Here is a 144,179-nt window from a genome sequence, read left to right as displayed (position 1 = left end):
TTGTGGTTGAAGAGAATAACGCGGAAAGGAACTGCAACACACGGGGCGTGATCCCCGGTCACCGGGGTGAAAGTCTTGTATTGTTTGGGACATGAAACGCCACAACAACAGGGACGGTTGAGGTTAGGAAAAGAAAAACTGGGAAAGGAACCATCACACGCAGGACACGCCAACAACAATGGGACGGTTGTGGTTGAAGAGAATAACGCGGAAAGGAACTGCAACACACGGGGCGTGATCCCCGGTCTCCGGGGTGAAAGTCCTGTATTGTTTGACTCATCCACCACCCCGGCCAACCTCCATACACGGAGTTTGTGCTTTTCATACCACTCCCTAACGTTGTCGTGCTGTGATCAAGAAATATGCTTCCCATTTAAATACATTACATTAAAATTTGTAATCACCACACGAAAAAAACGACATAATCGTGTCCTGTTCACGAATCAATAGACTCAATTACGTAAACATTTCACGAACTGCCATGAGACTGGGCTGACAGGGCACACACAGAAGGCTCTTCTTGTTTTTCATCTTCATTATATCTGACTAATCTATTACACATAGGGCTGTCAAAACTGGCTAAACATGACGCTTTGAGGGTTGTCTACAGTGAGACACTTTCTTTTTTCAAGAGTACTTTGTTCTGTTACATCAAACAATATTTTATTTCACGCTATTTACTTTTTTGGGGGGAGTAATTTCCTTGCAATAGTGGAGTTGAAATTATTCAAATTTAACTGGAATAGGTTTGATTTATAACATTTTAAAGGGTCAATGCAATAAATAATTTGTTTAATTTTCTGCACTCAAAGTTGTTATTGCAAATTATATTGCTTTCTGATTGAGCCACATTCCACTATAACAGAAGTTGCATACTGTCAAAATGCTTTAGCTTAACATAACAGAAATGTAGACTAGCCTAAACATAAAACTGACTGAAACTATGCCTGCACAGAACAGCCAATAGGAATGCTTTCTCTCTCTGAAATGACCTGTGATTGATGGCTAGATTTTCTAAACAGAGCCAAGATGAGCTGCAGAAGTCTAGTTTTCTCTCAGACCACTTGAATTACAATATCCTTAAAGATTAGTATGGAATTTTTGCCCAACAACGCTAAAAATATAGTGCCTACCACAGCCTAACTACAGCCTCACAGAGCCGATAGCATGGCTGAAGGCTTCTTTTGTAAATGTCACTTTTCAACGCTGCAAGCACCACAAACTAAATGCCTAATACGTTGTGTTTGTTTGTCTGTAATTAAATATCAAAATAGCTGAGATACACCATCATAGTTGACATTTATTTTTTTAAGGTTGCCATTTTAAAACTGGCCAGGGACAACAGATGAAAATTAGCCCGCTGAACTAACTCTGGCTAGCCTAGAAATACAAGAAAGACGCACCCTAGCGGCAGCAAATGTAATTTGCAGCGAGGGTCAGTCTAGCAACTCTCCGTTGGCTTGCGAGCTGGAAAAACCAAACTCTAGTCAGGCCAATCACATCGTGTATAGAGTCAGTGGGCGGGGCTTAACATAAGGACAGCAGCGTTGCGACGGCTCCGCGTGAATTCCCTGCTACTTGAAAACAAAGAAGATGGCTGCTGCTGCTGGAGAACAGCGGTGTTTGGAATCGGCCCACCTTAATCATACAAATAATGGGCGCATCTACTGAATCAACGATATTTTCAGTATAGTGTCTGAAATCTGGTTTGGTCGTTCCTTATATAGTTCACTATTTGATAAACACTATATAGAGAATAGTGAGTGAGTGAATGAGGGAGCGGTTTCGAACACAGCTCTGGTCTGCATCACACCCCCACCCCCCCCCACACCCCTCTACACACACACACACACACGCGCGCGCACACACACACACACACACACACACACACACACACACACACACACACACACACACACACACACACACACACACACACACACACACACAGACCTCGGTGCAACCTGGCTGACCTGATCGATCTCTGCTGCCACAATCGGCCTCCCCCCTCTCAGAACACCTATTCCCTACAGTCCACCCTCCCCGACCCCTCCCTCTTGCTGTCACATTTGGCCTCACCCCCCCGCAACACACCAGCCCCCTCTCCTGACAAAGCAGGCCTCCCTCCCCCCGCTAACCCCCCTCATGACTGCACCTCTCTCCCCTCCCCTCTGTTGTCTCTCCTCCCCCCTCCCCCCTCATTCCTCCCAGCAACCCAACACAACAACACTAGACACCACACTCCCCCCGCACTTCAACCCCCGCCACCTGGTATTGTCCTTCAATGTGGATCAGTAGAAGTGAGTGATTGGTAAAATAAATAAGAACATTCCGGAAATAAGTTGACTTAAGAGTTTTTTAATCCAAAGCCATGCTTCAAATCTTTTCTTATCTATTTTTATTGTAGTCACATAATCCAAATCCCTTACAGTAATACATTTGAGGTTTTGGGTATCTGAGTTTTTGTGTATTTTATTTTTATTTTACATATATTATGTTTATATTTTAACAGAGTCAAACCAAATCGAAATATTGAGTGCAAAAAAAACTAAATGCATATGACAATGACAAATCACTGATGCCAAACAGGAAATCAAAGATTTTGTGTGTGTGTCCATGGGTGTGAATCTTTCCCAATCCAGATGGAGGAGCTGTGTATACACCACGAAACAAAACATTTGTCCACACCATTTGTCAGTAGCGGGGAGGGCTGAGCCATAGCTTTTTTTCTGACATCATTTCATGTTTTTGTTTTTTTGTTGGAATCTTTATTCTTAAGCAAATGCATTTGGTGTCCAAATGCAGTAGGCAGATGTAAACACTCAAAAGATCATCCATGTCTGCATAACAACACCATGCATTCTTCTCACTGCCTCATTCCTTCCATTACAACCTACCTACTGCGAGTTGTTATGGGTAGCGGGAGCTGGAAAAAAAAGCGCACAGAGCTGGAGGAGGAAAGGAGCAGCAGCAATGGATGGGATGTGTTGAGGTAGAGTGACGCCTCCCCGAGCCAGCCAGGAAGAGGAGGAGGATGAAGGGGAGGGGGAGGAGGAGGAGGAGGAGGGGGAGGGGGAGGGTCAGCCTGAGGTGGCTCTGCTCTGCATACACAGCCCAAGTGATATTTTCATTCATTGATTTTAAAGAACACCACCAAGTGGCACAGAGCAGAGATAACAGGACTCAAAGTTTTACTAGGGGAGGAAAAAGTCCAGGCTGAGAAGGGGAGTGTAGGCCACGTCGCATATGGGCAGCGGTAATAATAATAAATAATACATTTTATCTATGGGCGCCTTTTCTTGATACTCAAGGACACCTTACATGAACAAATAGTACAAAAGATAAAAACAGATGCACAACAAAGACCACACAGAGTTACAAAGCAATGAACAACAACAGACAAACACTATCAAATTACACGGAGTATGCCGGTTCGAAGAGGCAGGCCTGTAGATGGGATTTGAAGGTAGTGCATTATGGGAGCAGGTAGCAAAAATTGGGCCTTTTTTCATGATGTTTAGCATAGATAGTATCAGAATCAGAACGGAGTTTAGTGCCACAGTAGTTACCCTACTTGGAATTTGCCTGGGTGATTGGTGCATACATACATACACAGACAAACATATTAAACTTATTAATAATAATAAACAATAAATACAGAGACCGAGACAAATAAATACAAAATAGCTGTTGAAGTAGTACGACCATCTTATAATTTTTAGATGAATTAGTATTTGATGATTCATTATTCTCAACATTTTGGCTGAGGATGGTTATGAGACACACAAAAAAGATAAAGATACATAATTAACTCAAGGATCACTTACTAGCTTTTTCTGGAGCTTTTGACTGCGTCTCAGAGATGGATTTGGCTCATGGAAATAGCTCAGTCGGCATGTGACCCAAGTATTAGTAGTATAGTAATGAGTGGAATATATATAATGTACATATTCCATCTGTCGAGGAAGATCATGACATGCAGCTGAAAGCCCAGAAAAAAAAGATAAGTGGACCTTGAGTTAAGGTCTTTAAGTTCATTTTCTTTTGATCAAACTACCGTTTCCAAAGTCAAATAAGAAATATATAGTGTTGTATCGGACAGCGTTACGTTGCATCAATATTGTTTCCACTTCCTAAGGGTTGACCCGTTGTTACTAATTGCTTCATTAATGTGAAATAATTTAGTCATGATTTATAAATCAGTTACATGGCATTAATAGCAATGATTTTTTTCCCCCTAGGTTGTAAAAAAACACAAACATCTGGAAAAGTTTGTGGAGAATCTGGACCACAATCCAATACAAAGTTGGATTGAGGAACAGTTCAACATTTTGGGAAATATGCTTGTTTCATTTGTTTTTTGAGAAGATCAACACCACTCTCACATTTTCTTTTTATTATTAGTATTTATGTTATTTATCAAGTCAACTAAGAACAATTTCTCATTTGCAACGACGACCTGTCACATTCACACAGTTACACATTCATACCTGGAAGCTGCCCAGTACAACCACGGTCTGATCTGCTGGCCACTGAGCAGCTCCACTGCTCAAGGGCACCTCAGTGGTAGTAATGGAAGGGGGGGGGGGGGGGGAGGGGAAGGACTGGAGGCTTTCCCCACCCAGATATTTTTATTTTTATCCTGCCGGTTTGGGGGTTTGACCTCCCGGTCCTAAGCTCACTTCCTTAACCCCTAGGCCACCACTGCCACTACCAACCTAAGAAATAATCAGGAACAAAACCTCTGTAAAATGTACTAATTGTTGACTATTTGTTAGACTAGTTTTAGTACTGATTAAATAAACGCAATATGCATTAATTAGTGAGCTTTAGAGGTGCCAGTAGGCATATTTTGTTGCCCTTGGACAAATCCAGGCTAGCTGTTTCCAGCCTTAATGCTAAGCTAAGCTAACATCTGCTAGCTGTAGCCTCTTATTTAATGATAGAGTGATACGGATCTTTCCCTTTAACCTTTAATGCAGACTTGATGGATTGTTGTTAAAATGTCCTTTATTAATTATATGCTGAATTAACTTGATAGCTGTGGACTTATCTATTTAATTTATTATCTTATTTAATTTATTTCATGATGTTGTTATTAAAGCGTCGTGCAAGCATTGCCTGAAAATGTATTAAAGTGTGTTTTTCATATTAATGGCATCATGTGTGACACTGGTCAGCCACTGTAGGCCTGTAACCGTATCAGTATTTCATTATAACAAACGGCTGTCAAACACAACAGTTACCATTAAGGTTTTCATTTTTTATTAAGATTATAAATTTTCAACAAATATTTTCTGGAACAGTTTTTACCCGGTGATATACATTTTAGTAAGCACAAAAAAATACAAGAATAACAACAAAATATGTAGAGAATGGCTGAATATTCTCTTTATTTTGGTACACATAGTGCTCATAAAGCTAATGCGTGGATTCTCAGGTTATGGCTAAATCATGAGTTTTTTGCCTTTCTAAAACAAAAGGACTACCATCATTTTTTTTTACAAAACAAAGTAAAAAAAAAAAAAAACACACAAAACCAAGACGTGTTGGAATTATGGAATTGCTGTGAAGGCTTTGAGCAACAACCATGATTAAGAGGGGGATGTCAAACTGCCAAAATAACCCGGACTGTTTACTATCACACACTGGGAGTGGATGGTGGAGTGATAACCACAGTAATAGCCCAAAAAGTGTTGCAGTACATGTACGTGTTGGCACTCCATTAAGTGATATGAGTTGGTTTCTGAGTCCATCAATGTACCTCAAAAAGTGTTAGGGAGAGAGTCTTGGACGTGGTGTTTCACATGACTACAAACTGCCCAGAATGTGCAAGGTCCAACTTTAAACTGGAGAAGATGTGTTTCCACGAAGGCTCCTTTAAGCCCGGAACAGGAGAGACTTCGGCTCACTTTCCATTTCTGACAACAGCTACACTGTAAACCTTTGATGTAAACTTACAGCTAAAATCTCACAGTATCATACTGTTTCATTGTTATACAGGATCATACTGTAAATGGCAATGCATTCTGGGAGAAAAAACTATCTGCGAATGTTACAGATTACAGGTATTTACGGGTAATACCAAAGCATCTTGAGAAATGTATTACTGTAAATTCAAATAATACAGTAAGAAACTATGTCTATTCACAGTAAAATACCGTAAAATGTAAAAACATTATGCTTACTGTAAATAAACAGTAGTTTAGTGGCGAAGCTGCTGCCAGTATATTACTGTAAATGTACGGTGAAAAGTTTTACAGTGTAGCAGTTGTGTGCATTTGATTTAAGGCAATGGAAGTCAATCCATTTTATCATGTCATTACCGTTCTGACAACAGGATATATATGGCACAAAATCTGTCCTCTCCCTGCCAAAACTACTGTCATTTAAATGCTCTTTTTTTCTTTTCTCCTAAATAGCTTTTCTTTTTTTCCTGCAAAAATAAAAGTTGATTTAGACCTTATAGGCGAGACCGGGTATCCGTTGTGACACCTCCGGATCCTCCAATCAGAAACGAGGGGGGAGTGACGTCACACAGTGCACACCAACGAACCACATTCGCATCTTGTTATCTGTTCTTTCTTTAAGACAAAAGGTGCGCATTGAGGTCTAATTCTTGACATTTGTGTTTTAAAATCGCTGTTTTTGAACGACTGCAAGCCACTGAGGATAGCCAATCAAATGTTCAGTTTTTCAGCACATGGTATTTACTATGACACTGAGAGGTCAGCTGTAATGTATGTTAAAACCGACTTAGCCGAATGGTCAAAATCCCTTGTCAGTGTTTAACATGTTGTATACTAACCAAATGTGATGTTTTCACACGTTCTGTGTTCAAAGTGAATTAATAAACCTGTGTTTTACCAAAACAGTGACCATCACTGGGCGGTTAAATGACATCTACAACTGACCTCACACATAGGGGCTCTATTTGTAACAATGCACAGCTTCTGTAGAAAACACTGATCTCACCCAATCCATATTCTGCAGCACACCATTCACTATTTGCACATAGAAAGGATGTGGAACAGTACAGTCAACTGGCAACGTTCCCCTAAGGTTCCCAAGGAAAACTTGTTCTAAGAACATTCCATCATGGACACGTAACTATGCAATACGTTCCACAAATTAACACATGGGATGTTGGAATATACCTTGGAGAACAATTATGGGAACGTTACTTTGTTAGAGCATAGAAACATGTTCCCCAACAACAACAACAACAAAAAAAACTGGCAGGAGAAAACGCTTCTCCACTGGGTTTAGTTTCATACTTTTGTGGGAAAAAACGTGTTACAACTGACCCCGGTCTCTCCTAAAAATCATAAAAAGGGTTTGATTCAAAATGCCACAATCGCTCGGGTCCATGCCCCCAGGCTGGCCAGGACCTGTTTACTACAGATCTGTTCCATGTCCGCCTGTCTGCTCAGCAGCCCTGTAAAGCCCGAGCCGAAGATGGAGATCAGGTTGGAGATGTTGGAAGTGTCTGTGTAGTCTAGGTGGAAGTAGGAACAGTCCTCGCGTTTCGCCCGCTTGCGAGCCGATGTAAAATCCGACACCTCCTCGCCGTCGGATGTACAAAAGCCGAACTCGACCTTCCGTTTCTTGGCCGGGGACTGCGCGCCCTGGCCGCACTGGAGCGCGTCGCAGCAGCAGTCCTGGTGGAGGTAGCCGTTCTCCACCGTGGTTACCACATGCGTGTCCAAATCCAGCACTGTGGTTTTGTTGCAGTGCGTGATGCCGTTTGCGGGGAACTGGTCACAGTGGGACACAGGGGCAGCCTCCATGCAGCAGCTTCGATAGTAGGAGGGATCCGGTTCTTTGCCGCCGTCCTCGAGGGGAGAGCAGCCGAAAAGAGCGCTCGCTGTCCGGGCGTGCGCCGCTGGCTGCGCCGCGCCTCGGTGGCACGCAGAGCCGCAGAGACTCGCCTCTTCGCCGCAGCAAGCAGCCCGCGCCTGCTCCTCGTCGCCGGCGTCCTCTGCGTCCAGATCCAGCGGGTTGAGCTCCTGGATCTCGTTGCAGACGGTCATCACCTCCTCGTACTGCTGCATCCTATAGATCTCCGCGTATTTCTCCTTGACGTAGACCTGCCTGGCGTTCCGCAGCACGTAGGAGACCAGCAGGTTTTTGTGCAGCTTGATCCCCCCTCTCTGCGTCCTGGAGTTGTGGATCTTCATTAAGGAAATGGAGATGAGGCTTTGCGCGTCCGCTGCGCATTCCATGGTGTGGATCATTGTGATGTTTCCCCCCCTATAGTCCACCTCCAGCTCCTCTCCGGGAGATGGGAAAGCCGTCTCTCAGCTATCTCAATGGGAATCGTTTTGTTGGAGGAGAAAGGTTCAGGTCCGCTCTGTGGCGAAACATTGGACTCACAATGATCCGCCTCTCCCTCAGAAAGCCAGCAATCATTCGCAGATGGCTCGAAACCAGAATACATATTTATAGTCAAGCCAGAGGGCCCGCCTTCTTCAGGGAGAGCCAATCAGCTGCCTGGGATCTGTTGAGTGGCAGACTGGCGCGCTGGAAATATGTCGTTCTCGACCAATCAGCGTCAGGCGGGTCCCCCGGACTATTCAAATTCCACCCAGGTTGTCTAACAGGAATGTCCTCATTTCAGCTGCCCCATAGCTGGGACTTTCAGAAAACCAGTTCCTTTCCCTGGGAAGCCAATCGAGATTTACAACAACCAATGAAGTAGGACAGTCACCGTTTATTTTTAAGTTTGGTGTTCCAAGTGAAAAAAATGTTATCCTTTTGGACCAAGAACCCTCCTGTTGTCCTCGGGTCAAATTTGACCCATTTTCAAAAAGTTTCTATATTAGAAATTTGGGTTTCTTTCGACCCAAATTGATCACCCCAAAAATAAGGTGGATGGTTCCGTACAACGCTCTTCACAAGTAAAATCAATGATCAGTGCACTACTTTCATTGAGTTTGGGTGTTTTATTCAATTTGATAGCATTTGAAAAATAACCGATAAAAGAATGTTGGAAAAAGTGACAAAAATGTCAGGAAAAGCTTCAAAATTTGGGAAAAAATAAATAAACAATCCCAGAAAATTAAAAAAAAACATTAGACATCGAAAAAAAGTGACAAAACATTACAATTGCCTAAAAAAGTTGAAAAAAAAAGTTAGAATTTCAAATTTCGATCCAGAAAACAAGGGTTAAAGGGGGACTATGCTATACTATACTATTTTTTTTAGCTTAATTTACCTTAACTGAACAGCTTCGGAGTCTTTGGAATGGTTATGTGACTGTTTTCGGGTTGAATGGTGGTCGTCTCGCGCCTGTGAGCGGAAAAACCACCCTTGCAACTTTGGGCCGGCGAGCCGGCGGCCTCAGTGTCAGGAAGTATGGCGTGATATCAGGTCTCGTGATGTAACGAATTGCTTCACGGCACTGCACACATACAGGAACCGGCTCGCTGTAAGAACAAGGTAGCGATGGAGTTTTTCACACTATCGTCATGGCTGAGCCGGCAAAAAAAGAAGCAGAAAGCTAGGAAAGCATTGTTGGAGGAACAGAGAAAGAGAAAACGACAGACTGACCAAGCGAGGAGTCAGACACGAGTAAACATAGGAGCTGCCAAATATCTATTCTGAAGCTGTAGGAGGGGCTCTATAAAGAAACCTGCGAGCAAAAAGCGCCCCAAAACGATATGAACATCGCAAATTATGACATCTCATGAGGCATTGCATACAAATACTACTTCTTATAAACCCAATAAATACTTTTATTTTTATATAATGCATTCAAATGTCTGTCAAAATGAGCAATGTGGGGGTTTTGATGAAGCCACCCTCTGGTTTCACTGATGAGAAAAAATGCTCAGTCATCTGGCACAGCAGCACCACAGCACTGCCAGATTCTGTGTTACAAACGTCGTGTATTCTGAAAGAAAGAAGTACAAAGACCTGGAGGAAAATACCTGTTTTGTTTAAAGGGTCAGTTCACCCAAAGTACACACACACACACACACACACACACACACACACACACACACACACACACACACACACACACACACACACACACACACACACACACACACACACACACACACACATTTTCTCACTTACCTCTAGTGCAGAGATCTTCAATAGGGGGTCCGTGACCCCTAGGGGGTCGTCAGAGTTAGTGCAGGTAGGGGCGCCAAATTACGTTAAAAAGCGATTTTTTTTGAAAAGCTATATTTTCAAAAATTCAAATATGTCTGAAAATATACATTATACATATTTATAGCAAAGATGAATTGGCCTATTTGTGAGAAAACAAAACATTGAAGATACGTGTACTATAGGTAAGGTAGCCACTATGGTAGCCTATACTTTTAAGCTTAAGGAGTCACTGTTCCACATGTACATTTAACATTCAAACATGATGTATGAATAATATATTGATATCCATTCATTTGTATCCATCCGACCCAGTTTAATATGCAACTCAATTGTATACAATGTATGCAGTAGGGGGTCCCTACTTCGGTTGCCCCAGTGGGATCCATTCATGCAGATCATTTTATTTTTTGTTTGTTCTGGTTTTGAGAGCTCTGTCTCTGAGATTCCTGACTCCACCTAGTCTGGATCGACGACCATTCAATTCCAGGATAATGTCATTTGCTATGTAACTGGGACGTTTTGGAAGCGATTGGCGGGGATTTGTTACGGACAAAATACACACGGCGATACACTGGTATCAGCAAATTACGTTTAGTATTCAGCTCATTTAAATAGCTCATGTTACTGTATTGTGTGAACAGTTAACTTCATTTAATATAGGTGGGTTTTTTTTGCATGGAGGAAATGTTCAACCAAAACAAGTTCCTTCCCGAGACTATTTTGCAGAGCCACCGTCGTTGCGTCCGGAGCTTAGCGCCGCCCGAGACGATTGTGATTGGTTTAAAGAAATGCAAACAACCCAGAGCATTTTTTTTCCTCCTATCCTGGGTGTTGTAGTCAGTAGCGTAAGAGCTGGCAATGCGAGATTACCCAAATACAATACAGGTGAATGGAATTTCAATTGTGGTGCTTACAGTATTGGAAAACTACATTTAAAAAAATCAAGCACACACACACACATTGTCCTACTCTGATTAATGCACAGACCTTACTGTCAACCAAAGTCATAATTATTAAATTGTTATTACACCAAATTCCACTCCATCTCCCTTGTATTCGGGTGGAGGCATAAATCACAGAGACAAGTATCTGAAAGCCCGGGCAAAAATAACGAAAACAAAGTCACCAAAGCCTGTCTACATTATGGGAGTTTCATTTCATTTATGGATGCACCCAATAAACACAAGCACCACCATGGCTGAAACCTGTGGCCATTAGTGCCATCAGTGGTTTCAAAATATCTCCAACTGCAGGATTTCACTCAAAATTAGGGCTGGGGGGGCGCCTGGGTAGCTCACCTGGTAGGGCACGCGACCATATACAGTATAGAGGTTTACTCCTCGATGCATCGGCCGCGGCTTCGACTCCGACCTTTGCTGCATGTCATTCCCCCCCTCTCTCCCCGTTCATTTCTTCAGCTGTCCTATAAAAAGTATCAAGAATAGAAAAATGCCTCGTCATTCAATACCCAATTCAAAAAATACCCCAAAAAAAATCTACATTACACAGAGACGGGGCTCACGTAGTAGGAGCTGAAAAACAAATAAAAAGATTTGTGCCGTAATGTGTAATGTTGTAATTTCTTGTTGTATTATAAAATTGGTATCGAAGTCACGATATAGGTATCGGCACAGATATCGGACATTTTTCAACGGTACCCAACCCTACTCAAAATGTCCGAACTTCTCTCTTGAAATAGGTCAGTATGTCTTTACCACAATAGGCCAGAGTTTCTACTGAGGCTCTAAGTTCTTCTTCTAACGTCTTGGTTGTGTTATGATGGCAATTTGAGGACAAAGTTTGAAGCTACCAAAATCAATATTTTCAATGGGTCAAATGTAATTGGACTGTATTTATATAGCGCTTTCCTAGTCTAAACGACTACTCAAAGCGCTTTAACATAATACAGGAACCATTCACCATTCAAACACTGGTGGCCGAGGCTGCCATACAAAATAAGATAAACATTCACCCTCAATTACACTCCAATGGCGCAGCATCGGGAGCCATTCAGTGTTCAGTGTCTTGCCCAAGGACATTTCGACATGGCAGGCCCAGGGATCGAAACCACCAACATTCCAATTGGTAGTCGACGGCTCTATCACCTGAGCCACAGCCACACCAATGACTGTAACGTCAAATAAAAAAAACCCACTCAATTACCTGTTCTGCAGCAAACAGCAGACAGACAGTTAGAGACTAGCTGGTTGGAACATTTAGCGGCTATAAAGGAGAGTTGATGTTAGCCTCAGAAATCAGAAATCTGACCTGAAACATAACTCCAAAATGAATGGTGATGCTGCTCTGTGTCAGCTGGAAGCGTGAATGGTACAGTCCCATACAAAAACAATCCAGAGAATTTGTAACGATATGATACACATACATACATATACATATAATACGATTAAGATGAAAATACAAGTACAACTGAAAGAAATCAGATACTGATTCAGAAATGCCCCCAGAAAATTCCACACAAACAGAACTGACACAGGTAGGGATACACTGTGGCTCATGTTTATCTGATGAGTAGGTGGCACCTTGTATGGCAGCCTCGGCCACAGTGTATGAATGTGTGGGAATGGTGAATGGTGATTGGTGGCTGTACTGTGTAAAGAGCTTTGAGTAGTCATTAAGACTAGGGCCGGGTACTGAATTCAATACTTTTTAGGCACCGACCAAATTGCCTCTAAAATATCGAGTATCGAAAAATGCCTCGTCATTCACTACCCGATTTCAATACCCATAGAGCCAATATATGCCTGCAGCATTTATTCTACCAAGATCTAATAATGTTTGTGATTGGCTGTCTAACGTTGCACGTTGTAGAGACACGCAGAAAAAACTCTTTGTTACGCAGAGAGACAAGTATCATGTAGTAGGAGCTGAAAAATAAACAATAAGATTTGTGTCCGTACCAAAGTCACGGTATTGGTATCGGAACCGGTACCGTTATTGATTTTTTTTTACATTACGTAGCCCTAGTTAAGACTAGAAAAACACTATATAAAAACAGTCTATTGCATTACACTGGAGGATATATTTCTCATTTAAATACTGCTGTTTCCTGCAGTTCCCGGGTCAGTGTTGTCCTTCTAAATGTGGTATTTTAGTAACATTGAATGGCTGCCAGTCCCCTGTAGTTAGGGGGCAGTTCGAAGTAGCATTAGCTGCTAACGTGTAAGAATGTTCTGAAGCAGCGATGTGATTGGGGAATGTAGCAAGCCAGCAGGAGAGAGGCGCGTAGCACACACCAACACCGGCCACAGAGAGACAGGGAGAGAGTGAGTTACTTTGAAATATGAGTTTTGCCTGATATATAGATTTTTTTCAGAATGTCATGCAGAGTCTGGGTCGGATATGTGGCTGTGTATCGATCTAGTCAAATCTGTGCCGCTTGCATTCGTTTTCTGATACATGTTAATATTTGCACCCATGTAAAAGGACACATTCACCATATCCTCTACAAATATGACACTGACATATTTGATCTTACATAGCTTTGTTGTGCTGCCCCAAGTGGCCAAAACATGTAATTAATGAAGCCTTAAGTAGAAGTATGTTTTGAAGGCGTTTGGTACATTGACAGTTATTTCAACCTATAACTGTCAGCTGTGGGGGTTTCCCCAAGCTTGTTTGCACAGTTGCAGTAAACCCAAACCCTCGGCTTCAAAACAACAGACTATGTCAATGTTTTTTTTTTTACAGAACATATGGCAGCAGCTCGACAACCACAGTGGGGTATCCTGCGTAAACAAAGCTGACAAGTTTCATATGACATCTCAGTAGACTGATGTGTTTACAGTCAGTTCTTGGACAAAATCAGGACATCATTCTGCTTCCTCAAACAGAGGCCACAGCCAACAGCCACCCTGAATAATCATAACCTGTATTGTCAGTAAACATGTTGGAATAATAACTGATAAATAATACAGTTTTAATAATTCAGGTGAGTGACATAATCTAATACTAAAGGTATAGCTGAATACCGGGAATTAATAAAGGATGGTAGGATGTGCATGAAAGGAAACCATTTTTTGTGTGTGTGTGTCTGAGTATACTTCGGTTACAAACTCAGTTACATATTGCAGGAAGCCAGCATTGCAGTGGCCTCTACAGGTTTAATCATAAGGTTCAAATGTTTGCCATGTGAGTGCAGTAACCCGTGTTGAACCTGTAGAGGCCAGTGCAGCACTAGTTTTCTGCCCTGTGTGATTAGTGTTTTGTCACTCTTGCCAAATTCTCATTGTGAGTTGGGACAGAGCCTTTACAGCCTGGAACATATATATATATATATATATATATATATATATATATATATATATATATATATATATATATATATATATATATATCAACACACACACACACACACACACACACACACACACACACACATATATATATATATTCAAGATGAACCAGAAATCACGAGAACGTGAAACTCCCTCTGGATAAGACCAAGACCAAGCTGTGGGATGGCTGAAACACGCCTGATTGCAATGTTCTCTATGAATGATGAATGTAAGATGCAGAGCGAGGCAGACACTCGTCTATTTTTTTTTTCCAGAGGAGGTAGCTGTTTGCAAAGAGGAGCACACCCCAGAGGTTTCCTTCAGTTTAATATATAAAGATCACTGCTCACAAGATAAAGGCTTGTTGGAGCTACTGGAGCTTATATTCAACATATAAATTATAAGGAAGAGCATCCCCCGCACTGCAATCTGTGCCATATTGATTTATTAAGGAAAGCTTCTTCATGCTTCTTCTTGGAAAAAAAAGTATTTTTCAACCTCTGAATGTCACATTTAGGGAACAAAAACACACTTTTTCAAGTGCAGTAAGTCTAAAAACACACACACAAACCAAATACACAAGATGCATCAATACAAAGACTTATGTTGAGAGACTGTCAAAGTTCAAATGACCCAAATGACAAATACATTTTCTGACTTACCTCTAGTGGTATCTAGCCATGTACTGTAGATAGTTTTGGTTTTATTAGTCCAGGTTTGACATTTCAGTCTCCACATCAATACAACGGAGGTGAAAAGGGGTACTCACAGCATTGAGCAGGACAAACCTGAGCAAGTTCTTTTTTATCGGAAGTACTTTTACTAAAGGAATTGTTCCTAAGAAAATAGTCTGTGTGTTTAATAAAGAGCTGGAGTCAGAATATGGTTAGCTTAGCTCATCATAAAGACTTGAAACATGGGAAACGCAGCCTGGCTCTGTCTAAAGTAAAAAAGAAAATACAACACCTGTAAAGCTCACTTATTAACACGTTGTATTCAAGCATCAACTTCCGGGGCCTGAAAAGGGAAGCCAATGCAGAATTGCCCTAAACCTGCATAAATATTTCATTTCATGCAGGGGGCGACTTCACTGGCTCCAAAAAGAAGTCTTATTGTATGGAAGTCTCACATTGCCAATGTGAGACTTCTGAGAGTAAGGTTCTGGCTCTACCACACATACATCATGTTCGCATTTCTTTAAACCAATCACAATCGTCTTGGGTGGTGCTAAGTAGTGATGTTATGTTCTGTGCAGAGGCTTTGAAGCGTGTGTCGAGAAATCCCAGAAATTTTCCGTAAAGCGCATATCGAGGCTTGTATTGTTTTAGACAAATGACATCATTGATGACATACGATACCTCGCGGCACGTCTATACCATGTGACTGGTTTACTACGTGACTACTATATCATGACCAAAAGAATTGATTTACACACATTTGATAGCCACATTCCTCTCAAGGAAATGTGTTTATTATACAGTTTTGTTAATAATATTATACCAATAGAAAAAAATATACACTATGAATGGATTATGTGGAAATTGATTTTTTTCAATCTTGCGCAAAATACAGTCAAAAATTGTCTCCGATACAGTTTATCACAGATCACATAGATCATATGTAATATATCTGCCTGTTTTACATTCTTTCACCAACAGGTGATATTGTGAGCAAATGAAGCCTAAAAAAAATGAACCCTTATCCGAACAACTTATGCGAACAACTAACGCTTCATGAGGCTTCATCTCGCCATCACTAGCGCTAAGCTCCGGACGCAAAGACGGTGGTTCTGCAAAAAAAGTAAGTTTTGTTTTGGCCGAACATTTGCACCCCGATAAAAGAAAACGCCACATACAATATTAAATGAAGTTAGCTGTTCACACAATACAGTAACGTGAGCGAAATCCTGAAGCTGTTATCCATGTATTTTTCCCATGACCGTAATTCCTGTTGATAGGCCTACGTTCTCCTTAAAAACATTCTACCGCGTGTGTAGTCACGTGACCTTGCCCGGACCAGTCAGCCGCATGGAAAGCATAATGGAGGATAACTCAAACACAGAGTCCGAGTCAACTGAGCAACTTGTGCCCCCATAAAAAACGAAGTGTTGTCATCTGGAAACATTTTGGCTTCAGAAAAGATGATTTAGAACGTGATTAATTATTGTTCATTTATCGTTATTGAGGTAAAATGTGAAATTAAACGTGATTTTATCATGCAGCCCTAACGTGAGCTATTTAAATTAGCTGGGTACATGGTTAAATGTAATTTGCTCTTACCAGTGAACCACCGTGTGTACTTCGCCCACAGCAATCTTGCCACAATCGGTCCAAAAATGTCCCAGTTAGATAGTAAATGCCGTAAACATATTCTTTGTAAATCTTCACAATCATTGCCCTAAAGAACCAAGCAAGCCTGCCTGGTTGTACGATACAAATTTTCTTGCCAAAACTTGCCACTTTCAGCGTGGCTACACACCGACCTGTCAATCAGGATAGAGCCTTAGCAATGCAAATCCATGGCACTGTGTACATTAAAATAGTGTGAACTTGTGTGGTCCTTGTTTTTTCTTTTGAAACGTTGACCCTCTCACAGTGTGTTGTGCGTTTTCAGTTCATGAAAGTTAGTTTTGGTTGCCTAAAAATGTCTTGTTCAGCGTTCGGTAGCACCTTGCCAACCAAAGCTAGCTAGCTAGCATTAGCTGCTATCGTAAGAGAAAGATTTTCAACCAGCTTTGTGTAGTGCATTACATGCAGATGAATGGGGCCAGTGACCGGAGGTCCCCACTTACCTGTGTCTCGTCAGCCAGTTGAAAATCATCAAGTTTCCCTCTTTAGCGTTTAGCTTTGTACAGCACAATTGAAACCATAGCCAACACTGGCTTATGGTTGGCCCACACTGAAAGATTTTTCAAATCTTAGCAGATGTTGAAAATGGGAGAGACACCACACATAAAGACATGTAATGATCAATTTAGTTTTGTTCCTGTAGTGTGTGGAAAGCAACGATTTGACCAGAACAGCACACACTAACAGATTCCATTCACAAACAACCAGAGTCCCGATTCTTAAAAACGGAAATCTTACGCGATGAAATGTGACTTTAGATTATACAAACATGGTGGACAACGGGCAAAAAAACCTGCACTGTAGCCGTTAGCTCTGTTAGCGCTCCCCGTTTGCACTGTAGCTGTTAGATACAGTGGGGAGAACAAGTATTTGATACACTGCCCATTTTGCAGGTTTTCCACTTACAAAGCATGTAGAGGTCTGTAATTTTTATCATAGGTACACTTCAACTGTGAGAGACGGAATCTAAAACAAAAATCCAGAAAATCACATTGTATGATTTTTAAATAATTAATTAGCATTTTATTGCATGACATAAGTATTTGATCACCTACCAACCAGTAAGAATTCCGGCTCTCACAGACCTGTTAGTTTTTCTTTAAGAAGCCCTCCTGTTCTCCACTCATTACCTGTATTAACTGCACCTGTTTGAACTTGTTACCTGTATAGCCAATCAATAAATCAATGATCATGAGGAAGGTGAGGGATCAGCCCAGAACCACACGGCAGGACCTGGTCAATGACCTGAAGAGAGCTGGGACCACAGTCTCAAAGAAAACCATTAGTAACACACTACGCCGTCATGGATTAAAATCCTGCAGCGCACGCAAGGTCCCCCTGCTCAAGCCAGCGCATGTCCAGGCCGGTCTGAAGTTTGCCAATGACCATCTGGATTATCCAGAGGAGGAATGGGAGAAGGTCATGTGGTCTGATGAGACAAAAATAGAGCTTGCTGTGTTTGGAGGAAGAAGAAGGATCAGTACAACACCAAGAACACCATCCCAACCTGTTGTGTTTTGTAAAAGTATTTTAAGTACGAGCCGAGAGACATGTATCACACCACTTCCAACTTTTTTCTTCTTCTTCTCTGCACATCCTTCTCTTCATCTACGCACATACCTTTCACCTGTATCCTCACGATGCACTCCAGCGCCCCCTAGTGTTCACTAACAGTATTAACAGGACACAACATTTCCCCTTTTCTTAAAGGAATTAGTCACTTAAATATGGTACCCTCAACCTCTGTAAAATAACCATTTCATTAATGATAGTACCTGGAAACCTAAATTGGACATGAAATTAGGTTATTCTTGTCTTAGCTAGTATAACTCAGACTTCAAAACAGTATGACATTTTCCACATAACAGAACAGTATGAATATTTTTTTCTTTTTGCAATTTGCACAGTTCACACATTGATCATGTATCATATTCATCTCTCAAAGTCTGTTAACCACTGAGGTGTGTTTCTGACTCTGGTGGTGCGTCTAGGGCCTGGTTCTTGACCAACATGCACATTCTTGGTCACAGTGAGTCCATTCAGTGTAGTCTCATTGTTCTCGCTCATGTGAGCTAGAGCCTCCTTAGGGAAACGCACCAGCTTTGAGGCATTCCATTTCCGACCATCACTGAGAAGGTAAGTACTGGGTCCAACCTTCTTTATGACTGTCAGAGGTTCTGTGTATTTGGATGACCCCTTGTAGACATGTTCCGGTCTCCAGACTAGCACAGCATCGTTCACTTGAAAGGTGGGCACTTTTGCACCTCGCTTTCTGTCTGTATACTCCTTACTGTGTTGTTGGTTTTGTCTCACAGTTTCTTTGACTTGCTTGTGTGATGCAGTTTTGTGTGAGACAGGAAGGACGTTCAGTTTTGTATGCATCTTCCTATTTCTCAGCAACTCGAATGGAGTAGCTCCTGTAGTAGCATGCGGTGTAGCACGGTAAATCTGTAAGAACTCTGTCACTGCTTGTTTCCAAGGCTTGTGTGTTCTTTCTGCAGTCTGGAGACACTCTTTTAATACCCTATTAAATCTCTCAATTGCTCCGTTGGCTCTTGGGTAGTAGACGCTGGAGCGCAGATGCTTTATCTCTCTCTCTCTCTCTCAGAAACTTTGCAAACTCATAGGAAGTAAACTGACATCCATTATCAGAGACCAGGCAGGTCGGATTTCCTTCACGACTTACTGAACACTGACTCTAAGAAACGGCTAACCACCTCTGTTGTGACTGTAGAAGCAAATGCTACTTCTGGCCATTTACTGTAATAGTCTGTGAGAGTGATGGCATAACGACAGTCCCATGTAGCACATTTGAAAGGACCGGTTATGTCAATGGCCACCTTTTTCCCATGGTCCATCTGGCAGTTCGACAGGTGTAAGTGGTGCAGGGTGCAGTCTTCACTGTTTTGTCATTGTATTGGCATGACACACATGACTCTATCTTACTCTGTACATGTTTGTCCATTTGTGGCCACCAATACAGTTCTCGCAGTTCTGTTTAGTGCGCACCACTCCCCTGGTGCCCCTCATGTGCCAAGTCTACCACTTTGGATCGCAGTGATGTAGGCACAATCAAGCGGTCAGTACCTCTCGTGACAAGTGTTTTGTCTACAGCCAGTTCGTCTCGTACATTGAAGTATGAAGCCAGCTCTTTAGGTACATTCTTATTGCATTTTGGCCAGCCTTTCTGTATTTGTTGTCGCAATTGAGTCAGTTCAGGACAAGTGTCACATGCAGCGGTGAACTCCGACAAGGACATGGCATGCAAAGACTCCATGAAGACAGTAGCCACTATGTCCGGTTCCACTTCAGCTTCCCCTGTGTTAGGCAGTGGAAGCCTGGACAGGCAGTCAGCAGTAACATTTAGTTTCCCAGGCCGGTAAGTAATATCATATGTAAAGCAAAGTAATCGTGCAGACCACCTCGCAATTCGCAGTCCAGCACGGCCTGTACCCTTGGATGTGAGCAGGGTAGTAAGCGCTTGATGATCTGTGCGTAACACAAAGTGATGTCCCCATAGATAGGTTCTCCACCTTTCTACTGCCCAAACGCATGCCAGCGCTTCACGTTCCACAGTGGAATATTTCCTTTCAGTAGGAGAAAGTGTTCTGGATGCAAACGCCACAACTCTCTCTGTGTTGTCTGAATGAAGTTGGCTCAGTACACCCCCTAGTCCGTAATCAGAGGCATCCGTAGTTACATATGTAGGCAGTTCAGGGTCGTATAGTGCTAGGGCAGGGCTCTCAACAATCAGTCTCTTAATGTCAGTAAAACTATGCTCAGCCTCAGCAGTCCAGTTGAACTGCCGTTCTGTAGACTCCCTGAGTGTTTCACGTAGAGGTTCAACAACAGTAGAAAAGTCAGGAATAAATTTACTGTACCATGACGCAAGACCTAAGAAGGATCGCAGGGAGGACGTGTCATGTGGGGCAGGTGCATTGGCCACAGCTGTGATCTGATCTTGATCTGGGTGGAGCCCCTCTTTGGATATGGTGTGGCCCAGGAACCGCAAAGAAGTCTGGTTGAACTTACACTTCTGTATGTTCAACTTAAGTCCTGCCTCGTTCAAAGCATACAGCACCCTCCGTAGGTTGGGATCATGCTGCTGTTGAGTGGTTCCATAGCAAATCACGTCATCCAGATATGCCTGTACTCCTGGTATGCCTGCCAGTACGATCGTCATCATCTTCTGGAAAGCTGATGGAGCTGAAGCAAGGCCAAATGGGACTCGGCAGAAACGGAAAAGTCCATCATGTGTGATAAATGCAGTTATATCACGGCTGTCTGGATGCAGTAACATTTGATGGTAAGCAGAGACCAGGTCGATGGTAGAGAAGACTGTGGCTCCTCTCAGCTCAGAGAATAGCTCGTCCATGTGTGGTAACAGGTGACAGTCACTGACAATGGCCTTGTTAGGTTCCGTGAGTTCAACACACATGCATAGTTTTCCTCCATCTTTTCTCTGCATCTAACTAATTGGAGAGACCCATGGAGATGCATCAATGTGTTCTAGAACGCCTTTTTCCTGTAGGTCTTTGAGCTCATCACTCACTGCCTGCCTCACCGAGAAGGAAAGTCTCCTGAGTTTTTGTTGTATTGGCACAGCCTCTGGTTTGAGTTGAATTTTGTGCACAAATCCCTTTGCACAGCCAATCTCCTGTACCTGGATTTCGGGTGCAAGCGGTGGTATTGTGCTTGGTACAGTAGGTGCCCTCAGTGCAGTAGGATCATCAGAGCTGTCATCTGTAACAACCTTTGTGCCCTCAATAAGCATGTGCAATGCCACAACTAGATCTAGCCCTAATAGAGCAGTGCCTGACTTTACCACTACAAATGAGCCTGTAGTAGAATGCCCATCATGAGTAACTGTGGCACGCATACACCCTTTAACGGGTATTTTTTCTCTTGAATATGTGAACAGGTTCACTGCAGGCTCAGAAAGTTCACATGTAGGAAAGAGAGTCTGGTAAGTTCTCTCTGGAATGATAGAAACTGATGAACCGGTGTCTACTATGAGCTCAACGTCATGACAGTGTCCATTTGCATTCACTTGCACAGTACAGAGAATTTTATCTTGCACATTATCAGTCATTAAAAGCACAGTCAGTTTGTTTATCACTATTTCACGCACCTCCTTTTATCCAGATCGACACATTTTGGAAAAATGTCCCACTTTTCCACATGAATTGCACGTCACTTTAGCAGCAGGACATGAAGGTTTATTTGCTAGGTGGTTGGTGGATCCACAACTGTAGCAGGAGCGGCGGCTAGTTGTAGACGCCATTGATGATGCAGGCATCCTTTGTTCTTTTTGGCAGGCCTTCCTTTGCTGTTTATGTATGGCCTTCACCGACGCAGCAGCAGCAGTAGTAGCCGTCGTGGCAGCGGCAGTAGTAGTAGTGTCGGAGAGAACGCCAGCATTCTGTAGCCCAGCCTCCATCTGCAGGGCCAGCGAACTAGCTTTAGCCAGGTTAAGGTCCGCTTCTAACAAAAGTCTGTCTCGTACGCGTGTGTTGGCAACATGCTCTATCAGTTGATTTCGAAGCATTTGCTCCTCCATATCACCAAACTCACACAGTGCAGCCAGTTCACGTAATGAGGCTAGATACTGGTTTATTGACTCATCTGGTCGCTGTGCCCCCTGGCGAAATTTGTGACGTTCTGCAATCACATTTACTTTAGGAACGAAGTCATTTCTAAGTCCATCCACTGCAGTAGCATATGCACACAACCGTGAAGCATGGAGGTGGAAACATCATTCTTTGGGGATGCTTTTCTGCAAGGGGACAAGACGACTGCACCGTATTGAGGGGAGGATGGATGGGGCCATGTATCGTGAGATCTTGGCCAACAACCTCCTTCCCTCAGTAAGAGCATTGAAGATGGGTCGTGGCTGGGTCTTCGACCCGAAACACACAGCCAGGACAACTAAGGAGTGGCTCCGTGAGAAGCATCTCAAGGTCCTGGAGTGGCCTAGCTAGTCTCCAGACCTGAACCCAATAGAAAATCTTTGGAGGGAGCTGAAAGTCTGTGTTGCCCACCGACAGCCCAGAAACCTGAAGGATCTGGAGAAGGTCTGTATGGAGGAGTGGGCCAAAATCCCTGCTGCAGTGTGTGCAAACCTGGTCAAGAACTACAGGAAACGTATGATCTCTGTAACTGCAAACAAAGGTTTTTGTACCAAATATTAAGTTCTGCTTTTCTGATGTATCAAATACTTATGTCATGCTAATTAATTACTTAAAAATCATACAATGTGATTTTCTGGATTTTTGTTTTAGATTCCGTCACTCACAGTTGAAGAGTACCTATGATAAAAAAAATACAGACTTCTACATGCTTTGTAAGTGGGAAAACCTGCAAAATCGGCAGTGTATCAAATACTTGTTCTCCCCACTGTATGTTAGCGCTCCCCGTTTCCTCCACCCTCCGCTAATCAGCAAGCTCTGTATGAGCAGCCTGGGTATAACAAAACTTTCAGAACCATCAAAAAATCAGGGCTTTGCTTGCTCTTTTGTAAGCTACTGTGTGCCCGACATCATCCTCCCCAGTTCCACCCTCTTGTCCAAATATGGTCACTTCTGGCTCCAAAATACTATCATGGGGACGGTCAAAATGCAAACTCCTGGCGTCACTGATGCTACATCCATTACTTTTAACAGTCTATTGGTTGTATCTCATTTGTTTAATTTGTTCTTTGAGAACCAGTTCCAACATTGTAAACTATTAGTGTACATGAGATAAGCTACAATTAGTTAGCTTTATGTAAACAATAATGATTTGAATTATTATATTTATGTTTGTGTTTATTTGCCCTAGACAAGTTAATGTACCGAGTGTTGTATTACCAATGTTAGCTGTACCTAGCTATCAACTTACTCAATTTGCCTCGGTTTGCCCACCCTTGCGTCTTCCCAATGACTTTCTATGCAATTGGTCTGTACCTAGAATTTGCACTGCACACCTTAATGCAAGGTTTAGACTTCACAATATATTTTGTCCATAATGATGGTCACCGTGTCAGATTAGGGGGTTACAGTGTCATGCATTCTTGTCGTAACTTGTCTGAGAGACATGACTACATGTTGGTACTGGACCAATCATAGCTGCCATCTTGCATGGCGTGCGTAATATCATTGGGAAGGAGATGCTAGGGACGTTTGACGTTTTCTGACAAACAATGGTGTCTGAAGCAGTGTGTATTATACTGGCTGTCTTGCTCTGAAAAGCCTAAAAAAAGAAAAAAAACATTGGAAAAAGAAGACCTGTTCTTTGGTCGCACAAAGAGGATAGTATTGGTTGTCAATCCTTCAAAGAGAACTTAGGTTAGCTGTTTGATTTTATGCTCTTATTGGGTCAAAGTCACGGACGTGGATCATGTTGTGGAATGCAAAAACAATGACAGAAAGACTAGCATGTTGCTTGTCGTCCTGTCAACACACTACACGGGACACAACGATCGATTGTTGGACCCGACACCCTTAATCTGCCGGGTTGGGCTATGACCGGGCTGAAATTGTGATGTCTGAACCTGGCATTAGAGCTGTTTCTCTCTTAAAGATTAATATGGACCTTTATCTCCTTCTGTGAGAGAAAACACGTAATTCCAAAAAATACTAATCTATTCCTTTGACACAAAATTCCACTGTATGAATAATACTTACATTTCAGTAAGTCAGATATGAACATACCGATAAATCACATGTAACAAAATTAGAGATGTTCCGATACCGATACCAGTATCGGTATCGGCTCCGATACTGCCTAAAACGCTGGTATCGGTATCGGGAAGTACTGGAGTTCATGCACCGATCCGATACCACGTAATAAAGCCCTAAAGAAAATCTACGTTAAAGTAGTTTAATTATGTTCTTCTTCCGTTATAACTGACTGTCAAACTGCAGAATAAAAGAACATTCTGTGGCGTTCATTGTTCATGTTTCACAAAGAGTTTAACCTGAGCCAGACCGATAACAAAGATATAAATAATATCACATCCATACAGGGATAGTAGTATACAGTTCGGTATCGATCGGTACTCGGTATCGGCCGATACGCAAGTTCAGGTATCGGAATCGGGAAGCAAAAAATGGTATCGGACCATCTCTTAACAAAATAGAAGACTTTTAGTCGATGCATGCTCACATATTTCCTCCTACCTTACCTTACTTAATACATACAGTCCTTTCCATAAAAGTAAACCCAATTAAATGTATATAAATACATTCTCATGAAAAAACTATTTCATTATTCTCTCCCCACACTCTTCCACTTATTTTTCAGTCTTTTCTATTTTCAGTCTTGCCTCATTGTATCTGCACTCCCATGTTCACAGCCATCCTCCCATCCTCGCCCATCTCCTCCATTTATGTTCTCCCCTCATCTTTTCAGCCTCACTGCTTGATTGTTTTGGCTCCTTGTACCACCCTTCTGTTTACTGCACTGACATCCTCTTATTTTTCACCCCTCAGTTTCCTCCTAGGCATGTTTAATTCTCTCTCTGTAGCTCGGAGAGAGTGCAGCATTGCAACACAGTTGCAGGTGTCAGCAAAGCAGGTCCTGTTTTCTCTCAGCGTCCTTTGCATGCATGGTCAGAACTGGAGACCATATAGGTAGATGTCTGTGCTGCTGCCACAGTCCTGGATCCATACCCCCAGATATTACTCTAATGGGTCTCTGCACCCTTGTTCAAATTTCTGATAATCTTTCCCTCTGGTATCTCTTTCTGTATCTTCTACAGCTAGTGCCTAATAACTGCACTTCTCACCAACCTCTCTTCCAGCTGTGCTCAGTCTTGTAGAAGATACATTTCTTTTAGCAGATCTTTCAGAAATTAGATTTGAGCATTGTGTCCTGTAAAAAAAGACAGTAAACTAGACTGAAAATTATGCGTTAAATGATTTATTAATGAAGACGTCAGTTTCCTCCCTCCAGTGAAGCTTGCAAGGACTATCATGCCTGATTTTGCCCTCCAAAACCTGTATGTCTGTCACACAAAATATATCAGATGCTAATGGATTTTAATGAGGCTTTGGGGAATAATGTGTTTCAGTGATTGGCCTAAGGAAAGGAAATAATGTTTGATTTGGTAGCATATCTGTAATATTCTTTACTTATGGCTTCACTATAACTCTGCATTGTCTAATAGGAGATGGTGTAGGCTATGTATTGTGCGCTTATCTTAAGTAAAGCTAAAATCTGAGTTTATTTATTACACAAAAATTAGGGCTGTCAAACGATTATTTTTTTTATCGGGATTAATCGCCAAATTTCTATAGTTAATCCCGATTAATCGCATGTTTTACCACATGAATAAAATTCTATTATTTTGCATTTCAGAACTGTTTTTAAGTACATATTAACAATGGAAAGCCATTCTTACCAGTGTATCTTAATTGGGAATCAAATGAATGCAAAGAAAGTTACTTTATGAACTTGACTTTAAGATTTGTAATTGTTTATTTATTTACTGAAAAACTAAAGTGTGTGAATCTGTCATTATTGCACAATTCCTACAAGTACCTAACCTAACTGAGATGTAACACAACACTTTGCTTATACAGTACAAACAAAATGGTCCAAAAAGCAGATGCCACAGCAGGACATTTGTAACCTTTACGTTTTTCTAATAAGGAATGTAACAATTCTCCTGGACAGAAAAGGGGGTGGACAATGTCCCAAATGACAAAAACAGTCAAAAAAACGATACAAACAACACAGTCCTAAAACCGCGTGCTGATATACATAGTCAATATAGTGTGTAGTAACTTCTAAATAATGTTGATTACTCACTTACATCCAGTGATCACCTTGCATCACTTTGCAGCAGTTCCAGTGTGGCTGCTTTCTCCGTGTCGTACAGGCTGTGTATGCGTACTACTGTCCCCCTCGACAACTTTTTAAAAGTAAACTTTCCATTCAGAATCTTATTGGCATCCATTTCGGCATCTCGCGCTCGCAATCCACTCAAAACGTGACGTTAGCCTACTACTCTTTGGCCGGCTCGCAAGCCCAAACAAGTGTGTGCGGCGTGCCTGTTGTTTTGTTTCCGGTCTAGCTAGATCCGGTGTGGTGTTGTAGTTTTTCTAATGTTACTAGTTGTTGCAACAGCATGTGAAAAAAACTAAGTTTGCTATGCCAAAAAGAACGTTAATCTCGCGATAAAAAAATTGACGCCGTTAAAATGGGTTCACGTTAACGCCGTTAATAACGTGTTTAACTGACAGCACTAACAAAAATGTATTTCACTTACCACTTATGCAGCCATGCAGATAGCTTATAGGTTTTAAGGTTTTTGCCTCCACTGCGATACAATGGAGGGAGAATTTTGTCAAAACAATAAATAAACAAATAAAATGGCAACATCCCCTATGATATATAGTGTCTCATGTCATTCTAATATGAACTCTGGACATTGTCCGGAGAATCAGGTCCGGTCATTGTCCAGAGTTGCCTCCTCACGCATGTAGCACACAACAGGAGATTGTCCGTGTTAAATGATTCTTAAAGGAGAATTCCGGTCGAACACGTAGCTATGTTTGTTGTTGTTGTTTGTTGTCACGTAGTGCTGTCAGTATCGAGAAAAACGAAAATAATCGGTGTTGCCCACACCGAGTTATGCTACTGCTAGCTTTTGCACCCAGGCGGCTGAAACGGGGCAGGTTTTAAACGTGCTTTTAGCCTCTTAACATGTTCGAGATGTCATTACAAGTGCTTACCCATGTGAAGTGATTCCTTCTGAGTGAACACAGCGAATATGGCTGCAGAACATGTGAAAGAAATGCATAAAAGTTGTGTTAATTCATACCTCTGTTTAGTTCCGGTGTTGAGACAGCAGTAAGACAAGTGCTCAGGGACCGTCTACAAACTACAACACCGAAAAGAGATACAACAAAAATATGTATTAATTTAATGATTAAATAAGGTAGTGTCTCCAAACTTACCTCAATTATAACTTGTATCCTGCTAGTTGTACTACAGCACTTACTTTTAAAAAATAAGCTTTTCGGTGATGTAGTTTGTAGTTTTGACGGTCCCTAAGCACTCGTCTTGCCGTTTTACCACCGCGGTCACATAGCCAGTTAATAATTTGGTCATAGACAACCAAGTCTTTTGCCATTCCATAAATTTGCCTGACAATTTTGTCGTCAGCCCTTACTGACAGAAGTTCCCAAATCTCGTTGTCTCTTTACGTTGGACTCTTCATGGAAATGACTTCCCCTTCTTCCCCCTCAGATGTTTGTATTCTTCGGTTTTTACACCAGCTGCATGATAGAAACCCCGCCAACTGCCCGCTGTGAATTCTCCGGACAATGACCAGCTCTATTCACACATGGGCTCAATTGGACATGACATTGGACTTTGTACTAGTGAGCTGGCAGGATAAGTCTATTCAATGCCCTGTCCAACTGATTTAGACGTTTGTGTTCTCACATACAGCTCCTCCGTTTAATGTCTAGATAAGTTCAGGGTGTGAAAGGGACTACTGTTATTCTGGATAAACCAGATACCTCGCTTTGAAGAATTTTCATAGGGATTATTTCTTTAGTAGTTCCAATGAAAACGGTGACATCACCTTCTGTGCTTTTTCTTTCTTTTTTTTGTAATTTAGGTAAACTGACTCTTTAAAGGTTCAGTGTGTATGATTTACTGGCATCAAGCGGTGAGGTTGTATATTGCAACCAACTAAATCTTGTCACCTGTGGCAAGAGTGTAATGGCCCTGACACACCAACCCGATAATCAGCCGTTGGACAGTCTGGTGAGGTCGGTGACTCGAGTCTGTTCGGTGTGTTCCGTGCCGTCATCAGCCGGAGGAGTCGTCGCCCTTCATTTTGGCCGACCTGACTTGCTGGGTCGGTCGGAGGGCGGGCAGTGGGACTCACACCACCAATCTGATTGGTGGAGTGCTAACCCGGAAATAACGAGCGGGACGAGTGACAAACGCCTCTCAAAATCTGACGAAAATCTTTTAAACTGACCGTGGTCGAACTGCATGGCCTATTTCTCGCTTTAAATGTTTTCAGGAACACGTTTCAGTGAACTATTTTCGTAAAATACGAGATCGTATTTCGAACAAGCCGCCATTACTATCGGCTGGAGAAACCAGACCCACGTGACGCGTTCGTCATTTCCGGTTTTCATTTTTTGGGCGACAATACAGATTAGCGCCGCCTGCTGTTATGGAGACATATTACGCCTCGTGCACGCACAGAACGTACGCTCAAGGCGGCTGTTCTGGGCCACTGTAGAAACATGGCAGCGCAACATGGTGGACTCTGCAGAAGAGGACCAGCTCAGTATGTAGTATTAAACTGCTCATTCTAAAGATTATTTTTTGGGGGTTTTTTGCTCCCCCTCTACCAACTGAGCTATCTGGTCCATTGACTAATTTGTAATATAAATATACTGTATATAAATGTGTATGTATAATTGGTGCAGCTTTAATAATTGCTATATGGTTAATATTCAATGTATCTATATATTTAGGAATTTGCCATTTCAATAATATTTCTTGAAACTAGGCACCAACACAATTGCTATCACAAACCCAGGGCACCAGTGGGTGTTGCTAACTAATATTAACAAGGGCACAACCACAGTCCTGGTGCAGCATGGCAGTGGCTAGAAGAGAGGCAGGAGCAGGATGAATACATTATTACTAGGAGAACTGCAGTGTCAGCAGGTGGAGTGTTAATGATGGCGAGCTTCAATAATAGCCAATCACATCCACTCCTCTAATCCCCTATGAAGGAGTAACTGCACCCAGTTTGAAAATCCTGACCATGCAGCCATTTAGCAGTTTCTGCATGTTCTGCGACACAATAACTGCAAGACTTTAGAGGGCACAATGTCACAACTGGGTGTGGTCCCAACTCCCAAGTGCAACTATTCACACCTGACCACACCCAGCTGTGATGTTCGGTGGTCAGATTGCAACACATTGAACCTTTTTATCTAAAGAGGTCAGTGCTTTCATTATATACAAGACAGCAGGCTTTACACTCACAGCTATAGACACTATTCATTTCTGATGTGGTCAGACAACACGTCGTACAAACTAGTTTTGAACGAGCATAACCTGTGAGGGTGTGCTCACTTTTAGTTTGACCCACTGTCTAAAAAGTCGGGGCACTGTCTGAAAAGTCGGGGCATTTTAAAAATTTTAGGGGCATTCAAAAATAATTATTATTGTTTATTTGTTTATTGTGTATTGTAGTGCATAAAATTGCAGTTTTTTGATGTGAAATGACACCAGATTAAAATACATACAGTAATCATAACCTTGTGCCAACATGAGTAAATAAAAAGCATTCTATTGCTATCATCAGTGCAATTGTATGTGACAGTGCTGTTTGTGTGAGTGTATGTAAGAGACGGAAATGGAAATTAAATGAATTGAATGAAACAAAAATGAATGGCTTGATGCAGTATTAGGATATTGGCCAAAATTGTAAAAATATATATATATTTTTCGAAATTTTGGGAATCGTTATTTGCTCCTTAATCACGTACAACAACATTTTTTGGGGCATTTTTTCCTCTTAACCTCCCTTAATTTCTGACACTGGTCACTAGCCTCGGGAAGGAACTTGTTTTCGTGGAACGTGTGTACGTTCAAAAGTTGTTTTAGTCGTGCAACAGAAAACTCAGATTGGACAGATAGTCTAGCTAGCTGTCTGGATTTACCCTGCAGAGATCTGAGGAGCAGGTAACCATAGTCCTTAGAAATCCACCGGAGTTTAAACGCAACACAAAGAAAGAGGAAGGTGAGGGACATCCGGCCGAAAATTAGGGACATCCGGCGGAATTTCCAGCACCACCAGAGCAAACCCAGAAATGAAACTTCGTCGATATAGACTACACACATAGTGAATCGTAACTTCTTAATCAAAAGTATTTAATAAGAATCCAAAATGAAGACAATAAAGTTGCAAGCTATAGACTTAAATGAGTAGTCAGCTGTTTGACACTTATAGAAAGCTCTGCTTATATCAATCATGAAACCTTATAAACCCCTTAATAAAAAGTGCATGTGCACATGTTATTTTACAGATTTATTTCTTAGAGTGTAGTAATAATTCCTGCGGCGGCACCATCAATCCAAAATGTATCTAAGACAGTTACATTGTTTAAGTGGATTCCTGGTCTCCAGATGAACCGTTTTCATCTCAATGACTCTATGATCTTTCCTTTAGCACCAGCTCCAGTAACTCTTCCATATTGTGGAGTGTAATGAACACTGCAAATTAGCTCTCTTACTGTCTGAAAAGCCTTTGTCTTTCTCTTGTCCTTCATCTATCTCCCTCGATTGTCCACCACATGCACATTCCATTTTCTAGTCCAGCATTTATCCTCCCACTATTATCATTTATTGAATCCCAGTTTTTCTTCTCTTTGAGAGAGTTCTGTTCGTTATATAAAAACAAAAAGGTTCTTTCCCTGCTGCCAGTAGAAAGAAAATCTGTTTTCTTTTTCCTTTTTGTTCCTGTCTGGGTCCTGCTGCTTTGCTCTGCTGCTCCCCACCCCTCCCTCCCTTCTTCCCCTCCTCCCTTCTTCTCCCTCCTCCCTCCCTTCCTCTGCTTTTGCTGGCTCTGCTTTCATTCTAGCCTCCTCCCCCCTCCCCTCAGCTCCTCCATCCCTCCGTCTTCCCTCTAGAGAATAGGGGTCATTGCACAAATGATTACTCAGACCCCTGTCGCCATGGCAATGCTGCCATGTAACAGGCGACAGGCATGCATCGAGCAACAGCAAAGACGCCGATTAGTAAGCTGGCGATGGAGAAAGCAAGCACTGCCTTTGTGTAACTCTGTTTTGCCTCCATTTTTTTTTTTTTTTCAAACAGCCTGTGTTTTTTCTGTGTCTCCAGCTAACTGGGGTGGAGGGAATGAGGGGAGGGGGAACGGTGGAGCCAAAAGAAGCCTGCAAACATTCTGCTCACAGCCCTCCAGCTTTGTCTCCTTTCCCTGCTCGCCTTCTGTGTCTGAATGAGGACTGCTGTTGGTTTATTACCACAGCCGTTTAGAAACGGTTTTAACGATTCTTTTAGCATCAAATCCTTTCTGAACAGTTAGCCAGAATCTAGAGTTTGCAGGTTTGGTGGAAAACGTGTACATTTGAGCGATATTTTAACCCTCATGCTGTCCTCGGGTCAAATTTTTTTGACTCGTTTTCAAAGTTTCTACATCAGAAATATGGCTTTCGTTTCAACCAAATTTCCCAAAAATATAACATGGATGGTTCCATCCGCTAAGTGATGATCACTACTTTTATGGTCTAAATATGGTGAAAATCTGTGATCATCCATCAACATATGTTTCTCTGACCTTAACTATTGGTCAAAATCATTCCTAATTTCTGCTCATTTTTCAAAAAATTACCGATAATTTCATGTAAATGATGTTTGTTCACCATCAATTCCATAAAGAAGTGTAAAACTAGTGGGAACAACGTTATGAAGTTGGCTAAAAAGATAGAACATACAATTGGGTAATCATTAAGAGGCTACTTTATGCTTTATAAACAGGCAAACCGAACCGGAGGACAACAAGTGCATGGTTGACGGGAAGACAATACGAGGGTTAAAACAAAGTTTTGTACAACAAACTGAATAGTTCCTCTTTATGAGTTAATCTAGCTTCTAATTGGTTTTGTAGGCTCTCCTTCCCCTTTCCTGCAGTGGGAACTATCAAAGCCTTGTAAAGCCATGGAACCAGTCCACTTTTTAAATGATAGATTCACAGTTGAATCTTCGCAGAGGCATAAGGCCCAGTTCAGACCAAAGATTCGCAACGAGCAAGTTGAAACTTGGAACTTCTTGCAACGAGCCGGTCTGCAGCGTTCTGAAAGCTGCCAGTTCACACCAATGCGACGAGACGAGACCATAACTCTCTCCATAACAACGCCTCTTTGTATTTCCGTTCTAACTTCAGACTTCCAGGCTTTTTGTGGCTGGATATATCATTTGTTGCATCTAAATGTGAATGCGGATAACGTTAGTGATAGTGAGATGCTTGCTGCAGTTGCATTTCTAGTGATGAATCGGCGAAAACAAGTTTTGTTTCTCTGATTCACTGCTTTGTTCTAACGCCGCTCTGTCTCGCGACCATATCGTTACCGTGCTTTCGGGCAGTCGTTGAGGCTCTGTCTAAAACTCTGCCATTTCGACCAGCTGTTTCTAACATAAAAATAAAATGGATTATGGATAATTTTATTTTTATAGTTTATAGCTGACTTTACCAGCTGACTTCTCTATTGGCTGTTGAAACAGGAGACGTCTCTTACGTTCTAAAACTAGCCTCTGGAGACTCAACGAGCTGACTTCTCTATTGGCTGTTGAAACAGGAGATGTCTCTTACGTTCTAAAACCAGCCTCTGGAGACTCGACGAGCTGACTTCTCTATTGGCTGTTGAAACAGGAAACATCTCTTACGTTCTAAAACCAGCCTCTGGAGACTCGACGAGCTGACTTCTCTATTGGCTGTTGAAACAGGTGACGTCCCTTACGTTCTGTAACCAGCGTCTGCGACTTGAACAGCGTAGCGACACCGTCAGCTGGCTTGAGTCGAGCTGAGACGGGCTGGTTCAGACCGCTGCAACTTTTCCCTGCGACGTTCTAAAACGGTTTTGTCTCATCGCAAATCTTTGGTCTGACCTGGGCTTAAATGTAAATATGAATGTGGATAACGTTGGTGATAGTGACATACTTGCAGTAGCATTTCTAGTGATGAAATAGCGAAAGCATTTTATGACTCGCTGCTTTGTTCAATCACCGCTCGCTCTCTTCAGTCACTCTCTAGCTCACTCGACCACATACCGTGCTTGTGACAGATTTAAGTTCACTTTCCATGATCCGTGGCCCCAAATTCTGATTCGACTATGTAAATTCTTAGTCGGGGACACTACTACTTTCAAGTATTCTTCAATACAACTTGATGTTCATTTTGTAAATTAAGGTCCCATTTATTTTAAAATAGACGATAAATCAGGGGATGCATGTGGCTACACACCGACCTGTCAATCATGACAGAGGCTTAGCAATGTGTATTCACACTCATTCTCCCGGTGCTCCCGATTAGGGCCCAATCCGGGCCTGTCCTCTGCTCCGTTCATTCTCTCTCGTACGCTCACACCGCATCTCCCATCACTTTCTGTCAGAATGAATATTGGAATTACATCCATCAGGTAACCACAACTTCAAATGAATGGTAATGTAGCTCTGTGTCTGCTGGATGTGTAAATAGACACATCCAATAGACTGCTCGTCATATGAACTCAAAAGGTGAGGATAATATTCTCCAGTCTTGTTTTTTTCAGGAGCAGTAGCTCTCTATAGAATTTGCAGGTGACGCCGGCAGAAAGATGAGCCTTCATTGTCAACGTAGGCTATTTTTTGATAGGTATTCTAGTGCATTCTACTTGTAATAAGATAGAAGGAGTTAAACAGTGGAGGGGCTTATAACACAACTCTTCTTGGAAAATGAGTAAAACTCTTGACAGCAAAAGGGAAAATGTAAAAAAGCGTATGAATCAACCTGACATGTCTTTTGTGTTCACCTCTATTTCGTTTTGACAAATTATGATTCCAACAATTGAAAGGTTGTCAAATGTAAATATGACAATTAACAACTAATGACTAATGACTTGTAGCAAGCCCACCCCCTTCAAAATATGACATTATACCCTTCATGAATATTAATGCCACATAAATAATAAAACACATTCAAGGACTCCTTCAATATAAGTTACTTTCTCATTTGTGTAGTTTACAGTGGTATTATCAGAGAATCTTCCCTATTGCTGCCACAGGTCGCCATGTGACCATAGCCATTTTCAAGTATGAACTCCAGACTATGTTCGAGGAATTATGTCCTGACATAGTCCAGGGTTTCCTTTTCACACATGTAGCACACAACAGGAGATAGTCCATATCAGATGCGTAAGATGTTGTGGCCCTCCTCCCTATGGGGTTCGGGAAAAGTTTGATTTTCCAGCTCACGCTGTTAGTGGTGAAGGAGTGGCTAAGGCTAACGCTAGCGATACTAAGCCGACGTCACGACCAAACGTTAGCGATTGGTTATGGCAGATCCAGAGCGGCTCTGGGCAGATCCAATAGTTTTAAACTTCAACAGAGTACCCGCATTCAAGGAAGTTAACACTTCAATGGAGAGTGGCCAGACTCTCTGTACAAATGAAATGTACGAGAGTCTGGTAGGACCAGGCTAGCAGTGTATAACCTGCAGCTTAAAACCACAAAGGGCGGAAACAAATTCTGAAACATTGTAATCCTGGATGTTGAGCTGCCTGCCCAGGTCCACATGGAACTGGCATTTGTCACGTCATTTTCTGTAGTGGTTGGGCCTGTTGGCACCCTGGACTGTGGTTGGTGCTGTTCACCTGCTTGCATGAACATCATATGATTCCTAGGTGGGCGGAGGTGTATGCTGCTGTTGATGGCTGATGAAATGTGCTCTGCCACTCCATCACCACCTGGCCATGGTGCCAGTAGCCAGTATATCCAAGACGTTCCACTTCTGGGATTGCTCCACTGCCGCCGGAAATTCCGCCGGATGCACCTCTTTTCGGCCAGATGTCTGTTTCCTTCCTCTTTCTTTGTGTTTGAATTTTAAACCGGTGGCTTTCTGAGGACTATGGTTAACTGCTCCTCAGATCTCTGCAGGGTAAATCCAGACAGCTAGCTAGACTATCTGTCCAATCTGAGTTTTCTCTCGCACGACTAAAACAACTTTTGAACGTACACACATTTCACCAAAACAAGTTCCTTCCCGAGGATATTTAGCAGGCGGCACGGTGGCTCCGTGTGGTGTTTAGCGCCGCCCAATGCAATTGTGATTGATTGTGATTGGAAGAAATGCCAATAAACCAGAACACGTTTTTCTCCCATCCCGGAATGCTGTGTGGACTAGCCAGACTCTCCTCCGCAGCGCTGTGGAGGAAGGTCTAGCAATGCGAGACTATGGGGCCAGCAATAGCAGCTTTCTCCCAAGGCCTTTGGGAAGCTGCTAAAGATGGGCTCCAAGGTTCCTTGACCAAGCCAAAAAGGACTTATTGGTAACTCACTGTTGCCCCACGCACGAGAGCTCACTCTTCAAATTTGACATAGTCTCGCATTGCCAGACCTATCACCACAGCGTTGTAGAGTAACTTCAGGCAACACCACAGATATATTCCAGGATAGGAGAAAAAAACAAACGCTCTGGGTTGTTTTGCATTTCAAACCAATCACAATCGTCTTGGCCGGTGCTAAGTTCTGGACACAGCGACGGTGGCTCTGCAAAATTGTCTCAGCAAGGAACTTGTTTAGGTGGAACATTTGCACCACGCAAAGGAAAATGCTACATACAATAATAAATGAGGTTAACTGTTTAGGGGAATTACTGGAATTGTTGGGTCTTTGTAAATTATGAGTGTGGTCTAGACCTACTCTTTCTGTAAAGTGTCTTGTTATGATTTGATACTATAAATAAAATTGAATTGAAAAATGTACACAATACAGTAATGTGAGTTATTTAAATGAACTGGATACATGGTTAAACATTATTTACTCTTACCAGTGAATTGCCGTGTGTACTTCGTCCACAGCAATCCCGCTAATCAGTCCCAAAACGCCCCAGTTAGAGAGTAAATGCCGTAAACATATTCTTTTTAAATCTTTACAATCATTCACCGAAAGAACTAAGCAGGCCTGCCTTGTTGCACGATCCAAATTTTCTTCAAAACTTGCCATTTTCAGGGTGTAACTCGCTAGCTGGAAATTCATTGTTGTTATTTCCCAGAGCGAAGAGATTTTGGGAACGGCAACACACAGAGAGCAGACGGTGAGAGACACCCAACGCGATGTCAGGCTTTGTCCTGTAAATGTACTTCCGCTGATCCAGACTAAAATTAACATGATCCAGCTATAAGGTTTGAACTTTTTGTCCAACATTACAGCAGGTAAGTCCTTTTGGCGGTATTTATTTAATCCAAAAGGACCTTTTACGTCACCTGAGAGTTGGCGCAAAGGGGAAAAAGACAAATGTCAAAAAGGAAGTCAGGAATTTTTCGGGGTTATGACCGAGGACGTGCTTACCTGTAGATATATTTCAAGGCAATCCATCCAATGTGTGTGAATTTAGAAGATTTGTTGGATTTTGAAAAATGAAGCAATTTCATGGCTGCCATGGTCCTAGATGACTTTGATGTGACTAAAGGAACCATTTCTTTTGTTGCTGTTGCATCATCAGAGCAAGCGGGGCAATGAGCCGGGCCAGGCCACAGAAAATGTTCTATTATGATTCAATTACTCCCAGAGAGGCCAACGGTGAGTTAGGTGTGGAGGTCATCAGACAAGAAGAAGGACATTTTGTCCATCAGCTCTCCATCTCCAAAGACACTCAGGCACTAACACACTAAGATCTTGAAGGAAAAGAGAAGAGATGGGAAGAACTACTCTGTTGTAGTGAAGCTGTCAGCAAAGTAGAGGGGAAAAACTTTCTCTTTTAATTACACTGTGTCTTAGTTGGAAATGTAATAACTGAGTAAATGTTAGTTGCATTTTAATGTTACATGTTTAAACCCAACCACCAAGCCTTTTTTCATAATGGTATATTTTAGAGTACTCCAACAATTTAGTATTGCACAAAGTTAAGCCAACTCACAAGAGAGAGTTTTAAAGACAAACTGCAAAAACATTAAATCCTAAACCTCCTATTATGTAACTCAATTTTTTTTATACCCTAACTGGGTGATAAACATCCATGTCTTGCAAACTCCACACCTGCTTTCTGTTATAAATGTATGTTCTCCATTCATCCTTCCTTCAATTATATGAAGTCTGCCAGTGCCAGATGCTGAAAAACAGCCCCACACCATGATGCTCCCACCTCCAAACTTCACTGTTAGCATGGTGTTTTTAGTGTGATGTGCAGTGCCATTTCTCCTCCAAACATGGTGTATGCTATGACATCCAGAGAGTTAAATTTTGGTCTCATCAGATGAGACCAAAATTCATTGGCTTGTCCAGATGTTGTGCAGCAAACTTTAAGCGAGCTTCCACATCCCTTTTCTTGAGTCGTGGTGTCTCGTGTGGTGTGCGTCTATATGGCGGTTGAGTGCATTACTAATACACAACTGTACCTGCTTCTTCCAGGTCTTTCTGAAGATCTCCACGAGTGGTCCTTGGTTCTTCGACAACTCTTCTAAGTATTCTATGGACTCCTCTGTCAGAAATCTTTCGAGGAGCACCTGGTTGTGGCCGGTTAATGGTGAAATTATGTTCTTTCCACTTCTGGATAATGGCCCCAACAGTGCTCACTGGAACTTTCAGAAGTTTAGATATTCGCCTGTAACCAATGCCATCCGTATGTTTTTCTACAATAAGCTTGCGAAGGTCTTGGGACAGCTTTTCGCTTTTACCCATCATGAAATGCTTCTTGAGTGACACCTTGGTAATGAGAAACCTTTTTATAGGCCATCAATTGAGACTAATCCAGCTGATATTAATTTGCACTAATAGGGGGCAGGATTGCTTCCTAAATACTGACAGATTTCAGCTGGTTTATTGGATTCCCATGCCTTTTTACACCCCTTTTTCTTCATGTGTTCAATATTTATTCCCATTATCATTCCACTTTATTACACATAACTTTTGTCATGGACATGTTTTGATTTATTTGTATGTGTGGATTACTTGGGTTGTTACTGACATCTGGCCCATCATTCCAACAGCCCCATCGGAAATATATTTACTGGGGAAAATGTTCAATACTTATTTTCCCTGCTGTATATACATTTGCGAAAACAATTTCACCAAAAGGTCCACTTAATTATTGTTCTGGAGCTTTCACTCCCATGAAATGACTGTAATCACCACATAGAGTTTGCCCAGTAAATGTTAAATAAATGTACTTTTGTTCTGAGCACTTATTTCAACATGAACTTTTCATCAATGTTGGCTTAAAACCTGCTGATGAAGATCATGTGATATGATTCAAAGCTCCAGAACAACCACATTAATTATATAATCTTCTAATAAACAATACTCTATACAGTGTTTCCCACAGGTTGAGAAATTGCTTGTGGTGGTGGGTGGCGCAGGATGTGGCGGCATGGCACGTGATGGCTGGGTTCAGTAAAAACTAGTCAAACGAAGGTTTATGAATTATTTATTGAAAACAATGACTAGGCTACATATCATTAACAGATACTTTCAAAATAAATAACTATTTACATATTGAACATATCAGACTAAAAGATAATACGGATGAAGTGTAGCCATGATGTGCTTTGTCATAAATCTGTTTGGTTTGTCAAGTACATTTCATTTGTACAGAGAGTCTGGCCACTCTCCATTGAAGTGTTAACTTCCTTGAAGGCGGGTACTCTGTTGTAGTTTAAAACTATTGGATCTGCCCAGAGCCGCTCTGGATCTGCCATAACCAATCGCTAACGTTTGGTCGTGACGTCGGCTTAGCATCGCTAGCGTTCGCCTTAGCCAACTCCTTCACCACTAACGGCGCGAGCTGGAAAATCAAACTTTTCCCGAACCCCGTGGGGAGGAGGGCCACAACGTCATGGCCACCAACCAAACTCAGCAAAGATTGTTCTTGCTCGGGCTTTAACTTCTGGACATTCGGCAGCGTTGCCACAACGGACCAAATGGCTTCGTTCGCATCTTTCTCCGCCGCCATTACAGAACTACAACTCAAACTAGCGCACACAACCTCAACGTCATCGTTCTCAGCCACTCCCTCTGTTCGCTGATTGGACCGGTGAAGATTTGGCCGGAGAAAACCCAAGAATATACCGCAAACCCAGATGTAGTACTGAAGGAAAATGAAAATTGAGCGGTAGTATGTAGATGTAGTATGTTGAAAAGAAGAAAGCAACGTTTAAGTTTAGGACGGAAGACACGATCCCCGGTCTCCTGGGTGAAAGTCCTATGTTGTTTGACCCATCCACCACCCAAACCAACCTCCCTATGCGGATTTTCGGGCTTTCATACTACTCGCTAAACGCCATGTAGCTGCTGCTCTCCCCGGTGCTTTCTACACACACTGAAGGGTGCTTTTTTTGTCTTATCTGATGCTGACAGCCACTGCCCAAACGTCCGTATTTTACGAGTTCGGAGTGAGAACGCGTTGCTATCTGGGCGGGTCTCAATCTACCTGGGCATTTACAAGTTGATTGACTCTCACATTTGAAATTGATGGCGTGCAGATTAAAATGTAAATTTGAGGGGCTTTCTCTGGATAAAATTATAAAATGTGGCAACATTTTTTTCTCATTCTAATATAGCCAGATAAAAGTATCAAGCCACCTGAATACAGAAAATGACCGACACGCAGTTCAGTGTTGCAGCTGGCTTGCGTGAATCTGTCTTTCTTTTTTACCTACCTACCTTTACTTTTAATGATATCAAACAAAGAAAAATTTTGTTTTTAAACATTGTTCTAAAATGGTCATGAATCGATACTAAAGTAGCTACTTCCTTGTTTACTGCTGCACCTGCAATGAATAAAATGCGGAGGAGAATAAAACTATAAGTGTCTCCACAAAATCATCTGTTGGGTGTTTGATGGTTATTTATATGTGCTTCGGAATCATAAAGCAACATTTTATTTCGCTCATTCATATTTCTGTTTATTCGCTATCTCTCTTCACTTGCCCGAGCTCGCAGCACAATGGGTCCTATCTTGCACCCGGCGCAGTGCAAAGCCCAACGCAAGTGTCTTTGCTAGTTTAAGACCGACGCAGTTGTCAATTTCCCGTCCAGCGCCCACATCGTTTAAATAGCAAATGCACCTGCGCCCTTCTGTGCGCCCATGGGCGTGCTGGTCTTACAGGGAGGTGCGTTCAGGTGCATTGTTGGTGTATTGCTATCTTGAGGCAGTGTGTGAAGTGATCATGCCATTGACCAACAAAAACCTGGTCTAAAGTCAATAGCGCAGCATTTCATTGTTATTTTAACAGCGCATTAGTAAAATGTGTACTATGCTTACACACACAGGGACACACAGCAGCACACAAACATGCAAAAGATAAAAAAATGAATTGAAATAGTTTTATGATATGATCTGCTCGCGCGCTTTCACTTCACGGATGAGCAGATCAGTTTCTTCTTCTGAAAATCTCTCCTTCCTGCTCAGCAAATCCGCCATCATAATAGCAATGTGCCAAGGTCCAGGCTTTTAAAGGGAATGGGAGATGACACTCTGATTGGTTTATTGCATGTTACACCTAAAACACTAGTACAACCCTTTTGAACCATGCACCTGGCGCACGGATCCTTTAAACCAGCAAAAGTGGATTCTTACACGCCCTGAACGCGCCGTGTGCTTAGATCGTTAAAATATGATCCAATGTCTCCGTAGTCTGTAGTTCAGTGTGGCCTCTCTCTCTCTTTTTTCTCCCTGTTGAGTAGGGAAGCTGACACCAAACTCTAACTTTACTTTTAATGTTAAACAAAGATAAATGTTCTTCCCTCATCCTAAAATGTTCATAGATTGACATGAGAGTACTTTCTTGTTTTATGAATGAAGCGGTCGGGCAAGTTAAAGCAGCCGTGCTGTGTGTGTTTGACCAATCAGTGACGATTATCAATGCAAACTCCATCCCTGGGCTCCTGTACTTTCAGAAAGTACTACCCTCCGATCAGGGTAAAAATGCACTTGAAAATGTCCAGAGAACTTTATTTAGACCTTGGTTCCTGTGGTCGGAACGCAATGAGCCTCAGAAGGTTCCTAGTTCCGCGAGGAAAGTTCCTAGCCTGGAAATCCAGACCCAAATCCGAAAGATTAAGGGTCTGGCATTAAGTAATGAAAATGGTCCAACTCGAGGGGCGGCACCAAGCTTGCATTTGAAAATCTCACTGCACGCAATTGTACACTACAACCAATTACAACAATACACTGGGTGACGTATCCAGAGCCCCATACGCTTAGCTACCAGCAGAGCTAACTGGTAGATTAAACTGTCGTCATCTGTTTAGCTCGCCTCTGGCCCACCTATAGCAGATACACCGATGTGATTGGTGCAGCTCGGCTACAAGGGCATAATTAATGAGCATCATTACTCAATGCCAGAGTGACTCGCTGAGCAAATTACAATTGTGCTCTCTCGAGAGCTCTGGATTTCCAGGGTAACTCTCGTTGAGTTTAAACTTGGCGTCCACACATCTCTGGTGTTTTAGTTCCCCTTAAAGGGAGGCATTTGAAAATGCTGCTGACCCTGTTTTAGTTTGAAGACTCCAGGATTGTATTTTAGTCTGGATGGGCAGAAGACTTTTTCAAACCATGATGGGTGTCCTTCCCTGATTCTTCGCGGCTCTATCACGTGACCCTTTTCTCGAAGATAACAAACGGATCAGCCTTGAATACCTGTGGTTGGAAGCATGGAAACTGACAAAAATATTCTATCAAGTTATATTATGGGATGTGTAAGATACAATCTAGAGCTTGACCAGTGGCAGGGACTAAATGTACCTCTTGAAGTGGACAATTAACATGCTCTCCTTTACCACTAAAATCAGAGATGAGGGAGATGCAAAAAGTAAAATAACAAGTATACATAAAACATCGTCGAGTCGAGTGAGGAGAAGAGTGCAGATGATGCTCAGTGTTCCTGCAAGAATCCGAATGCACAGCAGGCTTTTTTCACATTTGCTGTTTAGTTCAGCTTGGTGTATTCGTCTGTGTGTGGTTCTGTCAGCTTTGTCCCTCAAAGAGCTTTCCCCCCCCCCTCGTTTCTCGTTTCTTTTCCTAGAGTGAGAGAGAGCAAGGGTAGAGAGAGAGAGAGAGAGAGAGAGAGAGAGAGAGAGAGAGAGAGAGAGAGGCTGGAGCCAGCAGTCTGGAACGAGCATGACAGAGTTTGAATTATAGAAGCTGCACAGCAAAGAGGAGAGGGAGCGGAGGAGGCAGAGGGGAGGGTGTTTTAGTGTGTGTGTGTGTGTGTGTATGTGTGTTTCTGTGTGGCAGGGAAAGAATCACTGCAGCAGTGTACGCTGTTATTTCGAAGGCATTGTTGAAAAGCACGTTTGGAACAGTGTTTCATAGCTAACTTCTCACTGTGCAGTAATGAGGAGCAAAAAAAGTTAAGACCTAAATGCATTCAGTAAAATATACAGTGCAACACTAATTGTGAAAAAAAACCCACATTATTATGAAAATACTGAAGACACTGTGAAACGAAACCAAAATGTAGTCCAAATAACAAAAGAAAACCCGAGCTAACTGCTAACCTTACATGTTTACAATTGTGATTACTATATATTGTGACGGGAAGTCTGAGCCAAATTTCATGTCAATCCATAGTTGTCAGAACATTTCAATCTGAACCAAAAAAGATGTAAACCTCATGGTGTGCTGATGGAAAAGTCACAGAATCATCAAAGTCAGTAGGATTCATCCTCTGGGGACCATGAATGTCTTCTTAAAAGGACATGGCAAACCATCTAGTAGTTCAATTTAGTCTGGACTAAAGTTTTGGACCAACTAATTGACAGTGCCATCCCATGAGACACACACCTACAGTATGTGACTAAAAGCTAAAAGTACATCATGAAAATGTACAGTCACAGAATCACCAAAGTCAGCAGGATTCATCCTCTGGGGACCTTGAATGTCTTCTTAAAATGACATGTTAAACCATCCAGTAGTTAAATTTAGACTGGACTAAAGTTGTGGACCAACTAATTGACATTGCCATCCCATCAGACACACACCTATGTGACTAAAAAGCTTAGGTACATCATGGAAATCAACTTCAACAGACTTTGAACTTGCTTGATCCTTCAAAGTGAACATCATGTCTGCTTTGTAGTTGTAAAATGTAGTTTTCGGTACCGATACCACCAAAAGTACACAATACTCAAAGGTGCTCTAAGCGATGTTGGGTGACGGCACTTCTTGTTGACATTCAAAGTATTTTCAAACAAAACGAGGTTAGCTCGCCCCTCCCTCCTCCTCATCCCGTCCCCTCTTCCTCCCTTCCATGCTTCCGCGCACTAACCCCCCCAAGCCCCACCCCCAAATCCTTCTTGTCAGTTATTGGCAGGAATGAAGAAGTTTGTTATGTTTGGTGGTGCAGGTTGGCACAATTTGTTTTTGTTGGCGTTTGTGGAGCCTGGGCTGTCTACAGAGACCGTGTTTTTTTTACAGTGTATTCAGGGGACAGGCAGCTCGCCGATAGTGAGGAGATGTTTGCTGTTTGTGACAAAAAATGTTGTAGCCTAAAAGACGCGTGACATCGCTTAGAGCACCTTTAATATCAAAGTTGATGCCACGGTGTGTAAAAAAACAAACAAAAACGATACTTCATTATTAATTCCTTTATTTAAACATTTGAACACAATAAAAAAACATAACAATAGTGGCAACATTCACTTAATAAAAAAAGCAAGTACAAAATAGATATATGATAAATACTTAAAGAGTTGAACATTGTAAAAACACAACAATAGTGGCAAAAGTTCAACTTCTTTCTTGACTCTCCTGGTGGAAATCCTGGCTGAGAGAGAGAGATTTTAGTTATCAAACATATTGTCTGACAATGACTAATAAACAGTGGAGGCTACAGGTGCTAAGGCACCACCACACAAACACACACACACACACACACACACACACACACACACACACGCACGCACACACGCACGCACACACACACACACACACACACACACACACACACACACTTTATACTCTGAATGCAAGCATTAGTTTAAATTCACTAACATGGTGGCAGGCCAAAAAGATTTATTAAAACCATAAACAGTTCCATAATTATTAAATCCAGTTACATTGGGCTACATTTTGATGATAACGTTGCCATGCATTAGCATCGTTAACAAATAACTGGCTACCGCAAATATTACATGGAGCATAACGTTAACTGTTTTCACTTCAACGATGCCAGCTGCCTCAAACAAACATAATCTAGGGCATGTGTTTCAGGATAAGGATTAGAAGTTTTACAGTTTGTAAATGATGTTAATATGACTTGAAACTCACTCACTTTGAATTCTTAGACCCCACCTGTCTTTCAGGGGGGTCAGCCCTGTGTTCCCACAGCTCAGTGTTCCCACAGCCCTATGTTCCCACATTTCTAAAAATTATGTTAGGGTTAGGGTCAATCGAGGGAAAAACGAGTACCGTCACGTTTTAAGAATGTTGGAACCGACTTGGTACTGAAGTATCCGTTTTCATGACATCCCCACTGTTTTGTTGTCAAAGTTATGTTGTTGTGTGATAAATTGACAAAATGATAATTCCTAAAGCTGCATTAACTGTTGACATATCATCAGCAAACTATAGTTCATTTGGAGTTGTGATTATGGCCACCTGACTAATGCAGGTCCTAATCTTAAACTGACCTTTAGCACTATGTTCCCACCAACTCCTGACGGAAATATCTGGCTCTTCAGCTGTTAAAGGCGCCACTATGTTCACCAGCTACTTGCTTACTGTGGCTACATCCACACTAATACGTTTTCGTTTTAAAACGCATAACTTTTGTCACACTACTTTCAGAATACCTAAAATGGAGACACGCAGAAATTGCTGTTGACCCCGTTTTAGTTTGAAAATTCGGGGATTGCATTTTTGTCTGTACGGGCGGAAACAGAGACTTTTGAAAATGATGACGCAGACACCCACATATGCTTCCTTATTAGGTTTTATCAGTCACAACGTCTCCTTCTCTGATTTGTCACACCCCTCTATCGCGTGTCCCTTTTCCAAAAGAAAACAAACAACATCAGCCTTGACTGCCAGTGGTTAAAATGTCTGCTCTGCTTTCTGATGCTCCGAAACAGACATTAGAGGCAACACATGACTCTAGTTAACACTACACTTGGCAGCAGGTTACGTTAGCCTACCGTTAGCTAGTAGCTGGATTAAACACGGTAAAAAAGCTGACAGCTAGACGTGTAAAGTGTGACTGTATTTCACTGTAGAGGATTCCAAAACCGTGCCGTAGTCTGCAGTCTGTCATTTTTGGAAAAACAACACAAACGGCGTTTACTTGAAACTAGTAAGCCTCATGGTACATTCAAAGTTATTCTTAACAGCAATTTAGTAACGAAATAAGTTGTAATAAGTTATCACATTTTTTTTTATAAGTTATTGGTATTATTGCGTGAAGGTGCCTCCTTGTTAATTCCGTTTTTGTCTGCTAGCAAACAACAGTAAAAACCTAATAGCTGGGTAAAGAACCATTAACAATGTTTTTATAAGTTCCCGAACCAAAAAAACGGAGCCTTTAAGAAGACAAAAGTGGATACAGGCAATAAGATGTGACTCATCGTCAGGGAAGAATGAAAAAACTATGAAATCCTGACACTCAGTATTTAGCTAGCTACAGGCATTTTGTTAGTGTTTCATCCCTTGGTAGCATATTGTGGTGCCGATTGTTTTCCCCTCCAGTGGTGTGACGCGTATTAGTGTGAACGTAGTCTGTGTCTGCCGGCTGTTTGACTGTGGACACTGAACATGTCTTTGACCAATCTATGTAATGAACACACAGAGGTGAAACTGGTATTGATCTTCTCATGTAACCATATATATGTATATTAGTGCTGTCAGTTAAACGTGTTATTAACGGCGTTAAAGCAAACCCATTTTAACGGCGTCAATGTTTTTATCGCGAGATTAACGTTCTTTTTGGCCTAGCAAACTTTGTAGTTTTTTTTCACATGCTATTGTAACAACTACTAACATTAGAAAAACTACAACACCACACTGGATCTAGCTAGACCAGGGAACAAAACAACAGGCATGACGCACACACTTGTTTGGGCTTGCGAGCCGGCCAAAGAGTAGTAGGCTAATGTTACGTTTTGAGTGGATGGCGAGTGCGAGACGCCGAAATGGATGCCAATAAGATTGTGAATGGAAAGTTTACTTTTAAAAAGTTGCCAAATGGTTCCATCGACAAGACCAAAGTGATCTGTGTGTTTTGTCGTTGTGAACTGAGCTATCATCGCAGCACGTCCAGTCTGAAATACCACTTGATGGCCAAGCACACAGCTGATGCCAATTCTCCGCCCCCTCGTCAAAGCCAGGCCGAGCCACTTTTTCATGTTGATAAGAGCATTAAAATGAGAAAAAATAATTGGACAAAAAAAAATCTAGGGACATTTAGAATAGATAACAATGTGCGATTAATTGCGAGTTAACTATGACATTAATATATATATATTAATATGTGCCACATTAAAATGTCTAAAAACAGATGATACGTTAGAGAGTAATTGTAAATCATACAATGGCAGAGGATTATCTACCTTTTCTGGGGGTTGCTACTGTAAAATTATCATCACTATCATCATCATCATCATCATCATCATCATCATCATCATCGTCCACACAAACCCCATCATATCTACACTAAATTACACACTTTGCCAAGTGAATTGAGGAGTTACTACCTCCTCCCCCGGACCAAATTTACAAGTGAAATGGCTGTGGGGATGAAGGAGTGCTTGTACCTATTACTCTTAATCACAGGGAATCTGAACCTGGAGCCAGAAGACAAAATCTGAAAATCTGAGTAAAGGGGGTGATCGCTATCAGACAGAATGGCTTCAGCCTTCCTCCCTACTTGTCTGTTGAACAAATCAGTTAGCATACTCCGCTGTACCCCCAAGATCTTGCTGCTAACTTTCACTATCCTGGATAGTGCGTTTTTGGACTTGATGCTGAGGTTCCGGTACCAACCAACAGATTAAAGAAAAGGTTAAAACGGACTCTATATAACATCTGTAAAATAGGATCATGTGGGTCTTGTCAATATGAAACTGAGATAACTTCTGGAGGCAGAACAAACGTTGCTTGCCCTTTTTACATAGCATCTCAGTGTGATAATTAAAATTCAGCTTGTCATCAATAAAAATCCCCAGGTACTTGTAGTTATCTACAAAGTCTACCACCTGTCCTTTGATGATTCTAATGTCACGGGTTGATAGCTTGTGCCTAAAATCAATACTCATGTCCTTAGTTTTTGTTACATTCAGTTGAAGGAATGCACTGTCAAACCACTGTACAAACTCATCAACAACAGGACCATGGCTGTTTTCACCAGCATGAAGAAGACTGACTATGACAGAGTCGTCTGCGAACTTTAAAATGAATATGTTGTCGCAACGGCTGTGACAGTCATTAGTATAGAGAATATAGTTGCTATGCCCTGCTACGCTCTGCAGTGCCCTGATACACCCTGTTACGTCCTGCGACACCCTGCAGTGCCCTGCTATGCCCTGCAGTGCCCTGCTATGTCCTGCTACACCCTGCTACGCTCTGCAGTGCCCTGATACACCCTGCTACGTCCTGCTACGCCCTGCAGTGCCCTGCTAAGCCCTGCAGTGCCCTGCTACGCTCTGCTATGCCCTGCAGTGCCCTGCTACGCCATGAACTACTACAACTACTATTTCTAGTCATAGTTCCATTATCTTTATTGTGACTATTATTGCCACTGTTCATCATACCCCCAACCGGCACCGTCAGACACCGTTTTTCCTCGCCACTAAATGCTTGCTCTTGAGGGAATTACTGGAATTGTTGGGTCTTTGTAAATTATGGTTTGTGGTCTAGACCTACTCCATCTGTAAAGTGTCTTGAGATAACTCTTGTTATGATTTGATACTATAAATAAAATTGAATTGAATTGAAATAGAGTAGCGGAGAAAGGACGCAGCCCTGAGGGGACCCTGAAGATGAGCTTAATACTCCTGAAATGCATCCATTCACCCTCCCTCTCTGAGTTTTGTTAGTTAAAAAATCATGGATCCAGCCCGCAATATTAAAATCCAAACCAAATGAGTTTGTTTATTAAAATGTGGGGTTGGATTGTAATTAAAAGCAGACGAAAAATCCATGTATAGCAGCCTGGCGTACTTCCAGATGTTTAAAGACAAGGTTTGACAGAGTGGTGGTAGCATCTTCTACCCCTCGCCCAGTTCTATATGCAAACTGTAATGGGTCAAGCAGGTGCTCAGTTTTGGTGGCAAGTTCTCTATTCAACAGTTTTTCAACAAGATTTCATGACAAGGGAAGTCAGAGCAACAGGCCTAACATCTTCTTTCCTCTTCTGAGCTGCAAAATGCTAGTAATGTTTTTACCTCTTATGAGTTTCTCCTAATGTCAGCAATTGATTTAAATTTTTGTTTTTTATTCCAAATCACTTTAATTCTTCTCTTCAGATGTCTAAAGGAAGACACAAGGGTAAAATACAGTTAAGCATTGAGGCTTCGGAGCGTGTGTTGAGAAATCCCCGGCAGTTTTCCATGATGCGCTTATCAAGGCTTTTTTAGACCAATGACGTCATTGTTGACGTCCAAAGCCTCGCTGCCCGTCTATACCATGTGACTGGTTTAGAAAGTGGTTTGAATTATTACACTTCTATGATCTACACAAACAAATTCACCACTGCCACTTTCCAGTTTTAGAATACTAATATTGCCCCTCCTGCTATTGTTATATTATGACCAAAAGGACTGATTTACACACGTTTGATAGCCACATTCCTCTTTCAGGCAATTCATTTATTATACAGTTATTTGATACAATCATTATATACTACCAGAAAATACACACTTTATTAATATAAATAGATTACGTTATCGTTGACCTTTCCGCATGTTACTCAAGGGATCTAAGAGAAAACTAGACTTCTGCATCTCTGCTTGGCTCTGTTGTCAGGCTTTAGATAATTTAGCCATGAAAGGAGACTTTGGCCAATCAAAGGTCATTGATATCTTGGCCATAGTGACATTTTTGCACCTCACCACTGCGCAACCCAGACCACGCCCCACTACGCCCTGCAATGCCCTACTACGCCCTGCAATGCCCTGCTACGCCCTGAACTACTACGACTATTATTTCTAGTCATAGTTCCATTATATTTATTGTTACTATAATTGCCACTGTTCATCACACCCCCCAACTGGCACCTGCAGATGCCCGCCCACCAAGAGTCAGGGTCTCAACGAGGTTTCTGCCTATAAGGAAGTTGTTCCTCGCCACTTTTGCACTAAATGCTTGTTTTTGGGGGAACTATTGGAATTGTTGGGTCTTTGTAAATTATAGAAAGTGTCTTATAAATAACTGTTATGATTTGATACTATAAATTGAATCTATTTTCACCTCTTTGTTATCTCCTCGACCTGCTGTGCATTGCCTTTTTTTTTCTTCCAGGTTTAAACTATGTTGGCATGTAGTCCGACCTTTTTCATCGTGGAACTTCGACCATGAAATACTTTCAAAATGGCGGTTAGAGCCAAAATGCACTTTTGTTATTGCAAGTGTTACATCATCTGTCAAGAACCAATTACCAATTATCTTATAAAGCTGTTTTTATTTATTCATACATGTCAGTGGCATCCTTAAAGATACCCTCACTACTCCTGTATGTTTTTACTGTAGAGTCTCTCTCCTTAGCTTTCTCCATAGAGACGGGTGTGGATTGAGAAGTGAAGTGTAGAGGTAAACTACTGAATTTTCTCCCCTTCAGTCTTTCCACAACTCTCTCTCTGTCTCACGCTATTTATCCACATTCAATCAAACCTGACAGAACAGCAGGACAGAGCATACAGTTGTTCTGTGCTGGATATTTATTGGTTTATAATCAGCAGCAGTAACAGACCGAAACCTGTCAAACCAAACTTCTGTGATTTGAGGTGTGTGTGTGTGTGTGTGTGTGTGTGTGTGTGTGTGTGTGTGTGTGTGTGTGTGTGTGTGTGTGTGTGTTTTTGTTTAACTACACTCGTGGGGTCCAAAAACTGGGAGTCCAGTATACTTGTGGGGTCCGGACAACTTTAAAGGGCTGTTTGAGGGTTAAGACTTGGTTTTAGGATTAGGGTTAGAATTAGGTTACAGTTAGGGTTATGTTTGGGTTAAGGTTAGGCATTTAGTTGTGATGGTTAAGGTTAGGGTAAGGGGCCAGGGAATGCATTATGTCAATGACGGGTCCCCACAAAGATAGTGCCACGCATGGGTGTGGGTGTGTCTGTGTGTGTGTGTGTGTGTGTGTGTGTGTGTGTGTGTGTGTGTGTGTGTGTGTGTGTGTGTGTGTTGGAGGCGAGGGAACATTCCAGAGAAGGTAGACAAAAAGAGAAACAGAGAGGGACAGACATCATTGTAATGACTGCATGCAACTCGATACTCCTGCATACTAAATATTCCCCCCCGAGGGCTTTTTCCATTACCCAAGAACGGTATAGTCGTTTAGCTGATCCAGCCCAGCTTTTCCTCTCTTTCTTTCTTTTTTTTCTTTCACTCCCTCCCTACCTCTTCTTTGCTGTGTATTTTCTTTTTTCACAGACACATTGTGCAAATGTAACCTTTTGCAAGCCCCAACTCCCCCCCCCCCCACCCCGCTCCCCATCCCCAGGAAGTTGGCTAGCCTCTTTGCTGCCAAGAAATATGAAATACTGGCAGGCTGCCCATTTCATCTGCAAACACACAGCGGAGAAGGGAGCGAGGATGGAAGCAGCAGGAGATGGAGGGAGGCGGCGGGGGGTGACACAGAGGAGAATGAAATGCTGCTGCTGTGCTTGCCATGAGGAAGAAAAAAGGATTCAAGAGCAAAGCAGAGAGAAAGAGAGCTGCAGAGAGATAAGGATGGATTTTGCTTGCATAAAAATGGGCCACATTACTGACTGAAGATAAATCATGTGGAACATTTTCTTTGCAGCAGCAAACACCACACAGTCACTGATGAGAAGAGTAAGCTGGGTTATTAATACATGAGCATGCACAGACACCACACACATGCAACCACATTCTGCTCTACTTCTTCTACCAGGTGTAGATAGACACGTACCTACTGTAGCACACAGATGTGCCGATACATAATAATATAATACAATACAATAATAATATTTTATCAAGCACCTTTCAAGAAATGCAGTGAACTCGTACCAGATCGTTGTACTCCCAGTTACAGTTTTTGACGTCACACACACACATAAACAACAATGGCAACCCCTGTTGATGCTGTACAGACGCCGGTGATTAACAGAGAGAAATAGAAATAAATATATAGGCAACGTAAAGTAATTCCGCACATTGTAATCAAAACAATACACATACGATTGTGTACTTCTGCAGGTTATGTTTATTAAATGAAGGCCAAAATATGTCGCCGACTAGAAATCGCTAGTATCAGCTAGCGGTAGCTAACGTCAACGTTAGGTAGCCGGTAGCTAACGCTAGGTAACGCTAGCTAGAAGGGTTTGTCATTACTTTGCCTGGAACGCTACCAAGTCGTGAGTCGTGGCTTGAAGTCGTAACTTATGGGCAAAAAATTGTGTCTGGAACGCAGCATTATTCTCATTATTGTCAATTGACAATGGGTCATGCTAACTTTGCAGCCACATTTACACACCATTGAAAAATGACCAGAAAAACAACTTCCATAGATACTACAAAAACCTCCTGAAGCTTTAAAAGCAAACATCATTTTACATTAATTTTTTTTTAATTTAAAGTAAACACAGAAATGAGCTTCCTGGATTAGCTGTTGTAGCTAACTGCATAGGGAACTACTTACAGGCTAACCAAACTGAGCAGGATTTCCCTACCTGGTCTGGATCAACGACGGTTCATTTCCAGGATAATCATCCAGCGGTGTCATCACCTTCCACTCTCAGTGTTGTTGTTCTTAAACTCTGTCCGCTACGGTGAAACAACGACCAGAACTTCCCAGCTAAAGATGGCAAGTTTAAAAAAAAAATTAGATTTTGCAATAAGGCAGGCCTGCTTGGTTCTTTCGGGGAATGATTGTAAAGATACATTTCAATAAAAATGTTTGTACTATCTATCTGGGACGTTTTGGGACCGTTTGGCGGGGTTTGTTTATGGACAAAATACACACGGCGATTCACTGAGCAAATTACATTTAACCATGTATCCAGCTCATGTTACTGTATTGTACAGTAGAACAGTTAACTTAATTTAATGAATATGTGGCGTTTTTCTTTTCTTTTTGTTCCAACAACACAAGTTCTATTCTAAAGACTATTTTGGAGCTTGGCGCTGCCCAAGACGATTGTGAGTAGTTTATTAGTTTAACGCTCCTGTTGTCCTCAGGTCAAATTTGACCCTTTTTTGAAAATGTTTCCATATCAGAAATGTGGGTTTCTTTCAACCAAATTGTTAAAAGAAATAACGTGGATAGTTCCCTACAATGCTCTTTACAAGTAAAATAAATGATCAGCTACTTTCATTGAATTTGGGTGTTTTATTCAATTTTATAGCATTTGGATTTTTATTTATAAAAAAAAAACGTTGAAAAAAGTGACAAAAATAAAAGTACAGACAAAAACATCGGAAAAAGTGACATAAAAAATTGGAAAAAAGCTTCAAAAAACGTTGACAAAACGTTACATTTTGACCCAGAAAAACTAAAAGTTGCATGGTCGACGGGAAGACAACACAAGGGTTAAAGAAATGCAAACAGGTTTTTTTTTCTCCTACAGGGTTTTTCCTGCATAGAGAAATGTCCCTCGGGAGGACCCCCAGCTTCATATATGTCCCCCCCCCAAAGGCCCATATGTCCAATGTATGTGTGGGGGAGCCAGACCTTACTCTACAGCTCTGTGGAGTAAGGTCTGGCAACGCGAGACTATTCCCTACCAAACTAGTACTTGAATAAAGGAACTCTGATCCACCAGGATTCTTAGCTTTGTTTCGTTCGTTGACCCCCAACTGTGCTAACAGTTGCTGTGCCAAGTATAAAAAGCAGAACACTGGTCTCTTCCACAGAGAATTTAATGACATTAATTTTAACGGTTGCAAGCTAAGAGACAGATTGGTTCATTCTGACACTAAAACTATCTTACAACGTCTCCTGGCTGCTCAAATCAAGCTACTGGCTTTCTCCACTGTGGCCACTGTGCACAATGTTCAAACTCGTCAGACACTAAAATATTTTACACATCCACGTACTGGTGAAAAGAGCACCATAAAATCTTATCTTGCATAAACTGCAGCAGCACACATATTGTCTACATGCTGAGATGTCCCTGTGGTCTGGTTTATGTTGGAAAAACTAAAAGAGCTTTAAAGATTTTAATATCTGAACACAAAACTACAGTACGCATTAAAAAAAAAAATCACCCTACCCTAGTGCTGTGCAGAGAGGCATATTGGTTTCACACTTTTAACGCAGTTGAGCCTTTATGCCGTAAAGAACAACTGCAATTGTTTTCTTCGGATTTGTTACACTTGATGGATGCAGTACTTGTATGGGGTGGGGAACTTGCTAATCCCACCCTGGGATCCATTAGCTATGGTGGCCCTGAAGGGCAAAGCACAACGGTTGAACAGAAAATACAACAGAAACAGCAAAAGAGAAAACAGCATTTGGTGAGACTCGTCTATATCCACGACGTGGATTACTCCGTTGCCGTCGAAAATTCCGCCAGATTTCACGCGCCAGATGTCCGTTACCCTCCATTTTGTGTTGGAATTTTAAACTCTGGTGGATTTATGAGGACTATGGTTAACTGCTCCTCAGATCTCTGCAGGGTAAATCCAGACAGCTAGCTAGACTATCTGTCCAATCTGAGTTTTCTGTTGCACGACTAAAACTACTTTTGAACGTACACATGTTCCACCAAAACAAGTTCCTTCCTGAGACTATTTTGCAGAGGCACCATGGCTTTTCCCGGTGCTTAGCTTAGTGCCAATTGTGATTGGTTTAAAGAAATGCCAATAAACCAGAGCACGTTTTTCTCCTATCCCAGAATGCTGTGTGGACTAGCCGAACCTTCCTCCGCAGCGCTGTGGAGGAAGGTCTGGCAAAGTGAGACTAGTGAGACTCAAACCGAAATAGGTAGGTATTTATTGGCCAATGATTCCTTGTTGCTAATGGGATTGATAGGGATAGAACAGTTCAAGTTAAAAATCCAAACAGTTTTATTCCGCTAATCACGTTTCAGGGCATGTTTGTACTGTATACTTGTTTGGTACATTTTAGACTCACAGATTACTGTCAAAAGATCTTGTGCAGAAAAAAAACTTCAGATAAAGGTTAGGAAAAAACCCTTGAAAACACAGTTGGTACCGATGAGGTGCCATGTGCAGCTGTTGGTCAATCCCTGTCCACTGTATGGGAGCATTACGGCTTAAGTGTTACCTGACAGTCAGTACGTTTACATGCACACTAATATTCCACTATTATTATAAATAGTATAACTCCATTATAAATTTGACAATATTCCGAATTTGATACAGGTCATGTAAACAACATATTCCGGTTGGATATTCCGAATAAGGCTATTTTCCGAAAATAGCATTTTCTGATTAAGACGTGGGAAATTATTATTATTCGGGTTTGAGAGGCATTGTTTGAACATGTACACTTGTACGCGCTTTCGGAATATGCGACTCAATCTGGGTTTTCACCGCAGGCTTATGGTCAACTCTGTGCGTTGTTATGGTTTCTGTCCAACAGTTTGCAAGGCTGGAGACCCCATAAGAAGGAGAAACACAGCTACTTTTAAACATTATCAAAGACTTGGATATCAACAGGTTTTTGGATATGCGCACACATCGCTACACCGACCTTTTCAAGAAGCTGGTTAAAGGAATGAAAGAGGGACGCTGTGTTCGCACGGTTCAACAAGTCCACCGCCGCTGGAAATGTAAACGGGAATATTAGAGGAATACTCACTTTCATTAGCCATGTAACCAGCTTAGTCGGAATATCGTCTTTTTCGGAATTCGGGCAAAAAACGGAATATGATGTGCATGTAAACGTAGTCATTGACAGAAAAAAGTGGTGGATAAACAAAAACTGTGTGCAAGCACTGTGCAACATGTTTGGCTTATGCTAGTGGTAATAATTTTAACATGATGGTGAATTTACAAAGACATCACGCCAGTGTGTCTGTTGACAGAGCAAGTAAAAGAGAGTCGGGTAGGATAGAACAGCTCCTTCTCCCCACAGCATTTGAACAGCACTATTCAGATTCAGACAGAGCAATCCAATCCATAAATAAAGCATTGGGCGGATTTCAGCATATGATTAAAGTAATGTTACTGTTGTGATTATGTTGACTTTATGATAATGGCTTTGGTCTAAAATGTGGCCCTTTTTATATATAAAGGTTTTCTTTGTTTACACTAATATATATATATATATATATATATATATATATATGTTCCACCCCTAATGCACGTTTGTCAGTCTGCAATAAACGTAAGTATTTGTTCTTTTTAATCCGGCAGACTGGATGCCTTACACGTGCGGTATACTTGCCATTCCCGACCTGTCGATCTGTCAACAGTGTGACGTCATGGGAGTGCCGTAACTATTTATACCCGCGTGTGGTGGTCGCGACACTAGTTGCAGTCTTCTCCTGAACACAGGTGTTGCAACTGAGGAAAGGCTACCGACTTTCCTATTTCTACAGACTAGAAGAAGAAGAAAAAGGTAAACAATGGCAAAGAGAAAAAGCACTTTGAATACTTCAGAATGTCTGCACACGATTCGATGACTTCGTTGGATGAAGCCTTTCTAACTCAGTAAGTTTATAAGACAGACTTCAGTCACTCTGAGAGTCCTGGCATCCGGTTGCCCTCGAACTCGTCCATGCTTCCTGTTTTCCACTTTGTCGTGCGATGCTTAAAAAAATAGAGTGGTGCACGACCTCTGGTCATGCACTTAAAATCCTGGCGCGCCAGCAAGATCTACGTCATTTTGACGTCACATTGTCGCGCGACAGGTCGGGAACGGCGACTGTAAAGAGGCCTTAGCCATAGCACATTGCTGTCCCTCACAGGTTGGGATGATAAGATAAAATAAATCTTTATTCATCCCGAAGGAAATGGCTATGCAGCCATTGCCATACAAAGTGGGACCAGGCCCAGTTCTACGAGGGTGCAAAGCATGCATTGCACCATCAGTTTAATATTTTACACCCTCAGTTGAAATTTCAATAATAAATGCCAAACAAGGCGGTTAGATGCACGGACTGTATGAGCGTCTTCATGTGCACCTTCTGTTTTGGTACAAATCTAATTAACGTTACATAACAGTGTTTGTATTGCAATGTGTTTCAAGGATAAAAAATGCAACAATACTTTTGCTAAAAGAAAGTTGAAAAAGAGGCTGATGATGAACGCTGGTAACGGGACGTCCCCTTCATGAAAAAGCAGCGTATCAAGTTATAACTTGACAGCAGGGGGCTCAGTACAGAGCCTTGGGGGGGCTGAGGATGAGGGGGGATGAGACATGGTAGCTCACTCACATTACCTGTGGTCTGCTGGTCAGAAAGTCGAGGACCCAGCTGTACAGGGAGGAGTGCAAACCTAGGTCTCTCAGCTTAGTGGCCAGTCTGGGGGGGCTTATTGGGATTATTGTGTTACATTTAACACAATAAGCTATAGTCCACAAACAGCAGTCTAACATACTTTCACCTCTTGGTGTCTAAGTGGGCACTTTGTGGAGCATGTAGGAGGTGAAGTTAGTAGGTTTAGTACCACTATAGCAAGAAAAACAGACGGCGCAGGTACGACGGCTTACCAGCGACCATTTTCATCGCAAAATGCGATTAATCTTACAAATGGGGATATTGGTGCCCACTTTCAGGCAGTGAAAAGGCATTCTTGGTGTTGCGCTTAGCTGTTTACATGAAAAGTGACAGAGGTAGTTGTGAGAAGAATAAAAGTAAGAGATGTTCAAACCCTGCTTAATTTAACACCTCCACGCACCTGGTCAATCGCTACTGCACTAACCTGAGCAGGTTAGGGTCCCGTCTATCACCTTGCACACTTTTGGGAAGCTGGCAAAAATGATGTACTTAAAGTTGTCTCTTATTTTGGTCTTATACTTAAGGAATCCTTTATGAAACCGTTGCACAAAAGACCTTAGCAACCAAAGTAAGAAACAATACTTAAGATTCCTCTGACTCTGATGCTCCCAAAGTCTTTTAAATCTGTTTGTTTTTGTTTTTAGATTGTTGAATTTTCTGTTTTATTTGCTTTGTATGTTTATGCTTATGTAAAGCACTATGAATTGCCTTTGTGTCTGAATTGTGCTATATAAATAAATTGCCTTGCCTCTATCTTAACCATAACATGACAGAGTTTATGGCTATAAATGAAGAAAATAAATGCACCCTGCCACCGAGAGAAGTTAATGGATAGGCTTTGGCGCAATTCATTTTACACTATAGATTTCACTGGCAGTCAATTCAGGATTTGTCTGACCGTCTCGAGTTGGATCACTCTACTTTCCACAGCTGTGCTCTTCCAGCCCCATTGCAATTAATGATTGCTCTATGGTTTTATGCTACAGTATCTTTCCAGTCAGTAATAGACAAGGTATTTCATGTCCACAAGGCAATGGTGTGCCGCTTCATTTATCAAGTTTTAAATGCCCTACCCCTCTGCTGAACACTGTTGTGAAGTTCCCGCCAAAACAGAGAGATAACATAAGAGATGAGATAGCGGCACACTTCTTTAAAGGCATACTTTGCTGATATATTACCAACTTTGTATCATAATAACGTTGGTAGTATCTGTAAATGTTAAACGTCCAGTGCCCAGATCTTTCTACTCACAGGCCAGACATTTTTCTGCTGGCTCTAGGGCTGTTGCACGAACTACAGATTGTACTTCCGCATACGAACACAAAGAGTATAAAAAGTATAAACCTATTCTGATACAATCTCAAATTACAATTATGAACCTGAAAATGAGCATAATATGGGCACTTTAACACATGACAGACAGAAATGCTAAAACAGCAGTTTGGATGCAAATGGTTTAACAAAGAAACTGAAGCAAAACCATTCTAAGCATAACTTTTCTAACACATAGTCTGTGTTAGATGACTAAAAATATGTTTTACAATGTCTCTCAGACATTCTCCTTAACATCTTTCCTGGACCCTAATGACATTTTCTTTGAGTTCAAGAGTGCTGAGTGAAGAAAGAAGGGTCTATGCAAGTAGAGCCGTGCTTCTTCCATGGAACATCTGCGTGATGTTTCTTCCTGCAAGCTCTTCCTGTGGTTTTGACGTCTCCAAGTGATGCTCTTCCTGTCTGTTGCCTGGCAACAGCAGGGAAAAAAATAGATGAGGTGATGAGTGAAGGTGAACCAGAGGGAAATAGGAGGAGAGGAAGAGAGAAAGGGAAGAGATGCGGTGGGGGGTGGTTGTTGTGTTCTTCTTGGCAAGCTTTCGTAGATTGTTCCATTTCTGTCTTTAACATTCCTTTGAAAAAAAGCGATGTGACGTGCTGCCGAGTGCAAGATGATTACATCAACATTATACATGTCAGAATGTGGATTTCATGTCACATAAGTTTTTAGAAGTATCAATTGTATTAGATCGTGTAGTATATTAGTAGTATAGTCTTTAGTTTGCCTTTCTTAAATTGATAGATGTTATGCTACAGATGTATGTATGTATGTATGCACACACACACACACACACACACACACACACACACACACACACACACACACACTCACACACACACACACACATGAAAATATATCTGCAGAAATAATGTTGTAAGTCTTGTGATGGTTTTATGCCTTTTTATTGGCTTAATGCCAGAAATTACTTTTTCATTACAACCAACAGATTTGATTCACACACATTACACTGTTATTACATTGCTATATTGTATTTACATCCAGAAAAACTTTACAAAATATGGATAGACTAAGCCTTTATGTATTATGTCCTAGCACACAGTTGTACTACACAGACACATGGCCCCACAACAGAGAATAATAGAACGTAGATATTAAGTAGTTAAGTTTATGATAGCCGATTGGTCAGGGGATAGGACCTGAACAAATTGGGTTCTGTTACCTTGCGTAAGCATGGACGCCTGGCCAATAGCAGCGTGTGAATGCTATTGAAGGGCGGGCCTTGCCTAGAAGTTGCGTGGGTTCCATAATAACGCATAGATGAGCAGTGTGTATGTGCTTTGAAGAATGGGGATGTGTATGGATGAGCAGTGTGTATGCATGTTTTAAGAATTAGCATTTTGAGTAGCAGCGGTCCATGAGTTGATGTTTATGTTTTGGTGTTTTTGCCTGTGGTTTTACTGGCCGTGATGTGTTTGTTTATGTTTTTTATATTGTCCATGCAGCAACTTGCCCTTGTCCAACACAAATTTCACCCAACGGAGACAAATAAAGATACCTTGACCTTGATTGGGCAGTAATGCAAGACACACCTTTGCTGATAGTGGTGCGAATTGCTGTAGCCTAAGAGAGGGAGGCTCATATCCAGGGATTTCAATGCAATGCACTTGTACATAATGATATCGCATTATGCTCCTGTCTTTGTCTTTCTGGCAGAATGTTCAAGTACATTCTCACAGGTGATAAACAAGTAAACAAATACAATATGTTGAATTGAACATGGGCTCACATCTCACATGAAGGTATACTGTATGCAGCCCTGTAGAGGGAAAAGTCTTTAACCTGGAGCAGTCTAGCTTCCCTCTGAATCTCCTGTACTGTTGGGCCTTTGGAAAACAGTTTCGACATGCTCCCTACATTAAACCAGCTGCCTATAAAGAATTAATATCACAACAATGCCCAGAGTGCCTCTTTGTCCACTTGAGGTGATGGCTTGCAGGGGTGTGTCCGTGTGTCTGTAGCTCCTCTGTGCTTTACCAGCCAAGATTTCACATACTCCATTGGGTTCCACTTTGACAATGGAGGACCATTCAGGTCAACGATGAGACACTTTCGATCAGGAGTCTACATCTCAGTGGACACATGATGATATTCATTAAGTTGAATCCTCGCTCACATTCTGCACTGCTCACAGGGATCAGGCTGAGAATGTTCGTGAGTGGGTATCACACTAGAGTCGTCTTTGGAATCCCTGAAGCCCTCAAGCACTTTCCTTTGGTCAAGCCTGAACCTTAGTGTGAGCTCATGTAAGGGAACAGGCCAGTTTTCTGGATTGAGAACTTTAAAGTGATCAAGCAAATCTGTATACTGAGTGGTGTTCTCAGCTGATACGCCAGGGTGTCTGCTTGAGCCAGTGCTGAACAACCTGTCCTCTAGGTCTTACCCTCGGACTGGTTGTTAAGGGGATGCCATTAAACTCCTGTCTCTCTGCAGCTGTAAGAGCTTATTGTCTTTTATCACCTGGAGCGCTCATCATGGATGAAATAATGCAAATGGTTCTTCTCATAAGTTTGTCTGCTTTTGTGAGTGTCATTCCTCTTCCTTGCAAGTTCAGGGAAAGGTGTGCAATTTCCTCTAACGTGTCATACATTAAGGCTGAATCACACAGGAATTCTTGTGTCTCCATTTTGGCCATCAGACCCCTGAACATAGCCTTCTCATGTTCATCTCTTGTGCCATCCACAGAAGCAGCAGTAAAGTGCTGATGCAAAGCTTTGTACGAGTTCCATACAGCCTTAACTGTTGTGAAGCTGCTGGCTGCCCATCGAACATCAAGGACCCTCCCAATTTTCTGCAGACTTATTTCAAGTTGTTGTGCATGCTGGGCCAGTTCATGGTGACCGGTAGAGAGTGTAAATTTTGTCTAAAAATGACATGAAATGGTTTATGTTGTTAACACGTTTGACTGTATCAGTGCAGTGCCACACTATAACATTTGGATACATCTGTTGTAGACAGGTAGCAACCCCAGATTTCAGTGGCAGCTGCTGGTCTTTCAAAGAGGGGAAGCTCATTTTCGGCCTACATCATAAAAATTATCCATTTATTTATAATAATATAATACAATAATAATCTAATAATTATTATAATAATAATTTATAATATCCATGAGAAGGTTTCATCAAGAGATCGCTGTCAATGAACCCTCCAATCATCACGCAGAAGCCCAGCGTCCAGGCCAGCCCACTGCTCCATTGACCCCCAGAGACGCTGAGCGTCCGTGGGCGGGACATAATCAGCATTTATCCAATGACCGTCTAGTTTCGAAGCACTGAAAAAAACTGCTCAAAGCAGCCTCATTGAAGTCAATGGACGCTAGGCTTCAACAGGGAAATGCACCGAGACGCTACGGGAATGTATGAGAAGGAAATCTAGTCAGCTGATTCTGAACGAACTCGTCTTCGAGATGAACGTATTCTAACGCAGTTTTAGTCAATAAAATATTAACACCATAGGACATATTAGGGGAAGCTGAGCTTTCCTTGCAGTCTTAAAGAAATCGCCACTGCCATATTTCCTCCCTAGCATGGCACTTGCTCCATCACAAGCAAAAGCAATGGATGAAATTTTCATCTAGTCCCCAAGTTTGGACTAGAGCAAACTCTTTGTAATATTCTCAGCTGACCAAATCGAGGAATATAACTGTGGGCACATAATTTATTATGGACGTTAAATACACTACTTGTGCCGATTTCTTGCTAAGAGTTGTGGACTCGTCAATTAAAACACGGAACCTCTGGTCTTTAGTAGCATGTGGTGCAATATTTTTTGTCTCATTTCCTTTGCTGATCAATTATACATTTATCATATATCTGGAATGGAGAGTGGTGCCCATGTTGAGACCATTTTCTTGCTGGAGCACCACCAGCTCCTGGTAGTCTGTGTATGGCCTGTTGTTCTTTGCTATGATGTATGCTGTTCGAAACAGTGAGGCTGTCTTCTCTGCTTCCTCCTCCCACTTGTTTTTGTATGGAAACATCAATTGTGTTTTTTGTGTTCACTGTATTTTCTGCTGCCTTGTGACTTTTTGATGTCTCATGCTTGTAGATTTTGCTCCTTAAGCATGACAGCTGATATTGGTGATTGCCATTGCGGCTGTACGTAACTCTAGTCTGCGACCATTCATTCGAGAGAGACATGCCCATCTCTTTAAACACTCCAAGGGATTTGACAAATTGGCAAGTACGACACCCAAGAAAATCACCAAGCCAAGGGTTAGCTTTTTTAAACTGTGTTGCTTTTCAGTCCAAATGTGTGGGTGGCATCTGCTCTCGGTCTCTCCTCTCTCTGTTCCTTCGTCCTCAGCTTCTCCTCTCTCTGTCTCTCCTCTCTCTGTTCCTTCGTCCTCAGCTTCTCCTCTTTCGGTCTCTCCTCTCTCTGTTTGTTCTCTCTCAAATTGTCCTGTCTCTGTTTCTTCATTCTCTGTTTGTCTTACCTCTTTTCCTCCTCTTTCCTCATCTCCTCTCTCTATCTCCCTCCTCTCTATATCTCCTCTCTCTGTGCTCTCTGCATCATTGTCTGTCTCAGCTCTGTCTGTAAAATGAAAAAGACAAGAAAAGACGTTCAAGAAAAGCACACCACATCCTGTCAAGTAGCCGGTCACATTATAAGGCCTATAGGCTAACCCTTTCAGACAAACCATTAAAATAAATTATTTAGCATGCATTCAATGTTTAGGTATCCAGTCTGAATGATATAGCCTATCTACACCTTTAAAGTGCCCATATTATGAAAAAATCACTTTTTTCTGGGATTTGGGGTGTTATTTTCTCTGGTGCTTCCACACGCATACAAACTTTGAAAAAAAAACCATCTACGCTGTTTTGAGTGAGATACGGTTTCTGAATGTGTCCTGCCTTCAGTCTCCGGGTGAGCTGGTCAAAATCTGCACGGCTTTCTACGTCACTAGCCGAAACGAGGGTGCTAGGGGGCTAACCATTAGCATGCTAGTGCTCGTTCTCTAGCTCGTTCTCAATGGCAAAACACTGCAAGAACACACAAAAATTCACCCTAATCTACAAAATAAATTGTATAGGACTTACATGTCCCTGTTGGAAGTGCACCCTTGTTTAGAAGAAGTTAGCTAGCTAGCTAGCTAGCAATTGTGAGCTTACCTAGCTACTGCGCATGTGCAACTGCCAACAAAGATGTTACAGAAGTTGAGAGGTCTCACTCTGTAGCTAAAACAGAGACCTGAACACAGGGTGAAAAGAGGAGCTGCAGTGCAACAAAAATATGGTGTTTTTTGAAAATTAAACCATGTATACCTATTCTGATACAATCTCAAATTGCAATTATGAATCTGAAAATGAGCATAATATGGGCCACTTTAAGGTAACTGACTTAATATTGTCTCTGTGCCAGTACCATTTCGAGAAGGGCAAGGGGGAGGGGGGACTCCCCCGTCAATCATTTCAAATGGTAGCCAGTCAGAGTAAACTAGCCTAGTTATTTCTCTTAAGGACTTTATTATGTCTGGGATTTGAAGCCATGTAGCTGTTGTGAAGACATTGTACTCTAGCTTGTGCTTTATTGGTGAGCTAATTATAATAAATTAAACTCTATTTCAGGCTACACCGCAAATGTGGCTGGTTATTATTATTATAACAACTAGCTGACTAGCAAAGGGAGCTTGTTGTCACTAACTTTCAGTGGCTTAAATGCCAGAGAATGCATGAATCCAGTTATTTATCTGACAATATATCCTGAATTCTACTTGTAACATGGGCTAATGGGAAAAGGTAGAGGTGACTTGCAACTTTGTGTCTGAAAGGGGTAACCTAATCAACGCCGTGGCTTGTTGAGTCAGTGGCATGAATCTACCGTGAACCAAATTAACTGTTTTCCGAGCTCACTCACTTTGGGCTTGTAGCCGAGGCTGTTTGCTGGCAAAATCAATTCATTAACAGTTTATTAACATTTACAGCATGATGAACTATTACAATGTGAGAAACCTATGTGGGTTTATTGATGGCACAAATAAACGGTCGGAGTTTCTCACTTTGCAACAAGCCATCAAGTCATAAATTATAAATGTTTCATTAATAAACTGTTAATATCTACTACAATAATCTGTCAAGTCTGCAGCTGTAAATATTAAGTTACTAATAAATGGATGTTTTCATTGCATAAGTGATCATCCCAGGGCAGATCTTTGGGTGTCCTTCAGGCTGTCTCACACACACACACACACACACACACACAATCCTGTAGTGTCAGTGAGTCACCACAGAACATCTGTGGTCTGTTTGCTGTCTGAACATTTAGGGTTTCTACCTGTAACTTACTGTATATAAACTGTCAAATTAGTAAAGATGCTTTTTTAATATGCTTGTGTTTTGTATATTTGCATGTCTTTTCTTCATTTGCAGTGCATAGAGCTCCCAGGTCCACCGAACATATATGTCTTGTTCTGTGGTCGGAAATGAAGACACAGACAGAGAATATATAACGCAACTGAAATCTCAAAATGTCCAATTCTGGACGTGGGTGTTGCATTGTTTCTTCCATCTCATCCTTACAATGCTCCTCATGTCTTTGGTGTGAGGATGCAAATGATGGAAGCAAGGACGCACAAATAACAAAAGTCCCAATTGAGAAGAATCCCAAGATTGACAGAGAGAAAGAGAACGAGAGAGAGAGAGAGAGAGAGAGGAGGTCTAAATGAAAGAGAGGGAATCACCAGAAGGGAAAATGTGCAGTCCCAAAGCTCGAGAGAGAAAAGAGATGAAGAGAGGGGAGGTTGGGGAGGAGATGGAAGGATCAATATCTAATTTCAGTCCTGAGTTCACTGTGGACGGTTTTCCAATGAGACTAGGCTAGAACACCAAAGTTTGAATAGCTGTGTATCTGTCTGTCTCACTGTGCATCACACCTCCATCTGTCTCTGTGTCCACTTGTTAATAATGTGCAGGCTTGGAAACCAGCTATTAGTTTCACCAACTAGAGTCACTGTTAAGCCAATATGTGAAGTCGCTCCTAAAGAATGAGTAGCATCTACTGTATTTCTGAGCAGTGTTAATTATAATGAATGTGGCTGCAGAAGCTTTAATTAAAAGGAGATGGATTACTTACTGTGTATGTCTTGCATTGCCAGACCTTACTCCACAGCGGTGCGAAGTAAACCCTGGCCCCTCCAAACATACATTCCAGGATAGGAGGAAAAAAAGGCTCTGGGTTGCTTACATTTCTTTAAACCAATCACAATCGTCTTGGGCGGCGCTAAGCTCCGGTCGCAAAGACGGTGGATCGGCAAAATGGACTAGGGAAGGAGCTTGTTTTGGTGGAACATTTCCACCATGCAAAAGAAAACGCCACATAAAATATCAAATGAAGTTAACTGTTGACACAATACAGTAACGTGAGCTATTTAAATTAGCTGGATGTATGGCTAAACATAATTTGCTCTTACCGGTGTATGGCCGTGTATTTTGTTCATAGGAGATCCCCACCAATCAGTCCTAAATGTCCCAGTTAGACTGTTAAATGCTGTAAACACATTCTTTGTAAATCATTCCCCAAAAGAACCAAGCAGACCTGCCTTGTTGCATGATCCAAATTTTCTTCAAAACTTGCCATTTTCAGCGTGTAGCTTGCTCTACCAGGTGAGCTACCCAGCCGCCAGTGTTGCACTTTCATAATGTCAGAGGACTTAAGGCAGTTACACACCAACCAGACGGCCGACCGTTGGCAGAAAAGGCAGTTGGACTGATCAGTCTCCCCAAGTTAATCAAAAAAAGTTCCTCGGAACACACCAAAGCGACGAGACGTAATACGTCTCCATAACAGCAGGCAGCACTAATCTGTATTGTCGCCCAAAAATGAAAACCGGCAGCTGATTGGACGAACGTGGGTTTGTTTTCTCTGGAAATTCAAAGACAGACTGTCATGGCGGCTTGTTCAGAATACGACCTCATATTGTACTAAAAGAGTTCACTGAAACGTGTTTCGGAAAACATTTTAAGCGAGAAATAGGCCGTGCAGTTGCTGAATCTGTCTTCATTTCAGATCAACAAAGTTTAGTTAGTTCAGTTTAAAAGATTTTCATCAGATTTTGAGAGGCTTAGTCACGCTTATTCCGCTCGCCTTTTCCGGGTGAGTCCCGACTGCCCTGTCTCCGACTGAACACGTCAGGTCGGCCAAAATGGCCGACAGCCCCTCGGACGGACGACGGCACGGAACACACCGAACAGACTCGAGTCACCGACCTCGCCAGACTGTCCAACGGCCGATTATCGGCCCGGTGTGTAGCTGCCTTTAGAAGATAAGGATTAGAAAAAAACAATGGTCAAACTCTGTGGTGCAGAGGCTGAGATTTAGGCTTTAAGTTTAGGTCAAGCTCAGTTTTACACTGTAAAAGCAGCAGTGACGTCACCCTTTGGTTTGTGTACTGTTGTTTTGAAGCCTTGAGTTTGGCAATTTGGCCATCGCCATCTTGTTTTTTTTTAAAACGGACGTGATGATTTTCGGACGAGAGGGCAGAGCTGGAAAAGGATAACGGCAATGAGCCAGTGTTGTGTATGGTTGCAATAGCTGAGCTCAACGCTAAAGGGGGAAAGTTGCTGATTTTCAGTAGAGTTATGTGATAAAAGTGCAGCTGTTTTAGGAAATCAGCTTAAAAAAAGATAAGAAACTATAAAATTGTGAGGCATTAAAGAAATAGTTTTTCATCTTAAGTAGGAACCTTTAAGGCCTTTTTACAGTCGGCCTGGCGCGCGCCAATGTGACGTCAAAATGACGTAGATCTCGCTGGCGCGCCAGGATCCAGAGGTCGCGCACCACTCTATTTTTTTCAGCGGCGTGCGACAAAGCGGAAACAGGTAGGTCATCGAATCAAATCGAAGCACTGACGTCAATGCTGCTGCCAGTTCTGCCTTTTTCTTCTTCTTCTAGTACATAGAAAGAGCAAAGTCGGTAGCCTTTGCTCATTAGCGCCACCTCTATTCAGGAGAAGACTGCAACTAGTGTCGCGACCACCACACGCAAGTATAAATAGTTACGGCAATCCCATGACGTCACATTGGCACACGACAGGTTAGCTGCGGCCAGCATACCGGACGCTTTAGGCTTGGAGCTGCGTGCCACAGACAGGGGTTAGGGAAGTCAGAAAGTACAGGCATTGGATTTGGACTTTTATGGGATTTGTTGCCAGTAAAAGATTATATATAATAACTTGCCTGGTTCAATAGCATAAACGTACAATGCTTTGGATCCAACAAAACCCCCTGAAGCAGTTTAGCATGCCATGAACACATTTAAAAGGAAAATGGGAATTTCCATTGCCTAATGTTCTGCATTTACCCTCATTTATCTTGTCTACTTGTATAAGGATTCCTTTAACTGTTTATGTGATGGCAAATGGAAAATGTTGTCTTATTTGTGAAAATGATAAAGTTAAAAAAGAAAAGATTTTCCAATCTACCACAGAAGATGTTTTTTTTAAATGTCTCTCTCTCTCTCTCTCTCTCTCTCTCTCTCTCTCTCTCTCTCTCTCTCTCTCTCTGCAGTCCAAACCGCAACAGTGAGTGCAGGATGGAGGTGTTGAGTGGGAGTTTACATCCCTGAAATATTTATGAGAAAATGCACCAATGCAATTGTGCAGCAGACAAAACTGTGGGGCTCCAGCTCTCTCCCACTATCTCTTTCCTTATCTCTTCCCTTTATGAATCTTGTTTCTCAAATCTCCCTCAGTGTGTCATTAGTTAGATTATTTTTTAATCTTCTCTAGCTTCATTATTTTTTCACTTAATGGATCGCCTTTATAAACAACAGGATATGCCCCCTGCACTACTCCTCTATTGCCATTGGTCTCTTTACCCAGTGTCTCACCATTCATTATGTGAGGAACATAATCTATTAGCAGCAGCCTTTAGAATGTATGTATTGGTACCCACATGTACGTGTTACGCAACTACAGAAACCCTCATTCATGTTAACCTCCCGTTTGGACTACTGCAATGGAGTCCTGTCTGGGGTCTCCAGCAAAACCCTAGACCAGGCTCCAGTATGGCCAAAACTCTGCCGCTAGGTTCCTCACCCACACCAAGACCTGGCAGCACATCTCCCCAACCCTCATCCACCTTCACTGGCTCCCAATTAAGTCCTGCATCAAATATAAAATCCTCCTTCTTACCTACAAATCCTTCCATGCCCTGGCCCCACAGTACCAGACTCTGTACCTTTGGAGACAGAGCCTTTAGTGTTACAGCCCCTCTGGAACACCCTCCCTGCAGATAACCGAAATGCTACTTCCCTGGATTTAAAAAAAAAAAAAATCCTGAAACACCACCTGTTCACCACAGCCTACAACCTTCTTTAGCTTAGCCACTGTAATTCTCTAAAGTGTCCTTGGGTTTCTTGAAAGGCGCTATATAAATAAAAGTTATTATTATTATTATTATTATTATTATTATTATTATTATTATTATTAGTATTATATAATACCACATTAATACACAGAAAACTTTGTCTCTACCAGGGTTTTATGAATACATTCTGCCACAGAAAAGGTTCAATTCTTAAAACACACAGCCTGTCCTCTTCTGGGACACCATTAAAGCTGCCAGTTTCTGTAGCTTATGTAGTGTATCTACACCTAGTCTCGCTTTGCCAGAACATCTGCACGCTGCGGAGCGGAGGAGGGTCTGGCTAGTCCACACAGCATTGCGGGTTGGGAGAAAAACATGCTCTGGTTTATTGGCATTTCTCTAAACCAATCACAATCGTCATGGGCGGCGCTAAGCTCCGCACGGAGTCGCTGTAAAATAGTCGCGTGAGAGAAATCTCAGATTGGATTGATAGTCCTAGCTAGCTGTCTGGATTTACCCAATAAATACATGGATCCGGCGGAATTTCCTGCGGCACCAGAGCAATCCCGGAAGTGGAACATTAAGGATATAGACCAGCTTAAACAAAACTGCAAACATATTTGACATTTGGTTCAATTCAGCTTCACAGAAATGTCTGGATCAACGACAGTACATTACCAGGATAACTGCCTCGTTCCGCCGGGTGGCCCCTCACCTTCCGCTCTCTGTGTGTTGCTGTTCTCAAACTCAACTTCAGTACGGGAAACAAAACATACCTTCAAGCTAGCATTGCTACATGCTGAAAATGCATTTCCTCTCTAACTGGGAAGTTTTGGGACCAATTGGGGGGAATGCTGTGGATGAAGTACACACGGCGATACACTGGTAAGAGCTCATGAGGTATTATAGTTTTGCATTTTTCATTAGTTTTTATTTTTATTCGTTTTGACTTTTTGTTTTCAAATTCAGTTTAGTTTTAATTAGTTTTTAAAGCGGGTTTGCTAGTTTAGTTTAGTTTTTATTAGTGTTAGTCTTTTTTTGTAATATGGGTTATTTGGGACCGTTCGGTATTTATGGAATGGACCACTGGAGGAAAACAGGGGAGGGTCGTGTCTTTTTATTCTTTGCTGAGGGGAGGGTCATCCAACGTTTTTTCAGATCTCAAAGACTACGTCATTTACAGAGCTGATAGAGCTTCCAGGGGTGGTGGTGTAGCCACATATGTGTCCTCTCACTTGGTCTCTGAGTTAATTGTCCCTGATGTTGATCTATCTCACTTTGAGTGTATTTTTGTAAAGATAACCCTGCATGATAATAAATACATAACTATTGGTAACATATATAGACCTCCCTCTGCACGAGCGGAATCATTTGATTGTATCATATCTACTATGGGAGGGTCATGTCTTTTTTGGCTAAAGGTCCCAAAACTCTTAAATAAATAACGAACAGTCCCTAATAATAACTCAACAAAAACATCATACAATTTTAGAAATATGTATTCACAATGTATTCAACAATAACACCAGTAAATAAAATTTAGCCTATGTATGGTCATAAATATGTAAACAGTCTACACAAGACGCAGTATGTGCAAAATGTATAAGTGATGTGTTCCAGGAAAAAAAACTAAATAGCCAACAGACTAAAGAAGACATGAACAGGTGTTTTCAACTTTGGTTCGAGTAAAGTGGCGAACTTTTTGAAGTCAATCGAGTCACACAGTTGTGTAGACATCCCAGTATCAATACACATATTAACCCACGCTTCCTCCCGCTTCTGGTGTTCCTGCGAATGTACTAACCAGCAGCTGTCAGGTCGCCGGTGAAAGCCGTCCTGTAGTGTTCTCTGTCCTGCGGTTGTCTCTGTCATGCTGCCTGGCCCTGTATCCATACATCCATGCCCGTAACGTTACCGGGGTTAGCTTCTGTTGTTTTGGTGACAAGTTCACCATATCTCTTAGTCTCATTTACAGATTTTGATAAAGTCTCCACACCTTGACGCAAAGGGAGTAAAAAACTATCCATTGCTAGCGTTAGACTCACTTCTCTAATCCTAACGGCTCCAAATATTGAGCTCTTCTTCTTCTTTGTGAATACGTTACTGCGGAAGTAAGGTCAAAAGTTCAATGTGTGCTGCACCCTTTGGCCGAATACGATCACCTGTGTGTTTTAGCCTAAAAATAAGTTTGTTTTATTAATGTATTTATTCATTTTTCAAATGTAAATTATACTATTTACACATTAACGATTTTTTATTTATTTATAAATCAACCACAGCAATTTCTTGGGGGTGCTAAGGGGGTGCTATGGCAATCCTAGGGGTAGCTACAGCACCCCCTAGCCCCTCCCTGGCGCCGCCTCTGATCTGGATCGATCTGGTTTTGTGCGCTGAAAACACTTGGGTTCAATATTGTGTGCAGTGAACAGTGAAGCTTGTGGGTGTGACCTCCAATCTGAAGGACCAACCTCACACATCAGGAATCAGTCATTCTGCTGTCCTCTTCCTTTGTGGGTTGATGTGAAAAGATGTGGTTCAAATTCTGGTGAAATGTTTGTAAAAGTTCATTCATTCTGCTGTCCTCCACCTGTGTGCAGAGTGTGGTGTGGGTGTGCTGGTGCTACTGCTGCAGGGGGCTACACCTTGAGGCACATCGGCACTTCTCTCGTCTTTTTTATTTTATTTTTTTTTCTTTATTTTTTTTTCTTTGTGTTTTTATGTCTGTCTTTTATGATTTGTTTGATTGTTCTATCCATGTGTATAAATGTTACTGATTATTATTATCTCATAATCTCCAATCTGATTATTCGGATTTTCCTAGCTCTGACATATCTCTTCATACTGGATAGTGTTAAAGGATTAAAAATAATTCATCTCAATATAAGAAGCCTCCTACCAAAAATCAACCTACTTCAAGCATGGGTTGAACAGTACAAACCAAATGTTATTACATTATCTGAAACCTTGCTCACCGATAAAATAGGTAGTCATGAAATAAATCTCAAAGACTACGTCATTTATAGAGCTGATAGAGCTTCCAGGGGTGGTGGTGTAGCCACATATGTGTCCTCTCACTTGGTCTCTGAGTTAATTGTCCCTGATGTTGATCTATCTCACTTTGAGTGTATTTTTGTAAAGATAACCCTGCATGATAATAAATACATAACTATTGGTAACATATATAGACCTCCCTCTGCACGAGCGGAATCATTTGATTGTATCATATCTACTATTAATTCAATTAAGTGCAGAAATGAAATTATCTTACTGGGAGACTTTAACAAGAACTGGACTGATAAATCCTCAAAAGAAAGAAACCTTTTTGGAAACTTAAACCTAACCCAGCTCATCAGAGAACCCACCCGTGTTACCCCCCGGAGTCAATCTCTTCTTGACTGGATATTGGTTTCTCATCCAAACAGATTCATTAAAGCAGGGAGTATATCCGACTGTTTCAGTGACCATGCCATGATATTGCATCTGGAAAATTAAATTGCCAAAATTACCACCCAGATTAATTAGAATTAGGCAATACAAGAAATTAAATACAAACCATTTTATAAATGACCTGATTTCAATTAATTGGGATAGGTTTCATCTTATTCCAGATGTAAATAATGCATGGGACTTTCTATATTTTGAATTTATTAACGTTGTAGATAAACACGCTCCCATGAAAACCACTAAAGTTAAGGGTGCGCATCTACCATGGATAACATCTGACCTTATAAGTATATTTAGACAGAGAGATAATGCCTGGGCTAACTTTCATAAAACCAAAGATCTGACTGACTGGGAAAGGTATAGGCAATTGCGAAATCATAGTAAAACTATGTCCAGAAATGCTAAATCTAACTATTATAAGGAATCCCTTGTACATGACTTTAAAAATCCTAAACAGTTCTGGAATACAATTAAAGATATAATTAATACATCCAAGAAATCCTTACCTACTAAACTCACAGTCAATAAAATCATTTTACAAGACCCACTACTAATTGCACAAGCATTCAATCAACATTTATCTCAGGTATCTTCAGCTACAGCTCCCAATCTCTTCATTGATTGCCATAAAAACAATATCCTGCCCAGTCATAGCTTTCAAGCATATAACACCTGTGGAGGTACAACATGCAACCAATGCTCTAAAAATGAGCAGTGGTCCTGGGTTGGATGGCATTGAAACCAGATTTCTCAAATTATCAGCTCATATCATTATGTATCCGCTATGTCATCTCTTTAATATGGCTTTATCCACATGTGAAATACCTGCCATATGGAAATGTTCCCGTATCACTCCACTTCATAAAGGCGGTGATGTTCTTGATCCCAATAATTATTGACCAATTTCAATCATCTGTTCTATTGCAAAAGTTTTCGAAAAAATTATTTATGATCAACTGTCCCATTATCTAGATAAGTGCAATATCTTATCGCCGTTTCAATCTGGCTTTCGATCAAATCATTCCACAACCACTGCACTATTAAAGCTTACAAATGATATTTTCTCTGCATCTAATAGCAGTCAACTAACTGGTGCAATTTTTATTGATTTCACAAAAGCATTCGACTTAGTTGATCATTACTTGCTCTTGGATAAATTGTTCTCTGCTGGTCTGTCAGGCAACGCACTACTCTGGTTCAATTCTTATCTCCATAACAGAAAACAATGTGTAACTAGAACTGCAAGCAGTTATGACGGGGCCCAAGCCACCCACGGCAGTCGCCCCCGACACCCCGGGGAGCGCGCAAAAGCGGAACCTGAAGCCCGGCGGCGGGGAGGCAAACGTCGGTAAATATCGAGAGGTGCGAGCCTCAAGGTCTGCGGTCCGTCGCCGTTGCAAACGTAGCAGTCAACAGTTCACCTCCACGCATATACAGACTACATTTAAGAATGCTCTACAATAAACAAACTTCTTAACCCCCTTGACCGCAGGGGACAGCAGAGAGAAATGAGAGAGTAACTGAGAGGGTGGAGGGGGGTGTGGTGGTTGAAGGAGCAGGGGAGGTGGTCAAGTTGTTGCAAATGGCGTCGTAGGCACCGATTTATGTTTTCCTCCGTGGGTGCTTCGTGGGAAATTAAGAATCAATGACACCAACATAACCAATCACACTATGACAGACGCTCCACTTAGCACCAACTGCAATGTTTAATTGCACGGTATCGGCGCCTATGAATGGTGTTGATTTTGGATTGAAAAAGTGAGAGAAAAGAGTTGCATTTGTCCACTGAAAGTTGTAGAAACTTTGTCAAGTGGGTTAAGAAGTTTGTTTATTGTAAAAAACCAGGGGAGCACACAAAAGCAAAAACCAAAACTGAAACCTAACGGTAGGAGGGAAACATCAGTAAATATTGAGAAGTGTGAGCTGCAAGGTCTGTGGTACATTTCCATTGCAAATATCCCATTAACATTGAGTAAAAGGGCCAAAACTCGTCTACGTTGATTATAGCGCCCCCTAATGGCCGATATTCGCCAGATTTGGTGGATAGCCTCCGAGCGTCATGCCAAACTACCATCACAAGTTTCGTGTTGATTGCATTTACTGTGGCAGAGATATTGTAATTGCAAATTTCCCATTTAAATGCATTGAGTTATTGGCCAAAACAAATAAACGTTGCTTATAGCGCCCCCTAAAGGCCGATCTTCGCCATGTTTGGTACGGAGCATCGTAGTGGGATGTTGAACAATGCTCTCAAGTTATTTGCTGATAACATTTAATTTGGTCGAGATATGATATGATATGTGTGTGGTAGCTAGCTAGGAAAATTTGTTTGGTTGTCAAATGCGCATACTTTAACATAGCAAAATTCCTTGAGTAACTTTTGGTCAGGTCCATCTGGAGATGCTACGTACCAGGTTTCGTGCTGATCCGTCGCATGGACTAGGACGAGTTCGAAAAAGTTGGTTTTGCGCATTGCGTGATATTGCAAAAAAACTTTTGAGAGGACATGGGCGTGGCCTATATCATGTGATTCAGCTTGATTCAAGGAACACGTGGATGTATGGTTTTCTAATGTGCGATGTGAAATGTGGGAGTTAAATGCAAAAAAACATTATAGCGCCACCTAGTGGTCCACATGTGTAATTTGTGGTAGGTGTGGTCCATGACCCATTGTCTATCTACCCTGTAAATTTAAAGTTGTTCACATTAGTGTAAGTAGTAAATTTAGACGTGGGTCCCATAGGCCACGCCCACTTTGACCCCTCAGTACCCCACTATAGAGATGGCCTCAGGAGTGGCCCTAGATGGTACCCAACACATTTTGTAAAAATCGGATGAGCAATTCATGAGATATAAACTTTTTGTACTTGTAGCGCCCCCTAGTGACCAATTTTCGTAAAACGCGTGAGCATCCTCCAGAGGGTCACGTCAAATAAGAATCTAACGTTTGGCGTTGATAGCATTTATTTTGGTTGAGATATAGCAAAGTTGGTGTTTTCATAGTTAATTTCTATTAACTTTTTGTCAGGCCCATCTGGAGATGCTACCTGCCAAATTTCGTACCGATCGGTCGCACGGTCTAGGAGGAATTCGAAAAAGTAGGTTTTTGATAAATCACGATTTTTCACACATAAAAGTTTAGGCGGAAATGGGCGTGGCCTATATCATGTGATTCAGTTGGATCCAGCGAACGAGTGGATGTATGGTTTTTGAATGTCCAGTACAGTGTTGGAGTTATAGGGCCGAACTCGGTTTTTCTGCTATAGCACCACCTAGTGGTGGAAGTGGGTAAATTGTTGCGCCTGAGGTCCTTGCGGAGTTTGGGACCAGTCCTGAAAATGGCAACCCCCCACCATGTACGGTTTAGGCTGTAGTCGGAGTTTTAGGCGGAGAAGAAAAATAATGTATGATTAATCAGTAGAAAAACAATTAGGGTTCCACAGCCCTGCTGTGCGAACGGCATAGCTTTGCTTGGACCCCTAATGATACAAGGATGCAAATCCAATATATTAATTCAGCAACGAGGTGTCCCTCAAGGTTCAACTCTTGGTCCACTTCTCTTTTCTATTTTTGTTATGACCTTCCATCAATCTGCTCTGAATGTTGTGTTCAGTTTTATGCAGATGATACAGTATTATACACTTCCAAAACTAATTTATTACAAATCAAATCAGCTCTGCAGTCTGACTTTGATAGCCTACAACAATGGCTCATAAGAAATAAATTATTACTTAACAAAACCAAATCTCACATTATGATTTTTGGAACTCCACAGACCATCAAATCTAAATTAAAAGGTCACACGTGTAATTACATGTTCTGATGGTAGTTCACTGCAAAAAGCTGAACACACCAAATACCTCGAACTTTGGCTAGACTCTGAGCTCTCATTTAGTATCATATTGATTATATTTTAAAAATAATCAATTTTGGTATTGGTGTTCTCTACCGATCCAGAAAATGTTTTTCTCTTACTGTTAGAAAGAAACTTGTGCAACAACTTATCTTACCAATTATGGACTATGCTGATGTTGTATATCAGGTTGCACCCAGCACTAATCTGCTCCCTCTCAATGTTGCTTACAATAGAATCTGTAGATTTGTTCTTGGATGTCCTTTTACTACTCATAATTGTATTATGTATGAAAAACTTGCTCTTCCATCACCCTCAATAAGAAGACATCAGCATTGGTTGCTGTTTATTTACAAATGTATACATTGCAATTACCCTAGCTATCCTAAACAACTTATGGCACCCTTTTCCTCTACCTACCACTTGAGACACTCTACACAACTTTTTTTTTCTGTTCTTGCTGTACGTTTCTCAACAGCTAAGAAAGCCTTTAGGTTTAAAGTCCCCCCTCAGATTGGAATAATCTACCTGTAAATATTCGATCCATTCTATCTCTCCCATCCTTTAACCTCACGAGGAAATCATGGGATGAGAGAGGAAATGTGTTTAAGAGGGATGAGACGTCCTTTCCTCTGTAGCATCAGGTGGATTTGTCAGCTGTATGGCGGAGTTAGCAACTCCTTCAGCTGCACGGCTTCCAGGAAGACGTCTCTCGTGTATCCTCGCTCATAGCTCCTCAGAGATCCATCCTCGCTTCTCGCTCGTCAGGGCAGAAGTAAGAGCTTTGAGACGGCCTTCAGGAAGGAGGGACAGAACAACTTCCAGTTCAGCCGAGGATCGAGGACTGAGGAACTATCAAATAAGGGAAGTGAGATGCACCCTCTGAGACGGCTGGGTTCATCTCTGAGGAACAGTGTGGTCCAGAGCAGTAACTGGATCACAGAGTCCCCAGATCAGAGAAGCGTGGAACAGACCAGCCCTGAACCGATGATCAGCTATAGCACAGCAGTCCTTGTCGTGACCTTTGGGTTTGCCACACACAGGGAAAGAAGCCTAGCAGCCCACCCCACCACAAGGAGCCCTATATTTCCCTTTATCTAATTGACTCTTTTAATTGAGATACTCTCCCCCAGCTTTTGCCGTGTTTTAGCTCACTTTTATCTTTAGCAATTATACAGTAAAGATATATATTTTTATACAACGTCAACTGTGGTCTTTGCCCATCGTTTCACACTGTTTGGTCAATTCCGAACTTTGTCCCACCTTTTACAATCTCACATTTCCAACATGACATTTCGCCACCTTGATTATACATGATGAGGACAGCTCACCGCAACATCATGGTCATACCAAGGCTACTTACCAAAAATGTTGGGCTGTTTTTAAATCAACATCCATTTTATAAGTGAGTGTAAGTTACCAACACTGAGTTAACTGGTAACATATTGTGAAACATCAGTATTGTTGCTATGGGTAACCATGCGCATTGTGTGTTCACTCGAAAAAACTCATGCACACTAGCTCTGCTTCATGTCGGAGTGTGCTGTTGATGTTCCACAACGCACAGTACATAGAGCAGCTAATCACAGCTGCAAGAAAATCTAGATCAATTGTGGGTGGTGGTGAAGCAGTTCCAAGATCTCAGAAAACCAATGCGTATTACATATTTGAAAACAATGTTGCTTTCTCTTTGTGAAGTGAAATTGGCAGTGACATGTCAAAGTCACAGTTTGAGTGACATCTTGGTTTAATAGATGGAAGTGAGGTGATTTACTCACTGCAAAAACGGTACACTATAATAATTAGTACATAATGCATATTATTAGTATGTAGTTTAGCATTGGGACACAGCTACATTAACCCATGTCTGTATTACATTATTTTTCCACTTGAATATGAATCCCCTCTACTTCCTTGTATGTTTATGTACAGTATATCTTTAGTCTTATTTTCCTGTAATTTGTCGTTCTTTCATGAGCCAACAAGAACCATATAATCTTAATTTGTATATTGTAAATACATACATGCATAATATTTGGGCATTGTTTTAAAACAGTCATCATGTATGGCAATATGAAAGTTATAGTCTTGCAATTTAAAGGAGCTGTACTGTATTCAGAACATGAATACTGTCCAGTAGCAAACAAATATTTGTTATGTGAGGATACAGTGGAGTAATGGCGTCCTGAGCAGAGAATGAAGTGTATTGTAATCTGAGCTTCTCTGTTCTCTGTGTTGATAGCCGGTCCGGCCGCGCTCACATGTAAAGGCGCTGAAACACCAACCCGATTATCGGCCATCAGACAGTCTGGCGAGGTCGGTGACTCGAGTCTGTTTGGTGTGTTCCGTGCCGTTGTCAGTTGGAGGAGCCATCGGCTTTAATTTGGGCCGATTTGAGTGGTTGAATCAGCCAGTGGGCAGTCAGACTCAATGACCAATCTGATTGGTGGAGTGCTAGCCCTTGACTAGCAAATCAGTGCACTTATGTTAAAACACTTAACGGAAATTACGAGCGGGATGAGCGTGACGAACGCCTCTCAAAATCTGACGAAAATCTTTCAAACTGACCTTTGTTGAGTAAAAAAACAAACAGATTCAGCAACTTCAGTGAACTATTTGTATTGTATTCTGAACGAGCTGCCATTATGGTCGGCTTTGGAATTTGGGAGAAGCCAGACCCACGTGACACGTTCGTCATTTCCAGTTTTCATTTTTTGGGCGACAATACAGATTAGCGCCGCCTGCTGTTATGGAGACGTATTACGCACGCGCAGAACGTACGCTCAAGTCGGCGTCGCTTCAGTGTGTTCCGAGGCATTTCTTGGACTGACGGGAGCCGAATGATCAGTCCGTCTGCCTTTTCTGCCGACGGTCGGCCGTTGGGTTGGTGTGTCAGAGCCTTTAGTGCCTTGTGCGTTGGTATCTGACGCAGAGGGCTGTGACAAAGCGTCTTTGACGAGTTAGTAAACTGTCTGCGAGAGCCGTGTGGAGGCAATCGCGTATTCCGAGTACAGCCCCTTTAAATAGATTTGTATTAATAAATAATAATGTTCACAATAAAACTGGCTGGCTGCACATACCGAGGCGGTTGCTATGGAACGTAGGTAACATTAGCCTACACTAGCAGCTAGCATAGGCTATTCACTTTTACTTAAAGCTATAGTGCGTAGTTTCTGTCACCCCCACGAGAATTCTAAGTAATGACAACAAAACTGTTGGCGCGTCCACATGTTACAAGCCTTCCATGATTGTGCACCTCCCCCTCCACACTGTTGCTAGTAGCCAAGGAGGACACGGAGGATTAAAAAAACATGATTAGAAGAGGTAATTATCTTCACTCAAGATTCTAAGCGTGAAAGTCACCGGACGACCCAATCTTCTGAACATAGCCATAATGAGTAGTAACTTTTTGCACTAGAACTCCCCTCACTGGTGACAGAATGCTCTGACATTCAGATAACAGCTCAAGCCTCGATATTCTGTTTGTCCCTAACTGCTTAATGAAAGATAGGAAAAACTACAGACACATTTATGACTGTTGTTGAGTTCTTAGCTTTAGAAAAAGGGCTTATATAGGCTAACTGAACGGAATGAAACATGACTGAACGTAATTAAAATCCAAGACCGAACTGAAGGCTGTCAGAAGCAGCCCCTTCATGTTTCAGTATGTTTCAACAAAGTGCTTGTTGGATCGTCTAACAGCATCTGAATCCCCTTTTCTGACGGCAGAATCAGGAGGGATTGCAGCTGACTTTCTGAAACAGACAATTTGTGCAACTTTCTGAAACAGACAATTTGACATTTGTGTGATCAGTCTTGTTGAGATTTCACGAACATTCTGACTTTTTTCCCGCTCTCTTTGTGGTATTACCAGAAAAGACGCTGTCGCAGACAGCAATTCTACACATAGTGGCATTAAAAAATTTGAATAATTGTAACCCTAGCTTCTTCTGGAGATTTCAGCCATATTTCATGGTCTTCATTAGCAGATGGAATTTGCTAATGAAGACAAAGTCACTGATTGCAAATCTTTGAACTGAATGAAATGAACTGCATTCAGTAAAGTGCCTCATAATTTCTATTATATAGTACATAAAGCAAGTTCATTGTATAAACCTACACATGTGTGAACATAGTGATACTGCTATTGTGTAAAAATCCTTTCCTTTCTCTTGGGATAAATTGACACTCGTTCACTCATTCACCACTAACATGAATAATTTTGGTGAATGAACATGTACAGTACACATTATGTTAATGATGTGGTGACATGTCAGATTACAGTTTTTCAGGGAAAACACTACAGGTATGAGGCAGAGCATGACTTACACCAGAGACGGTTTAGTGCCATGGATTTATTAAGAGAACCGAGATGCCCCAACTCGAGCTAGTTTCCTGTATCTGTGTCACGTGGGCTCCGCCACGGCCACGCCTCTTTAGGAGACTAGCGGCAGGTCCGAGTGTATTGATTCCAACGAAAGAAGTAAACGTGAACACAGATTATGAGCGATCTTTTTGCGCCATCGTCACCAAAGTAGATAGTGGACCCATTTCTCACAGGCCACATGTCTCCAGAACATTCTGACACTAAAATGGCATTTTTCATCAGGAGAAAATTAACTTTGTTTGAGACCTGTTTCTGTCTCAGGACCGAACTATCACAAGATCTGGCAACCCAGAGAAGCTAACGTCAGCTAACGTTCGTGAACGCCCTAACAAAACTAATCTCCGTGATGCTAAATATGTCTTTTAGCTGTGTAAATATCTAACGTTAGCAAAAGAACATATTAAGAAATTATTCAAACATCTATCATCCACAAGACGTTCACTACACGTTCAAACGAGGCCACGACTTTTTAGGAGACAGGAAGCATGTACTGTTTCATACCATTGTCGATGCTTGAAATGCGTTATCTTTAGAGCCCCTGCACACCGGCTGCGTGGCGTGAGCGTGTCAGCTGCGTGGCGTATCCGTTTTTATTTCGGCTCCCATGTTAACAGGTTAGAGCTTACACACTGCCTGCGTGACACGCACGTCTCAGGCGCAGCTCGAGCCGCGCCGACAACACGCACATGCTAGAAATAGGACCGACGCCGCCAAAAACGCGCACATGCACCAACACCTATTTTTCACGCGACATGCAAGCGTGTTGGAAGCGTTTCCATGCAACATAGAATACGAAAAGATGTTTATATGTCATTTTGACACAAATACATTTAATACATGACATTTTGATGTCTCTAGGTTTTGACATAAATGCAGATTTAAATTTAATTTAATTATTTAAATTAATATATAATTATCGATTTTTAAATATTGCACCTGTCAATACAGAACAAAATATTCTGTAGCCTATTTAGCCATCAATACTGCCGACGTTGTCTTTGCTGTAATCAAATCAGTTTATGTTTATGTTTAACATGAAGTATACTACTGCTTGAGTGCAGTACATTTCCACAACTCTCTCCCCATATGTCGAACAAGGGTGATCCAACAGCAGCAGCAGCACCACGTCAGACACGTTTCTGGTGTGCAAAGACATAGAAAACGCCACGCAGCCGCCACGCAACCACCATGCAACAGAAACGCCACGCTCACGCCACGCAGGCAGTGTGCAGGAGGCCTTAGTATAAAGGATCTTTGCTTAAACTGAGAGTAAACTGCTCTGACATAGATTTCACAAACCAGGACAGAAGTTGATCATTCATAGCTCTGTACTGCACTGCCCTCCTGTGGTCTATCTGCTACACTGCCGCCCTCCTGTAAGAATCTCCACCTCTTCTTGTTAATGATGACGATGCCTGCAGTAGTGTGCAGAAAGCGCCAGGAGTTTAAACTATTGCACAGAAATTGTCACACTCAGAGAGTTACGCACATTCACGACAGAACAACAGTCTCATACGGTTGTTAGGCTTTTTTTTTTTTACATTTTTGACTTGTCATCGTAGGAGAAACACAGGTGTTATTAATAACATTAAAGAATAACATATTGTTTTTGTGTCTAAGTGACTGATGGGAACAACTATCTTTGAAATTGGTCCGGTATTAAGCAAGACTGCTGCAGTCGTCAAGATCCTTTTTGTTTATGAAACATCCCCTTAATGGCTATCTCACCAGACGCCATTTAAATAAACAGTCATTTTAAAGAGCTCATACTATGCTTTTTGGCTTTTCCCCTCTCCTTTATTGTGTTATATATCTTTTTTGTGCACGTTATAGGTTTCCAAAGTGAAAAAGCCCAAAGTCCCCCCCAAAGGGACTTACCATCTCCAACAGAAAACACTGTTCACAAACTGCTCCAAACAGCTCTATTGTAGTCCAGCCTTTACTTCAGAGACAAACGTGATGTAACACAAGTTATAATGCTCGCCAATGCGCTTAAATCATTGTAAAGTACGGTTTATTCAAAGTCGACAGAAACAAAATAAGACAGTCAAAGGCCGTCTTGGTTCGTCTTTCCACTGTTCCAACAATCGTTGAAATAAACCCATAATTCAGTTATTTACATATACAAAAAATGCTGGCTCTATACTTGTTAAAATTATTGTTTCTTTTGGAGTCTGGCTAAACAAAAGGCTCTTACTTTTGACAAAAAGGCCATTCTCTGGAGGGATCCTGTTCATAATGTTGTCAGACACTTAGAATAATAATCTGAGCCTGGCAGTGGCATAAACAGCACTTTTAGTGGACGAAAGTAACGATGCACATTTGCCTTATATATTATATTGCAGCCCGGTATGCGGCTGCCGGTTATAGAGTTCTCGCTCAATACTGGACCAATTTCCAAGATTATTGTTCACATTAGTCACTAAGGTTACGTTCACACCGCAAGTCTTAATGCTTAATTCAGATTTTTTGTTCAGATCCGATTTTTTGTTTGGCTGTTCACATTACCTTTTAAAATGTGGCCTGTATCATATTCCAGTGTGAACTGTTTGCGGTTTCGAACTGACCCGCATGCCCAAAAGAACAATAACAATGACATCAGACACAGCACGCTGTTGCACTAAAGTTAGGGAGGTTATGGAAGAAGTAAGCATTTTCGCTTTTATTTCAAAATGTTTGTGAAATGGCAGCTGTAACATTAATGAGCAGGTGCTGAGGAGGAGAAGAATAAAGAGAATAGTTTCGATTGAATTGAAGTATCTCCCCATACACTAATTAGGTCTAACACCTCACTCTCCCTCCATTGACTTGCTCCATCGCTGTTCTCCATTTTGTAGGCCTAGTCAAGTTTTGAATTTAACTCCCGCCGGCGCATAATTGTGACAATGTCTATTTATGTCTATTTTTCACCGTTAATCACCGGCGTCTGTACAGCATCAACAGGGGTTGCCATTGTTGTTTATGTGTGTGTGACGTCAAAAACTGTAACTGGGAGTACAACGATCTGGTATGGCCATGGCATGGCTATATAAATATAGCCATGCTACACCTGTTCTTGTTTAAAGTTGACATGTTTATCTCATTTTATAGAAATAATTTATAATTCACACGACTCTTCCATTTTTCCGCCTCTAGTTTTCATTCCTTTTTAAGAGTATTGTGTGGTTTGGTTTAAAGTTTCTGACTGGGAGGTCACAAAAAAATAGTCCAAGTAACCCATTTCAAGTATAAGGTTTTTTTTAAATTAGATTTTTAAATATGCAATTGTTTATTTTCCCACTTTATATTAAAGCATTTTTACTGACGTTGAAATGTGCCTTTTTAAGACTTATCCATTGTTTTATGTTTTAATATCTAAAATAAAATTGTGTGTGTAAGGTATTTTATTGTGTTACATTTCAGTTGAAGGTTAAGAGGAAGTTACAGTAAACCATAGAGCTTTTATTGTGAAGGGGAAAACGGAAGTGGATAAAGTGTTGCATTGACTGTCCTTTGACTATGTTGTGTTTGGACAAAGTGAGACGTGCAGTGCCGTCTTGATCTGGTATTGGAAGCCCGTGTTTCTTTATTTTATAGTCAAACCTGAGTCTAAGGCAATATAATAAACTCTCTACTGGTGTATGAATGTTAAAGAAAAGACATTAGTGAAGTCAGCCAGAAGGGGCGCTGTTGTTACTTCTGCTCCCGGGAACCAAATAAGGAAATGACGTGCTGCAGAGCAGACGTGCAGGTTCTCAAATAGACAACTGAAACAGACTGACACTGACACCGGGACCGGGTTTGTGAGAGGCAGAGGAGGGTGTGGGACCTGGTGCGGACACAATACGAGGTTAGTGTTATTATAAAGAATCACTTTTATGAAGTTTAGACACCGGAGTCAGTCTTTTACCCTGGAAACAGAGTTATCGCCGGCTAAGTAGCTGCTTGGCTAAAACTACAACATCCAACGTTAACTTGGCACGTGCATGGCCTTTTTTTAGCGTCACAAGTAACGTTAATAAACAGTATGGAAATTAATTGAGAAACAAGCAGTTATCAATTTAAAACTCAACGGGGTGGGGGGAACGACCAGCATGTATAAAGTTTATTTTTGAAAATAACGTGGATAATTATTTGGTATTAATAGCGTATAACTTCTACAAGTTAGTTAAATGTCTCATATTTTAAAGGTTCCGCCACATTTAGCTAGGCTAACTTACAACTTTAACTTTCAACGTGCAAGTGGGCACGACGTTCTCTGTCCTTTGAGCTATAATGGCAGCTATAGCTAAGTTATTACTTTCAGTATGTATTGAGCAGTGCGTAAAATACATGTAATACCTTCAGTAGTCATAGAGTCGTGTTAACTTATATGGTGCAACTTTAGGAGGCATGCATCTGTGTTATTTTGTATAATTCCATTTCACATGGGCTGGGGTGATGTATTGAAAAGTCTCTAAGTTGTGTGATGTATTATATAGACTTCCTAATCAAGTTGGTCATCAACAACTGTGTACCACATCTGAAATCATTTTGAAATCTTTGAAAAGCCATTATAAATCCAGCTAGCTAGTATGGCAGACTTGATGAAGTGTGTATCGCCCAGCCTCTCATTCATTCTGCCTGTGCTCTCTGTGATGTTGGTCAGAGGAAAGGTATGCCCTCTGCCTGGTCACAAGATAGGTGCTGACAGCTGAACTACTGCAAGGCCTTGCCAGATTTGGCTTGTGTTGTGTCCAACACTGAATACTGTACATTTGCAAGGCTGTACCTTTTTAAAAGCAGAGAGGTATTTTTTTAGGCTTGAGTATTGTTCTTTCGTTCGATTCTGATTTGCCATTCTGCTTATTTTTTTTTTTAAGGGCGGTGAAAGCAACTTTCCATTTAGGCATAATATTCACAATCCACTTCATACGGTTTTTGGAACCTGTAAATAATTAATACAGTTTAATTTGGTTGCTGTTATTCAATATGATTCAATAATAATCTTTATTTTTTTTTATTCACTGTAACTAACCCCACCAAAATGTCCCAGGGTTTATATACAATCAACCAGTTGCCTGAAAAAGTGATCCAGACTGAGCAAGCTTTCTGTTCTTCTGGTCATTGAGTCTCCACACTTTGATTACTGCGACATAATCATATTTTTAGTTCAAAAAGGCTATTTTTTATATATTTTTTTATATATATATATATACAAGTAGTGAATAGTAGTTTGTGTACAATGAGTGAACAGTGTTGTCTGTGCAGGATGGGCGACATAACAGAAGTTGAGACAAGATTCTACTCCAAAGCAGAGGACTACTGGAGGGAGGTCCCCCCCACAGTGGATGGCATGCTGGGAGGCTACGGCAGCATCTCCAGCATCGATATCAATGGATCCAAGGCTTTCCTGCAGAAGTTCCTTGGTGTAAGGAACTTTGTAACCATGTCAGACAGCAATTCTTCCATTCAAATTGTAATTGTGAATCAATCGTACAAAGTTTAAATGTAGACACTTTACGTTTAAACTTTGTATTTTATCAGTCGTAAATCCCCGTAAATGCCCCTATTTTGCAACACACGGTAAAAAGACGTTTCAATAATTCCCGTCCACCCAGCGCGTGTGTAGCGCGTGTCAGAAAAGGCTTTTGTCCACACATACCCACTCACTTTAATCTGTGCAGCTGTGGCCATGGCTCCATCTCAACTGTCAGTTATTTTAGTAATACAGTATTCTACCCATTATTCCATCGTTTAAAGTGCTCATATTATGCTCATTTTCAGGTTCATGGCTATTGTTCAATTATGTTAGGAATATTTCAGTTACAATACCAATTTAGCTTGGATATGGAAGAGATTCAACAATAGTACAGTGTTCCCTCTAAGCTGCTGCATTCTTAAAAGTATCAATGTTTACATTAAGAACTGACCCCAAAGCAGTTACATTGATGTTATTATTTTTATTCAACATGAACGCACAATAAAGTGCAGCTCTACAGACTACGTTTCATTCAGATGTCTGGAGGTGACAGAGGGACCCCCTTTTTGAAAATGACATTGAAGGGTTATTTATATAGACATAGTTGGTACCAATGGATTCCTTAGGTCTTCTAGTTTTCTATGAAACAAAGATCGATTCTTGGATTTTATGAATTGATTTTTGGATCATTCAAATGAAAATCAATTTGAAATCAGAAAATCTTAACCCAGCCCTAGCGTTTAAAGTGAACTTGTTTGGAGTCGGCGCCGTGTAATGGATGAGTAAACTGAATGTTTTCTGCTGAGATGCTGTAGCGTTGACACCGTGCTATTGTGGTAAGCTAGTTCGACTTTACAATAGACACACTGTACAGAGTTTTCGTGGGGGGGGGGTTTTTGCAGCTTGAAATGATCCCAAACTTTCTGTCGTTTTCTCCGCCTGTCTCTTCTCTTAGCCCCTCATGTATTTTCGCTCTCTTCCTCCATTTTGTAATTCGTAGAGCTGTGTATTGGCAAGAATCTGGCGATACGATACGTATCACGATACATGGGTCACGATTCAATATATTGCGATATATTTCGATACTGTGCGTAAGGCGATGTATTGGGATTTAAAGTAGAATTTTAGAAAAACTAACTAAAAAGACATGATGTGCATAAAAGCCAAAGAAGTTTACTTTAGGTAAACAATTCAGTACACAGAAAATGAAACTGCCAGTTTGGGATTGTGGTTCCCAGGTTCTTAGTGAGCTAATGTTTAGATGCTAAAGTAGGCCAAAGTTCAGCCATAGCTACATTGTTAGCTTCTAGCAAAAAAGTCAGGCCCTGTTAGGCCCTGTAAGGCACTGCTAGGCACTGCTAGGCAAGGACACTAGTGGTGTCTCAGCATAGCCATCTAGCGGTAGGGGGTTTAAACAACATAAACGTGAACCACTGTCTTACATGAATATTTTTTAACGTAAACAAAAAAACAACACAGTATTGCAAAATAAAATATTGCGGTACTCAAGTGTATTGATTTTTTTTCTTACACCCCTAGTAATTCGTCAGTCTTCACGGCATGTTCACAGCAGCGTAGAGCCGCCGTGCGACAGTAATAATCATCCGTGCGGAAACACAGTGAGCGCTATGACGTTCGTTACATTGATTAAACGAAGCTTTGAGGCAAAGAATTTTGCCTCCATGATTTTTAGCAATCAAAACGATTTTGAGTTACCCGAGGAATGGTATCAGCCCTAACCATGACCTGAACTGAAGCGTCACTGGGCGGTTTTAATCACCCGCTGCAGAGCCCTGCCTGACAGTTTGTAGCGTTTCCATTGAGGATGCTTTCTATTGCTCCTCTGTAAAAGTTTCAGAGCCTTTTTCACAATGACAGAAGCAGCTTGGGTCACAGCTTTTATTCACCAGTGACCTCCTGTGTGTTTTGGCCATTGAAGGAAGGGGAAGGGAAGACGAGCGCAGGCTGTGCTCTGGACTGTGGAGCAGGCATCGGGAGGATCACCAAACGTTTACTGCTGCCTCTGTTCAAGACCGTGGACCTAGTGGACGTGACGCAGGAGTTCCTGGACAAAGCCAAGACATACCTGGGCGAGGAGGGCAACAGAGTGGGGAGGTACCTTTGCAGCGGCCTGCAGGACTTTGTACCAGAAAGTGGACGCTATGATGTCATCTGGATCCAGTGGGTCATTGGTGAGTCTGCCACAACGTACCAACGATGTAACCCGAGTACCCAGTCGGAGTCGAACCTCACAAATATTACACAATAAGATTTTTGATAAATTATTATCTGTAATGTGGATATAATGACTAAGTGGGTAAAGGCAAATAATAGAACACCTACAACAGTCCGTAAAATGACATCACTTTACTGTAATGCAGCCTTTAAAACCAGGAAAAGACAACACTTATGCCATATTACGATATCCAATATCTAGTCTCATATCACGATATCGATATAATATTGATATATTGCCCAGCTCTACTGTATTGCCTACTTCCCACCTAAAACGTTTTCAGGAAGTTATTTTAGTGGCTGTAGTAGGAGAGTTTGTGAACAGGAAGTGGGCACAAAACTGTTTCCTGTAATGCAAAAACAGAGGCTGAAAAAACTCAAATGAAATGGTTAAACTAGGCAGTGTTGATCAAATGTAATCCAGGAATCTGTTACTGCATTGCCTCAAATGTTTTCAGAAACATATTTTATCTTACCATTTAACTGTTACATAAGAGTTTTTTTACAGGCCGTCCGCCATATTGCTTTCTAGCCACCAGCCGGAGCATTTATTGTTTCGGGTCAACGTAGTGCATTCTGGTAGATGTAGGTTTTCAGTTGTACGTTTGAGAGAACGGGTAAACCACAGCCCATTTTCTCTGTTTTTTCTCTGGCCATGTAGCACCAATTTAAAAAAAAAAAAGAAGTTTGTGCCATTCTACTGCATAGACAGCCCAGTTTTCTGAAAAGACCCTCTTTCCAGCAGTAAAAGTGCTTTATGGTAAAAAAAGGTTACATTTTTCCTCCCGATTTTTTTTTCCCTTCAGGCCACCTGACAGACGACCACCTTGTGGACTTCCTGCGGCGTTGCCAGAAAGCCCTGCGGCCGAACGGCCTCGTCGTCATCAAGGACAATGTGGCGTACGAGGGCGTGGTCCCCGATGAGGTGGACAGCAGCGTCTGCCGCGACCTGGAAATAGTTCACAGTCTGGTGGGCAGAGCGGGCCTCCGCATCGTCCACGAGGAGCAACAGACTAACTTCCCAAAGGAGATCTACCAAGTCCACACACTGGCTCTCAGATAGGACGGGACAGAGGGGGGGGGGGGCTCGTATACACAGGATTTCTAATGTGGAAATGATGTTTTTCTAGTCAGCATTTCATACCTGTTTGGAAACGATCTGCAGTGCGACGTGTTGGCTGAACGTGTGTTGCTAACTCCGTGCATCAGTCTTCTGCTCGGTTCCTATTGCCGAGTCATCTTTTTCTGGGCTACCAGGCTTAAAGCTTTAGTGTGTCACTTTTTTTGATCTTAATGAACGTCCGTTGCATTCAAGCCATTGCCAAATGAGTTGATACAAAGCCAATTAAGACTTTCAACTCTCTGTCCATCATGTTTTTTTAATCCTCCGTGTCCTCCTTGGCTACTAGCAACTGTGTGGAAGGGGGGGGGGCGCGGTCACGGAAGGCTTGTATCATGACAGTTTTGTTGTCATTACTTAGAATTCGTCATGGGGGCGACAGAAACTACGCACTAGAGCTTTAAGGTAAGGCTACATTACACTTCTTTCTTAAGAATATATGCGCAGTCTCCCATCTAAGAGACACATTCTAGCATGTTGCATCTTGTATTTCCTGTCAGCTTAAACTTTGGCTGTGTGGATACGCACAGCCGGCCATTAGAAGCACTGATGCACCGCGTTAGGAAATGGAGGGGTCATTGTCCACGTGCTGCGTCATCACCAGACGACAAACTACAGCATCACTATTACCAGTAGGGGTGCACGATTCAGAAAATGTCACGATTCCGATTTTCGATTCAAAAACGATTCTCGATTGAAAAAAGCGATTCACAGTATGTAAATGTAGTTACTTTTCCCGTGTGATTGCAGTAGACATACAATTTAAGAGAAAAAAAAATTAAAATAATTTAAAAAAAATTTTATTTAAAAATATGAATCGTTTTTTAATCTGTAGAGCTTGAATCGCGATTCGAATGTGAATCTATTTTATTATTTTTTATTTTTTATTTTTTTGCACATCCCTAATTACCAGACTAGTTTCTAGTTTGGCATCGCTTTGCTTCATATTTATTTATTACCCACGTTGGAATTGTGACAGTGCCGGGCGGTTTTGTCGAACAGAAGGCCAAAGTGACCTCACTCTTACCCCAACGTCCTCTGGATTCAGCTGCATCACCATCTGGCTCCATCGTCCACTGGAAGCTTTTCAGAAGCGGAGCACCTTCAAGTATTTTATGGACATTTTTCATGTTTTACAGATTATTGGCAACATGTTTGCAGATCAATGTGGCTACAGAGACGTTGTGGCTGTGTTTTACTGGTTTTAATTAGGGATGTCTCCATCAACTCTCTTTTGGTCCGGAGTCCTTTTGATATTGGGTATTGTCCATACTGAGTTTGATCTGTTACTAATATTTACATAAATGTTGATTAAATGCATCTGACAAATTGGAATAATGAGAAGCGGTTACCTGAATGTCTTGTGTACTGCTCTTTACCAATATAAGAGAGGTAACGGCTCTGTTAATGGGCCAGTGTACTCCATCAGAACTAGGCTTGGGCCGGTGTAAACAAGTTCAAACCGGTTTGATATTAAGCCAAACACCGGAAATGTGATCTCCTTCATAGCACCGCTCGGCTTGGCAGTAAATTGGTGTCAGACGCTAGCTGCTCCTTTATTTAATTCATTTATAAACTAACATATGTTAATCATCTTGTCATATTGCCAGCTGCAACTTGGAAAGATTAGTGAACTAAGCTACCAGTTATTCTACATTAAATGAAGCTTCACTACACTAAAGCTAACACTAGCCCCCACCCAAAAATTTAGCAAGCTAAGCTACAGCAACATGGCAAAAGTATTTTCTGTTTTTAGATGTACACGACACATATGGCCGTGTTTGGCGGTGGCGTCCGTGTGTTTTATTCCAGACAGCAGGGGAAAGCTCCGCTGCGTTTGAAGACGTCACCTTGGGCTCTGGTTATCTTCTGACATTTTATAAACAAAATGTCCAATGGATTTTTAAAGAAAATGAATTCATAATGAAAATAATCCGTTTCAGTCCCTAAACCATAGCAGTACTTCTCGTGCTTCAGGCATTGGGGGATAAATAACATAAATTAATAAAAAATAAATGATTAAAACTTGTTTTGCTTTATGTAGAAAAGACATCACTAAATATATGGAATTCATGTCCATTGACATGAATATAGGCATTTATTTTATATACATTTAAAAGTGATCCATCAGAGACAAGAGCATCTCTGAGCAAAAGAGTCCCTCATGAAGTACAAGCTACACGCTCCAGTCATGTAACTAGTGGCACACCAGCTACAATGGCAGTGGATCATCTACACTCACCTAAAGGATTATTAGGAACACCTGTTAAATTTCTCGTTAATGCAATTGTCTAATCAACCAATCACATGGCAGCTGCTTCAATGCATTTAGGGGTGTGGTCCAGGTCTAGACAATCTCCTGAACTCCAAACTGAATGTCAGAATGGGAAAGAAAGGTGATCTAAGCAACTTTGAGCGTGGCATGCTTGTTGGTGCCAGACGGGCTGGTCTGAGTATTTCATAATCTGCTCAGTTACTGGGATTTTCACGCACGTAACGCACAAATGTTGCCTGGTCTGATGAGTCTCGATTTCTGTTGAGACATTCAGATGGTAGAGTCAGAATTTGCCGTAAACAGAATGAGAACATGGATCTGTCATGCCTTGTTACCACTGGGCAGGCTGGTGGTGGTGTAATGGTGTGGGGGATCCTAAAGAATGCTTCCAGCACCTTGTTGAATCAATACCACAAAGAATTAAGGCAGTTCTGAAGGCGAAAGGGGGATCAAACACGGTATTAGTAGGGTGTTCCTAACAATCCTTTAGGTGAGTGTATAGGAGCAGTTCAAAGTCAAATATATTAAAAAAATATACAGTTTGTTATACTCATAGACAGGATTCTGTGAAAAGTGATCATACTCTGTTCACGTTAAAAGTCGTCTACCAGGAATGCAGCAAAAAAAAGAATGCAGTAAAAGTGGAGTTGGTAACTTGGGCAGTGGTGGCCTAAAGGTTAGAGAAGCGAGCAAGTGAACAGACTGGTTGTACTGGGCAGCTTCCAGGTATTTATGTAACTGTGTGATCAGGGCTTTCCTGCAAAAGAGAGGCTTCCTCTCAGCAAATCTTCCCTAAAAAAACAAAGGTGAAAAACCCCTTTATTCCTACCCTGCATAAGTCAGGCTGCTTTTTTTCCCCAGCAGGGCTGCTTGTTCTAAACGCAGCCTGAGAGGCTGTGATGTTAACTGCAGCACCTGAGGGGTTTAACTAGTCTCAAAACCCGTGCACGTAATACCAGGCTCGTACACGTGATACGAGCGCACGGAACAGTATCCACGAGCAGAGAACTATCCTTACGAGGGAGCAGTTCTGCTCCACGTGCACAAATGCAGTTCGGCAAACACTGGGCTTTGACAAGTGCAGTCTAAACACCCACAGTTTCTGGCTAGGAACAGGAACAGCAACCCCTACAATACCCTTAACACAAGTAAACCGTGTAGTGGCATATATGGTCCATGTAGTTTACAATTGTAACAAAGCTGTCAGCCATTAACATTACTCTCTTTTTTACGTGCGAGTGAACTGTCAAGTCAATGTTTTTTCATTTTACTTCGTTTTGAGCTCTACAAAATGATGGTAGGCTTAATCATCAACAACAAATGGTTGTTCTCTCAGGCCACTGCCTGGCTGCGATCAAACTGCGTGAGTGATCAAACCAAACAGCCAATCAAAAAGGTCCTGGTAAGTATTCAAAGTGACCAATCAAAAGGAGCAGAGACATCAGCCATCCCCGCCTCCAAAGTCTCCCTGGTTTTTATTTATGTGCGCAAGTTTTGAGACTAATTAAACCCCATACTTCGGTCATGTGTACGGCCAGGTATCAATTAGCTTCCCACTCACAAGGTCCCGCTTCGATTTGGTATCAATTAGGTTGGGGAAATTTCAGTTAAAAACACCAAATTTTGCTTGGATATAAAAGAGATTCTCAGAGATGCAATCCTCAAATATTTTATAATGCACCAGATTAATGTTTACATTAGGAATTAAACCCCAAAAAGTGCTTTTAACGTCACAGGACTAACATGACAGATACATCCATGGTGAAAAAGCATATATTAAAAGATCGAATTTGGGGATTTTATTAATCGATATCAGATCTTAATTGGAGAATGGATCATTTTAACTCAGTCGCATGCTGCTGCAAAAGGTCAAGAATGAATGTCCGTGCCTGAATGTGCTGATGTTGAGTGATGGATGAATCCACTTTGATTCCACAGCAGGGATCGTGTCATGCCGTCACCGTGGCTGCAGCGTCTTCACGTCCACTCTGAGGCGTGCGCTCAGGACCAGGTCTCACTCTGGAATCGGCCTGTCCTCTCCATGGCGGCCAGCATCTGCTCGGCGTCCTCGGCCGACATGCCCCCCTGCTGCTGGAACACCTCTTTCAGAGCGTCACACACACCGGTTGGCATTTCTTTAGCATTACTGCATGGAAGGAAGAAAAAAAAACAAACAAGGATAACACTGTATATTTACAGCCACTCAGTGTTTCACCTGTTCCTATTTAACACAGCAAACAGGGGACTTCTAGATTTTACGCCCATTAATCAACATGAGCTCAACATGTAAATGTGCAAGATTTAGCCATGCAGGCTAATTTTCATTTGCAGTCCCTAGCAGGTTGATGGCTTAAAACAATAGATACGCTACAACAATACAACACATGAGCATAAAACAAGGAGACAATTGTGAAAATTGTGAAACTATCCTGAATACCCAGATGTGAAGAAAGGAGACGTTTACTTTTGGTGCCTTGGACTCACCCAGCGATGTAAAAGCAGGCACTTCTATTGGCAATCAGGTCCCACATGAGCTCAGCGTTGTCCCTCACGCGGTGCTGCACGTACACTTTCTCCTCCTGAAAGACACCAACCTTTCATAATTCAGCCACAAGTTGAAATGCTTAGCATCTTCTCCGATAGCAACGCTAATTTCTCTTCTGAAATTTCCATTCCGGGACGGAATGTCTGTTAATGTGTAGTTGTTAACTGTCCATTTTGATGAAACGCAAACACGCAAAAACAACGAGCTGCAGCCGTGGTAGTGCAACCAAACAAACTGGATTAACAGAGATAGATCCATTCTACCTGACCTAAAAAAAAAAAAGAAGAACTGGTCAGTTGCATGACCTGGGGCCCCATTTAGAAAACTGTGTGGCGAATTTGCGTCAGAAGTGGCGTACGGACGAAAACATTGGATGTGAGTACGCACAGAAATATTCTGGTTTATAAAACCGTGCGCACAAACGTCCTACGCCGGTTTCCCTTCATGAACCACATTCGCTAACACTTTATGTGAATGTATCTACATAAGAGTTGTTGAAGAAGTCAAATACCCTAACCATAACTTGTCATGACAAAAACCGAATGACACTAAAAGAAGCGTTACGTCATAAACGTTTGTGACTTGTTTATAATGTTTATGACACGTTCATGACAGTGTCATGTCACTCTTACGTAGATACCTTCAAGTAAAGTGTAACCCCACATTCGACTCTAAATGTGGCACCACTTCATCTCACGCCCATAGTTTCCCTGAAACAGTCAGTGAAACGCCTCAGAGGTCGGACTGTGGCCCAAAGTAAGAAGAAATTACGCGCTACTCTGAGAAAGTGTTTATGCCATGGGACACCGGAGATGACCCCTGTTGAAGTGGGACTGGCACGGCGTGGTTTCTCCGAGTGCTCCTCTCTGTAACGCTGGGTCCAAAACAGCTCAGAGATCCAACAGGACAGCTCCACTAAGTAGGAACCGGCTCTGAGGCCACTCTTCCCCGTTTGCCAGCAAGTCTTCTTGCTGTCGGTCTCCATCTTCCAACAACTAATGTTCACCTTTATTTTTTTTTATGTTCACAAATTCAGAATAAAAAATTCAATACACCAAATTCCGTGCTAGATATTCAATGGCTTTTTAAGTTCAAAATCTGACGAAACAGATTTAATTCCGTACATGGGCATTATCAGTCATGTTCTCATTACATGTCATACAGCACTCTAGTTGCTTACTCGCAAAAAAGTTGAGACACAGCCGGTGAAGTGATCCCGACTGGCTAATGCCGCCATGCTAACCCTGCTAACTGCTAACGTTAGCAGAGGACCGGGGAAGTGGTCTGTCTTATTGACGTCTCATTAAATCAGTCATACACACAGTACTGTCTAGAGCTGTCAATCTTCCTCTATAATACCATTCAAATTCCATTTGATATTTCTTTTAATATTCAAATATTTAATGCTCAAATGCAGCCTGTTAAATAATATGTACTACACTACTTAGTAGTGTACTAGGCTTATGCATTGTCAATGCCACTACAAAAAGTGTGGTTGTTGTTACACGTTCTGTCCACTAGAGGGACTTCTAACATCAGCCTGGCCTTGAGGGGACCTGTCACTACTATTTTAGTGATTTATAGCAACCTGTTTCTTGCAGACTGTCACGTTACTGAGAATACAGCTGTTAGAAGGTAATATATGAATTATGGCTCGGTGGATGTCGATTATAAAGTCATGTTAAAACTATTTCTTGTCCTTCTTATGATTTCCAGCCGCAGCCTGTCACTCCCCCTTGTACTAACTTTACTCGGTACGTAACGTTAGCTCCGTAATGTTGTACTAACTTTACTCGGTACGTAACGTTAGCTCCGTAATGTTGTACTAACTTTACTCGGTACGTAACATTAGCTTAGACCTCACAATGCCTTGTTTTTCTCACTTCCGCTAAGTTATTGTTCATAAGACGTGACATGAGTGACACATGCGGGTAGGCCAAGGCGAGAAGAGGGAGATTAGCTAACGTTAGCCAACATATTTATAAAAAAAAGTCACATTTGAATAGTAATTTCAGCAGTCAGCCCTAGTACTGTCCACCTTCTATCTGTTGACATGTTGCTAAAATACCGCATAATGTTGTACTCAATGGGTATGGCTAACAACCCCCCCCCCCCCCCCCCCTAAATATAATGGTTTTACGACTTATTACTGGCACGCACTCAACTTCGGTGTGACGTTATTCCTAGTTCCCACCTCTGACCTCTAAAGGTAAATGGAACGCAGGATAAGCACGCACAAGCGCACCCACATGCCAGGATTTTTAAATGAAATAAAATAAACGTATGACATTATAACTAAAGTTCAAAGTTCATTGGTATGTCTTGTGTTGCTTTAAAGCTAGTCTATATCCTTGACGTTCCACTTCCGGGATTGCTCCGGTGCCGCAAGAAATTCCGCCGGATGCGTGTATTTTCGCCGATGTCCCGTTACCTTCCTCTTTCTTTGTGTTGGAATTTTAAAACTCTGGGTGGATTTGTGAGGACTATGGTTGACTGCTCCTCAGATCTCTGCAGGGTAAATCCAGACAGCTAGCTGGACTATCATGACGATTGTGATTGGTTTAAAGAAAGGCCAATAAACCAGAGCAGGTTTTTCTACCATCCCGAATGCTGTGTGGACTCGCCAGACCCTCCTCCGCAGCGCTGTGGAGGAAGGTCTGGCAAAGCGAGACTACTTTAAAAGTTAATTAGTTCACTTTTCCAAGGAAGAATAAAGTGCCTGGTTGACTTTCTGTGATTTGCTGTGATCATTAACGTGAATATTAAGCGAGTGTGTGTGACCTGGTCTCGTGAGAAGGCAGTGAAGAGGTTAAGGCGTCCGGTCTTCATCATCTCCTCCCACTCTGTCCTGAGGTAGAAGTCTTTCCGCTCAGAGCGACAGCCAAAGAACAGGACGTTGGCTAAACAGCAGGAAGACAAGGAGGAGGTGTGTCATGTCAGAGCTGTGAAATTATGTAAAGTGAGGTCATTTATTCAGAGAATAGAGTCGAAGTCACGCCCTTCTACTTCCAGTCCATGGGACTAATAACTTATTTTTGTATCCTGTTTGAATTGAGCCGTGGATTACAACATTATGATGTTTGTCAATAAAAGATCATCTTTCAACCGAAGAAAGTCTCAGTTACCTGTAGGATTGTCATATGACCACTTAGTTTTGTGTGAAACCGCTCAGTGAACTGCATCTCTCGTTTCGCACAATTTACGTCACCTAGCTTGAAGTTTCAACTTGCTCGCTAGCTAGCTAGCTTAGCTCTGTTCCACAACACATGTAACGCTATCTTACCTGATGTGTTTGATCCAGTGAAGTGTTTTCAGCAGATAAGCAAAAGAACAAGCGAGATCCGCTGCTCATTTGAGTAACGTTACACCCCCGGTACGATTCAGACAGACATCGTAGCTTCAGCGAGACGTCATCCATGCGACTTTGAAGTGTGTAGTCTTTCTAATTACGTCTTATACTTCAACAGTTTGACAATAAACTGAGACTTTCTTGACTTGCGAAATTATCTATTAAACTGATGAACATTATATGTGTAATTCATGGCTCTATTCAAACAAGATCAAAACATTAATTTGTCTTTCCCCATTCACTACCGGTCATATTTTTTCCGAGTTAAGGTCCCATGGCGGTCCACCGCAAGGGGAGGGACTTCGCCGCTCTGAGAGACAAAGTCGGAGAGGTAAAGATCTCACCGTTTTTCCCCTCAGCGATCCTCTCTTGTAAAGCCGACCTGAAGGGTGCCACTCCTGTTCCAGGTCCAACCATTATCACAGGGGTGTCCTTCTCTTTAGGGAACCTCATAGTTCCCTTCTTCACCCACAGAGGCACATACACCTCCCCTGTAACACCATTTAATACGACACAAAAAATAGTGACATGGCTTTAAATTACTTTTTTTTTTTTACAAGTTACGTGATATTATTTTTGTAGGACTTGGTGAGGATTACAGGATTTAATTAGGACTAGGCCTGCGCGATTAATCGTTATAAAATCGCGATCTCGATTCACCCTGTTCACGATTGAATTTTTAAATAACTATTAATGACTTTGATTCTCATTTAATTTTACGAGCTGACTGCATCACAAATGCTACTACTTTCTTCTGTGAGTTTTAAACATAGACTGTATAAAATACAATAAACGCTCTCCCTTCTCTTCATTGAAGCCTCTGTGTTTACAGGCTCGTGGTGATGCGCAGTGTGCTATAGGTGCCAAAAATAATCTATGTTTGGTACCGCCAATTTGTTTTGTTATGGTTCATGTGTGCAATAAACATTACACTTCGTGAGAAAAAAAAATCGTGGCAGAGAATTGTGATATCAATTCTAAGCTAAAAAATCGTGATTCATATTTTCCCCCGAATCGTGCAGGCCTAATTAGGACATGTCTGCTTTCAAAAAAAATATATTTCTATTAATATCATCAGCATTTCTTTGAAACATGGCTTATATTAGAGATGGGTCTCTATCACTAATTTCCCCTTCTTTTAGAATATATTTGATCATATTTTGTGTCTCCATGTTTTCTGATCTTGTTGATGCTGTTTATCGTCTCCTGGCCAGTTGAGTGCTTGTGTTTAGTTGCAGTGATGTTTCCTGTTTACTGTACGGGACTCTCAAACCGCCTCAGAACGAACAGACAAGTCTGATCGCCGGTTACACGATTGGCCACCGCAGCGTAACGTTTGGTTGCCACAGGCAGGTGCGTTTCTTTAGCAACCTGACATGGGCACTGCGACAGCCCCAAACCACAGAAAATGCAGAATATCCACGTTATGTTCTTCTCTACAAATTAAATGTCGGACTGACTGACTGATTTTTCTTTTTTTTTTAACATGGACCCTATTTTCCCATGCATTGGTGTCTGATCTTGAAATTGGTCCAGTATTGAGCGAGAACGCTGTAACCGGCAGCCGCCAAACGGCAGACTCCGATTATTATTCTAAGTGTCTGACAACATTATGGAAAGGATCCCCACAGAGATAGACCTTTTTGTTAAAGAGTTTTTGTTTAACCAGACTCCATTAAAAAAAAACTAAAAAAAAAAAACTTTTAGTGTCCATAGAGCCGGCATATTTTCACATATAAATGGGTGAATTAAGGGTTTATTTCACCCAAATCAGAGTGGTCTGGTGGGTTTGGTGATGGTGATTTCGGGGCCGTTTCATGTTAAACAAAAAGGATCTGACTCTTTAACTAAAAGGTCTATCTCTGTAGGGATCATTTCCATAATGTTGTCAGACACTTAGAATAATAATCTGAAAGTGTCAGTGGCAAAACGATGTAAATTGAAGGCACGCAATTGCCCAAAAACTTACATCGTAGCTTGTTATTTATTACTGGAATGATTTCAAAGATTGTTGTTACCATCTGTTTTAATCTTGTGGTCTGAATCTTAATTAAGAACAGATATGTTTTCATCAGCACTTTCCTTCCTGTTTAATCGTCTATCATGAATCACTGTTGTGTCGAGACACTCCCCTATGTGGTTATTCTGTTTTGTTTGTCATATTGCTTTTTTTGTTAAGTATCTGTTTTCAGTTTATGAATTGTACGCATGTATGTATGTATGTATGTGTGTGTGTGTGTGTGTGTGTGTGTGTATACTGCTATTAATATGTGTTTAAGGGAGAGAGCTATGGAGGATATTCTTAGTCATAATTAAAATTAAAAGTCCAAAGGGAAAATGAAAAGAGATCAAAATAAAAATATAACATATAACAATATATAACACTACTAGGAACAATCAGGGCATGATTAAAAAAGGGGGGTTAGATGGTATTGATGCTGTGCTTTGTACACTGGCAAATGTGACAAACTGTTGGCCTCCTAGCCCACTGGTAATCAGGACACCTCCTCCATCTCCTTCTTTACTGTATGTTTATGTTTTTTCATGTATTGTATGCCTTGCTGTCAAACCAATTGCAATTCAGGGACGAAAATAAAGCTGGAAAATTGAACCCCCTTAACATTCTTGTTGTAATTATGTATATTTGAAGTTTGTACCAAAAAGAAAACAAAGTGAGGGGAAATTGGTCAATGCCACGAATTCTCTTAAATCACTTATAAAGGTGCTGGTCATATAATAGGAATATCATGAAAAAGTTGATTTATGTCAGTAATTCCATTCAAAAACTGAAATTTGTATAATATATATATATATATATATATATATTTTCATTCATCACACACTGAGTGATATATTTCAAATGTTCATTTCTTTTAATTGTGATGATTATAACCACTAATGAAAATCCCAAATTCAGTATCTCAGTAATTAGAATATTACTTAAGACCAATACAAAAAAGGATTTTTAGAAATGTTGGCCAACATGAACATGAAAAGTACTTTTCATGAACATACTTTTCATGAACATGAAAAGTATGAGCATGTACAGCACTCAATACTTAGTTGGGGCTCCTTTTGCCTGAATTACTGCAGTAATGTGGCGTGGCATGGAGTCGATCAGTCTGTGGCACTGCTCAGGTGTTAGGAGAGCCCAGGTTGCTCTGATAGTGGTCTTCAGCTCTTCTGCATTGTTGGGTCTGGCACATCGCATCATCCTCTTCACAATACCCCATAGATTTTCTATAGGGTTAAGGTCAGGCGAGTTTGCTGGCCAATTAAGAACAGGGATACCATGGTCCTTAAACCAGGTACTGGTAGCTTTGGCACTGTGTGCAGGTGCCAAGTCCTGTTGGAAAATGAAATCTGCATATCCATAAAGTTGGTCAGCAGCAGGAAGCATGAAGTGCTCTAAAACTTCCTGGTAGACAGCTGCGTTGACCCTGGACCTCAGAAAACACAGTGGACCAACACCAGCAGATGACATGGCACCCCAAACCATCACTGACTGTGGAAACTTTACACTGGACTTCAAGCAACGTGGATTCTGTGCCTCTCCTCTCTTCCTCCAGACTCTGGGACCTTGATTTCCAAAGGAAATGCAAATTTTACTTTCATCAGAGAACATGACTTTGGACCACTCAGCAGCAGTCCAGTCCTTTTTGTCTTTAGCCCAGGCGAGACGCTTCTGACGCTGTGTCTTGTTCAAGAGTGGCTTGACACAAGGAATGCCACAGCTGAAACCCATGTCTTGCATATGTCTGTGCGTGGTGGTTCTTGAAGCACTGACTCCAGCTGCAGTCCACTCTTTGTGAATCTCCCCAACATTTTTGAATGGGTTTTGTTTCACAATTCTCTCCAGGGTGCAGTTATCCCTATTGCTTGTACACTTTTTTCTACCACATCTTTTCCTTCCCTTCGCCTCTCTATTAATGTGCTTGGACACAGAGCTCTGTGAACAGCCAGCCTCTTTAGCAATGACCTTTTGTGTCTTGCCCTCCTTGTCCAAGGTGTCAATGGTCGTCGTCTTTTGGACAGCTGTCAAGTCAGCAGTCTTCCCCATGATTGTGTAGCCTACAGAACTAGACTGAGAGACCATTTAAAGGCCTTTGCAGGTGTTTTGAGTTAATTATCTGATTAGAGTGTAGCACCAGGTGTCTTCAATATTGAACCTTTTCACAATATTCTAATTTTCTGAGATACTGAGTTTGGGGTTTTCATTAGTTGTCAGTTCTAATCATCAAAAGTAAAAGAAATAAACACTTGAAATATATCAGTCTGTGTGGAATGAAATGACATTATACAAGTTTCACTTTTTGAATGGAATTACTGAAATAAATCAACTTTTTCATGATATTCTAATTATATGACCAGCACCTGTATGCCTGTTCGTACAAGGGGTTCTTGCATAAGGCCATGTTGATACATCTTTTTCAACATGGTGACACATCGATTTCAGCTGCACGCTACTGAGAAAACAGCCCCTGAGAAAATGCTAACAGAGAAAAGGAACACAATGTATGCATGTCTGATATTAACACACAACCTCCAGCCAATCAGAATGAAGTCATGTCTGTGGCTGTGATCTTAGCACTTGTAAAGTGTGGTGAGAGACCTTGTGCCGGGTCCAGGGAGGCTAACCAGGTGGAGCAGAGGCCTCTTCGCGGTTTATACATCTTGGTTTTGTAACTAACCACAGCTACCAGGATCTGAAGCCTGTGTGGGTGAGCCTGTGCAGAGAGAAGGATTTTCTAGAAACACAGCAGGTTTTTCTATAGCGTATAAATAGTTGTCATAAAGGATGAGCTACCTGGAGAGAGGAGGCGATGGAGAATGAGCGGGGCTGGATATCAGGGAACAGATCTAGCAGATAGTCTACTTTGAGTTCTGCTGTAGTGTGGGGGAAATCTGCCAAAACCTGCAGCAGCAAGAGCACAACACAACACAGTCACACGGCAGGTCAAAGGACATGTTAAAAGCCTCTATGTGTAGAATTTGAGGAGGTCTGTCTCCTACTGGAAGCAACAAAAAAGACTGAGGCAGGCAGCAATGCTCTTACTGAGATGAATGTGCTAAAAGCAACACTTTGACTACCTACTTTCAGGATCATTGCCTCATTTTTCTACAAACTAAATGTATGTATGCTATCAAAGTAATTAAAAAGATGTTATAATCACGTGAAATCCTACACACAGGGGCTTTAAAATAAAGTAAAAAAGCTAAATCAAAAAGGCAAGGTTTTAATTGGAATTGTGATATTTTTTCCCTGGGCTAGACTGAACTCCCAGCCCAGCACTGACTCTAACCCTGAGTCATCACCTCCAGCGCGGTGCGTCGGGGGCGGTTGCAGTAGCTGTGCAGCTCGTCCTGGCCTGCCGCTGAGCTCAACTCGATCAGCTTTTCCCGCTCCAGCTCATTGGTGGCAAAGGTAGACAGCAGCTCAAAGAAGGAGCGGCGAGGCACAGCAGCGATGTCTAGGTAGCTCTCCACCAGGTGGCGCACAGTGCAGGGCTGAGGAAGCCTCGCTGGAACTGAGAAGACAGAGGTTCATGGTCATTTCACCATTAGTCTATATCCACCACATTTCGCCGGATGTCCTTCTTTTCGGCTGGATGGCCGTTCCCTTGGGCTTTCTTTGTGTGCGTTTGTTTGTGTTTCTTATGTTCAGAAGATTGGGTCGTCCTGTGACTATCGCGCACAGAAACTTGAGTAAAGATAATAACCTCTTCTGAAGAGTCTAATATTTTTTTAATCCTCCGTGTCCTCCTTGGCTACTAGTGGCGCGCGATCACGGAAGGCTTGTATCGTGTGGATGCGCAGACAGTTTTGTTGTCATTACTTAGATTTCCTCATGGGGACGACAGAAACTATGCACTAGCCTACAGCTTTAAGTTTTCTGTTGCACGACTAAAACAACTTTTGAACATGCACACGTTCCACCAAAACAAGTTCCTTCCCAAGGCTTTTTTGCAGACGGCATCGTGGCTCTGTCCGGCGCTTAGCGCCCATGAAGATTGTGATTGGTTTAAAAAAATGCCAATGAACCAGAGCACGTTTTTCTCCCATCCCGGAATGCCGTGTGGCGTAGCCAGACCCTCCTCCGCAGCGCTGTGGAGGAAGGTCTGGCAAAGTGAGACTATTTCACTATCAAATCTATCAAGGCTGGGCGCCTGCGTAGCTCACCTTGTAGAGCGCGCGCCCATTTATAGAGGTGTACTCCTCGACGCAGTGGACTCCAACCTGCGGCCCTTTGCTGCATGTCATTCCCCCTCTCCCTCCCCGTTCATGTCTTCAGCTGTCCTATACAAATAAATGCCTAAAATGCCCAAAAAATAATCTTAAAAAAAAGACTATATATATATATATCTAGAAACACACTGCACGCAAAAGCACTGCGATTAGCCGTGAAAGAACCTTCTGTATCTGGAATATAGTGTTACATCTAAAGTCAATCGCAGGCTAAGTTGTTTTTTTTTTGTTTTTTTATACAAACAGACAGACAGACAGACAGACAGACAGACAGGCCTACCTGCAGTGTTGTCTGTGGCCCTGAGAGTGAACCTGGCCTCTGGATCTAATCTCAGCAGCTGACAGAATTGCTGTACGTCCTCTGGAAAGTTACATGGACGCATCATCACCACGTCACCAGCAGCAAACCTACACAGCATTACCACAACTAATCACCACTTTCATTTTGCATTGAAGAAGAAAAAAAAAAAAAGTGGACTCCACAATTCATCACAGTACCGCTAGTCTATATCCTTCGCGTTCCACTTCCGGGATTGCTCCGGTGCTGCAGGAATATATAAATATATATATGCATACAATATTTCTTTGTGTTGGAATGTTAAATTCCGGTGGATTTCTGAGGACTATGGTTAACTTCTCCTCAGATCTCTGCAGGGTAAATCCAGACAGCTAGCTAGACTATCTGTCCCATCTGAGTTTTCTCTCGCATGACTATTTTGCAGCGGCTCTGTGCGGAGTTTAGCACCGCCCATGAAGATTCTGATTGGTTTAAAGAAATGCCATTAAACCAGAGCATGTTTTCCCATGCTCCCATCCCCGAACGCTATGTGGACTAGCCAGACCCTCCTTCAGCGTGCTTTGGAGGAGGGTCAGGCAAAGCGAGACTACAGTACTGCAAACCTCCAGTCTGGTTGTTGGCGGTACGGTGGCTACAAACTTGTTGTAGGGACGGCAATAAGCAGTAAACATGAAATTTATGACATGATGGATCAGCGTGAATATTATTATTCATGTCCAAACACTATGCTGGCAGAACCCATAAGAATAATATTGCATATGTGAAAGAGAGATAACAGGAGTGAGTTGCTACCGCGACATAAAATATCTGAACGCCCCGAGGCTTGCGTGAAAATAGACCTGGCGCGTATCTTTAGCGGAGCGGAAAGCCGCTTCTCACACGCTTCTGGTACGCGCCGTGACGCGGCTGGTGGAATATCAAGCATTGACTTGAATGGCCGTGATTGCTCGCGGGGCCGCAGCGCCTCCGGAACGCAGCGCAGACGCACCCGGTGGAAAATAGGGGTAAGGCAGTGTCGTCTTTTAGGAGCCTAGTGGCCTAAAGGCGGCAACAGCTACGATCCGCTCTGTAGTCTATATCGACGCCGGTTCGTTTACGGGATAGCTCCGGTGCCGCCAGAGGTTCTGCCAGATGTCCCTCATTTTCGGCCGGATGTCCCTCACCTTCCGCTTTCTTTGTATTGGCGTTCTAATTTAATTGCCGAATTAACAAGTACATTATGTTTATCTTTTCTTTGAGTAAAATTCTCATCACAAGCTTCCAGAGCTCGCCTACCTACGTGCACATGTTCCACCAAAACAAGTTCCTTCCCGAGCAGAGGCACCGTTGCTGCTTCCGGTGCTTAGCGCCGCCCAAGACGATTGTGATTGGTTTAAAGAAATAAATTGCTGTCAGGTTAATGTAAAGGGGTGTACGTCTGAAAGAGACTCAAGATTACTTACTCAACGTTGGATCCAGTGATATCAAACTCGATGTGCCTCACATCCTGAAAGTGCAACATGTCTGTGACTCTCCTATTGGACACCAGTCTGGCAGGAAAGGGATGGGACTGGGAGGGGACAGTTTGCTCCATGGGAATCCTCAGCCTGTCATCTGTCTTCTCTTTCACATCATCCAGGAAGTGGAAAGTGTACGTTGGCGGGAGCCTGCCCCAAAAAGATCAAGCAAAGCAATTCCAACTGACTTTGAACATCAACAGAATCAACAGTAAACCCAAAGCAGGAGTTAATAGGCTTTTGAAGGACACAAACTTTCAATCAAAATATGCAACCACAGAATGAGATGTGTCAAATCGAGAGCATACTCACGGTTCATCTTCCCTCATTGGAATCACACCGGCCAAAGATGGGTACAGGGCAAACACTTTCTCCCAAAATGATGTGAGCCACGGGTCGACCACAGCGTCTGACCTGGTTCAAACAGATTTTGAGGTAAGCAAAACGCCCACTGTTGGATCCCAACTAGGAACATTGGTTGCATGCCATTCCCCTCTTTCTCCCCACGCTTCCAGACTCGCTCTACTTTGCTGAAAAATGTGGGGGAGGACCTAATATGAATGGGAAGTTTATTCCAGTCTCTGGCCACAACTGAAAAGGCACGATCACCCCTTTGTTTTCATCCGAGACTGTGGAAGAGCTAAAAGGAACTGATTAAACGATCTAAGGGTCCTGGAGGAGTGATGTAGGGTAAGGAGATCAATATATAAAGGGGCCAGTCCATGTAATGCCTTAAAAACAAGTAACATTACTTTAAAATTGATTCTATATTTGACTGGTAACCAGTGAAGAGAAGCCAATATTGGGGAAATATGGTCCCTCCTTCTGGTACCAGTCAACAATCTAGCAGCCGGATTCTGTACAAGCTGCAGGCGTGACAAAGATGATTGACAAATCCCAGAATATAAGGAATTGCATTAGTCAATACGAGACGAAATAAGAGCATGAATAACAGTCTCCAAGTCCTTACGAGAGAAGAAAGGATTTTATGTTAGCTATAGTCCTCAGATGAAAAAAAAAAAGCTAGATTTGACATCCAAACTAATTTGTTTGTCAAATTTTAATGCTGGGTCAAAGATGACACAGCAAAAGGGCGCATACTTAAAGTAACACGCCGTTTTATTGGGACTTTAGCTTATTCACCGTATCCCCCAGAGTTAGATAAGTCCATACATACCCTTCTTTCCGTACATGTTGTAACTCTGTCCAACGGCTCCACCGGTAGCTTAGCCTAGCACGGATCCTGAGGCGAAGCACTGCTACTTCTGCTACTTGGGCGGAGTGATATGCTTGCAGCACCTGAGAAGCCCCGAGCAGAAGTAGCAGTGCTTCGCCTTTCTGAGAATATAGTTCCCAGTTTATAGACGGTTAGAAGATGGCTGTGTCTCATGTGACCTTGTTATTTTTACACGCTGTGACTATACAAATCACAACATGTAAATAGGAAAATGTTGGCGTTATTTTGTCACTTATTCGGAGCAGTAGGCTAGCAGTAGGTTGGAACCGGTTACCTTCAGGAGCCGTGCTAGGCTAAGCTACCGGTGGAGCCATCAGACAGAGTTACGACACGCACGGAGATGAGAAGGATATGAATGGACTTATCTAACTCTGGGGGTTACGGTGAATAAGCTAAAGTCCCAATAAGTCGGCGTGCTCCTTTAAAACAACAGTCATGTCAAAATCCCCTCTCTCCTGCTCTGAGGTTTTGGTAATGTTTTAATTCACAATTTTTTTTGCCATATCTTACACTTTCCCCCAGTCAACACTTAACAAGCCCCTCAGCGACATTAAGGGCAAAAAAGTTTTTTTTTAAGTGAAACGTTCAGATGTCTTAAGTTTGAATTGCCTTTTATTTGTGATCGATATTGTCAAAGACAAAGCAATTGGAAGTGATTAATAAATGAAAACAGTATTTGTGTTTATTGCTCTTGGGGGGGGGGGGGATTTGTTGGGTCTTTGTAAATTAAAGAGTGTGGTCTAGACCTACTCTATCTGTAAAGTGTCTTGAGATAACTCTTGTTACGATGTAATACTATAAATGAAGTTGATTTGAATTCTTACCCCAGGTCATGCTGGTCATCTGCCAGCCCGACAGGCAGCAGCATACCGGCACCCAGCTGCAGAAGACGCTTGTGAAGCTTCTTAGCCACAAAATTGAACCTACGGGGGAAAGTGGTTGATAATTATTGGTTTATTAAGGCCATGAGTCATCCTGAATGTGTACCGCGAGGGCCGTAAACCGGAAAAAGCACTGACTTAGGATAGGAGGAGTCCCCCAGGCCCATTATGGCACAGTCCAAGCGACCCAGAGAGCCAACAGGCAAAGACTTCCTAAAGATAAACCTCCAGAAGTTCTTTGAAGAAAGTAGAGATGGGCAGAAAAACATAAGTGAACAGGGTCAGACATATACAAAATGTATGGGTTATCTTATTTCAACAATTTGTCTGTATTTTCTGGTATAAAATAAGAAAACCTGTACATGCTATAACTATTGATGTGAGATATTTTAAACTGCAAACACTCTAGTCAATATTCAAGCACATCCATATTCACTGTATGGTTTTTCACACTGATTATGGGAACAGTTAAAGGGACAGGTCACCACAAAACTGAATTATACTATTCTTCCTCTTTACTGCATGTCTGTTTGTTATCTTTTATTCTGTTTTATTACCTTCATATTGTCTGGAGGGTCTCCTTGGCCAGTGGTGGCGCACACAAAAACAACCAGAGACTCGGAGATCAAGTTGGCCTGTTTGATGAGAGGAAACGCACACGAGGGTTTCATGGGATTTATGTAGGCTTTAACACACCCCTAACTAATGTCCCCCACCACTGCAAGGAACGGAGTTCAATCCCTGTGTTATGGAAAAACTCAGGTGCAGGACTCTGGATACGTGAAGAAAGTCTGAGTTTGAGTTCAGTTTATTTATGGAAGGGGACAGCGCAAATTAATAAAACACATGATTTCCCATGGGTTAAATAAGCCAGAATTAGCCAAAAGGCTATTTTTAAGGCTATAACACATGAACCCTAACCCTAACTTGTCATGACAAAAACCGAATGACACTTACTAAAAGAAGCGTGATGTCATAAATGTTTATGACTTGTTTATAATGTTTATGACACGTTCGTGACAGTGTCACGCCACTCTTATGTAGATACCTTCAAGTAAAGTGTAACCATTTTGGTAAACGTTGTTGTGGCAGTGATAGAGGCAGGGATGTTTACGGTTTTATTGTTTTTAATGTTGCTGAATATTAATTCATTAACATAAATTATTTTGAATTCATACACATCACCATCACACCCCCCACCCCCACCCAACAATGGTGTCATCAGCCATCGTGGTGTGTCACTGTAGACATCATCATGTGCGGTAGACATCATCCCAAACCTTGCTTACCACGACGTAGCTGTCCAGAGGCAGCACCTGAACCTGCAGGTGCCTTCTCCGCGCCTGCCGCCCAATCCTCTGGGCCGTGTCCTGGGCCGTACCAGTTTGGCTCCCATACAGGACCAGCAGAGTGGGCTTGGACATTATGACTGGGAGAAACAAAGTCACAATATCATCTGTTATTTTAGAAGTAAGTAAAATTTATTTCTAGAGCACATTTAAAGTGCTCATATTATGCTCATTTTCAGGTTCATAATTGTATTTAGAGGTTGTACCAGAATATGTTTACATGGTTTAATTTTCAAAAAACACCATATTTTTGTTGTACTGCACATTGCTGCAGCTCCTCTTTTCACCCTGTGTGTTGAGCTCTCCGTTTAAGCTACAGAGTAAGGCATCTCACTTCTGTTCCATCTTTGTTGGGAGTCGCACATGCGCAGTAGCTAGGTAAGGACTACTAGCCAGTCAGAAGCAGAGTATGAGGGCGTGCCCTGACAGTACCTAGGTAAGGACTACTAGCCAGTCAGAAGCAGAGTATGAGGGCGTGCCCTGACAGTACCTAGGTAAGGACTACTAGCCAGTCAGAAGCAGAGTATGAGGGCGTGCCATGCTAGCAGCTAGGCGAGCATTATAACGTGTGTTCCAAAGTGACCACGTTTGTCTCTGAAGTAAAGGCTGGACTACAATAGAGCTGTTTGGAGCATTTTGTGAACAGTGTTTTCTGTTGGAGATGGTAAGTCCCTTTGGGGTGGACTTTGGTCTTTTTCACTTTGGAAACCTATAACATGCACAAAAAAGATATAGAACACAATAAAGGAAAGGGAAAAAGCCAAAAAGCATAATATGAGCACTTTAAACACAGTGTAAGCTGTAAGTAAGTGCTGTACAAAGAAGCACCAAGGTGCTGTATAAAAACAAAAAACATTGAAATGTAAAAATAAAAAGTAGAGACAAAACTACTAAGCTTCCCAACAACAACATGCAGCAATTTAAAAATACAGAAATATAGACATGAGCAATTTGTGTGTTAAAAAGGCCAGAGATTAAAAATGTGTCTTTAGCCTAGATTTAAAGTGCTCATATTATGCTTTTTGACTTTTTCCTTTATTGTGTTATATATCCTTTTTGTGCATGTTATAGGTTTACAAAAGGGAAAAAGCCCAAAGTCCACCCCAAAGGGACTTACCATCTCCAACAGAAAACACTGTTCACAAACTGCTCCAAACAGCTCTATTGTAGTCCAGCCTTTACTTCAGAGACAAACGTGGTCACTTTGGAACACACGTTATAATGCTCGCCTAGCTGCTAACGTGGCACGCCCTCATACTCTGCTTCTGACTGGCTAGTAGTCCTTACCTAGCTACTGCACATGTGCAACTCCCAACAAAGATGGAACAGAAGTGAGATGTCTCACTCTGTAGCTAAAACAGAGAGCTCAACACACAGGGTGAAAAGAGGAGCTGCAGCAATGTGCAGTACAACAAATATATGGTGTTTTTTTAAATTAAACCATGTAAACCTATTCTGATATACCAAACACTAATGTCCTTACTTTTTGTGCTAAGTTTAGTAATAAGGCACAACAAATAACAGCATATGGCGCAATTGTTGTTGGAACTAACGGTGCTGTTTGATAGGATTTGTATGGTCATTATACTATTATATTTTTATTATTGTAATATTGTCATATCATTGTGACCATGTGTTTCTTTGCATGTGGTCGTCATGTGTAATGTGCACGTCTAATGAGATCATGTTAACCTTCTACCAGTGTAGTGTTCATATAGGGAACCTGGTGCGATCAATCTATTTTTAATATGCGTAATTTAAGCATATTCATTTATTTTATTGTTGTGACATATGTTTTTTTTAAGTACCTTTAATCAAAGATGTCCTCTTCGAAATATAACCTTGGCCAGTAGCTAAATATGTCCATTACTTAACGTTACAGAAAACATCACAATTACATTAATAAGACTAAGTCTTATAATGCAGTTTCCTACCTCGATAATCACGACGTTAAGGTACTCCAGAGACGGTTTAGAACCTAGAACCGGATAACTAGCTAGCTAGTCTTGTAACGTTACTGGACATCACTGTGTTGCTAGCTGCTAGCAGGCTAGTTAGCTGGCCAAAACATATGGTCAATTATTTTTGTTCGTGTTTATTTTTCTTTTCTATTAATCACTTATATCACCAAATACCAACTGAACAAGACACGTACCGCTGCTATCTTCGCCAACAATAGCCTTGAACGCTAAAAAAAGTAAGGCAAACTCATTCTAAACATCAACGCTACACTTTACGGCAAGCCAGTTTCACGTTGTGATTGGCTAGTGTTCGTGCGTTAATGCTACATTCAAAGCCGCACAAGGAAAATCAGAGATTCTAAACTTCTACTTAACACCCTCTATAGGAAAAAAATGCGGTAGATCATGAACAATTTTCATTTGAAGCGTAGTGCAGTGAGTACTGCAGCCCACTAGTCATTTTCAGGGTCCAAAAGCATAGATATAAAAAAGACTGTTTTATTGGACTAAATTGCTTAACTGTATTTAAAGTAGTTAAACTAGCGCCACCAAGACAAGCAACCAGGGCTTAATTTGAGCCAGAACATATCCATAAATTAACAAATGCGTGGTGGTTGACAACGTATAGGCTATGCAATGCATCACGATGTCTTCTTACCTTGCACATCAAAAGTGTTGGCCTTCCGACGAAAATAATTTTTTTCAATCCTGAAGTATCCCTCTGGATGTACTCACCACTTGATAAGTATCGGAGAATACCTTTGTATATGTCTTTATCCATGATAAATGTGTGTATGTATGTCCTATAAATGTGTGTATGTACAGTTGTGTTCAAAACAATAGCAGTCCAACATCACTAACCTCATAAATAATTTTAGTAGCAGTGATATTTCTACATGGCAAATAATTTACTAGTAAGTGTTGTAGAGTCATAGAAAACCAACAGTCATGACATGATGCTGCTCATTCTGTGTAATTGAATCTGTAATTGAAAGGGGCATGTTCAAAATAATAGTGTTGTGTTCAATTAGTGAGGTGATTGATTCTGTGAAGAAACAGGTGTCAGTTATGGCCCATATTTAAGGAAGGAAGCAAATGTTGTGCATGCTGTTATAGTACATTTCACACTGAAATACTCAACAAAATGGGTCGTTCCAGACATTTCTCTGAGGAACAGCAGACTTTGATTAAAAAGTTGTTTGGAGAGGGGAAACAAAGAAGTGCAGAAAAGTATAGGCTGCTCAGCCAAAATCATTTCAAATGCCTTGAAATGGCATCCAAAGCCTGAACAACGTGGGGGAAAAAAAACGGTCAACTACCATTCGAATGGGTCGAAGAATAGCCAAAATGGTAAAGGCTCAACCAATGATCAGCTCCAGGAAAATCAAAGAAGACTTAAAGTTACCTGTGACTACTGTTACGATCAGAAGAAGGCTATGTGAAGCTAAGCTATCAGCTAGAAGCCCCCGCAAAGTCCCATTGCTGAAAAAAAACACATGTACTGGATAGGTTGAAATTTGCCAAAGGACACTGACTGGCCAAAGGAGAAATGGAGCAACATTCTGTGGACTGACGAGCTAAATCTTTTTTGGGGTCTAGGGGCCGCAGACAGTTTGTCCGACGACCCCCGTGCACTGAATTCAAGCCACAGTACACTGAAGACAGTAAAGCATGGTGGTGCAAAAATCATGTTATGGGGGTGTTTCTCATACTGTGGTGTTGGGCCTATTTATCACATACCAGAGATCATGGATCAGTTTCATGACATCAAAATACTTGAAGGTCATGTTGCCTTATGCTGAAGAGGAAATGCCTTTGAAATGGGTCTTTCAACAAGACAATGACCCAAAACACACCAGTAAGCGAGCAAAGTCTTGGTTCCAGATTAACGAGATTGTTATAGAGTGGCCAGCCCAATCCCCAGACCTCAATCCCATAGAAAACTTGTGGGGTGACATCAAAAATGCTGTTTGAGGCAAAACCCAGTAATGCAGAGGAATTGTGGAATGTAGTTCAATCGTCCTGGGCTGGAACACCTGTTCACAGGTGCCAGAAGTTGGTCGACTCAGTGCAACACAGATGTGAAGCAGTTCTCAGAAATAATGGGTATGCAACTAAATATTAGTGCAGTGGTTCGAAGTAAAGCAAACCCTTGAGACATTTTTCAGTTTATACAGTAAGTGTTTGATTTTGTAAAGAAAAATGCAAATACTGCTATAACAGCCATTCCTTTTTCTTCACTTTCTGTAAAAGGTATAACAAAAACAATCAATTTTGGTCATGTTTTGATTTGGAATTGAATGTGCAGTGTTCCCAATGCATTGATACTATGGAATTAAAAGCTATTCTAAAGATTGGAGCATTTTTTTTTTTTACCCCTCACACACACACTATTATTCTGAACACAACTGTATGTAATCTAATGTAGGCTATGTCCTATCTGTTTCTCGTGTAAACTCGTGACAAATATTGGGATAGCTATTGTCACTTTTTAAAACATTTTATGTACTCTTGGTTTGGATATTAGAACATGCCCAACATTGCCCTCTAATTTTTCATCACTATGAAAAATTGCCTAAATGAAAAAAAGACTGTTTGTGTAGTGTTCAATGTTATCTCTTGCAAGTCTTTATTCCCCATTGAAGTTCCACAAAAATCTTTCCGATGCGTTTTGAGGTTCATTTTCATGGTAAGAGAGAGGGGGAGGGACGGCACTTCAAGTGACACATGCGCTTGTGCTGGTTGAGATTGCCATTAGTCTCGTTTCACTCAGCTGGAAAAGGCCAAAAACAAAGTTTGCAACTTTCTCAAATACGCTGGCTAGTCGGCTCCCAAACGAGCAAAAATCGTTCGCCAATCAAGAATGGGGAGACCACGGTGGCAGTGGCAGTTCTAGACCATTTCAAATGGAGGGGCCAGGCTGGGGTCGCATGCGATTTCAGGGGAACCAAATATATTAATCAACCCCCCCCATTAGGTTTGAGTTAAAGATGTATGAAAATATTTGCCACAGTTAGGGGGGCCAGAGGCTTAATATAAATGGGGCACTCTTGGCCTCCCCCTAGAACCGCCACTGCACAGTGGACACATTAGTAGTATGCCTACCATTAATGCTGCTAATGCACCTGTCGTTAGCGGGGACGATGACGACCCACACGGGGAAGGAGAAGGAGATGACGACGAGACGACTGATGGGCCCTTTGAGTCAGAGATTGTGCCCTTTGAGTCAGAGATTGTGATGGCGACGAAGCAGGTACCTTTGTTCAGTTTACAGAGAAAAGAAAAAGTTATCCTTGGCTTATAATGGACAGAACTGGACTGGGCTGCCCATTGTAGCCATGCAGTGCATGTTCTGAAATTAAAATAGTAGCATCCTCTGACATTCACAAGATGGCGCTATTGGCCCAGAAAATACAGAGACACAATCCAGCCTCACAACAGGACTACAATATAAAAGACATCCTGCAGTTATAATTACTTTTAGGACTTTTTAGAGCTGACATTGCTGTAAGAAAAACATAACCAGATTGTTCTTTAAGTAACTTAACTATAAATGTGCTCCTGTCTTTTTGGATCATTCATTTAGAATGGAGGTGTTCTAATTCTAAATTGCTGCCGTTCTGAAACTTTTTCAAGCTGTGACCAAAGAACAAGGGCATATATTGAATTATGGAGTGTGTGCACATAGCACAGTGACACAACAAACAGATAAGCCATTTTTTATCTTATGTATTATAGCCCGTTATCTTCACTGCTAGAGAAGCACCGATTACAATTTTCTAGGCCGATCAGATTCTTTGATTAACTCAGTCGATACCGATTTCATTTTTTCTAACCACTTTACAGCACACAAATATTGATTCTCTTTACTAGAACATTTTTTGAACAGATAATGGATCACTATAAAATAGAACTATATAAATTACTCCTGGTGTGGGAAATTCACACACCTAAAGTGCAATGTTAGAACCATTTCCTTCTTTTCACATCCAATATCCAACTGAGAAAAAGCGATTTTGGTTTTTGGTGTTGTCCCTCCACGCCCTACTCTTTCCTTGCAGGTGTTGCATATTGCAAACTGTTATCTTCTGCACACACGCTGAAGAATTTCCAAACAGCTGCCATGTTGCAGGTTAATTCACGAGGTTCCTACATGTGCAAAAATAGCGTGGGTAGGCGCGACACAGCACAGAAGAAGGTATTAAAGTTTGTGACATAAGGTTCAGAGAATTGTGGACCCAAATGCAGAGACAGACAGGTCATGTTGAGCTTGAGGATTTAATAACAAAGTCCATACCAACAAAAGGAGTCCTGGAACAGCAGGCAAAATACAAAAACAGGAACAGGTAGAATCCCAAAAACGGGACCAGGAAGAATCCCAAAAACCAGGAATAGCAGGGAACAGGAATACCGAGGCAAACATGGGTAGACTAACACACAAAATCCAAAAACGGCACACACAAGCAGCCTGCACAGTACAATGACCTGACAACAGACAAAGGAAACACAGAGACTAAATAGGCTACACAAGTAAACGAGGGTTAACAAGGGGCAGGTGACACAAGGGCTGGGGAACAGGTGAAAGACATCAGACAATCACAAAGGTGGGAAAACCAAAAGACAGGATGTAAAACAAGACAAGACAGAAAACCAGACTACCAAAATAAAACAGGAAACAGAAACACACACGACCATAACAGGTGAAAAATCACATTCTATTATTTTTGGTAAGATAAATTACTGTTTTAAATATTGTCCATCATGAAACTTACAGATATCTGCAGTCCACACAGAGGAGGGGTCCCTTTCATTCTTTTCTGACTCAACTGTGAGTGGACAGAGAAGTGGGCGGGCTGCTGTGTGAGTGTGTTCAGAGGGCAAAGTTTTCCCTCATGCACGAACGGAAGCTTTCTGCACCAGCTGCAGAGAAAACACGTTCCTGTTGGGAGACAGAGGCAGAACAATCCAAGATCATTTCCCTCAGACTCAGAGGACATGGCTGAGAAGAAGAAAGCCGTTTTGTTTAACTTCTGGGGAGTTGCTGTCTCTTCCAATCCTCGTGCAGTTTTTCATAAACTGGAGGAGTTACACAACCTGCCAGGGTAAGGACCAGAGTGTTATCTTTGTACTGTAAAAAATGACCAGTCCAGATCGAATAAAAGGTATTATTTCTATAACAAACATCATGCATGCCACATTAAAACACATGAAATAATTAAATGATCTATCAAAGCAGGAACGTGACTGGAATACGTAGCTGTGGCAGAAGTTTTATAAATCTTTATTAAAACTAGAACAAGTCCGTTTTGTCAGTCAGTGAAATAATTCAGGATTTGACTGCATCGATTGAACGCATCGTAAAAATGAAAGCAAGTTTAGATGACAGGTGTTAAGCAGTTGTTCCCAGGAAAGCAGGTTAGGTACAAATATGTTGTCCAGCAAGCTGAATCTAATCATCACCCTTATTTGATTTATAACAACAGACAATCCCATTTCTATTCAATACTGTCAATGAACTTAGTAGTAACAACCCGGCCCACACCAGTTTCCAGCTTTACAACAGAGGCTTTTTTCACTGAAAAAGATCAAACTAATCACAAATGATAATCACTGTGTCCCTCCCACCCTCCACTTCTTTCTCATATTGATCACAAAACTAGCAGACACCTTTTTCATTCCTTTAATCCCGTTAATTTAAAGGTCCTATGGCATGCTGCTTTTTGGATGCTTTTATATAGACCTTAGTGGTCCCCCCTACTAATACATACTGTATCTAAAATCCCGAAATTCAGCCTTGGTGCAGAATTACAACCACTACGAGCCAGTCCCACAATGAGCTTTACTTACAGTCAGGTCCATAAATATTGGGACATCGACACAATTCTAATCTTTTTGGCTCTATACACCACCACAATGGAGTTGAAATGAAACGAACAAGATGTGCTTTAACTGCAGACTTTCAGCTTTAATTTGAGGGTATTTACATCCAAATCAGGTGAACGGTGTAGGAATTACAACAGTTTGTATATGTGCCTCCCACTTTTTAAGGGACCAAAAGTAATGGGACAATTGGCTGCTCAGCTGTTCCATGGCCAGGTGTGTGTTATTCCCTCATTATCCCATTTACAAGGAGCAGAAAAAGGTCCAGAGTTCATTTCAAGTGTGCTATTTACATTTGGAATCTGTTGCTGTCAACTCTCAATATGAGATCCAAAGAGCTGTCACTATCAGTGAAGCAAGCCATCATTAGGCTGAAAAAATCTAAACAAACCCATCAGAGAGATAGCAAAAACATTAGGTGTGGCCAAATCAACTGTTTGGAACATTCTTAAAAAGAAAGAACGCACCGGTGAGCTCAGCAACACCAAAAGACCCGGAAGACCACGGAAAACAACTGTGGTGGATGACCGAAGAATACTTTCCTGGTGAAGAAAACACCCTTCACAACAGTTGGCCAGATCAAGAACACTCTCCAGGAGGTAGGTGTATGTGTGTCAAAGTCAACAATCAAGAGAAGACTTCACCAGAGTGAATACAGAGGGTTCACTACAAGATGTAAACCATTGGTGAGCCTCAAAAACAGGAAGGCCAGATTAGAGTTTGCCAAACAACATCTAAAAAAGCCTTCACATTTCTGGAACAACATCCTATGGACAGATGAGACAAAGATCAACTTGTACCAGAGTGATGGGAAGAGAAGAGTATGGAGAAGGAAAGGAACTGCTCATGATCCAAAGCATACCACCTCATCAGTGAAGTATGGTGGTGGTAGTGTCATGGCGTGGGCATGTATGGCTGCCAATGGAACTGGTTCTCTTGTATTTATTGATGATGTGACTGCTGACAAAAGCAGCAGGATGAATTCTGAAGTGTTTCGGGCAATATTATCTGCTCATATTCAGCCAAATGCTTCAGAATTCATTGGACGGCACTTCACAGTGCAGATGCACAATGACCCGAAGCATACTGCGAAAGCAACCAAAGAGTCTTTTAAGGGAAAGAAGTGGAATGTTATGCAATGGCCAAGTCAATCACCTGACCTGAATCTGATTGAGCATGCATTTCACTTGCTGAAGACAAAACTGAAGGGAAAATGCCCCAAGAACAAGCAGGAACTGAAGACAGTTGCAGTAGAGGCCTGGCAGAGCATCACCAGGGATGAAACCCAGCGTCTGGTGATGTCTATGCGTTCCAGACTTCAGGCTGTAATTGAATGCAAAGGATTTGCAACCAAGTATTAAAAAGTGAAAGTTTGATTTATGATTGTTAATCTGTCCCATTACTTTTGGTCCCTTAAACAGTGGGAGGCACATATACAAACTGTTGTAATTCCTACACCGTTCACCTGATTTGGATGTAAATACCCTCAAATTAAAGCTGAAAGTCTGCAGTTAAAGCACATCTTGTTCGTTTCATTTCAACTCCATTGTGGTGGTGTATAGAGCCAAAAAGATTAGAATTGTGTCGATGTCCCAATATTTATGGACCTGACTGTAGTATGTGCCATTTCTGTCTGTAGCTTTAAATGTTATTGAGGAGGAGAGAGGGGGGGACAAGGTGGAGGGTGGGGGTGTGGCCTTGACCAACTGCCATGCTTCGCTCGTTTGCAAGCCATGATGTCTCTCTCTTTCTCATGGGTGGGCCAAATTCTCTGGGCGGGCAAAGCAGAGAAAGGGGAGGTAACCTTTCCCCTTATGACGTCATAAAGGGAAGATTCCAGATCGGCCCATCTGAGCTTTCATTTTCTCAAAGGCAGAGCAGGATACCCAGGGTTTGGTTTACACCTATCGAAATGTCTAGCCAGTGGGGGACCATAGGCAGGCTGGGGGAACTCATATTAATGTTAAAAAACCTCATGAAGTGAAATTTTCATGCCATGGGACCTTTAAACAATCCTTCCTAAATTGTCTCTACCCTTCACCATACCTAGAGATTGGCATGGTTTTATTTCAGTTAGCCTAATAGCTGGTTTGATTTGCATTGAGAGATGATTTTATGGAAAGTACCCCATGCCAATCTCTAGGTATGGTGAAGGGTATGTGATGATGTGGGGGTATTTTAGATTTTAGGCCAAGGGAACTTTATCAGGATGCATAGTATCCTGGATCCATGAAATAAGTGGAGAGATGTGTCACCTTTTTCAGCCCTTCTGAGTTTGCAGGTATGTAATAAAAAGACTTAACCTTAACCCACAATCTCTAAACAATTACAGATTGATCTCTAATCTCTCCCTCATGTCCAAACAGAAAAGGTGGTTTCCAACCAACTCACTGCCCACTTATCCGGTAATGACCTCCCACATGAGTTTGTCTGGTTTCAGACCCAAACACTCTCCTGAAACGACACTAACTAGGCTAACTAATCTCTGACCGTTTTTTTCTGTCTTGCTGCTACTAGACTTTAGTGCTTGCTTTGACACTTTGGACCACAACATCCTCCTGCAACAACTCAAGAACCTCTTTGGTCTCAACGTGTCGGCACTTTCCTGGCTCAGTTCTTACCTGAGTAATACAACACAAAGAGTTACATACCATAATACTATATCTTCCTGCTCTGATTAGCTTCCATAAAAGGTCTTCTTCAGACTAGTGGAAAGAAATATTTATTTTACTACACTTTGTCCGTTTGTGTCTGCTGACATCTGTTATACATCTTATTACATCTGTAATACTTCACCCTATTCACCGAATGTCTTGCCTTTTACTGTCTTTAAACTTATCGTTTGTCTCTCTGTGGGTTTCAGTGGTTTTCTGTCCAGTGTGGTGTCCCAGAAGGACAGTGCCATGAGCCGGGCGGAGAGAGGCGAGATGACGCTTTCTCAGGTGGGTGAAGACATGTGCTACTTACTCCCAAAATAATCTACATTTGATTTTACTGATGTTGGCTGATTATGAAGTTTGTGTGTGTGTGTAGATGATCCCAGCACTCGAGGCAGAGTGTGTGAAGGAGGCCAAGGTCCAGGGTGTGACTCTGCCGACTGATTGGTCGGTCAGAGCCCTGCTGGAGGAACTCAGAGAGGCGATGACAGACGTCCAACGAGCCGTACTGAAGACGGCTGCCAGTCTGCGTCACAGTGGTACGCACATTGATACATTTACATTTTCGGCCGACTGACAGAAGAGGTTCTCAGATATAATGCTGTGAATTGTTATGGATTTATGGATGTACTTTTTATTTCACAAAGAACACACTACGGCAGTCAACACAATAAAGTGCTACTCTACCGACTCTAAAGTCAATGCATTTTAAATGAACAGAACAAAATGTTAAAAGAAAGAATAGTAAATTACTTAATTAGGGGTGTGTCTTATGTATGTCTACTGCAATCACATGGGAAAAGTAACTACATTTACATACTGTGAATCGTTTTTTCAATCGAGAATCGTTTTTGAATCAAAAATCGATTTTGAATCAAATCTTGAGCCTAAAAATCTATATCGAATCGTGACATTTTCTGAATCGTGCACCCCTACTGTATATAGCTAAAGCCATACATCCTAAAAAATAATTCCCATGCTAGTTTTTTTTCCTCGTCAAAATTTAGCCTAACTATTTAGCCACTTTCCCGTCTAGTTTCATATAATGCAAAGATCTCCACGCTAGCTTTAAAACAGAGCGTCTTAAAGGACAGAAATGTCGACAGAGATCTCCAGCGGTCCAGCACGTTTCTTAGGGTTAAAACATGTAAACAGAAAGCAGATTGTCTGACGTTGCTCTGCGGTGGAAAATCATGGATGTAGAACTTTAAGATACAGAAAATACTTTGGAGAAAAAACAACAGTGATGAAAAGCAAGAGCAGGGACTTAATAGCTTGGAGCGACGACGAGGTGGATGTTACTGAAAGGTATGTAAGCCATCTAACCGATATGACTGTCCAGACTACAAAGCAACCCCAGAGTTTTCAAACCAAAACGGGGGTGGCAGTGTTTCCAAATGTCTCCGTTTTAGGAGCTCGGAAACACCGCAGTAGTGTGAATTAGACTTTAGATTCTCTGCCCGAGCCCAAGTCCGATCAAGCGTCGGGCCGGGCCCTTGATCAAGTATTTGTGTTTTTTTAATCATTACTTTATTAGCCTAATTGGGTGGGGAGCAAGCTCTGCCTCTCCAGCTTCTCCCGTAGCTCTGGGTGTATGTCCTGCGCTGACTTGAGTGTGAGGTAAACTGGGCTACATCGTGTCTGCCCCATCTGCAGCACTGTTCTCGGCCAGCGCGTCAGCATGCAGACCGTGGCGAAGGACAGTACTATTAATTAGGTGATGGAGACAAGAAAGTCTCCTATATGGTTCCAGGGATTTGATTATGTTGCTGCCTTGATCTGTTACCCACACTATTCGGCTGAGGGAGCTAGGGTCGAGTTTTTTTTTTTACGTTTCTTCATTCGGATCCATTTGCGATCCGTTCCATTCTGAATAAACAAACAGTTTACTTGCTTCGTCCTTGTTGCATTATTCATTAAGATAATTCTAAACAGATTTCTGTAGTTCAAACAACTCGGTATTGTAGTTGAGAATGTGAGTTACAGCCCACGTATTAAAAAAGTGTCGGTTTATATTGGGCTAGGGCTCATAATTACAGTTAAGAACATCAACTATGGATGTATGACTGTACGTCGCAACACCACGCTTCAGTCGTGTTGCCAAAGTGGATCTGTACCGTGAGACTGACCAGATGAAGGCTGGCTTTTTGTTTCCATCCCATCAGGTTTACTGACAGCCGTGCTGGCCAATCAGTGGCTAGATGACAGTGCTGCTGGAGACGATCTCGCCCGCCTTCTCTCTCTGCTGGGCGGCCACTTTGACCTGGTCCTCCAGTCGTGTCGCTCGGGTCACAGGGTCCCAGAGCCCGCCATGTTCAGCTCTGCTCTGCAGCACCTGGGAGTGACATCACAACAGGTAGATTGGAGACATTTCAATAACTTGACCCCAAAAGAAGTAGAATAAAATTATTCAAACTTCCATTTAGTGCATAGACAGTATATAATGGACCAACAGATCCCGTTGCTCTGGACGGAAACCAGTGAAGGATATTAGAAGCACTTTTCCGGTGAGCACTGAGCGTTACTGCGCAGCCTCCAACTGAGAGATGACGTAAATGTGACGTGAGCAACCTGTCTGAAAGTTGGAAGTCTTCTGGTAGCTGTGCCAAGAGAAATCTCAATCATTCCCAATCTAGCAGAGACGGAGAGCGTAGGTATATGTAAGGAGATAACATGGACACAGGCTAATTATTGCTAACTAAAATGCTAGTTAACATTAGTAATTAAACTTAAACAGCTAATGTAAGTCGAAACTGCCTGCGAGCTTCTCCTGTACTATACGGTAATTTATCTACTGTGCGACAGTAAGTCTCGTGGTTATGACACAATCGTTAGCCTATTTTTACAAAAACGTCTGCTATGGAGCCATAACGTGAGGTACACGGTAATAACGTGAGGTACAAGGTAATGGAGCCTTTTATACATTGTCGTGTTTCTTAAGAAATAAACAATGGACAAACAAAGTATTTAAACTAGGGCTGTCAAACGATTACATTTTCTTAATCGCGATTAATCGTTGAATTTCTATAGTTAATCACAATTAATCGCATGTTTTATCACATGATTAAAATTCTATTATTTTGCATTTCAGAACTGTTTTTAAGTACATATTAACAATGGAAAGCAATTCTTACCAGTGGATCTTGATTGGGAATCAAATGAATGCAAAGAAAATGACTTTATGAACTTGACTTTAAGATTTGTATTTGTTTATTATATATTTAATCTAGTCACACATTTGACTCTAGAGTCAATATTAGGGTTGGGTATTGTTTGGTTTGGATACCGGTGCTAAAGCGGTACTTTTAAAACGGTACTGGTGCCTTAACGGTGCCTGAACCGATACTTTTTAAGAAAGTTAAAAAAAAGAAGGGTACTAAACAGTTGGCGACATTAAAGAATGGCTTGTTTATTGCTAAGGCCATATCGTCAAAATTAAATGTTTAATAATAATGTAAACACTATAACAATAACTTATTTCACTAGTAAATAGCTGTTGAAGGACAAAAACAACCACCAGATGGGAAAAGGGCATTTAACAACAACTTTGAATGCACCACGAGGCTGTAAATTACCAGTTTACAACACGTTAATGCTGACAGCCCTAATTTAAACGCTTCAGATGTAAAGTTATTCGCTGTCAAAGTGACGTCAAAATGAATGTCAGTCAATGGAATGCTAACGGCGGGTGAGCACTAGGTAGCATCAAAATGGTGCCATAGGACCTACGCTTTCCGGACGTTCACTTACCCCCTTGAGTGGATGTCCCCAAAGTGTTGCATGATGGGACAATACTGTTGGAACTTGGTTTTCCTGTCTAGAAAAGTGTCAGTGACCCTTGATCATTATTGAAGCACAACGGTGAAGAGGTTTAAACTGGATTTGTCAGTCCATGGTATGATCAGCTGATATTAGAGCGGCAAAGATTAATCGATTTATTAGTTGTCAACAAAATTAATCGCCAACTATTTTGATAATCGATTTATTGATTTGAGTCATATTATTTTATGAAGAAAAAGTAAAACTGTGATTCCAACTTGTTAAATGTGAATATTGTTCTAGTTTCTTCTCTCCTCTGTGACAGTAAACTGATAATCTTTGAGTTGTGGACAAAACAAGACATTTGAGGACGTCATCTTAGGCTTTTGGGAAACTCTGATCCACAATTTTCAAAATTTTCTGACATTCTAAAGACCAAACGACTACTCCATTCATCCAGAAAATAATCCACAGATTAAAAAATAAAAAAATAATTGCTAGTTGCAACTCTATCTGATATTCCAATGCTAACCTTAGACTAACCTTCTGTCTGTCTGCTTGTTATTGGCCGCATTATTGTGCCCTTGACACTGAAACCGTAAGTAAGTAAAGTTTATAAAATGTAATACAATATGACAAATTAAAATACAAGAACATTTAAATACAAATAGAAAACAAAACAAACAACCATAAAAAACCCTCAGCTAACTAAAAGCCTGCTTGAATAGCAGAGTCTTCAATTGCTTTTTAAAAGATTATACACAACGTAGAGAGTAAGGCAAGTCATTCCACAGCCTAGGAGCTACTGCGTCGAATGATCGATCCCCTCTACAGTAGTTTTAAAATGAGTGTGGGGAACCACTAATAGCCTCTGATCTAATGACCTCAGACTATGGGTGGGAGTATGAAGCTGTATGAAGTCAGAGATGTAGGGAGGAACTTGACCGTGCAGGACTCTAAAAGTAAGGACCAGGATTTTAAATTGAATTCTATACTGGACTGGTAACCAGTGAAGTGCAGTTGAAGTGCAGTTGAAAGGACAATCAGCACAGCACAGTGAGCCTGTCTTGTTTCAGGCACTGTGGTTGGATGCAGATGTGGAAGGCGTGAAGGCAGCAGAGGGAGCGGGGATGAAGGCCATCTCGGTGGAAAATCTGGACGACGCTCTGAACCAACTGGCTGACTTTACTGGAGTTCAGGTGTGGACCAAAACAGTTTATCCTATACTTTTAAGAGGAAGGAAAAACAAGGACTGGACGAAAAACAAAAGAATTGTCTCCAAGAAATGACCTAATTTGAGTACAGCCTTGAATTAATACAATATTAAAATAAACTGGGTACCAGTGCATATAAGCTAAAAAATAAATACATACAATGCTGCCTAAATCAAGTCATTATGCTACCTAAATCAAAGGTTTTATCCTCTGACAGTGATTGTGCAAACATGATGGTGTGTGGAGAGTATCTGTGTGTGCATACTTAGATCTGTAAATGTGTATTCAGAGATTCTTTTACACATTTACAAATCTGATTACACAACTCTCCACGCACCATGGTAAATAGTTCTGCTTCAATAATGGCCTCATAGAAGCTCAGTGTTTGTGTGTGTTGTGTTTCAGGCTGTTGGAGCAGAGAGTCCTCCGCCGTCCTGCAGCCCCGCTGAAGTGTCTCATGGATACGTCACCATCAGGGTAGTCTCGCACTGCCAAATCTATCTCCACAGTGCTGTGGAGTAAGGTCTGGCTACACTACAGATGCATTCTGCGATATAGGAGGAAAATGCTCTGGGTTGTTTGCATTTCTTTAAACCGATCACAATCGTCATAAGCTCCGGACGCAGCGACGGTGGCTCTGCATAATAGGCTCAGGAAGGAACTTGTTTTGGTGGAACATTTGCAACCCCGCAAAAGAAAACGCCACATACAATATTAAATCAAGTTAACTGTTCACAGAATATAGTAAAGTGAGATATTGAAATTAGCTGGATACATGGTTGAACCTCATTGGCTCTTACCAGTTAGAGTTTAGATTCTCTGCCCGAGCCAGAGTCCGAAGCTAACCAATATTTTCCGCCACTATCCTCGGGCCGGGCCGTTTTTTTAATCATTACATTATTAGCCTAATTGGGTGGGGAGAAAGCTATGCCTGGTAGGCCAGTGCGTCGGCATGCAGACCGTGGCAAAGGACAGTATTAATTAGGGGGTCAAGACAAGAAAGTCTCCTATATGGTTCCAGGGATTTGATTATGTTGCTGCCTTGATCTGTTCCCCAAACGTTTCTTCATTCTGATCCATTTGTGATCCATTCCATTCTGAATAAACAAACAGCACAGTTTACATGCTTCGTCCTTGTTGCATTATTCATTAAGATAATTATAAACAGATTTCTATAGTTCAAATAACTCGGAATTGTAGTTGAGAACGTCATTTATAACAGCCCACGTATTAAAAAATTGTTGGGCTTATATCTGGCTCGAGCTCATAATTACAGTTAATGTGTCGGACCGGGCTCGGACATAACGTGCACGGGCTTGGGTAGGGTCGGGCTTGATTTTTTTGGGCCCGATCTAAGCTCTATTACCAGTGTATCGTAAAAAGAATCTTTACAATCATTCCCCAAAAGAACCAAGCAGGCCTGCCTTGTTGCAAGATCCAAATTTCCTTCAAAACGTGACATTGTCAGCGTGTAGCTTGCTAGCTCGAAGTTTGTTGTTGTCTCCTGAAGAGAAGGAAGTTTGAGAACGGCAACACACAGAGAGCGGAAAGGGAGGGACATCTGTGATGTCAGGCTTTATCCTGGAAATGTACTTGCATTGAGATTGAGTTCAAATGTTTTCTTGTGACATTGATAATAAGAGTGTGTGTGTGTGTGTGTGTGTGTGTGTGTGTGTGTGTGTGTGTCAGCCTGGCGTGAGGACTCATTTTGTTGAGATGGGCTCAGGTCCACCAGTACTGCTGTGTCACGGGTTCCCTGAGAGCTGGTACTCCTGGAGATACCAGGTAACATTAGAACACCGCTGCTAAAAACAAGCAGATACGACGTTCATGCTCACCGTTTTTCTACCTGTCTGCTGAATGTCTCTCTGTCTGTCTGTCTGTCTGGTAGATCCCAGCCGTGGCAGCTGCTGGCTTCAGGGTGTTGGCTCTGGACATGAAGGGTTACGGAGAGTCCACAGCGCCACCAGGTGAACTAACAATCAAAGAGCGCCATCATAACTTACTACAAATAATCAAGGGATAAACACATGTATAATATGAATACATACTATAGGAACACATCAGTCATAATATTATTTATCTGATTTCCTGGGTTTTAATTTGTGTTTCAACTGTTTTTATATAGCAATGTATGTGTTTTTATGCTTGTATACTAGGGATGTAACGACACGCTCAACTCACGATAGGATTCATGATTTTAAGTTCACAATAAGGTTTTCTCAGGATTTCTTTAACAGAATGAACTGCAGACAAATGAGTGAAAAATATGTTTATTTACATAAACCGTGCAAAACAACAGATGTGCCCTCTCATCAAAAGTGACACAGAAACTGTATTTTATCTTAAATAACAAAAAATGAATTTGATTTTTAAAACAAATCCCACATCAAAATAACTAAATAAAAAAAATAATCTCTTATAATAAATATATAAATAAATAAATTAAACCTACATTGTGTACATTTTTTAGTTGATTCTTGTGTTTTTTCACAAATATATACTCATTCATGTGTATTTACTTCCACCAACTAATCAAAGTATTCTTGTAAGTGTAGAATCTGACATTCAGAATCATTCAGAATACATATGAGCGACTCGCTCGAATGACGGCAGCCATGTTGCGGCTCCATCTTTAAAATACGTTAGCCAAAGAGGGACATACCTCCGCTTTTCGCCGTCTTACGCCTATTGGCACCGTGATTATTCGCCAGGGAAGCAAAAAAGAGAAGAACTAGAACAGCTGTGTGTAAACAATGGAGATACTAAGAGCTAATTTCGGGTTCGGCCACCGTAGGAGGAAGGGCTAGAAAGTAATATTCAGTTGGTTGTCATACAATTGTACCGCTAGATCGGAGAAATTCTTACACAATGTAGCTTTAAGGAGACGTAATGATGTCTGAAGTCAAACAAGTGAAATCTAAAGTAGATAATGCCTAGGTTGCTGAAACATCGCGATTCATTTTTTTTATCTCAGGTGTTATCTTTACACATTAATATCCATTTTTAACCGATGCATCGTTACATCCCTAATGTATACATACATGTGTCTTTGTTTGCTTTCTAAATTCAAAAGAATGTTTCCATATAAGCCAACGATATATATATATATATATATATATATATAGAATAAATGTAGTTTTTTCACAGTGTAGTACAAGTACTTCTCTGAAGGATCGTATTGTTTCCCGTTGTTTCTCCATTAACAGACATAGAGGAATATTCTCAGGAGCAGCTTTGCAAGGTACAAACTCCCCAACACACACTTCATTACATCTAATCACACAAATATTTAGAAGAAACCTTCTCTACATTTAAAAGGAAATGTGAAACATTTGAAATGATTGTTTTGAAGGTCCAATGTGTGTTCAAAGTACGTATTACAGCTACGGTAGCCTTCACGCTGTCAATAACTTTTTTCTTTTTCTGGGCGAAGAAGAAGACTCCTGTTCCTGAAATTTAGATTTTGAATACGTGTGGTCCTCCATGTTTCCTTCTTCAAACTTGCCAGGGCCAGGGAAGCTACGATACCCGTTAGCAGCATTAGCAGCACCTGTGAGTGTATCATGTGACAGCGAAAACGCGAAAGGCGGAGCAGTATGTCCTGTATGTCCCTTACGGGCTAACGTATTTCAAGATGGAGCATGAATATGGAGCGTATACCCCAGTTCATGCAAACGCAAAAATGTCAAATTTCAAGCCAAAAGGAATACTTGGAATTGATGGTGGTGGTAAATATTCATGAAAAAGGACACGTTTGAGAACGGGCAACACAGATTTTGATAATGAACAACTAAACACGTTACACACTGGACCTTTAAGAATAAACCATCTTCCACAGAAAGGCATACCATAGTTTTTTTGGTTAATACATTTAATTGTAATGTCACTAAATGACAAAAACTGACATTAATGCAGCTGACTTTTCACAGTCAGACACATACTATTTAATTATGTTTACATAGATTCATATTAAATAACATTAAACATGCCGTCTTTCCCCAGGATTTAATCACATTTATGGACAAAATGGTAAGTAAATAACACATTGAACACACTAATTAATGTTAAATTAAATGATGAAAAGAGATTGAATTAAAGTGTGTATTTAGTGCAGAAACAGTGGCATTTATATACACTAACGCAGGTCAGGCTAAACCTACACTACTACGTTTTCACTTTTAGGCAGCGTTTTGAGACAAAAAAAAAGAGTTTTAGCTCCAGTAGCAGAACTAATCTCCGTCCATATTAAAGCGCCCATATTATGCTCATTTTCAGGTTCATAATTGTATTTTGAGGTTGAACCAGAATAGGTTTATGTGGTTTAATTAAAAAAAAACAAAAAAAACACTATATTTTTGTTGTACTGCACATTGCTGCAGCTCCTCTTTTCACCCTGTGTGTTGAGCTCTCTGTTTTAGCTACAGAGTGAGACATCTCACTTCTGTTCCATCTTTGTTGGGAGTCGCACATGCGCAATAGCTAGGTCAGGACTACTAGCTAGAAGCTAGCGCTGCTAGCGGTTAGCCACCTCGTTCTCAATGGCAAAACACTGCCACAACAAACCCCTAATCACCCTAATCTACAAAATATATTGTATAGAACTACTTATATGTCCCTCATCTGCAGGTATTCCACGCAAAGTTGGAAGTGCGCCCTCGTTTAGAAGAAGTCTCCCGGCTAATCCTGCCTTGTACTGACCGAAGTTGGAGAAACAGCTAGCTGATGTGGTATTAGCTAAAGTGGTTAGCACACACCAAATGTTTCGGATGATGACGTTTACGGCCCTGCCAATTTTGACCAGCTCACCCAGAGACTGAAGGCAGGACACATTCAGAAACCGTATCTCACTCAGAACAGCATGGATGTTTTTAAACGTCTAACAACACATATCACATGACCATACGCATAAGACTGACTTCCAAAGGTCTTAGTTTGTGCCCGTTCAGACTACAACACAACCCCGGAGAGTTTTCAAACCAAACGGGGGACAGCAGTCTTTCCAAATGTCTCCTTTTTAGAGGCTCGGAAACACTGCGGCAGTGTGGACGCGAGGCCTAAACGTAGCAAATGATGTTCGTTTTTAAACCAGAACGTAGTAGTGTAGAAGCAGCTTAAGTTTCTATGTATTTTTATGCAGTAAAAAAATAAAACTTGCCGCAGATAGGTGGCCATCTCACTTATATTTGTTGTCCATGTTGCCTCTTCTCCGTCTCTTTTCCAGTCGATGCCACAGGTCACCCTGGTGGGTCATGACTGGGGCGGCTTCCTGGTGTGGACCATGGCTCAGTATTACCCTGAGAGAGTGAGGTGAACACACACACACACACACACACACAGATTCAGTTACACTCCCTAGATACGTTCTACTGTAGTAAACTGTGTGTTGTTGTGTGTGAAGGGCTGTAGCGTCTCTGAACACTCCTCTGTTCCCCGTGGATCCTGCTGTAAATCCTGCAGAGAAACTGAAGGCTGTTCCCATATTTGACTACCAGCTCTACTTCCAAAAACCTGTAAGTCTGTCTGCGGCATGACATGCTATTTTTCATCCCCTTCCTGTCCAGTGAAAACCATGTATCTCCAGATGTGTTGATGATAAATGTTTGTGGTAAACTATTCTGGATCAACGGAAGTACATTACCAAGATACTTGCCTGACATCCAGTGCATACCCAATGTTTTAAAAAGATTTTTAGGTCCTTCATTTTTTATTTTTTTTTTTAAGATAATTTTTTGGGGCATTTTCGGCCTTTATTTTTAACAGGACAGTTGAATACATGAAAGGGGAGAGAGAGGGGGGAATGACATGCAGCAAAGGGCCGCAGGTCGGAGTCGAACCCTGGCCCGCTGCGTCGAGGAGTACACCTCTGTATATGGGCGCCTGCCCTACCAACTGATCTATCCGGGCGCCTTCATTTTTTTATAATTTGATATTTTTGAACACTGACATTTTACACATTGCACTCTGAATACGTTTACTTTACGTACTTTAACTACATTAAGCTGATAATACTTACATACTTTTACTTAAGGTTTGAAATGCAGGACTATTACTTGGAGTGTATTATTTTCAGTGTAGTATTAGTACTTTCACTGCAGTAGAAGTACCAGCACGTTTAAAGTTCACTAACAACACATTATATCTAGTTTATTAATCCTATACACACACATAAATGCTGTAAATGCATAAAGTATTTATAGTTTTTCTCTGTGCAGTACCATAATATCTGTGCACGTGTGTGTGTGTGTGTGTGTGTGTGTGTGTGTGTGTGTGTGTGTGTGTGTGTGTGTTGCAGGGCGTAGCAGAGGCCGAGCTGGAGAAAGACTTGGAGAGAACGTTCAAGATTTTCTTTTTCAGCAGTGCTGAAGTGGTGAGGACGGACACGCACACACACACACACGCACGCACACACACACACACACACACATACACACACACACACACACACACACAAGTTTGTGGCACTATCTTTGTGGGGACCCGTCATTGACATAATGCATTCCCTAGCCCCTTACACTAGCCTTAACCATCACAACTAAATGCCTAACCTTAACCCTTACCCTCACCCTAACCATAACCTAATTCTATCCCAAATCCTACAGCCAAGTCTTAACCCTCAAACAGCCCTTTAAATTTGTGGGGTCCCGGTTTTTGGACCCCACGAATACAGTTAAACAAGCACACACACACACACACACACACACACACACACACACACACACACACACACACACACACACACGTTAACGTATAGTATCAAGTCTACAGGGCCAAAACTTAACAAAAGCATGTTTCTGTCTCAGGGGAAGCGTCCTGCTATCAGCACTGCAGGCGTCTGTGCTCGAGGTGAGACTCCATTTTCCTACTAAACATCAAAAAGTATAATAAGACACTTTAAAGAGCTCTTTCAAAACGTCCCGTCTGTTACAGGTGGTCTGTTTGTGGGTCTGCCGGAGCAGATTCCCCGGGGCTGCATGCTGACGGAGGCCAACCTGCAGTACTACGTCAGCCAGTACAAAGAGCGAGGCTTCAGGTCGCACACATTTAGCAGTATTCAAAACTCAACTGTCTTGATTAATAAGAAAAAAAAAGGTTTTGACCGATGAAGTTGAAAGTTTGTCCCAAAAATGATTTCAGTTGACAGTTTCTATATTAGGATGGAGAATGCTGCTGAATGTGAATCAGCATTTTGATATTAAATAGATATGACTTCACATTTCAGGAGACCGTTGAACTGGTATCGAAACGGAGAGGCCAACTGGAGGTGGATGTGTTCTCGTCCCACTGGAAAGGTTTGTTACACAGCACAAATATTTGATTAAAACTAGGGCTGTCAATCGTTAAAAAAATGTAATCTAATTAATTACATACTCTGTGATTAATTAATCGAAATTAATCGCATACATAATTAACGGTGCCTGAACCGATACTTTTTAAGAAAGTAAAAAAAGAAAAGAAAAAAAAGGGTACTAAACAACAGTTGGTGACATTAAAGAACGGCTTGTTTATTACTAAGCCCATATGGTCAAAATGAAATGATTTAATAATAATGTATAACAATAACAATAACTTATTTCACTAGTAAATTGCTGTTGAACGACAAAAACAACGACCAGATGGGAAAAGGACATTTACAATAACTTCAAATGCACCACGAGGCTGTAGTTTACCAGTTTCATTGAACGCACCGGCTGTGTTTCTCCGACGGCAGCTGCAGATTGTTACATCCCGGTGTTGAATCCTCTACAGTAAAACACAGTCAAACTTTACACCGTTTAGCGTTAGCTGTCAGCATTTTAACCGTGTTTAATCCAGCTACTAGCTAGCGGTAGGCTAACTTTAGCTGCTGTTGAGTATAGTGTTAACTAGCGTCACGTGCAGCGGGGTTTGTGTTTCCTGTAACGTCTGTTTCAGAGCAGCAGAGAGAAGCGCAGACATATCAGTGGCACCAGATTTTCGTCTTTATGCAAACGTCAATATGGAATGGATTAATCTGCGTTAATTTGTTTAACGCGTTATTTTTTCTCAGATTAATTATTAATTATTATATGGAACGTTATTTTGACCTGTTACAACCTTACAAACCTGTTACAGTCATATAAACATGGAATAAAATGAAATTAAAAAAATGACATATAAGCCCCTAATTTGCTTTGTTGTCCTTTTCCTGTTCTTTAAAACGTTTGAATGTGCATCAGACTTACATCAGGTTGTGTATATCTGTGTTCCTGCAGCAGCTGGACGATGATTACCTGACTAATTTACCAAAATGAAAACCATCTTCTCTCAAACACAGGGGCTGAGCGAGGGGGCGGATTCTGGGCCTCAAGCCCAAAATGTTTTCTCAAAAGCCCCGAATCTTTGAGGGTTTTAAAATATCTTCAACTATTGGTGTTTTTCCATTACATGGTACCTTTTTTCGTTTTCCATTATGCCAACAGGTACTTCTTTTAGTATCACCTCTGTCGAGGTTCCAAGCGAGCTGAGGCGATACCAAAAGGTGACGTGAAAAACCTGCAGACTACTGATTGGTCGTCACTAATAACTGCATCATCATTGCTAGCGACAGACGGGGGGGGGGTCCTGAACAAACCCGCCATTTTTAAATAGTTTAGCCAGCGGTGTTTTTTTGCGGCTGCTTTCAGCTTCTTTTGAAACTAAATGTGTCTCCTGTCAAACAGCCACATGCTGAGAAAAACAACACACCTTCGATGTTCTGTGTGTGTGTCGCGTTGGGTCGCGGCAGTTTCCTGCGGCGTCACTATGACGACCAGCCACGCTCACCTCATGCATGAGGCGGTACTAAATCTGCAATGGTAAAAGGAGGATGGGGCAACGCGGTCGAGCCGAGCCGAGCAGGTACCATGTAGTGGAAAAAAACGGCATATGTGTCATTTCACCCTCAGTCCCTCTGACTGGACCGGCAAATCATTGTAGCAAAAGTTCTATTACTGAGGAAATATCGCCAATTTATTCTGTGAACTAAAAAAAACCTTTAAACATCATTTAAATGCTAAATTACTACGCTACCATAGTACGTATGTAACTTCAAAAATAAAAACATCAGACATTGTTTGCCTCTCTTTAGTTAATGATGAAGACCGTTGGAGAACATTCAACCCGTCACTCCGAACTCGTAAAATACGGACGTTTGGACAGTGGCTGTCCGCGTCCGAAGCGACAAAAAAAGCGCCCTTCAGCGTGTTTGTAGAACGTACCGGGGAGAGCAGCAGGAGACCGGGGTTTGTGTCCCGCATGTGTCTTTAACCGTGCCGTTATTCCCGCGTCCCGCTTTCTTCTTTAACCGGCCCGTTCTTCCCGCGAGTCACGGAAACGTAAGCCCACCCACGACCTTTCACTAAACTCAACCGTCCTGTTCTTTCTGCGTGTCAGTATTTAAAAAGTCTTAAATGTATTATTTAGGGCTGTCAAAATAACAGTAATAATAATAAATTATAAAATAATAAAAAATAAAAAAAAACACAGATTAATCCATTCCATATTGACGTTTGACCTGGAGCCGTTCTAGCCACCATTCAACTGTAAAATGAAGGAGGGAGACGAGAATGTTCTGCCTGGATCATTGATTGGAACATTTACTTGTAAAAATCTTCTTCCTGCCAACCCTGGCTACCGAAATCTGGTGCCACTGATATGTCTGCTCTTCTCTCTGATGCTCTGAAGACGATACAGACAACACAAACACCGCTGCACATGACGCTAGTTAACTCTATACTCGACAGCAGCTAACGTTAGCCTACCGCTAGCTAGTAGCTGGATTAAACACGGTTAAAATGCTGACAGCTAACGCTAAACGGTGTAAAGTTTGACTGTGTTTTACTGTAGAGGATTCAACACCGGGATGTAACAATCTGCAGCTGCCGTCGAAAAAACAACACAGATGGTGCGTTCAATGAAACTGGTAAACTACAGCCTCGTGGTGCATTTGAAGTTATTGTAAATGTCCTTTTCCCATCTGGTCGTTGTTTTTGTCATTCAACAGCGTTTTACTAGTGAAATAAGTTATTGTTATACATTATTATTAAATCATTTAATTTTGACCATATGGCCTTAGCAATAAACAAGCCGTTCTTTAATGTCACCAACTGTTGTTTAGTACCCTTTTTTTTTCTTTTCTTTTTTTACTTTCTTAAAAAGTATCGGTTCAGGCACCGTTAATTATGTATGCGATTAATTTCGATTAATTAATCACAGTATGTAATTAATTAGATTACATTTTTTAATCGATTGACAGCCCTAGTATTATTTTAAAAAGGCTTTAAAATGATTACATTTTGTTAAGGTAACGTTACTTGGTAAATACTGGTATTAATACTGGCATTTAAAATCCACACTGATTTTCAATTACGTGGTGAAGTTGGCATTCAATTTCATCGTAGGTGGCGTTAAAAAAGGTCTTAATTTGAACTTGGGAGAATCCTAGAGGTACCCTGTCCTAAAAGAGCTGTAGTCACTGTAGTGTTTATCACACAACCAGGAGGAAATAGTGACTTGGTTGGGGAAGATTTTACACGATTCTACATTGGGTGCTCTAGTGAGTCAATTGAATTTTAAATGATGTTAGGTTTAACTGTGTGTGTGTGTGTGTGTGTGTGCTAGCTGCTGATGCCTGCTCTGATGGTGACGGCAGGTAAAGACCAGGTTCTGCTGCCGGCCTTCTCCAAGGGGATGGAGGACTTGGTGAGAAAACGAAACAGCAGCACAACAATCAGGCTACATCTACACTACTACGTTCGTTTTAGAGGCTCGGAAAACTCCGCAGTAGTGAGGATTCGCGAGGCGTACACGTAGCAATACATATTCATTTTAAAAACCAAAACGTAGTAGTGTAGAAGTAGCTTCAGTCATTTCTTCCTGAAGACAGACTGATTGCAAATGTCTCCGTTTATGAACTGCAGATCCCGAACCTGAGCAGAGGACACATTGAGGAGTGTGGACACTGGACTCAGATGGACAAGCCAGCGGAGACAAACAGCATCCTGATATCATGGCTCAGAGAAACACTGAAGAAGGCTGGAGGCGGTACTCTGGCACCCAAACTTTGAAGGAGGGAAGATAAAGTCAGAAAAAATGATCAAGGAGCTCAAACTGAGCAGAATAAAAAAATCTTGTGTCAAAAACTGAAACAATAAATCACTTATATTAGTCGACTGAGAGAAAACTTATGCTCAAAGTTTCTGTTTCTTCTCTCTGTTTTATATCATTCCAAATGTAATATTTAGCTGTTTTCAGATAAATAACGCACTCGATGATTTCACCTTTAGCTTTGGGAAATTATAAGGTATAATTTTCACAATTTTTTAACATTGTTTAGACTAAACAGTCAGTAAATCAGTTATCTAATTGCAGGAAAGATACAGTGGCAAGAAAAAGTATGTGAACCGTTTGGAATTTCATGGTTTTCTGAATAAATGTCATAAAATGTGATCTGATCTTTATCTAATTCAAGGGTACTGACAAACATAATGTGTCTAAAATAATAGCATGTCTTTATTGAGAACAACCAAAAAAAACTCATAGTGCTTGTGGAAAAAGTATGTGAATCCTTGAGTTACTAGGCTCGTTCGAGATGAGCCAGATCTGCGCAGAATCGATCACCGGCGATCGCCGCCCAATGCATGCCGGTTAGATTTGTATCCGACTTGATCCCGACTCGCTCTGACGTCATGCATACGTGGGCAACGATAACCTCACGAGATCAAGGCGGCCGCAGTTTTAAGAGCCAGGCGCCCTGCTCCCGCCTGCTCTCGTCCACTTCACAGGCGAGGCGCAGCTCATCTCGAACGAGCCTAATGACCTCAAAAAAGCTAATTGGAGTCAGGTTTTAGCACACCTGGAGTCTCGTTAAGATAATTAGTTTGGAGGTGTGGACTACAGCTACTTTGACTGATAAAAACCCCTCAAACTTTTGGAGTTTTCTCTGCACAAGAAGAACATGCTCATGTGAGGCATTCCTCGCCAAAAAAGAGCTTTCAGAGGATCTACGATGAAGAATTGTTGATTTACATAAAGCTGGCAAGGGTTACAAAGTTATTTCAAAGACCAGTCTACAGTTAGGCAAACAATCTACAAAGGGAGACACTTTGGGACTGTTGCTACTCTACCAAGAAGTGGGCGCCCAGTCAAAATGAGACCAAGAGCACCATGAAGACTCATCAATGAGATCAAGAAACAATCCCGAATGACAGCCAAAGATTTGAAGGCATCATTGGAACTGGCTAACATCTCTGTTCATGATGCGGTATTGGCAAAATGTTCTGTGGACTGATGAAACTAAGATTGAACTATTTGGAAATACCACACAGCACTACATCTGGCGTAGAAACCTCATGATTTGGGCCTGCTTTGCCGCATCGGGGCCTGGCCAGCTTGGAATCATTGAGGGGAAGATGAATTCCCAAGTATATCAGACAATTCTTCAGGATAATGTGAGAATGTCTGTACGTCAGCTGAAACTCTAGAAGGTGGACAACAGGACAACGACCCAAAACACCGGAGCAAGTCCACAACAGAAAAACAAAATCCGCCTAGTCAGAGCCCAGACCTCAACCCAATAGAGATGCTATGGATTGACTTGAAGAGGGCCATACACATGAGACGTCCAAAGAATATGACAGAGCTAAAGCAGGTCTGCCAGGAAGACTGGGCTAAAATTCCTCCTCAACGATGTGCAGGTCTGATCCACAGCTACAGGAAGCGCCTGGTTGAGGTTATTGCTGCCAAGGGGGGGGGTCAACCAGTTATTAATTCTAAGGGTTCACTTACGTTTTCCACTGCCGTTTTGAATATTGAATGAGTGTGTTCAATAAAGACATGAAAGGTCAGAATTTGTTTGTGTTATTATTTTAGACACGTTTGTCAATACCCTTGACTTAGATGATCAGATCACATTTTATGACATGATTTATTCAGAAAACCATGAGATTCCAAAAGGTTCACATACTTTTTCTTGCCACTGTATATGTAACATTTTCTCATTCAAATGTTGAAAAAAGGACTTATGTAATATATTTAGTTGAGTTGTGTACTTACATTAGCCCAAATGATTCCAACAATGTTCAAACCCAGAGAAATCTGTCCCTTTATTCAAGGTAAACGCTCCATTACATTTTGGTCGCCTGCTGATGAGTTTTGGGCTGGCATCTTTCACTATTTCACCATTCAAGGGTGCACAAGTTGATAAATATTCTGCTACTTCCAAATGTCTTTTATTAGCAAAATCGCTTATTTCTTTATGCTAACTGACATTTATTAAATACCAGCATAACAATGAATACACAGAAGGCTGTTAGTTACATTAAAGCAACACTAGAGAACTTTTCCCGCTTTGGTCCCCCTACAGGTTGGAAGCGGAATTCAGAATCAGAATCAGAAAAGCTTTATTGCCAAGTACGTTTTTTACACATACAAGAAATTTGTTTTGGTGTTGTAGGTGCAAGTCACACATTCTCTAAAATAAGTTAAACAAACAGGTTAAACAGAACAAACAATATAAGTATAAATATATATACACACACACAGAATGTATTAAAAATAAGAGAGTAATAGTTAAGATAAAAAGAGCAGATTAAGTACAGTGGCATGTAGAGCCAGAGGGGGGGTGTGGAGAGAGTCAGGGTGGTTTCCGGGCCTTGTTGATAAGGCTAGTGGCGGAGGGGAAAAAACTGTTCATGTGACGTGAGGTTTTGGTCCTGATGGACCTCAGCCTCCTGCCAGAGGGGAGTGTCTCAAAGAGTTTGTTGCCGGGATGGGAGAGGTCAGCCACAATCTTTCCAGAACGCTTCAGAGTCCTGGTGGCGTAAAGGTCCAGGAGTGGCGGCAGATTGCAGCCAATCACCTTCTCAGCTGACCGAATGACACGCTGCAGTCTGCCCTTGTCCTTGGCTGTGGCAGCAGCATACCAGATGGTGATGGAGGATGTGAGGATGGACTCAATGATGGCTGTGTAGAAGTGCACCATCATTGTCTTTGGCAGGTTGAATTTCTTCAGCTGCCGCAGGAAGTACATCCTCTGTTGTGCTTTCTTGACGAGGGAAGCTGATGTTCAGCTCCCACTTGAGGTCCTGGGAGATGGTAGTTCCCAGGAAGGGGAAAGACTCCACAATGTTAATTGTGGAGCCACAAAGGGTGATGGGGGCAGGTGGGGCTGAGTTCCTCCTGAAGTCCACAACCATCTCCACTGTCTTTAGAGCGTTGAGCTCTAGGTTGTTTTGCTTGCACCACTTCACCAGGTGGTCAGCCTCCCACCTGTAGGCGGACTTGTCTCCATCAGAGATGAGTCCAATGAGGGAGGTGTCGTCCGCAAACTTCAGAAGCTTGACAGACTGGTGACTGGAGGTGCCGCTGTTGGTGTACAGGGAGAAGAGCAGAGCACAGAACACAGCCCTGAGGGGATCCGGTGCTGATGGTCTGTGAGTCGGAGAAGTCTTTCCCCAGCTTCACATGCGGCTTCCTGTCAGACAGGAAGTCAGTGATCCACCTGCAGGTGGAGTCAGGCACACCAAGCTGGGAGAGTTTCTCCTGAAGCAGAGCGGGGATGATGGTGTTAAAGGCAGAGCTGAAGTCCACAAACAGGATCCTGGCGTAGGTTCCTGCGGAGTCCAGGTGCCGGAGGATGTAGTGGAGGGCCAGGTTGACTGCATCGTCTACAGACCTATTGGCTCTGTAGGCAAACTGCAGGGGGTCGGTGATGGCTTTGAGGTGTGAAAGCACAAGGCGCTCAAAGGACTTCATAACCACAGAGGTCAGGGCGACGGGTCTGAAGTCATTAAGTCCTGTGGTCCTTGGCTTCTTGGGGACAGGGATTATGGTTGACGTCTTGAAGCAGGCTGGCACGTGGCATGTCTCCAGTGAGGTGTTAAAAATGTCTGTGAACACTGGAGACAGCTGGTCAGCGCAGTGCTTCAAGCTGGATGGGGAGACAGCATCCGGTCCAGCAGCTTTCCTGGGGTTCTGTCTCCTGAACTGAACTGAACTGAGGTTGACGTCTTCCTCATTGATGGAGAGAGTCGTCACTGAGGTGGGTGGGGAGGTGGAGGGGGGACCTTTAAGGTGGGGGAGGTGGAGGTGATGCACTGTAGAATTGTCCATTACATTACTTTGTCCAGTTCATTCGAACTACAGACCCGCTACTTGATGTGGCAAACTTGCATAATGTAATGGACAATATCGGGAAACGTTCTCTAGTGTTGCTTTAAGGGCAGACACTACAGCTGATTAGGAAAAAAAAAATCCTCTTCTCTAACGTTCATTGTGCCGTTGGCAGGGTTCAGGTTACCCTGAACCCTAGCTAGCAGCTACCTAACGTTGACGTTAGCTAGCGCTAGCTGATACTAGCAATTTCTAGTCTGCGACATATTTTGGGTTTCATTTAATAAACATAACCTGTAGTAGTACACAATCGTATGTGTATTGTTTTGATTACAATGTGCGGAATTACTTTACGTTGCCTATTTATTTCTATTTCTCACCGTTAACCACCGGCGTCTGTACAGCATCAACAGGGGTCGCCATTGTTGTTTATGTGTGTGTGACGTCAAAAACTGTAACTGGGAGTACAACGATCTGGTACAAGTTCACGAGTAGTAAGCTACGGGTTTGACTGCCGTTCCAGGGCACTTTCACGGGTAGAAGGTTGTGAAAATATGAGTCACGGGTTTCCCGGAACACAGCATAAGCACGGCCAGCAACCATAGACCAAAAAAATACTACAGGTCTAACACATTTTCTGACCTTATTTAAGTAACATTTTGGATGTGGGACTTTTACTTGCAATGAAGTATAATAAAATTGTAGCATTGGTATTATTACTTAAATAAAGGATCAGAGTACTTCTTTTACCAGTTTTTATACCGCATCTTCCTGCAGACTAATAAAATGCCATAACTACGGTATACGATCACCAAGGTTCCTGCAAATGTTACTCTTCTAATGTGAAGTCCTCTTCAGAACGGTTAGTTGAACCACTTACAAGAAAACATAGGCTGGTTCCAAAATCACTCCCTACAGTAGGTAGTATAAGATGTACAAATGAAATCTGATGTCCAACTGTGAAAAATATATTTGTGTTAAGACCTGTTTCATACATATGGTTAAGACTCAACAACATGACTGTTTGTAAAGCCTACTGTATTTCAGTACATTTCCAGATGTTGCTGTCTGTGTAGGAGCAGTTCATCTCTCCAGCAACAGAAAGCTTTTACATTGACCACAAGATGAGTACATGGAAAACACACACATATTTTACATTGTCTGTTGACATGAAATGTCTGATTTATATGGAAGTGAAATCTCTAACACACTACGTTTAACAGTCATAAGTAAAGATATTCCCTGAAACATGCTGGGATGTTGAAGTTAAGAGCACTTGACAGAGTATAATAGCATTAGTGATGGCTACAAACAGATGATGTGTTGTTAGTTCATACATATGCACCATATATAGCAATTCAAATAAGAGTGGGATCAAAAGATGTGTCAGAGACAAATGGGGGAAAAAAACTAAAGTGAGGTCCAAGGCTGGATTTACAGTCTGGGAAGCAAGCATCTGCCCAGGGACCACAGACCCTAGGAGTCCCCAAAAGGCCCAGCTGGAGTGTTCTGCAAATGGGTTGTGGTCATTTGATTGTTTGGAAAAATAGAAATATACTGCATGCACCACTGAAGCAAAATACCAACTGGCATAATAAAGGGCATAAGGTGGGTCCTTCTTTATTATGTGATCTTAAAAAGGGTTAAAATGTAGTTTTAAAGGGGTACTCCACCAATTTAGTATTGCACTCTCATGAAACTGGGGGAACGGTGAGACAAACTTTTACGCAAACAAGGGTCAACACCAAAGCAGCACAGTCTGAGAAATCCTGACTTTTAGTCCATAGCAAGGTGCATGGGGCAAGCTCCAAAATCACTGGATCCTACATTTCCCATAATGCAACTTAATAACATCTTTAATAGAGCTCAACAGTAACCGCCCACTTTTTTTAAAGGTCCCATATTATGCTTTTCTGTGTTTTCTGTCATATCTACAATGTCATAATGTTGGATTTTCATGTTAAACGTGGCCAAAACTTCAAATGAGGTAAACGTATTTTAGAAAAATCCCTGTGAGCTAAAATGTTCAGATTTCCAACTGTTCTGTACACTCCGGTTTCAACAGTTTTTTCTACTCTCGGCTAAGTGTTACACAACTCTAAGCAGGCCTTCTCCGATTGGTCATCTGCTCCAAGTAGGCAGGACTGGAGTGTTTTTTTTAAGCCACTGCGGCGTTAACATTGTCCCATGTAACTACGTGCTAACGGCAGTAAACGATGTCACCTTCGCTGCCAGTGTCGTTAAATGCTCCCCAATTGCGGGTCACATTACTCCTGAAAATTTATATTAGTAGTATTTGCTTTAAAAGCCTTAGCTGCGATTTTGACTGATGTAGAAACTGCTGCTATATTCTATTAGTGTCAACTGCTAACTATAGTAGCTACATAGGCAGTAAACAATGTCATCTTGGCTGCCAATGTTGTTAAATTCTCCCCATTTATAGGTTGCATTACTGCTGAAACATGTCCAACTGGGTAGTGTTTGGTTCCAAAGCCTTTATCTACTATTTTTGACGGTAGTAAGTGCTGCTTTGTTCCACCACAATTTAACGTTAGCATACTGATAACTATTAAGTAGCTAGCTACATGCTAACGCGACATAGCTGTAATCTCGGCCAACGATGGTCATTTCTCCCCAAATTCCGGTCACTTTACTGCTGGGACATGTTCGGTTGTGTACTGTTAGGTTTAGAAGCCTTTATTTATGGTAAAACGTCCCGCTATATACTCTGTTGCAGTAGCTCGGCTCCATACCACCTCTTTGTGATGCAGGCTTCCTCTTAAGGCTCTGACACACCAACCCGACGGCCCACCGTCGGCAGAAAAGGCAGTCGGACTGATCATTCGGCTCCCGTTTCCCATTTAAGCGAGAAATAGGCCATACAGTTGCTGAATCTGTCTGTTTTTTTTTTGATCGACAAAGGTCAGTTTGAAAGATTTTTGTCAGATTTTGAGAGGCTTTCATTCCGTTCGTCATTTCCGGTGATTTAACATAAGTGCACTGATTCGCCAGTCACTCCACCAATCAGATTGGTCATTGAGTCCGACTGCCCATTGGCCGATCCAACAAGTCAAATCGGCCCAAATTAAAGCCGATGGCTCCTCCGACTGACGACGGCACGGAACACACCAAACAGACTCGAGTCATCGACCTCGCCAGACTGTCCGACAGCCGATAATCGGGTTGGTGTGTCAGAGCCTTTACAGATCTATGGTCTCCAAGCCCAAGCTGAGATTTTTTTTCCCTCCGACTTTAAAATAAGCTCCCTTAGAGCCACAGCAAACATAACAACTGTACAGGATGAGTAGTACTCACAACTAAAACTAAACTTGACATATAAATTGAGTTCCCCTTTGGGATCTTAATTATTTCAACTCTCGTGCTTACATTTATACATTTCTTTGTGTTTCAGATTACCACACAGCAAGCCTTGGGCCATGTAATGTAGTATAACATCTTATTAGAATTATAGTAGTATTGTTCTCCCACCTGCCCTCTGGAAAAAGATCCAGGACAATCAGATTGATGATTTAAAGGGTAACTACTGTTCTTTTCAACGTGGACCCTATTTTCTTATGTTTTATGTCAAAGTGACTGATGGGAACAACAATCTTTGACATTGGTCCAGTATTAAGCGAGATTGCTGCAGTCGGCAGCGGCGAAACAAGCTACAATGTAAGTTAATAGGGCAATTGTCCAGCTTGTATTTGTATTTTTGCCACTGACAGGCTCAGATTAATATTCTAAGTGTCTGACAACATTATGGAAAGAATCCCTACAGAGATAGACCTTTTAAACCTCTTTGAGACCTTTCTTTTGAACCAGAGACAGCTCTAAAGTCACTAGCGCTAAACCCACCAGACTCCATTTAAAAAAGCAATACTTTTAAGCATGTATAGAGCCAACATATTTTCACATATAAATCGGTAAACTATGTGTTTATTTCAACCAAAACTAGACTTGTGATGGTTGGGAAAGTGGAAAGACGACCCAAAACAGTTTTATTTAGTTTCTGTTGACTATAAATGAAGTGTATTTTACGATGCTAAAATTACTGTTTATTTACATGGAGTCTGGTGGGTTTAGGGAACGCAATTTTGCGGATGTTTTTTACGTTTAAAAAAAAGAACAGAAAGGTTGACCTCGTTAAAAATCCTTTCCATAATGTTGTCAGACACTTAGAATATTAATCTGATCCTGTCAGCGGCAAAATGAGCACTTTTGTGAAGGTAAATACAAGCTGGACAATTGCCCTATTAACTTACATTGTAGCTTGTTTGGCCGCTGCCGACTGCAGCGATCTCGCTTAATACTGGACCAATGTCAAAGATTGTTGTTCCCATCAGTCACTAAGACACAAAAACATAGGGAAATAGGGTCCAGGTTGAAAAAAATGGTAGTTACCCTTTAACTGTCATATTGAGAGCTGCTAAACTGTGTTTCGTTGTTGAAAACAATGACAATCTTTATCAAGTCTTTATATTCCATTGTATTCTAATATAATATAGAGAGTGGGAGGGACTAGGGGTTGAACAGCTATTGTTTTTGACCTGGGCAGAAATGAGTTCCCCTCAAATTGTCTTGATATGCATTGATATATAATCCACCCATATTAACACTAGATAAATAATTCCAGCAGGCACAGAGGATCCTGGGTAAGACAAGTTGTCTAATGGATTGAGGAGCAACAAGATGAGGTTGCATT

The 144,179-nt window shown here is 41.6% G+C and overlaps 4 protein-coding genes and 1 pseudogene across 6 annotated transcripts; 2 read left to right on the top strand and 3 right to left on the bottom strand.

Moving 5' to 3' along the window:
- Window positions 1-5,248: 5,248 nt before the first annotated feature.
- On the bottom strand, window positions 5,249-8,410 carry ier5l (immediate early response 5-like). Its single transcript, XM_078272272.1, has one exon. It carries the CDS (start codon window positions 8,235-8,237, stop codon window positions 7,344-7,346), a length of 894 nt encoding a protein of 297 aa, XP_078128398.1. The 5' UTR covers window positions 8,238-8,410; the 3' UTR covers window positions 5,249-7,343.
- A 51,907-nt stretch (window positions 8,411-60,317) lies between these two features.
- Window positions 60,318-62,575, bottom strand: LOC144530945 (E3 SUMO-protein ligase KIAA1586-like; annotated as a pseudogene).
- A 21,564-nt stretch (window positions 62,576-84,139) lies between these two features.
- On the top strand, window positions 84,140-89,977 carry ntmt1 (N-terminal Xaa-Pro-Lys N-methyltransferase 1). The gene is made up of 4 exons (XM_078272273.1): window positions 84,140-84,250; window positions 85,651-85,810; window positions 87,801-88,053; window positions 88,903-89,977. Exons 2-4 carry the CDS (start codon window positions 85,652-85,654, stop codon window positions 89,157-89,159), a joined length of 669 nt encoding a protein of 222 aa, XP_078128399.1. The 5' UTR covers window positions 84,140-84,250; window position 85,651; the 3' UTR covers window positions 89,160-89,977.
- A 3,167-nt stretch (window positions 89,978-93,144) lies between these two features.
- ndor1 (NADPH dependent diflavin oxidoreductase 1) lies at window positions 93,145-111,156 on the bottom strand. 3 transcript variants are annotated; one of them, XM_078272260.1, is made up of 15 exons: window positions 111,048-111,156; window positions 108,833-108,972; window positions 108,101-108,178; window positions 107,682-107,779; window positions 107,487-107,585; window positions 105,738-105,839; window positions 105,372-105,575; window positions 103,912-104,039; window positions 102,702-102,913; window positions 102,193-102,300; window positions 101,998-102,112; window positions 97,730-97,876; window positions 96,818-96,936; window positions 93,976-94,070; window positions 93,145-93,637 (listed from the first exon to the last, which is right to left on the bottom strand). In XM_078272260.1, exons 2-15 carry the CDS (start codon window positions 108,965-108,967, stop codon window positions 93,493-93,495), a joined length of 1,785 nt encoding a protein of 594 aa, XP_078128386.1. In that variant the 5' UTR covers window positions 108,968-108,972; window positions 111,048-111,156; the 3' UTR covers window positions 93,145-93,492. The 3 variants fall into 3 exon arrangements, with proteins under 3 accessions (XP_078128386.1, XP_078128387.1, XP_078128389.1); XM_078272261.1 differs by lacking the exon at window positions 111,048-111,156 and adding an exon at window positions 110,827-111,038; XM_078272263.1 differs by lacking the exon at window positions 111,048-111,156 and adding an exon at window positions 110,701-110,776.
- A 4,567-nt stretch (window positions 111,157-115,723) lies between these two features.
- On the top strand, window positions 115,724-135,811 carry ephx2 (epoxide hydrolase 2, cytoplasmic). The gene is made up of 18 exons (XM_078272265.1): window positions 115,724-115,955; window positions 119,597-119,675; window positions 119,767-119,929; window positions 121,556-121,746; window positions 124,226-124,348; window positions 124,769-124,840; window positions 126,053-126,148; window positions 126,255-126,333; window positions 127,573-127,607; window positions 128,369-128,395; window positions 129,588-129,673; window positions 129,765-129,876; window positions 130,659-130,733; window positions 131,167-131,209; window positions 131,294-131,396; window positions 131,586-131,655; window positions 134,984-135,064; window positions 135,283-135,811. Exons 1-18 carry the CDS (start codon window positions 115,849-115,851, stop codon window positions 135,427-135,429), a joined length of 1,689 nt encoding a protein of 562 aa, XP_078128391.1. The 5' UTR covers window positions 115,724-115,848; the 3' UTR covers window positions 135,430-135,811.
- The last annotated feature ends 8,368 nt before the right edge of the window (window positions 135,812-144,179 follow it).

Source organism: Sander vitreus, chromosome 16 (assembly GCF_031162955.1).
Source record: "Sander vitreus isolate 19-12246 chromosome 16, sanVit1, whole genome shotgun sequence".
In the NCBI taxonomy this organism is placed as follows: Eukaryota; Metazoa; Chordata; class Actinopteri; order Perciformes; family Percidae; genus Sander; species Sander vitreus.
Note: the sequence above shows the minus strand (reverse complement) of the source record. Positions and strands in the feature narration are given on the sequence as shown.

What these genes read in the sequence shown, in the direction of transcription:
- ntmt1 (XM_078272273.1), top strand. Translation starts at nt 85,652, where the DNA reads ATGGGCGACATAACAGAAGTTGAGACAAGATTCTACTCCAAAGCAGAG. An exon ending in TCCTGCAGAAGTTCCTTGGT is followed by an intron (nt 85,811 to 87,800) that starts GTAAGGAACTTT and finishes TGGCCATTGAAG; the next exon opens with GAAGGGGAAGGGAAGACGAG. An exon ending in CTGGATCCAGTGGGTCATTG is followed by an intron (nt 88,054 to 88,902) that starts GTGAGTCTGCCA and finishes TTTTCCCTTCAG; the next exon opens with GCCACCTGACAGACGACCAC.
- ier5l (XM_078272272.1), bottom strand. Translation starts at nt 8,237, where the DNA reads ATGATCCACACCATGGAATGCGCAGCGGACGCGCAAAGCCTCATCTCC.
- ephx2 (XM_078272265.1), top strand. Translation starts at nt 115,849, where the DNA reads ATGGCTGAGAAGAAGAAAGCCGTTTTGTTTAACTTCTGGGGAGTTGCT. An exon ending in GAGTTACACAACCTGCCAGG is followed by an intron (nt 115,956 to 119,596) that starts GTAAGGACCAGA and finishes TGTGGGTTTCAG; the next exon opens with TGGTTTTCTGTCCAGTGTGG. An exon ending in GGTACTCCTGGAGATACCAG is followed by an intron (nt 126,149 to 126,254) that starts GTAACATTAGAA and finishes TCTGTCTGGTAG; the next exon opens with ATCCCAGCCGTGGCAGCTGC.
- ndor1 (XM_078272260.1), bottom strand. Translation starts at nt 108,967, where the DNA reads ATGTCCAAGCCCACTCTGCTGGTCCTGTATGGGAGCCAAACTGGTACG. An exon ending in GGGGACTCCTCCTATCCTAA is followed by an intron (nt 107,586 to 107,681) that starts GTCAGTGCTTTT and finishes TTTCCCCCGTAG; the next exon opens with GTTCAATTTTGTGGCTAAGA. An exon ending in CTGCCTTCTCACGAGACCAG is followed by an intron (nt 94,071 to 96,817) that starts GTCACACACACT and finishes GGTGTCTTTCAG; the next exon opens with GAGGAGAAAGTGTACGTGCA.